The following is a 144179-nucleotide window of genomic DNA, read 5'->3' as shown; positions in this document are numbered from 1 at the left end:
CTGCTTGCCTGCTGGTGTCTCGGGCTATTGAAGTTCGGCTCACCTTGCGTTCCAGCGCTGGTGTGTTGAGTCTGCCGCTGGTGTCCTGAACTGTGAATCACGCGTTTCGGAAGAGTTTCTTCTGCTGTTTCCTCCCCTACTCTTCCTTGAACCTGCAGTATCTCCACTTTTGTTAAACTATCTCTCCCCGGACTATCAGTGTGCTCCCTTCCTATTCCACCATCTTGCCACAACTCCAGAATTTAGTTTTTAATTAAATGGTCAATAATTTTAATTGAATTTTTAAAACAAATTTTTGTAACTGGCAACTAATAAAGCATTGACAATAAATAATAATATAGCACTGCATGAATAATTTGGAAAAATTTAAATATGATGATAATAACGAAACTTATTTACATTTCATGTCTTTCATTCCTACTAATGTACCTTAGTGAGACAGGTTTCCCTAATAAGAACATTAGCAAAGCAAACTCTAAGCACAAGAAGTAGTTTTATAATAAATTATTGCTTTTCACTTTGTGTTTCTATGTGGGTGCAAACTGTTGAAATTTTTACTTAATATATGCTACACTGATCTTCCGTATATAAAGAGAATTGAAAATTAATCTTGATGTGAATGGAAGGGAAGAGGGAGTGGGAAAGGGGAGGGTTGAGGTGTGAGGGAAGTTATGGGGGGGGAAGCCATTGTAATACATACGCTGTACTTTGGAAATTTATATTCATTAAATAAAAGTTAAAAAAAAAAGAAATTAAGGTAAACCTGAAAAAAAAAGAAAATGATGTATACATATTATCTTTTATTACCTCTGTATAATCTTTCTGTTTCTTAGAAATCAGTTACTCATGTGTTACTATGTGTGTCAGTATAAAAATATTTTTAAATGAAAAAAATATATATAAATTATTGCATGCAAATTGCATTGTCATCAATCCATCTTGGATTAGATAAATTAGCAAGCAAGATATGAGTTCATTTGACACATGCAAACTTCAAATTCCAATACATGTGACATTCCTGGGAAGGATGCCTTGTCTTCTGATATGGAATTTCTCTATTTCACTTTTAACTCGTTTAACTGTAAGTGCAGAACAAAAAAAAATCACAAATCTAAATTAAGTTCTCTGCATTAATTATGTATATGCATACTTTTGAGAAACAATATATGTAATTTCTCTAACTCCTTTTAAAATTTTTACTTATATAAAGAGAACAAATATCATTTATTTCATATATACAGTTTTAAGAACATAATGATACTCCCTCCCTCCCTTGCTCTCACTTGTTCCCTATGTATGTTCATTCTGGTCATACTTATGGAATGCATTTTATGTCTTTTGAATACAATAGTAAAAATGAAACTTGTATGTGCTGCATTTACTTTTTAAGTTTTATTTTTCTAGTAATTTATTTTATTATATTTTACAAAGTCTTAACCCACAATTTTTGGGTTAAACTTTCTTCACCTACATCCACATTTGTGTATGTTCACACTGGTGATTTAATGGTTTCCATTTGCAGATGGATAAGCTAGCATGGTTGCTCTGCAAAACCACCACTTATCTTTGAGTGTCTCCTCAGTGAAACTTGAAAATAAAGCAGTAGGGAAACAATCTGACCATAGAATCATATCACATTCCTGAATTCAACAGAAATAAACTCATTTTTATATGCATCTGTGTGACCCATATCCCTATCTCATAATTAGTCTGTAAGAGGGAGTAGGAAGAGAAACGTGTGACTAATCATCAGCTTTCAAATGCCAGCGAAAGTATCAAACACTGAGATAGTTTACAAATTTCTTCCTCCAATATTCCAGTCAGCTCCCTACATTCACAGACAAGCTTGGCTTGTGAGCTCCAAATACCTCACCAGCCAATTTCCCCAAGCAACGCCATTATCAGTGTGGATTGCCTCTCCATCAACCTGTGTGTACAAAACTTCGAAACACACGGTTTACCACATAAGCCTAGACAATCCCTTCTGGCTGGCAGATCCTGTTCCCCTTATTCTTGAGATTCACATCTTTTGTTTCTTCAAGATACATCACAGACGTGAGCTCCTCCAGGAAACCTTCCAGGGAGTGGTCGAGTGTGCTTCCTTTTCACTTCTCTAACACTCATCTCTAACCATTAAATGATGTAACATTAAAATTGTTGGTATCCGTTATCCATATATGTGGTTTACTCCTCTTGTTAAAGCTACAGACAACTTGATTGTGTACATGCTCCAAATCTTAATTTTAACTTAAATGCATTTATCTATAAACCAGATGTTTTATGAATGTTATCAGGAAGAAATCATGATAGGTAAAACACATATAAATTTATTTTAACAATCTGCATTTAAAATAGCAGGTACAAAGCAAACATTACAAATTTATTCCATTACTCATTTTCATATACCCTATATTGTTTCTCTTTAAAATTTTATTTTTTCTTTTTATTCATTTTTTACATTTTAATTAGTTTTTACAGATTCAATATAACTCATAGATACAGTTCTAAGAATATGATATTCCCTCCCTGCCTCTCCTATTAGTTTTCTGAACAAAGAAATAACATCAAACAGTAATTGATATATGGTATATAACATGCTATATGACATAAAGCAGCAATACAACATTTGGCATAGGCTAAAGCTGCAACTATTGGGGTTAGTGTATGGACAAATGGGGTGAAGAGGTAAGTGGGACCAAAATCTACATAGAAGCAGAAAAGGAATAATAAAGACCTAAAGAATGATTAGGTTCAAAAAATCTGGAAGAGAAGGTGTTAAGGACATATTTGCAGAACAGTGTACTAGATTCTGAGGGTGGGAAGATAAAACAAGTCACAATTCCCCTATTGACTATCTTTAGTATAAGAAATGAAGAATTTTCACAAAAATAAAATACATGGAATTAGACAACTTATGTGTAGAAAAGTTATTCCTTGTTTGTATTTTAAAATTTTTTTGTAATCCAAACCAGAACAAGCAATCTCACTCCAGATCTAATAGTGTCACCTGCTTCACTTGACAAAGACTCTGGCAGCTCAGGCTATAAATCTGAACATGAGAAAGAGAAAATAGGCATAATCTGTTTTCTCTTCCCATAAACAGTAAAGAGGGAGGATTTAAAATAAAAAACAAATGATGAGCTCCAGTTTAAAGCTGGTGAGCCTAAAGTGAGACTGCGAATAGTAATCCTGAAGATTATCAAATAACATAACAGCTAACATAGAATAACATTTTACAATCCAAAAAGCACAGTCACAACTCCTGACCCTATGAGATCTGAAAGCAAGCATTGAAATGATCAGAAAGATCACACATAAAAATTAAGATATAGAGTTACCAACAAAGAGGCCATATAGCTACAGACGTAAGTGAACTCTCCTGAGAAGACTGCAGGAAAAAGAAATAGGAGACAGTTGCACCAGAGACAGATTAGGAGGAGGAAAAGGAGATGGCACTGGCAAGGATCCCTTCCTTTGTTGTTTCTCTGTGCCATTTATTCTTTCTTTGGAGCCATTCATGGGTGTGGGTGAATGATCTTGGGTTTGAGTTGCTTCCAGGATGAAAGGAGTATATACAGTAAACAACTAAAACTTCTACAAGTCATTGTTCAATGTGTCTGCTAGATGAAACTTACCAGGAAAGAATAATAAAACACAAGAAAATATTCTGTTACCTGTGAGTGTTTTTAGCAAGCTGGCACTGAAAGCAGAATCTTCATATAGTTAAATGTGGTTTAATTTACAACTAAAGTTCACTTAGAGAGTGGAAGTATGGTTGCCAGAGGCTGAGGGAGAATGGATGTGAAAAAAGAGATGTTAGTGAATGGGTGTGGAATTTCATTTAGACAGTAAGAATCAGTTCTAGAAATCTACTAGACTGCATGGAAACTACAGTTAAAAATAATATACTGTATGCCACCAAACTGCTAAAGAAATAGGTTTTAAATGTTCTTACTGGGAAAAAACCTAAATATGTAAGTTGCAACATACGTTAATTAGCCTGATTTAGTAATTCTGCCATGTAGCATCCATAAATATATACAATTGGTATTGATCAATTTAAAATTTTGGTAAAATAATTCAAAAGTGTAGCTAAGAGTTCACAATAATAATAAACACAGGCTCTTTTAATTTTGCTATATTTATTTGCACAAGGATCTTATTGTGGGGAGCAACTGAAACTAGACTAAGTTACTGGAATTAAGACTTATTCTATGCATCTGCTCTCCCACAATATGGTGCTGAGAGAGAGAGCAAACAACCTCTACGCAGCTGCCTCATCAGTCTGATAAGCTGCAGGAGCTGATCCTGCTCCTGATTGGAGGAGAGCAGCGTGCTCCACGTGTGGCTAGCAGAGCATGGATTGGTGGAAGAGGACTATAAAGGAGGAGAGAGACAACATGCACCAGGAACATCTGAGGGAACACTTGAGGAACATCTGAGCAGCCCCCGAGAGAGCCGGCCGGCGGTGTGCCGCTCCTCCGCCGAAGCAGGGAAAGCAGCGGGGGGTGCCGCCCCTCCACGGAGGGGCAGCTAACCCGGGAAGGCGTCGTTCCTCCGCGAGTGAGGGACCGGCAGCTAACCTGGGAAGAGCCAGGCAAAAAGAACAGCGCAGGGTCCAGTGTCGTTCCTCCGCGAATGGGGGAGCGACATCTTATCCTGACTTTTCCATTGCCCCATAGACCATCACGCTGTACCCTTGGTAGAAAACAAAAGTATGACCTTATCTCTGATCTGCTTGGTCTTCACTCCATAGACAATGGGGTTGAGCGCAGGTGGGATAACAATGTAGAGGTTGGCAAACATGATGTGGAAAGTGCGGGAGACATTCTGTCCAAAGCGATGGGCAAGGATAGAGAAAAGGGCAGGAGTGTAGAACACGAGGATGACACAGACATGGGAGACACAGGTGCCAAGGGCCTTCTGGCAGGCATCTTGAGAGGGCAGATGAAAGACAGCACAGAGGATGAGAGTGTAGGAGACAGCAATGAGAATCACATCTGAGATCACTGTCATGATGGGAACACAAAAGCCATACCAGATGTTGATGGAGATATCAGTGCACGCGAGCCAGGCGACACCTATGTGCTCACACTATGTGTGGGGTATGATGCGTGTCCTGCAGAAAGGCAAGCGTGTCAGCAAGAGTATAGCTGGCAGTACGACGCAGAAACTTCGAAAGGGGATGCCCACAGCAATCTTGAGGATGGTCTTGGGAGTCAGAATGGTGGTGTATCTCAAGGGAGAACAGATGGCCACGTAGTGATCAAATGCCATGGCCATCAGAATGGCTGAATCCAGAACAAAGCTATAGTGGAGGAAGAACATTTGTGTAAGGCACCCTGTAAATGTGATTTCTTGAGCCCCAAGCCAAAAGATACTGAGCACTCTAGGCACACCAGCTGTGGACAAAATGAGGTCAGTCATGGCCAGCATGGAGAGAAAGAAGAACATGGGTTCATGAAGGCTGGGCTCCACTGCAATGAGGTAAAGAAGGATGAAGTTTCCCATAACAGCTACAATATAGACAATGCAGAAGGGAATCCCAATCCACACATGGAATTGTTCCAGGCCTGGGATACCCACAAGAGTGAACAGTCCTTGGTTGTTACTGCTCAAGTTGAAAATCAACATAGCAAACTAGGACAGCCCAAATCCCAGGTCCTGAGGATTGAGGAGGACATAAAAGATAGTTAGTCTCTTAGTCTCCCTTACTTTCAACCAGTGATCATTACTGACTCCCAGAGAATGACCACTCAATATTTTTTAATAATTCAAAGTGTAATATCAACTTTTGGAAGCATAAAAAGTTTGAGATTCATAATAAAGGCAGTAGCACGTGGAAACTAGCATTGCCCAAGCAAGACACATTGAGATGTATGGCTGTTCTACTCAGAAAATCTCTTCTTTCTCCTGGCTATCCCTGCTGGTCTATGCTTCTCCAGGAAACATTACAGACTGGTTATACCTATTTCATCATGCACTGTCCTATAGTACAAGTAAATAAATGATATTTTCCTTGGGCTAGTGGATTATCACTTACGTGACTTCATGGACATAATTGTTTAAGATCTGCTTGCTCTATCATTGTGGAATATTGATCTCTGACCAGAAGCAACCACTTGCTCCTTTCAAGGCTACCTGATTATTATGGCTCTTAGATTTGTGTAGTCAGCACCCCTTTATTGCCAGCCTGAAACCTAATTCAGTTTCACAAATAAGCTGAATCCTTACACTAGTTTGGATTACATGGGTAGCTCAAATTTGAATTAAAAAATTCTCCTATAGCTGAGGCTCATGGACCCTTTCTCCTCCAAAAAGAAAATAAAAACTAGTTTTCCAGCATCTACACACTTAAACACATGTATAATATTCTAATACTTTAGATAAAGACAATATTTCTGTCCAAAATAGGGAGTGTTTCTTTGTGAATGCACATTCTGTTGGACACATACTCTTAAATACACAGTAACACATAAAACTTGCACACTCAGGCATGTACTGATCTACACTTCCACTATTGCACACTTTGATGGTCAAGTATTTACCCAAAAATAGCCTTGCACAGTTAGAGACACCACATCACACTCTCTCTTATACATACACACTTGCCAAAGAGAACATGAACAAAGCATTTCAGGATCGTTTTCTGTATCTGCCACATATTGTCTGGGGATTGATCTTTCTAAGAGTAGGTCCTATCCAGGCAACTAACCGTGCAGCAAGGCCAGGACTCCCAAGACCAGCACTAAGATGAGACTTATGGTAGGCATACATCTAATATTCATTTCCTGACAAAGCCAAATTCATATTGAATATTATCACTAATTCTTCATTATCTACTTTTGTAAAAAAAGATTTATTTATTTATGTGAAAGGTAGTGTCAGAGAGAGAGAGAGAAAAAGAGACAGGGAGACCTTTAATCTGCTGGTTCACTCCCCAAATGGCAACAACTGCCAGAGCCAGGCCAATCCAAAGCCTGGAGGTTCCTCTGGGCCCCACATGTGGGTGCAAGAGCCCAAGCGCCTGGGCCATCTTCTGCTGCTTTCCCAGACACGTTAGCAGAGAGCTGGATCAGAAGTAGAGCAGCCCGGGTCTTGAACCAGCATCCATATGCAATGCCAGCACCTTAAGCAGCAGTTTTATTTGCTATGCCGTAGTGCTGACCCCTGTTGTCTCATTCTTAGATCCAGCTCACAATACCCAGGACGAGGCTGCATTTTCCAGACTTCTGCTTTGGGCAGAAGAAAAACAAGATGCTATTTTCCCCTCTTCCTGACTCTTCCTTGTCTAGAAGTAAAAACACCTTTCTTGTGCCAATCCAAACCCTCCTCTACAATGTCTCCACATTATATATGTGTAGGTTCTCAAAACATGGCCCAGACTTTAGCTAGGGGCCACAGTCTTGCTCTCCATCCCCACTCCCATTTTCTGAGTATCTGCATGTGTCTTCTCTTGTTAAGCCACTTTGATTTCTTTTGCTTGGTCACCACCTTCTTGGTTCTCTTATCCAGTGGGCCATAAAACTTACTGATTGCTAATTGGAAATGACATATGGCATCAGCATCTTGGAATCGTATTATCTAAATCACAGTTTTCCCAGATTGTCCAAGGTCATCGTTTACTTAGACAAATGTGGGTGGAAGATCTTCTGTATATTTTATATTTCCATGCATTCAAATACAACAGATGTTCATAATCCAAAAGCATTCACAGGTACACATGGGTGCACAAACAGAAAGTTCTCAGCCTTGTCATTCTACAGACAAATCCACAATGTAAGACCATCTACAATCTGTTTTGTGCTTTTTTTTTAACAAGTCAATGCCATTAAGTGTGTGGGGGGTGCAGAGTCACGTCAGATGAGGAAAATACATTTCTAGACTAAAATGTAAATGAACAACAAAATACAGTATGGTTCCTGGTTGGGTTCTGCTAAAACAAACCAGGAACAGAACTAAGTAAATCAGGGAAATTTATGATTTTAATTTTATATTAAAATGACATAATAAATTTTATATTGATGTGATATGATGTAATAGTTTATGTTTACAATGTAGAATGGTTGAATGGGGATAATTAATAGACATATCACCTCATATTTATCTAATGGTGAAAGCATTTAAAATCTACTCTTTAAAATTTTGAAATATACAATTAATTATTTATTATAGTAAACATTCTTTTCAATAGATCATTGAAATTTATTTCACCTACCTAAATGATAATCTAAACCCCTCTTTAAAAAAGAGTCAATTTATATTCATTTTATTTCAAAGGCAGAAAGGCAGTTGGATAGAGACGTTCCATCTGTTGGTCCACTCCCCAAATGCTTACAATAGCTGGGGCTTGGATAAATCAAAGCCAGGAGCTTTGGTTTCAAGGACCCAATACTGAGCCATCACCTGCTGGTTCCAAGGATGTGCATGAACAGGAAGCTGGAATCAGAAACAGAACTAGGATTTGAATCTAACCATTGTGATATGGGATGTGGGTACCCTAGCAGCACGTTAACCACTGCCCCAATTACTCACCTCAATTTAGTGCTCTTTAATCAATGTCTCCCCTTTCCCCAGCACCCTCTTCCCCAGCCTCTGTTAACAATTATTCTATTCATATACACACAATAGAATTTCTTGAAAAATGGGGATATGATATTATTTTCAAAACCTTGAATGCAAGCAGAAGATACTATCATAAATGAAATAAGCCAGGCACAGAAAGACAAGTACTGTGTGATTTGACTTACATGTAGAATCTAAAATATTTGAACTCTTTGAAGAAGAGAGTAATTAGTATATAAAATATAGAGTAGATACTTGATGATATAAAGAAATTAGCATTAACCTTATTAGATATTATTTTGGTATTGTAATAGATATATACATGTACACACAGGTGACCATAGTATTTTTGATAAAATATTGATACCACTATGTAATTGGTTTTTTTGTTTTGTTTTGTTTTGACAGGCAGAGTGGACAGGGAGAGAGAGAGAGAGAGAGAGAAAGGTCTTCCTTTGCCGTTGGTTCACCCTCCAATGGCCGCCGCAGCTGATGCGCTGCGGCCGGCGCACCGCGCTGATCCGATGGCAGGAGCCAGGTGCTTATCCTGGTCTCCCATGGGGTGCAGGGCCCAAGCACTTGAGCCATCCTCCACTGCACTCCCGGGCCACAGCAGAGAGCTGTCCTGGAAGAGGGGCAACCGGGACAGAATCCGGTGCTCCGACCGGGACTAGAACCGGGTGTGCTGGCGCCGAAAGGCGGAGGATTAGCCTAGTGAGCCTCAGCACCGGCCTATAAAAATTAACTGTAAAACTTGTTTTCAGTTTGTGTGTGTGCAAATTATTGAAATCTTTACTTAGTAGAGAGTTGGTCTTCTGTGTATAATGTTAATTTGAAAATAAATCTTAATGGAGAATAGGACTAGGAATGGAAAAGTGAGGAGGAGATGGGGTGAGAGTGGGGGTGGGAGGGTGGCTATGGTGGGAAGAATCACAACTATTGGTTGTACTTATGCAATTTGTACTCATTAAATAAAAGGTTTCTTTGGGGAAAAAAAAGATTAAAAAGACTCAAGGCTGGCTTGTAGCTCAGTGGGTTAAGTGACACACCGACATCCCATATTGGTGTCTGAGTACCAGCCACTCCACTTACCATCCAGTTCTATGCTAATGAGCCTGGGAAAGATGAGGAAGATGGCCCAAATACTTGGGCCCATGCCACCCACATGGGATACCTGCAAGAAGCTCCTGACTCTGGCTTCTTCCCAGTCTAGCCCCAGCCTGTGAGGCCGTTTGACGAGTGAACCAGTGGGTAGAAAAATCTCTCTCTCTCTCTCTTTCTGTCTCTCCCTCTGTCTCTCTGTAACTCTGTGTTTCAGACAAATAAATGTTTTAAAAAAGATTACATGACTCATTCAAAGTATAAGGTATAATAATATTATTTTACAGAATGGGATGGGGGTGGTCCCTGAATCTGTCTTGATAAGTTCTGCAGTAAATTTGTACACTTCTTATTTTTCACTGGCGGTCTGATATAATTAGGAGCGTCAACAGAAAAACTGGAAAGCAGGAAAGTTTGTTGGAACTGTATCTTTAGGGCAGATATGGAACAAGTCTTGGATGCGATTTCCTTGGAAGAACTAAGGATGTTCTGGTGGGCACCAAATGACCACTTTCTTTGAAGTTTCTTAGCGAAATACCCCACTATGGATCCAAAACCATCCTGTCTCAAACTGTATCCACTCTGCTTCTAAACATGCACCTGTTTCAGTGCTCCTAAGCTCAGTAAACATCACCTCACTACTCAAATTGATTTTTTTCTTTTCCTAAAGTTGTATTCCTGTTCTCAAATATCTCCTATGTACATTCTGTTTCCTGTCACTATTCTATTTTCTCTTGCCTAAGTTACTCTAATAACTTCTTAAAAGGTATTTTTTATTTCTATTTCTGTCTTCCTCACACATGTACCTCGGATGGTGTCATATTTTTAGCCTGAATCGCATTTTGTTTCTATATCAGGGACTTGGCACTTCCTATTTCCTCTGCTTTTTGTATCTTCATCCAGATCTTTCTGTGACTGCCACGTTTTCATTACAGGGGACTCAAATCAAAACTTCATTATTAATGTTTTTCATTAGTGAAAACAATGTAAATAAAGTATAATCCTAAGGGAAGACTGGTAGGCCATCAGGAATCTCTGAAAGTCCAGATCTGAGTTTTTACCTACAAGATTCTTACCAAACAATTGTTAAGAGTTAAGTCAATTTCCCTGAGTTTGTTAATTCTAGTCTTTCTTCTATATTATAGCTACAAAGATATTCAACAATAATCCTGAATGGTAGGCTCCTAAAATATTAATTTCTTTGTCTCATCTATAAACTTTTTTTAATTTCTGGTTTCACACAGAAATCCATTTTCAATGATTTTTTAAGCAGAGAAACAGAGCAGGATCAAGAGTATAAGAGAGAGAGAAAAAGATCTCACCTGCTGGTTCATTCCCCAAACTCCCACATGACAGGAACTAATTCAGGTCTTCCACCTGAGTGCTGGGATCCAAGTACTTGAGTTATCCCTTGCTGCCTCCCCAGGTGCACATTAGCAGGAGCTGGGAAGCAGAAGCAGACCTCGGACTTGAACCAAGACACTCTGATGTGAGATGCTGACATCCCAACAAAGATCTTATTTTTTTACAATGAATATTGATTTTTGCCTTTTTTGTTTTTTATTTTTATTAACATCTGCCCCTCAAAAGTTGTCACTTTAACTTCAATATTGTAAGACATGATTTATTCAAAATACCAGTTAACTGCATACTGTTTTGTTTGCTACACTACAAGTAGTTTTCTTGGGCCATTATTTTTTTTTAAGATTTATTTATTTATTTGAAAGGCAGAGTTACAAAGAGGCAGACACACACACACACACACACACACAGAGACAGAGAGAGAGAGAGAGAGATCTTCCATCGCTAGTTCACTCCCCAAATGGCTGCAATGGTGGAGCTGGGTCGATTCAAAATCAGGAACCAGAAGCCTTCTATGGGTCTCCCATGCAAGTGCAGAGGCCCAATGACTTGGGCCATCTTCTACTGCTTTCCCAGGCCATAGCAGAGAGCCGAATCGGAAGTGGAGCAGCCAGGTCTCGAACCAGCGTCCATAAGGGATGCCAGCACTGCAGATGCACTATGCCACAGCGACGGCCCCTGGGCCATTATTTTTATAAGAAGAACAAGTAGGCTTATGACATAGAAATTTCCAGTTCTCGTCTTTGGTGTACTCTTCACTGTCTTATGAGAAAATCTGTCTCTCTTTTTGTTAAATATTTATTTATTTATTTATTTATTTATTTATCTGAAAGTCAATGTTACACAGAGAGAGGAGAGGCAGAGAGAGAGAGAGAGAGAGAGAGAGAGAGAGAGACGTCTTCTATCCGATGATTCACTCCCCAATTGACCGCAATGTCCAGAGCTGTGCTGATCGGAAGCCAGGAGCCAGGAGCTTCTTCTGGGTCTCCCATGCAGGTGCAGGGGCCCAAGGACTTGGGCCATCTTCTACTGTATTTCCAGGTCACAGCAGAGAGCTGGATCAGAAGTGGAGCAGTCAGGACTTGAACCAGCACCCATATGGGATGCTGACACTGCAGACTGTGGCTTTACCCACTATGCCACAATGCTGGCCCCCTAACTACTGATTGTATAGAAAGGAGATGGTTATGGATAATCTGAATGAGTTTTCTATGAACACCTGGTACATAATACATAAGTTTACATAGAACTTAAATCTTAATGCTGTCGTAAGAAGCTGGCCTAATAAAGGTTTTCTGATAAATTGACTAATGATTTCAACTGGACTTACATAGGAATATGCACTAGTTTTCACTCCTTTTTATTTATAATTCTCATCTTAAATTCTGAACTATTCCTCCCATCTTTTACTCCTACTTAAACAACAGCAGCAAACAACTATTAACTTGCTCACAAATGTCATGGTTTTATTAGCATAATATAGGAGATGTACCTTAGGAGACAGTTGATCCTGCTATCTCATGTTATAAAGTAGTACACATCAAATCTGTTAAAATGGGAGTTCCCACAACATAATGATCATTATATTTATAATTATTTAATTTGAAACATTGTTACTTTTTAGGTGATTGATTGGAAAGGGTAAGGCTGCTCACCCTCTTCATTATGAAAGCGTATGTGAGTGGGCACTACAGTGCGGCTGCCTAATCCAAGAAACCCCCACTCCATTTCCAAAAATAACAGAAACAGTAGATTTATGAGTAATGTTTGAAAGTATGATTTGGACTTTGTTGACACTTTGCTTAAAATCTCCATGACTTCCCAGTATTCTCAGAATATAAACAACTCTTTAGATGATCTGGATTTTTTTCCATCTTCTGCAATCACACCTTTTGCTATTCCCTCTGCCTGAATCCACCCAGCTTCTCACTGCTTCCAGCTATTGATAGACCTTGCCCTTTCATTCCCTCTGCCTGGGGCATGTCCCTCCCATCTCCCACTTTAATAACTTCCCAAAGTTCCCTTCTTTCTCGGTGAAAACGTGATTTCTTTTAGAAAGACCTTCTACATACACGCCTAATTTAAAGCTGATTTATCTGAAATTCTCTCTGAGATCATTGTTTTTCATCTCTGCTTGCTTATTTCTGCCTGTAATAAAATCTAACACAATCTGAAGTTCTATTTTCATTTGAACATCTATATGATTGAGGCCTGCCTAGCCCTCTGCACTAAAAACTCTGCAAGGATCAGCAGCATCTCTGTTGCATCCCCGTGTAGTACCTGGAGTACCTGACACAGTGTTGGTGGTCAAATATTTACTAAATGTAGCTGAATGGCTGAGTGAATAAAGATTGCTTGGTGCCCAGTCAATACTCTTCATGTTCTAGAATATCTGTTAGATGAGAAATGAAGAGATTAGCATCCTATTAGCAGCCCAAAGGAATGTTAGCTTCTATTGAATAGAAATTGATGTTCTCCAGTGAATGATGAGAGACTGAAGAGTCCCATGGAACTGTGTATCATTGAAGAGTGTGCTTAATTATACCACTTTAACTTTTTCTCTAAGAGCACTCTGAATATATCACTTGTTATTCTTCATATCAATAGTTATGCTTTGAACAATTAACTGCCTTCTATAAGAGTACTTTAAAAAGTTTGTGGGAAAATGGAATTGAAAGGGAAGTTAATCTTGTTGCAAACAAATTTTGAAACACAGTCATAGTTTTTTCATAGTGCACATTTCAGAAACCTTTTGAAGACCCCATATACGCACATATTTTAAGTATCTTGCACTAAAATAAACTTACCTTTGAACTCTATCTCTCCATGATCTTTTTGAAGTGCCCTTGTAAGCCATAGGCACCAGGAATTATATAACAAAAGATGCTTGACTCTCACAGACAGACTGGTAGAAAAATTACAACTGAATTTCTGGATTTCTGACCCATATTTAATAAGAAGAAATATGTCCATCCTATTTCTTGTCTTAATTTTTCAAGTTTTTATCTCTTCCATTTGCCTTTACTTTTCTATTCATATTCATTATATTTTTACTTATGACATTCAAAATACATGAAATAATTTTGGAAACAAAATATAGAGCTGTTGCTACACAGTAAAAGAATATAAACTCAAATATAATTTTCTGAGTCCAAAGGACATATCTTTCTAATTAAAACTATAAGTTCAGGGTCGGGGTTGTAGCACAGTGGGATTGAGCTGGCATACCTTATGGGCACCGGTTCTAGTCCCAGTTGTTCCTCTTCTGATCCAGATATCTGGTGTGGCCTGAGAAAGCAGTACAAGATAGCCCAAGTCTTTGGGCCCCTGCACCCACATGGGAGACCTGGAAGAAGCTCCTGGCTCCTGGCCAGTGCAGCTCTGGCCGTTGTGGCCAGCTGGGGAGTGAACCAGCAGATGGAAAATCACTCTGTCTCTACCTCTCTCTGTAAATCCATCTTTAAAATAAATAAAATAAATCTTTATAAAAATTTTAAAAATAAAATATATCTTGAAAAAATAAAACTATATATTCAGAGTTATTATAGAAATATAATTCACTTGATATGTGAATAAAAAAGTAGTATGGGGCTGACAATGCAGTTTAAAGACAGAGAGACTACATAGAACTGTGCTATCTTAAGTCAAGTAAAAAAGTAATGAGTGTTTGGACCATTGGATAAAGGGATAGGGGTGCTGACACTTGACTAGTAAATCCAAGAGGTGGTTTAGAGAGAAACAATAGGCTTAAAGACGTATTAGATATGAGGCAGAAATCAGAGTCAACTACCACTGGTACCTCAAAAACACCTAAAAATAGTTATTCACTGAGTGAATGAATGACCAACTTAGACATATTAGAATTGAAGAGATATGGAATCCTATAAACACAGACACAATTTTGGCTTGGGACGATATCTCTGATCAAATACAAACATGAAGATCAGATTTGGGACCACCAGTGCTTCAAGTTGGTCAAGTTTCAAGCCCACTTAGACTGTACATGCTATTCCATTTTATTGGTCAAAGAAATTAAGCTTCCTCTTTTCATTCCTTGGGAACTCTACCCACTCACAACTCATTTGACCTCAGGAATGAGTGAAAAGTGAGTTTTGTATCTTAGCAATGCCTTTATCCTTTTCCTGAGAAAAACACTTGCAATCATAATTGAATAATTTCATGATTATTTTCTAATCAGTTATTTGCTAAACATTGCCTCTGCACTTACTATATACCTAGACCTGCACTTGATATTGCCTAGAAATGGATAGGGGCTGCCAAAAGAAAACCCTAAAACCTTACTGAGCCATCATAGCAGTAATCCCCTGCCCCACAACAAGGTATAAATAAGCTTCTCTGATGTATAAATCTGAAAAAAGTAATTTAGACTACTTAGAGCAGCTTTATAAGGAAAGTGAGATATCGATTTATTTTATTCTATTCATTAGCAGTTTTGTGATCACTTTAGAGCAATGACAAGTAATTCTAAATATTTTTGGTTTTAGGAGTAAAATAAGTATTTATTATTTCCTAGACTCAGAATTTATTTGCCTGTACCTGGAATGGCAGAGTAGACTTCTGCCTCAAATAAGAAGGCAAAATCTTAATTATTATTAATATGGAAATTTTTTCTAATTTGCCTTTCCTCTGAGGCTACTGACTATAGATTCAGTCTTTGAGGTAGGAAATTTCCTCCCCATCATTGACCTCAGAAATATATCACTGGGACCCTTTGGGAAAGAGTAGAATAATGACTTTGTCCCGGATCTGCTTGGTCTTTACTCCATAGACAATAGGGTTGAGTGCTGGTGGGATGATTACATAGAGGTTGGCAAACATAATGTGAAAGGTACGAGGGACATTATGCCCAAAGCGATGGGCAAGTATGGAGAAGAATGCTGGAATATAGAACATGATGATGACACAGATGTGGGAACCACAAGTGCCCAGGGCCTTCTGACGGGCATCTCGGGAGGGCAGGCGAAACACGGCACAGAGGATGAGAGTGTAGGAGATGGCAATTAAGACCACATCTGTAATCACTGTCATGATGGGAACACAGAAACCATACCAGATGTTAATGGAGATATCAGCACAAGCAAGCCGGGCAACACCTATGTGTTCACAGTATGTATGAGAGATGATATGTGTCTTGCAGAAGGGTAGACGATTCACAAGGAAAACACATGGGACGAAAACAAAGAAACTTCGTAAAGAGATTCCCACAGCAATTTTGGCAATGGTTTTGGGGGTTAGAATAGTGGTGTACCTCAATGGTGAACAGATGGCCACGTAGCGGTCAAATGCCATGGCAAGCAGTATAGCTGAGTCCAGGACAAAACTGTAGTGCAGAAAGAATAACTGGGTGAGACAGCCAGGAAAACTGATTTTCTGGGGACCTAACCAGAAGATGGTAAGGGTTTTGGGGATACATGTGGTAGACAATATGAGGTCAGTGATGGCCAACATAGAAAGAAAAAAGAACATGGGTGTATGAAGACTGTGTTCCACTGCAATGAGATAGAGAAGGATGCTATTGCCCGCAATGGCAACCATATAGATGAAACAGAAGGGGATGCTTATCCAGACATGGTACTGCTCAAGTCCAGGGATGCCTGAAAGAGTGAAGGGGCCTGTGTTGTAGCCAGTGAGGTTGTATGTAGCCATTGAGATCTGATGAACAGCTTCCGTGTCCTAGAAACAAATCATGTATGATGAACATGAGCCAATTGCATGGTGAATTTTCTTCCATCCTTCCTCCCTTTTCTCATTTTTGAAAAGAGAAACCTCTCATCACTACTGTGATCAATGCTCATCACTTCAAGAAGGACTCCCCAGACCCAGTATTCCCAGTCCTATTCATTTTATTACTCTGGAATCTTCCTCAAACCACATAAAACGTTATTCCCATTTCAGTGACTGGGTTCTCCTGCATCAACGTGATTTGCTGTTGAATGTATGTGAGTACAGATAAAATAGTCTAGCTATAGACAAGAAAAACAAACTGAGAAACGTGGGTCACAACTGAGAAAAATGAGATAATTAACTATTACAGACTACTATAACACACCCAGGTATTATGACGTCTTACTTAGACTAATCTTCTGAAATAAGTATTTTTATCTCCCTCTTTTTTCTTTTAAAGCAACAGAGACTCTGAGAAGTAATCTTACCTAAGAGTTCACGTTTAGTAACTGGCAGAGGGAAGGTCATTAAATTCCATAGCCAACAGTCTTTTTTGCTGCTGTCCCACACCAGGGGTCGTCTCAATACTCAGGTAGATTTCAGAAGCAACATGGGCCCTGCACCCCCAGGGCACCTGGCCTTCAGGCCACCTGCCCCATGCTTTCCTGGCCTGCATGCTACTCCATGTGGCTGGCTCCTGGTACTCGGTATGAAACCAGATTTATCTTTCTTTTAGAAAGACTCCCCATTCTCCTATGCATTTCTCTCACTGAATAAAAATCTTAAAACTTAAAAAAAAGAAGCAGCAGCAGCATGGAGGTATAAAGAAAGATGTAAAGGAGCAGTCACTGGAACTGTAGTTTGCCTAGAACAACCCTGCCCCAATTCCAATGACTGACCTGAGATCCTTGCGCTGTATGTAGAACCTCAGGATGTATAGACCAGAAATTTCTGTGACTGATTTTTCAAACCTCACACAGTCAGATGATATGAGAAAGAACATGAGGCTCAGGCTTCAGTTCATCCTTAGGAATAAATGAGGAAATCTCACTTAAGAATTAGAAAAATACTGTTTCAGGTGTGTTATTTATAAGTACAGAAGAGACCTCTAGTGGAAAAAATGCAATTTATATATTTTAAATCCTGGATCAAGATAAAAGCAAATAAGTTAATTTTATAACTAGAGTTCATATTTTTTGACAAATTCATTATTGTACAAAAAATAAGATCTTTACATAGGGTCACATTTGTAACTTTCTTCATAATCCTAGGAGATACATAAAATTATTACTCACATTTTGAAGATGCAAAACTGAAGCAGACATAAATTAAATAAGCTGTCAAAAAACGATGCAATGAGGAAATAGTAGAGCTAAGAATCAAACCCAAAAGTCTTTCCTTAGACTTCTGTGTACATAATCAAAATTATTTATGCAGTTAATAGACTATATGGCGGCCGGCGCTGCAGCTCACTAGGCTAATCCTCCGCCTGTGGTGCCAGCACCCCGGGTTCTAGTCCCAGTTGGGGCGCCGGATTCTGTCCCAGTTGCTCCTCTTCAGTCCAGCTCTCTGCTGTGGCCTGGGAGTGCAGTGGAGGATGGCCCAGGTCCTTGGGCCCTGCACCCTCATGGGAGACCAGGAGGAAGCACCTGGCTCCTGGCTTCGGATCCATGCCACGCGGCCATGGCGGCCATTTTGGGGGTGAACCAACAGAAGGAAGACCTTTCTCTCTCTCTCTCTCTCACTGTCTAACTCTGCTTGTCAAAAAAAATAGACTATATGGCAAATAGCACACATATGAAATCTGTGTAACAAAAGACACAAAATTAAACCAAGTAAAGAAAAATTTAAAGAACTTAACTAGTTGAAAGCATGATACCAAACATGTCACTTAAGATAATAAATGTTGCCGGCACTGTGGCTCAGCGGGTTGACGCAGTGCCAGCATCCCATATGGGCGCCGGTTCTAGTCCCGGCTGCTCCACTTCCCATCCAGCTCTGGGATAACAGTAGAAGATGGCCCAGGTCCTGGGGCCCCTGCACCCACGTGGGAGACCCGGAAGAAGCTCCTGGCTCCTGGCTTCGGATCGGCACAGCTCCGGGTGTTACAGCCATCTGGAGAGTGAACCAGCGGATGGAAGACCTCTCTCTCTCTCCCTCTCCTCTTTCTGTGTAACTCTGACTTTCAAATAAATAAATAAATAAATATTTTTTAAAAATTAAAAAATAAAAAAGATAATAAACGTAGATTATTTCAACTCTGGTATTAACAAGCTAAGATATCAATAAAATTTTAAAGATAAAATCTAATTTTATATTGCTCATTTTAAAAAGGCCTAGCTAAAATCACCCAGAAAGCATAAAATAAAGGAATAAATAAGAATACTTCAGACAAATTTAAATGCAATGGAAGCAGGCCGAGTAAAATGGAAATCAGAAAAAATAAAATTTGGGGCAGGTGCTGTGGCACAATGGGTTAATACCCTGGACTGAAGTGCAAGCATCCCGTATAGGCACCCGTTCTAGTCCCGGCTGCTCCTCTTCCGATCCAGTTCTCTGCTATGGCCTGGGATAGCAATGGAAGATGGCCCAAGTCCTTGGGCCCCTGCACCCACATGGAAGACCCGGAAGAAGCTCCTGGCTCCTGGCTTCGGATCGGCACAGCTCCAGGTGTTGCAGCCATCTGGGGAGTGACCCAGCGTATGGAAGACCAACTTTTCTCTTTCACTCTCTCTCTCTCTCTCTCTCTCTCTGTAACTCTACCTCTCAAATAAATAAAAATAAAAAATCTTTAAACAAAAGAAAAAATAAAATTTATTTTAGTAGTCTTTAACCAGAGCAAAATTTACCTTGCACTGTTAAAAGGTACACTCCTCAATGAAGGTTTAAGTCATGACACTTGCCAACATTTCTTCTTAGCAATCTAGTGTTTAAAATAAGTAGGTAAACCATGTTCTTTAGTAACAATCTATTCATTCACCACTCTGTGTCTGTTTCCTTGCTATATTCCACAGTTCTTCTTGTAATTTTTCATCATTCTTTTAAGATAGATGTCTCACTATTAACTACAAGAAGTTTCACATTCTTGTGACTCACCAATCCAAAACTTTATCCTCAAAGGATAACTTTATATTGTTACTGAAGCACAAGCACCCAATTCTAGGGCCCTATCATTTAAAAAAATTATTTCCTATTTATTTACTTCAAAGGGAGAGCAAAAGGGTATATGGTAGGAGGTAGACACACACACACACACAGAGCAAGAGTGAGAGTGAGAGCGAGTGAGCAAGTGAGCAAGTGAGTGAGAGAGACTCTTCCCTCCTTTGATTCATTCCCTAAATGGTCACAACAGTCATGGCTGGGTCACCCTGAAGCCAGGACCTATAAACTTCATCCAGGTCTCCCTAATGGGTGGCAGGATCCCAAGTACTTGGGGCATCTTCTACTACTTTCCTAGGCACATTAGCAGGGAGCTGGACAGGAAGCAGACTAGTCAGTCAAATCAGCACTCTAACACGGAATGCCAATGTGACAAGTGGAGGCTAAACCCACTGCACCACAATACTGGTCCCCAGGGCTCTATCTTTGAAGCACTGTAATCCAAAATTAGTTGATCCCATAAATCACAAATTTAGGCATTCCACTTGTATCTGTTTGGTTATATGACTCAGTTATTATCAATTTACTCTTCAGAACACTTGAAACTTCTACCAGAGTAATTGTCTCTTACCATTCATGCAGTGTCCAGATATCTTTTCATTCTCCTCTATGGAGTCTGAATTCTGAAATTCATCATTCCAACCATTCTCTTATCAGTATTTTGTTTACCATCACTTCATTGACCCCCAAATTGAATTCCTAGATTAATCAGTCTAATTAGTACTCAGTCATGGGAAAAAGAAAAATTTTTGACTTTTTACTTCATGATCTTATAAAAAACTTTCCATATTCTCCTCCCCTCATTTTCCCTATTAACATTTCAGGTGAGTGTCTTTATATTTTCATATTTTCATGATCATCAGCCTTAAACTTAACCATAGACACTATCAAATGATCCAACTGTGTGATCTTGTTCAGCCAAACTTGCTGCCTCCTCAGGATTTTTGGCAGACTCCAGGAATGTTTGATAGTAGACATTCTGCTTTTTCTGAAAATGAGTATGTTATAAAACAATTTTCATAATAAGCCCCCTCATCAACATAAGGCTCTCAATTAGAGCTATTGTGAGATGTCCTTATTACTATAAACACATGCAACTATATGAACAGTCTTCAAAAAATTCATGGAAAACACATATGGGGGGGAAGCTATGCATGGATTTCAAAATTGTCTGGCACCAAAATAAACATAACTTTTAATTCCACTTTTCTTCAGGCTTTGAGAAGTACCCTTCTACATGGATGGCCAGAACACCAAGATGCCAGAAAGTCACAAGTTATAGCGAAACCAGAGTCAGACTATTATTCTTGATCCTGTAGTTGGGGCTGTCAAATTGCAGCCTCCATAAACCCCAGTCCCACTTGTCCCCCGTGCTCCACTTATCCATAGCCCTTCCAACCTCTAAGACAATATTCCAAAGGGGAACTAGACTGAGCTCAACCCAGTCTTAACTGCCGCTCCTTGCTCTTCCCGGTCTTTATGTGCCCATCAGTTAAACTTCTCTAGAATCTGAACTCTGCTGTTGACTTCCCAATCCTGCCTGTCTCACCCACCTGCCAGCACTCACCAAATCCCAGGCCCAGGATAGGGACTGAGGATGAAGAGAAACAGCATTGTCAAGAGGCTGGTCCTCTTATTCCTTACTCTGGCCCTTCAGAGAGGGCACTCAGAGGGATCACACACACACAGCCCCAATCAGTGAGCTATGAATGGCACAGTGAGGCACTTCCCCAGGGTCTAGCTTCTGAAGTTCTGGGGTCCCAAAGGCTAGGGTGAATCTCACAGGCTCAGATATTCCAAGACAGGCGGTATCCTGAGAGAGACGAATCCTCCGAGGATTTCAAAATAGAATGTGCTCTCTGCTACTAGAATAACCACAGGGAAATCTCTGTGTTTGTTGTGTGAGCATGAGTTTGAGGAAATTTGTACTCTCTGAGTGCTACATTCTTATTGATATAAACGTTTATTTATGTAAATATATATAATGGTTACTTGAGTTACAGAATGAGTAGATGAGAGGAACGATACAGGTTCTTTCTGATTCAAGCCTAAAACAGGTTGGAGAACGCCATGGTTATCACAAAGCAAGTAATATTGATCAAACAGTTCAATTTTCACATAAAACCCTTCCATGGACACTTGCCGGTCCTGTCACTTCAGATTTCAGATATTCACCTTCAGCTTCCCCTCTAGTCACCACTGCTGAGTCCCTTGTTGCTTCTGTTATTGGGCCCTGATTGATTTAATGACTCAATCCTAGGGGTGGGCCACTAAGCAGCCCATTAATAAACTTAAAACCTATTTACTGAGGTCGGCACTGTGGCATAGCCAGTAAGGCCGCCACCTACTGTGGCAGATTCCCAAGTAGGAGCCAGTCACAGCTGCTCCACTTCCAATCCAGCTCTTTGCTATGGCCTGGGAAAGCAGTAGAAGATAGTCCAAGTGCATGGGCCCCTGCACCCGCTCGGAAGACCTGGAGGAAGCTCCTGGCTCCTGGTTCCTGGCTCCTGGCTTTGGATTGGCCCAGATCCAGCTGTTGTGGTCATCTGGGGAGTGAACCAGAGGATGGAAGACCTCTCTCTCTTTCTCTCCCTCTCCTTCTCTCTGTGTGACTCTTTCAAATAAATAATATTTGAAAAAGAACTATTTACAGGGTCCCTGTGGTGAAAATCTAGTGATAAGGCCAGTGTTAAAGCCTTTAGAGGGGCTGGCGCTGTGGCATAGTGGATAAAGTCGACCAATGCAGTGCCAGAATCCCATGTGGGATCTGGTTCGAGTCCCGGCTGCTCTACTTCCAACCCAGCTCTCTGCTGTGGCCTGAAAGGGCAGTGGAGGATGGCCCGTGCATGGGAGACCTGGAGGAAACTCCTGGCTCCTGACTTTAGATCAATGCAGCTCTGGCCTTTGCAACCAATTGGGGACCGAACCAGTGGATGGAAGACCTCTCTCTCTCTCTCTCTCTCTCTCTCTGCCTCTCCTTCTCTCTCTGTATAACTCTGACTTTCAAATAAATAAATTTTTAAAGAAAAAATCCTTTAGATATTATAAAATTCTATACAACAATGTGCCATTGTCATTATATTTCCTGATATGAAGTTTCTTCCCCCTTTTGGTCAAAGGTTAAAAGCAAAGAAAAGCAGAAATCTCATCCTTCGTCTATAACAAAGTCCCTCTATCTCCCTGCTTCTTTCTTTTTCCACAAGGGATTGCTTAGCTACAAGAAGCATCTTCCCACAGAGTTTCCCCATTAGAATGAGCCTCCCGCTTTGGATGGAAGATGACCCGCAGCACTGTGTGTGCCATCTGCACTTGCTGTCCATATCCCAGGCAATGGGAGCTCCCCATGCTCACTCACCCTGTTTCAGATGCCCCTGTGATGATTTTCAAGGAAATTTTTACCATGTTCCATAACCATGGGCCTTTCTTCTCAGTTGTCTGCCTAAATTCTTGATATATTATGAAATACAGAATATAGATATATAGAAATACATAGAAAATACATAGAAAATGTATTTCATAATAAATGTATTATGGTTTCCTGAGATAGGACTTTCTGAATCGATTTTTTCAATAACTTAGGGTGTGGGGCTAAGAGCAAGACTTGGGAAATTAATTTATGACACAATACTGAGATTTACAGAGAGATTTACTTCTGGAGATATCATTTGGTGGTAAAGTAGGTAACAATGGTCTTACCTTTCCCCCGAAAAATTCATATTCCATTAGTCTCTAAAAAAGATTTATCAAAAGGAAGGAAACTGTGTTGGTTGGGAGAGGCACTATTTTGGCTTCTATAAGTAGAGACAATATTTTTTTTTGTTCTTTGCCTATGATACATATTTCTACAAAGAGCACTTGACCTGACTTTCCTTACATAATCCCAGCAGTAAGAATCAGGTGTAAGGAACCACATGGTTATTGTTTGATTTTTAAGTAAATTATTATAATAGTTCTCTGGTCCAGAATACTGTGTGTGTGCATTCAGGATAAAATATTGAAAACCCAGCAAAGCTCAGTGCAAATTTCCAATGTAAACAGTCTTCTACTTTTATGAAATTCAAGCCTGTAAGTCTTGGGCAACTATTTCCCTATGTCTATCCCTGTCTCTATTTTTTATTCTCTGTAGCTACACAAATCCCTGGGATTTAAAAGATTTACCTAAATCATAATCAAATAATGTGCAATGACATCCTCCTCAATAATATTACCAAGCTTAGAAATATGAGGGGACAGGGCCAGCACTGTGGTGTACTAGGATAAACTTCCATCTATAGCATGGGCATCTGATATGCGCATTGTTTGGTGCCCTGGCTGCTCCTCTTCTGATCTAGCTCTGTGCTGTGGTCTGGGAAAGCAGTAGAAGATGACCCAAGTGCTTGGGCCCCTGCACCCATGTGGGAGACCTGGAAGAAGCTCCTGGATCTTGACTTCATCCTGGCCCTGTACCAGTCATTACGACCATTTGGGGAGTGAACCAGAAGATGGAAGACCTCTCTCTTTCTCCACCTCTCTCTATAACTCTACCTTTCAAATAAATAAAATAAATATTTAAAAATTAATAATAGCAGACTTTCTATAAGTTTTTAAATTAACCTACACATCCAAGAAGCTCAACAAACTAATCAGGATAAACTCAAAAATTCACAGCATAATAATGAAAATATTGAAAGACAAAGACAAAAGGAGAACTTTGGAAACATCAAGAGAGAGGGACTATAAGTTCCAGGGATACTGAAAGAGATTAGTAGCCATGCAGGTGAAAACGTTGTGGGATTATATTTCTAAAATGCTGAAAGACAATTCAGTGAACTAAGAAAAATATCTAGCATACACCCTTTGAAAATGAAAGAGACATTCAACAAACTGGTATAGAATGGAACTCCCTTAATCTGATAAAGGGCATCAGTGAAAATTAAACTGCCCAATAATAGCAAATAACACTACCCAGATGGGGCCGGCGCTATGGCATAGTGGGTAAAGCATGCAGTGCAAGCATCCCATATAGGCACTGGTTCAAGACCCAGCTGCTCCACTTCCTATCCATCTCTCTGCTATGGCCTAGGAAAGCAGTAGAAGATGGCCCAAGTCCTTGGGCACCTGCACCTGCATGGGAGACCTGGAAGAAGCTCCTGGCTCCTGGCTTCAGATTGGCACAGCTCTGGCCATTATGGTCATCTGGGAGTGAACCAGCAAATGGAAGACCTCTCTCTCTCTCTCTCTCTCTCTCTCTCTCTCTCTCTGTATAACTCTTTCAAATAAATAAATAAATATTAAAAAAAAAACACTACCCAGAATAAAAGGAGTAAGTAACAGTACTTCTATTCACAGATGACATGAACATATATATATATATATATATATATTTAAAACCCTGATAAATAAACCCAGAAAGATTGCAAATCAACATATAATACTGACAATCAATACAAAAATCAGAGAACAAAATTATAGAGCTCCCAGAAGAAAACTTAAGGAAAGATATTCATGATGTTGAATTGGGCAAAGTCTCCTTAGATATAACACCAAAAGCATGAACAACAAAAGAAAACATAGGTAAACTGAGCTACATCAAACTTAAAAATAAAAATTTCATATTTATTTAAAGGACATCATCGGGCTGGCGCCGCGGCTCAATAGGCTAATCCTCCGCCTAGCGGTGCTGGCACCCTAGGTTCTAGTCCCAGTCGGGGCACCAGATTCTGTCCCAGTTGCCCCTCTTTCAGGCCAGCTCTCTGCTGTGGCCCGGGAGTGCAGTGGAGGATGGCCCAAGTGCTTGGGCCCTGCACCCCATGGGAGACCAGGAGAAGCACCTGGCTCCTGGCTTCGGATCAGCACAATGCGCAAGCCACAGCGCGCTGGCCGTGGCGGCCATTGGAGGGTGAACCAACGGCAAAAGGAAGACCTTTCTCTCTGTCTCTCTCTCTCTCTCTCACTGTCCACTCTGCCTGTCAAAAAATTAAAAAATAAATAAATAAATAAAGGACATCAAGAAAATAAAAAAAAACCTCTTAAAATGAAAAGAGATACTTTCAAATTATATAAAGATCTAGTATGTAGAATAAAGAATCCTTACAATTCAATAAAAAGTTAAATATTCAAATAACAATATGGGCAAAAAAAACTTAATAGACAGCTCTCCAAAGCAGATAAGATAAAATGACCAGTAAGCACATGAACAAGCCATTGACATCATTAATCTTCAGGGAGATGTAAATCAAAACCACAATGAACTATCCTTCCACATTTGCTAAAATGTACACGTTCAAAATTTCACATTAACAGTAAGTGTTGGTGAGGATATGGGGAACAGTAAGTGTTGGTGAGGATGTAAAATAGCACAGCCACTCTGAAAAACTGACTGGCAAATCCTTAAACAATTAAACAGATAGTGAATATGTAATCCAGTCATTCCATTCTTAAATATATACCCAAGTGATATAAAAATATTTTAACACAGAAACTTGTACATAAATACTTTTATCAGCACTATTCATAATAGCAAGCAAAGGAAGATAACCCAAATGTCCATCAATAGATGAATTTATAAATAAAATACATTATATACGTGCAATAAAATATTATTTGGTCATACTAAGAAATGAAGTACTGAGTTAATGAAAGAGATGCAAGGTGAAAAAGAAGCGTTGTTTTGAATACAGACACTAGGAAGGTGAAGAATGAAAAAAGTCCCACGAAGAAAATGTTTTGGCAAAACAATGAGAAGACAAGGGGCAGACAGAGTAAGATTGAGAGCATAGAAAAGAGCTAGTTTTGGAACAGTAAATGAAAATTTCCAGGCCAAAAACCTTTAAATTGGGGTTGAATATCCCCCAGTTGTCACCCTGGATGTTCAGGATATCTTTCAGTAGATCATGTCCATCTGGCTGCATACCAAAGCACACACTTCTGTGCCTTAGATCCTTGTGTTGAATAGGGAGGGGGACCAGAGCTGAGAAAGGAAAAGGTGCACAAGGGATGAGAACTCCCATTCCCAAAGGAAAAGGGGGAATAAACAGTGGATGAGGCAAGAGTTGAGATTCAATTCTGTATATTAAGGAAGACTGAGCTATGCATGAAACCTGGGAATGAGAAACAATCTGAGAAGCTGACATTAGGGAGGTAAGTCTGGGTCTGATATTTTCAGGATGGTGAGAAGACACTAATGTGGAAGAGAGGGCAGGAAATGAGTCACAGATAAGTACACAGCACTGTAGTAAAGTTCAAGGAGGGGCAAGCAAGTTCAAGTGAAGTGAATTTTGCTTTCCTGGGGAGTAAGATGGGAGAGGGCAGTTTAGAGAATTCCTTTCCAGGTGATGATGGAGAGACTTGTGAAGAACTGACCCTTGGCTTCCAAGGAGGAAGCAGGAATCGTAAATGACACATAGATTTTATTCTCAGACATTGAGGTAGAATGGCACTGCAAATTAAACACTGCATATGAGGAACGATGTATAAAAAGTGCATAGGTTATGTTCCTCAACAGAATAGTCAGGAAGAGGATTAAATAACAGGTATTAGGAATTCACCAGAATGATAGAAGGGATATTGTCTCCTGCAGAAAGAAAAGAATTAAAGGATAGAGTAGGATATCTAGAATAGAGAGAAAAGAAGATAAAGAAAATTATTCTTATTGCCATCATTTATCTACTATTGCATAGATAAGTCCATTGTTGTAACTGGGCTGGGAGGAGAGGAGAGGTTTGGAGACAGCATTTATTCATTAGGAAAGCAATAAGGAGTGAATTGAAGGATGACAGAGATGTTCCGGTGGAAATTGCCTAGATTTGTAAATGACCAGATATATGAATTTGTCAAACAAAAACTACTGCCTAAGAATAGAAACCAGGAATGATCCAGAATGAGTAACTGCTGATGATTAAAAGAAAGAGATGTGGTGAGATGTGATCAGCATCACTCAGGTTTATGACCGAGGAACTCAAGCTGGCAGAGGTGAAGCCTGAAGACAGGAGAAAGTGAATAAAATCTGTTTCTGTTCTTGTACTTAACTTTGTATGCAACGTTGAATATCCTACCTCTGCCCTGCCTGTACTCTGAAAATGTAAATTTCCTTGGCAGACAAGAGTTGTTTCAGATATACACTGCAGGGGAGAAATGTTTTCAAAGAGAGGAAAAGAGGAAATTCATGGAATGGTGTTGGGTATATAATATAAGGAACGCGTGAATCAGAAAAAGAAGCTGCCAGGCAGACATCTTGCAGAGGATTTACTGGATTTGCTGACTGGTTTGGGCATGTGGAATTGTCAAAATGTTCCTGCACTGAACTGAAAGTGGGAAACACCAAGATGGATGTGAGGAAGACACTGTGAGGGCAGGATGCCTTGGAGCTCGCTATTTAGAGAGAGAGCTGACACCATGCTGGAGAAGGAAGGTTAGTGCATGTGCTGATGTCACCGCCTAAGGTGGGAACGTTCAGTGGAGGATGACCATGAGTGATGCTGTGGGAAGAATGAGCACAACAAACGGTGCAAACAAGACACAAGAAAAGATCTATGATGATACACCTGCAATTTTTCTGGTGTGGATATGTTCGGTGTCAATGTAAGCTTACACGGCTGGCTATGTGGTTTACTTATTCTCTAATCTTTTGAACAATTCACTAAGTAAACAAACCCTACCCAGACACAATTCTGGCTCCTGGGAAATTGATAATATATTGGGGATGAAGGTATTCAGTCTAAGAGGAACAGAAGGAGAACAGAGAAACAGAGGGTGAACAGGAGTACATAGGTGGCATCCACCTCAGCCCCCTTAAAGGATGAGAAAAATCTTACTAGATCTCTAAACAGTTTACATTAAATGGGACAAAGGAGGTAGAGGAAGCAGAACATATAAAAGACAAAAGAGAAAGAAGAGCAGGTTCAGTGATCTACATGTTTGAGTAGAGAAACCAAGGAGGGTAGGGGGGAAAATGATTATTACCCATAATTGAGAAAGAATCATGTTCAAAATTACCTTTTAGAAATGGAAAATTTCTTCCTGGAGGATGACTTAGAGAATAGGAGGAGTACAGTTAGGAGAATAGTTAAGAGGTCTTTGAATAAGTGAATCTGGAGCCTGGAAAGCAATATAGATGGCAGATACAGTTATGGGAAGTATTAGAACATGTGGGCTAAATGAAGCCAACACAGCAGACAAGACTGGCCACAGAAAGTGAAGAGTGAAGAGAACATCGACAGACCCATTGGCAATGACAGGAGTAATCCATCCTGTAGGGACGCAGCTGATGTTAGTGAGGACTGGGAGCACGGCCAGGGGAAGAGAAGAACTAGTGGAAGGTGGAAAAATCATAGCAAAACAGAGTGCATCATGGGAAGGAGTGATTTTTAAAGGGAAGAGAGACAATGTGATAACTAGTGAGAGATGTTACAAGAATATTGTTTTATTATTATCTGTTATATATGTTAGCATATCTGGTTTTTTTTATTATTGCTATTTTTTGTCTTCTAAGTTAAAAAGAAACAAATGCTTTCAAATAATAAAGATCCAAAAATTTGGAAGAAACTGAAGCTGTCGAAAAAAGAAGTTAGTGGATGAGACAAAGTCTCTAAAGTAAGAGGAAAGAAGGGAATTCAGAGAGCAGATGGGGAAATCATCCTTGAAGACATACATACAGACACACATATAAACACATATATACACAGGTGAATTCATGCATGCAAGTATATATCTGTATTTGTATGTGTACATGTATGTTTATTTTTTAATTTTTTTATTTTTTGACAGGCAGAGTTGGAAAGCAAGAGAGAGAGAGAGAGAGAGAGAGAGAGAGAGAAAGGCCCTCCCCACTCCATTGGTTCACCCCTCAATGGCCGCTGAGGCCGGCACACTGCGCTGATCCAAAGCCAGGAGCCAGGTGCTTCTCCTGGTCTCCCGTGCAGGTGCAGGGCCCAAGCACTTGGGCCATCCTCCACTGCACTCCCGGGCCAGAGCAGAGAGCTGGACTGAAAGAGAAGCAACCGGGACAGAATCCGGCACCCAAACCGGGACTAGAACCCGGGGTGCCGGTGCTGCAGGCAGAGGATTAGCCTATTGAGCCGTGGCGCCGGCCCATGTATGTTTATTTTTAAAACAAGGAATCTTTCTTTAAGATAAGTAAAGTAAAATATATTACAACTATGATGAAGGAAACATTACAAAGCAGAATGGACATTGGTGCCCTTTTCTCTCAGAATAGAAGAAGTGAGGGGAGAAACAGTACCAAGATAACATAAATTTATGGGAGGGAAGTAATCATGTTAGGATGGAGTTCATGGTCATCTTAAATTATCAGCCATGTAGGAGCCAAGTTCAGCTGAGAGGGAGAAAGAGGATTTGAATGGTGATAAAAGTTGTATCTTTACTGTGAAAATAATTTATTAGTGCTGAAGAGAGGTCAAGTGTCTTAATATGCAGTAAAGGCTGCCTGTAGGAGTGCATTGTTTTTTTTTTCATATCCTGACTAGTAAGCTAAAGATAACACTACTTAGATTTAGTTTCAGAGTGAATGTGACAGAAACCAGTGGAAAGTTACTGGTCCTGGCAAAAGGAATGATGGACATCTAGGTTAGATACAGAAAAAGATCAAACAAGTGCTTAAATCAGTGGTTCACAACCTTTAGCATGAATTAGAATCACCTCTTGCTAAAATACACATTGCTATTCCCAAGCCCAATATGCTTGCAGTAGGGCCCAATAATTTACAACGCCACACTTCAGAAACATAGCTCCCTAGCTATGGATGATAACACCACATTTCTCATGATAGACATGATTCTGGAAGTATTGCCCAATGTAATAAGACTTCAAAGAAAAAACTTAATTTAATATACCAATAGGAAAACAAGTATGTTCATTTTAAAAATTGGAAAATTTTTGCTCAGAGAAAGCAGTGACTTGTCTACAAGCCTCAATGTGCACTCTGCTAGGCTGAAGTTCTTTTTCTCCTATGGCACAGGTGAGAACATTGCAGAAAGCCATGGCCCTATCTACTAACAACATAGCTTCTCTAAATGACTCGGATACTCGCCTGGCAGGCTGCTTGCTCACAGGCATCCCTGGGCTGGAGTACCTACACATGTGGCTCTCCATCCCCTTTTTCACCATGTACATAGCTGCACTGGCAGGCAACGGCATCCTGATCTGCATCATTGTCTCCCAACCAAGCCTTCATGAGCCCATGTACATCTTCCTGTCCATGCTGGCCAGTGCTGACATCCTGCTCTCCACCTCCACCATGCCCAAGACACTGGCCAATTTCTGGTTTGGTTCCAGCCATATTTCCTTTGATGGCTGCCTCACACAGATGTTCTTCATCCACTTCCTCTTCGTGGCTGATTCTGCAGTCCTGCTGGCCATGGCCTTTGACCGCTATGTGGCCATCTGCTCCCCTCTGCGGTACTCCACAATCCTCACAAGCAAGGCCATTGGGAAGATCGCAACCGCCACCCTGACCCGCAGCTTCATCATCATGTTTCCATCCATCTTTCTCCTCAAGCGCCTGCACTATTGCAGGAACAACATCATTGCACACACATTTTGTGAACACATGGGCATTGCCCGTCTGTCCTGTTCTGATATCTCCATAAATGTCTGGTATGGGTTGGCAGCTGCTCTCCTCTCCACAGGCCTGGACATCATCCTTATTGCTGTTTCCTATGTCCACATCCTCCAAGCTGTCTTCCGCCTCTCTTCCAGAGAAGCCCGGTCCAAAGCCTTCAGCACCTGTGGATCCCACGTCTGTGTCATTCTACTATTCTATGTCCCTGCCCTCTTTTCCGTCTTTGCCTACAGGTTTGGTGGGAGATTCATACCAGGCTATGTCCATATCCTCCTGGCCAATCTCTATGTGGTCATCCCACCTATGCTTAACCCCATTATTTATGGAGTAAAAACCAAACAAATTTGGGAAGGGGCTAAGCAGATGTGTTTAAATCTTGCCAAGGAATCTACATAAATCTCCCAACTTGGCCTCTACTAAATCCATTTCTATACCTATTAACTGTCCTACATTTAACCCATTATGATAGTTCCATTTATGTCTCAATTTATCTAAGATTGTCAGGGCAAGCATTGTTGTATAGCAGGTTGGGTCACCACCTTCGACAGCAGCATTCCATATGAGGTCGAGTCCCAGATGCTCCACTTCCAATCTAGCTCCCTACAAATGGGCCTGGGAAAGCAGCAGAAGATTCCCCAAGTTCTTGGGCCCCTAGACCTATGCAGGAAACACAGATGAAGCTCTAGGCTCCTGGCTTCAGCTTGGCCCAGCCCTGGCCATTGCAGTCATTTAGGGAGTGAACCAGCAGATGGAAGATCACTTGTTCTCTGTCTCTCTCTTTCTCTCTATAACTCTGCCTTTCAAATAAATAAATAAAACTTAAAAAAAAGTCAACTACATAAATCCACCTCATTTCTTTTCTTAGAAAGAAACTATAGTAATATCTGTAGTAATATCTCTTCATTTTCTACCTATTAGTCAAATACAATCTCATCCCTCATTAGTTCAAGAAGAACTAATTTGATGAAATAACATAAATTATCCTAAATTTGCCATTGAAACCAGACTTTTTTTCACCCTCCACTTGCATTTGCTCCCTAATGTGTTCTTAATTACCTGCATTTAAATTTCACACTAATATCTTTCTCATGATGGGAACCCCTGAGATCTTTCATGTCTAAAAATTTATAATCCCATAGGATGATACTTAATTTTCCTACCAGCTACACAAATTCATAATCATACATGTGTCTATACTCAAGGTCATAGATACTAACACAGAACAGCAATTGTAGGTTGATACAGCAATCTTTCAGTTTAAATATGAGCATTTAATTTCAAAAACTTTTTATCAGTAACCTGAACTACCATTACCTGTTTTGGACAGAATTTTTCTCAAAATACAAATAATTGCATAAGGATAGAAAACTCTTCTTCCAAATATGCTTTGTATTTAAAGTTTATATCCATCATTAAAATTAGAAGTCAAAATACTATTCATATCTAATAGCTATGGATCTATGTGAACTTTAAAGAAACAAATATAAATACCTATATGTTATTTCATAATGCATTCACTTACCATTAATTATTAACATCAAGAATTAGCCTAGGTTAATGTTCCTTGAGATTAAGAAGAACAACACAACCTGAATTCAATTTTTTTTCCCCTTTGGAGGAACACAAAGAGAAAGAGAGGCAAGCAGACAAAGAGAAGTGCTTCCACTCCCCAAACGCCCAAAACAGCTGGAGCTGGACCTGACACAAAGTCAAGATCTGGGAACTTAATATAGTCACTTATGGGTGACAGGAGTGTAACCACTTGAGCCATCACTGTTACCTCTCAGGGTCTGTATTAGCAGGAAGCTGCAGTTAGGAGTGGGAACCAGACATCGAGTCCAATGAGGGATGCAGGCATCTTACTGGGTTCTTACCCACAAAGCCAATGTCTGCCTCTCAGCCTGAGTTTTAGCCCAAGATCTACACATTCCTGAAAATATCCACATCTCAACCCTGCCCACTCCCATACTTAGCTTACAGCAGCGGGTCCATCTTCTCAGAGTCTCTACCACTTTTCGCTGTTTTGTTGGATCATGAACATATTCCTTCTTGTTTTATTAGAAATCATCTTATGTTTATGCTTGAACTCCCTGTCTAGATTCTGCATTCCTTGAAGAAAATGACTAATTTGCAAGTCTTTATTTCTGTCATTCCAGCGTATGAGAATCTGCTAGCTGTATACAATGCTCACTAAAATTTAACATCACTTTTCTACGCTTCATTTATTCTTTGAGGGAGTTCTTCTCAGGCCTGAGATTCAATCTCATGTAGGAAAAAGAACTATACAGATGCCAAGAGATGTGGATTTAAAGCCCATAGGAACTTCTCACTTGTTCAGTAAGCTTAGGAGCTTGCATAACATCAACATACTTAATTGTGTCCCTGTCTACAAGGAAGAGAATGATGTACAATACATCTATGCATAGGAGCATTCAGAGAATGTTCATTTCATTTCATTTCATTTCTCCTTTCCTTATGAATTCTAAATTGTCCAGTAAAGGATTTCAAAAGTTGGAGAAAGGTTACATTTGGAATCAAAAATAGGGGTATCTAGAACAGCATAGAGTATCTGAATAATGATCTTGAATTTTAGGTTTGTAGTCTCTGACATAACAGGGATACTGTGTAATCACAGTTCTTGATGGTCTCAAAGAGTGAGTGAGTAGTGGTGAACACTGTCAGAAGGGAAGTGTGAAAAGTCAGTCCAAAAGAATTCACCGCTGTCTGCTCCAGCTCATGGACAAAAAAGGAGAAGAGACAGAACTGGTGTTCTCTCTCTCTCTCTCTCTCTCCCTTTTTTTTTTTTTTTGATAGGCAGAGTGGACAGTGAGAGAGAGAGACAGAGAGAAAGGTTTTCCTTTTGCCGTTGGTTCACCCTCCAATGGCCACCGCAGCTGGCGTGCTGTGGCCTGCGCATCACGCTGATCCGAAGCCAGAAGCCAGGTGCTTATCCTGGTCTCCCAAGCGGGTGCAGGGCCTAAGCACTTGGGCCATCCTCCACCGTACTCCCTGGCCACAGCAGAGAGCTGGCCTGGAAGAGGGGCATCCGGGACAGAATCCGGTGCCCCAACCGGGACTAGAACCCGGTGTGCCGGCGTTGCAAGGCGGAGGATTAGCCTAGTGAGCCGCGGCGCCGGCAGAACTGGTGTTCTCTGGAGCAGGGGAACACTCTCTTGATCCCTAGGGCATCACCCCACCATTCTTTCCCCCATGTATATGACATGGGACCCACCTCGTGCCTGCACTGTGTCATAACAACTAAAGCCATGCCAGCATCCCATATTAGGAGTGCCTGTTTGAGTCTCAGCTGCTGTACTTTTGATCCAGCTTCTTGCTAACACACCTGGGAAGACAGCAGAAGATACCTGGACCCCTGCCACCCACGTGGGAGACACAGATGGAGTTCCTGGCTCCATGCTTCAGCTTGGCTTAGTCATGGCTGTTGTAGCCATTTGAGGGAGTGAACAAGCAGATAAAAGATAGCTCTCCATCTGTTTCTCTCTCTCTCTCTCTCTCTCTCTCTCTCTCTCTCTCTCTCTTCTTTCCTCTCTCCTCTCTCCTTCTCTCTGCATTTCAAATAAACAAATATAAATCCTTTTTTTTAAATGAGCCTCACCTGTTCTCCACAGCCCAAGCCAGCTATTTCTTGGCTCTCTCTACCTTAAGTACATATTAGTAGTACTCTAGGATTTTTTAAGTGATCTCAAAATTATTTAGATCCTTAAACAGTGATTTATTAACTCCATATTGTGGAGTAAGGAAAACGTATAAAGCCAAAATTAATCAATGATTAATTTACTGTCTAGTTAGCACACTGTTGTTCTCTAACTCAACTCTTTAGTTTTTTTAAACATGAAACACATGAAACACATGAATACACACACACACATATATATATACACGTGTGTATGTGTGTGTGTGTATATATATATATATATATATACTTAGTGCTCAAAATCTTGGCATAGTTCTCTCTTGCTCCGTAAAATACATTTGTTTTACTTCCCATCGCTCTGGGACTGACGTCTTATCTTTTCTGAACAAAGCACAGACTGGGAATGATTGCATACTTTGACTCTGATACTCTCAGCAGGCTTTTCTGGACCCTCCTGTCCCTTCCAGACACTTTGTCCTTTCCTCTCCTCCGCTCTGAGGCACTTTCCTTGTGCTGTCCACATCTGCACATGTAAGCAGACAGTATGAAGTCAGGGGGCCTACAGCTTCCCTATTGAGGGTATCACCTCCTCTACCAGACTTATTTTGGCATTGGGTAAAGAAACATAGAGCATTTTGCTCCTTTAAAGTGTCACCCCAGCTTGGAGAAACAGCACAGAAAAGTAGATCTTCCACCAGCTTGTTTTCTCCTCAAATGCCTGCCACAGCCAGGGCTGTTGTTATTACCAATCCTTGCCCTGTGTCCTAAGCAATAATCCTGATATGTTAAGTGTTCAATGCATTCAGCGTTGTTGTAATGCCATGCTGAATCCATTCTAGACTACATGGAGCCTAGAAGTGCAAGTGCTTAGAGTATCCTTGGACCTACAGATGTCAAAAAATCTGTGCCCCCATAATCTTCACACCTCTTGACCTACATGGTTCAGATCACCCCACCACGCCTCAGAACCCCATGCACTTCTTTCCCTTTTAATGCCAATAATATTTAATGCTATTGAATATTTTACTTTTAAAAATTCTATTCAACACTTGATGAGCATTTGGATTAACTCTAGTTTTATAAATGCTAATGAGTAAAAACTGCTATGCACATTTGTGTACACATCTTTCTGTAAACTTGTTTTCATTTCTCTTGAGTAGAATCCTAAGAGTGGATTTGCTGGGTCATATGATAAGCTTATAACTAATTTTAAGATCCCTTGAATTATTACCAAGTATATTCAAATATTTTCTTTTTTAAGATTTATTTATTTATTTGAAAGTCAGAATTATAGAGAGAGACACAGAGACCTTCCATCTGCTTGTTCATTCCCCAGATGACCTCAATAGCCAGGGCTGGGCCAGACAAAGCCAGAAGCCAGGAGCTTCTTCCAGGTCTCCCACAGGGGTGGCAGAGGCCTGAGAACTTGGGCCATCTTCCACTGCTTTTTCCAGGATATTAGCAGGGAGTTGGATCAGAAGTGGAGCAGCTGGGACACTAACTGGCAGCTATATGAGATGCTGTCATTGCAGCATTTACCTGCTATTGCATTTACCTTTTAAGTCACAATGCCAGCACTTCATTCATAACTTTTCCATTCCAGAATTCCCAGTTTCCCAGCTCAAGATGAGAAATTGGCAACTGAGAAAATAGGAATGGCCTTAGTTATCAAACAAAATGGAAAAAGGTCTGCCCACTGAGAAAGATTTTCTTTTTTAAATGAGCCTCTGGCCCCAGAAATGAAGTTGTCTGCTGACAAGGGGGGAGCTTAAAAGGTGTCAGCCAGGGGATTTATAAGGATGCTAGGCCACTGGTAGACATAACCATTCCTGGGACCCAGGAGAAGCTCTGGGCACAAGCAGGCTTCAACAGGCAGCATCATTCACAGGCCAGGATAAGGTGGCTCTCCCTAAAATCTCATGATGAGAGGTGATCTGAAGTACACTGTATGCAGCCTCTTAGTCCTGGGGACATGAGGGACTCACTGGAGCAGGGACACTGTCTGCCTGTCTTGTTTGGCCTGAGGAATGTACAGGACAGTCTCTTGATGCTTAATGCCATTCCTTCCATGTTACAACAGGACTCTCGCCCTACCCTTGACCTGGATTCCCTCCTTCCTTCTCTTTCTTGGCTACCCTCCCGCTCCACCTTTCTAAACCCCAAGCCACTCACCTAATTAGTATCCTTGGGCAGGAGGTTTGGCATTCTTTTTCTTCTGCTTAGAGTTGCTGTGTCATTGAAACTCTTCTGTTACATTTCCCAGGCTCTACAGGCTTTGAATGTATTGATTAATAACCTGAAAACAAACCTTAATGTTCTCTCAGATATGTAGGTTGAAATTACAGATACACACAGATATATATTTACACATACATAATTTAAAAATATATAGTACAAGTCTTACTAGATCAACTACATATATAAATTTATATAAACATATATAAATATAGATATATATGTAATTCTATTATTTATTTTTAAATTTTATTTCAGGTATACAAAGTTCACATATTTCATATATACAAATTTAGGAACACAGTGATATATATATATATATAATTCAAATATGTAAATTTTAATGTGCTGTTTGCAAAATATGCCAGTATGCTGAGCGGTCATCTTTTACTCACTTTACAACTTCAGCTATTTGTGTCTGTCTGTAAATTATAATTCATCAATATGAGTACAGGTGTATTATCAATGTTACTAAACTCTGATACCCTGTTGGAAAGCTAAAGCCAACTGAAGGCAGCTTACAAATGTCATCTCTAGCCTTCAGGTGATCCCAAAGGCCTCAGAACTCCTGTTCCCCGGCTTTGCAAGTCTGCCTTCAGAAACTATCTTAGTCTACCTTACTGCCTCGGGGGTCAAATGCTGACCACACCCTTGCGTTCCAAGGTCTCAGCGCACTGGCCCAGTCGGCCCAGTCGGCCCTAGAGGCGGTGCCTCCTCTTCCCCGGCCCCACCCCTTTCCTCTGAGTCTGGGCTCAGGTTGTGGAGGTGCCGGCTGCGAATCCCGGGCCCTGATCCGGGCTGCAGATTCCAGGTTAGTGAGCAAATCTATTTTCTGGCCAACTTATGCTGTCCCTACTGGTACAATGCCTGCCCCGCCCCACTGGTTGGGTAGGGGGTTCAAGGGTGGAGGAAAACTGAGGGCCCGTTTTTGCAGGTTTGAGTTGACTCAAGTTTGGCAGGGGATCGCTGAAGAGGCACCTTTGCACCTGTGAGTGGGCACTGCCAGGGGCAGTGAGAGTGAAGGCCTAACTCTGGAAGCTGAAGGATGTAGGGGAGGCAGGTGAGGAGGTCTTGCGTTAGGAAATGAGGACGAACTACAGGGTGCGGCCCAGCGTGGTCTGAGGTCAGAATCCCCTCCCCCCACCTCCAGCCCCGCCGCTGCAGGAAGTGAGCACCGCTTATCCTACCCCCAAGCAGGCCTGACTGCTCCCTGAGGGAGCGGGGAGCCGGCCTTCTTCCCACACCGCCCCACCTGGGGGTCTGTTCAAAGGCCAGAGGCTGGCCCAGGGCTGGGCCTTGAGTTTCTCAGAAGGGGGCCGAGCTTTGCATGGTTTCCTTTGGATAAGACACCTGAATGAGAATTCTGGGAATTCGTGAGAATGAGTTTTCGAGTCCCAGGTCTGCTGCGAAGAACTCAGACCACCGGATGCTGCTCCTATCTGGAGCTTCTGTGGCTTTTCATTCCCGGGATCTGCAGCCGGGGGCGCCGAGGGGGTTGGCTGCAGTTCTGTGACTGAGGAGACACGCCATGAAGTAGATGAATTCCGGTTTGGAATTCATGATACAATTCCATCTCTATTTACTTATTGCAAAATGAGCTCGCTGTCGTTGGGAAATTCTTCTCATCAGCCAGCGGTGAGAGAGGCGGGTGCTTGTGATCACAGGTGCTGCACCCCAACTGCTTTTGTGACCCTGGTTCTCTCTCTGGCCTGGTTGACTCTGGCCGTGGGTGCTGGCCTGTTACTTGGCCACCCTGAACTTCAGTTTCTTCTGTCTGTGAAATGGACAGGGTGGTGTGTATAGACCAGTGTATAGGTGAGGATTAAATGAGGCAGAAGTTTAAAGACATAAGACTGTTTGATAAACAGTAAATACTTAAATTTTTGATAGACTCTGTGCTTGATATTTTTTAAATCAGATTTTTTTCCCTCATTTTCTTAAAGATATATTTATTTACTTGAGAGGCAGAGAGAAAGGTCTTCCATCCACTGGTTCACTCCCCAAATGCCTACAATGGCAGGAGCTGGGCTGATCGGAAGACAGCAGCCACTTCCAGATCTCCTACTCCAGTGCAGGGCCATCTGCAGGGAGCCGGATAGGAAGTGGAGCAGCCTGGACTCAAACTGGCTTTACCGGCTGTGCCACAGCACCAGCCCTGTTCTTGACTTTTAAAAATGCACAAGCACCCCGGGTTATAGTCCTGGTCGGGGCGCCGGATTCTTTCCCAATTGCTTCTCTTCCAGTCCAGCTCTCTGCTGTGGCCCAGGAGTGCAGTGGAGGATGGCCCAAGTGCTTCTGCCCTGCACCCGCATGGGAGATTAGGAGAAGCACCTGGCTCCTGGCTTCGGATCAGTGCGGTGTGCTGGCCGCAGCGCGCCGGCCACAGCAGCCATTTGCCGGTGAACCAACGGAAAAAAGAAGACCTTTCTCTCTCTCTCTCACTGTCCACTCTGCCTGTCAAAAAGGAAAAAAAAAAGAATAAAAAATGCACAATAAAAATGATTTTGAAGTAGGCAACAAAATATGTCAAAATGCATTATGATAAAGGGGAATATCATTTCTACTTGTTAACAAGTCAACATATAACAGTAATTTCTTAAAGTTAGGGATTACAAATGAAATGCAGAAAAATACAAAAATTTTGTACTCTAGACTTTAAAAGAGATAGCCTTGCTGGACTTTTTTTTTTTTTTTTTAAGAGTTGCAAATTTGTTAAGTTATCAGGTTCTGAAATGCAGGGAGGAAGAGAGATTTTTTTGAGATGATGCTTAAAAATATTTTTTTTAACTTTTATTTAATGAATATAAATTTCCAAAGTACGATTTATGCATTACAATGGCTAAAAATATTTTTAAGCTGATTATGTTGCAACTCATAGTTTTATTGAACACTGTTAGATGATCAATTCAAGATAATAGGTGAAAGTAGAATATACCAGTACACAAATCTCAGCAATGTTATTCCCAAAGAACAAGAATTCTAGCTTATAAACGTTGTTGAGATTTGTAGCTCTACTTTGTTTAGTAGCAGCCCTGCCCTTCCCATTCCTATCTCATTCTGACCCCCAGCCTTCCCTGCTCAGCCACTCATTTTTACTCTAAAGCCATGTTGACACTTAGATTGTGGACATCTATTCTAGTAGATGATTCAGATCTAAATATCAGTTTATGCCCTGTCCCTCGTCCCCATTGAGCTATGTTACACTAATGGTTACACTATAACCATTTGGTAAAGAGGATTCCTTTAGCTAAGGCAGTGCTTCTGAGCCTTAATATACTTAAAAATCATGGAGATCTTATTAAAAGTGCAGATTCTGGGGCCAGTGTTGTGGTGTAGCAGATAAAACCACTGCCTGCAACACCTACATCCCTATGGGAGCCGGTTCATGTCCTGGCTGCTCTGGTTCCCATCCTGCTCCCTGCTAATGTGGGAGACGGTGGAAGATGGCCCAGCTGCTTAGGACTCCACCACCCACATGGGAGATCCAGAAGAAGCTTTTGGCTCTTGTCTTCAGCCTGGCCCAGTCCCAGCTATTGCAGCCATCAGAGGAGTGAACCAGTGTCTTTTTCCCTCTCTAATTAACTTTGACTTTCAAGTAAATACAAATAGATCTTTTTAAAAAGTGCAGATTCTGAATTATTACTTTGACAGGCAGAGTGACAGAGAGAGGGAGAGACAGAGAGAGAGAAGGATCTTCCATCCACTGGTTTCTCCCCCAGAAGGCCACAATGGCCAGGGCTGGGCCAGGATGAAGTCAGAAGCCTGAAATTTTATCCAGGTATTCCAAGTAGGTGGCAGGGACCCAAGTACTTGGGCTATCATCAACTGCCTTCCCAGGCACTTTAGCGGAGAAACAGGGAGCTGAACTGGATGTGAAGAAGCCCAGATTCCAACCAGCGCCCCATGGGATAGAGCAACTCACCCATTGCTACAACCCTGGCCTCCACAGGGCCTTTTCCAGGAGAAAGCTTTTGATTGAACTGGTCCCGCCTAGTCACAAATACAGCCTCTTTGATCTGCTAATTTAATCCACTGGGCTGTAGGACTTCAGCCTCTCCTGCCAGGTCCACACACCTCAAGGCCAGACCGCCTTTTCTGAATCTCCCCATGCTGCTCTTTTAAAATTTTTTTAAATTTGCTTTATTTTGTTTATTTGAAAGGTAGAGAGATACAACAGGGAGAGCAAGCTCTCTTATCCACTAGTTTACTCCCCAAACGCCCTGTGGCCAAAGCCTGAACCAGGCACTCAATCAGGACCTCCCCTGTGGATGATAGCAGGTCAAGTACTTGAACCATTATCTGTTGCCTCCCAGGGTGCACATTAGCAAGAAGTTGGAAGGAAAGCCAATCAGGCACTCCAGCATAGGATGCAGGCTTCCCAAGAGAAAAGTTAGCTATACTGCTCTTGAGGGAGGTCAAGACAGTCAGCTTCTCTGGTCTTCAGTCTGTGCTTAGCTGTAGCAGTTAATCAAAGGTATGCTGATATGTGGTCAAGGGTCATACAAGCCTATGCTAACAGTAAAGTCACCTCTTTCATAATTTTTTCTTGCCAGCTACAACGTTGTACCCATTAACAAGAGACTTCAGCTCTTAGACCATATCTTCAACAGTTTTTCTTTGTCTTGAATGTCTAAAGTAGCACAATAAATGGGAAATAATGAAATACAATGGAGCCACATATTTAATTTTAAATTCACTAAAATGCAAGAAGAAATAGGTGAAATTGATTTTAATATATTTTAACTAAATATAAAATAATTCCAGGATACGTGATCAATATAAAAATTATTGAGGTACTTTAGATTATTTTTTCTTAACAGATCTTCAAAATTCAACATAGATTTATAATTAAAGCATCTCATTTCAGAGTAGCCATACTTCAAGTGCTTTATCCAGGCCTCTCATGTGGTGACAGGGATCCAAGCACTTACACTTGAATTTGCTGCCTTCCATGGTGTGTGCATTAGCAGGAAGATGGATGGCAAACAGAGAAGCTGGGACATGAACCAGGCACTTTGATATGGAATATGGGTGTCCCAAATGGCAACTTAATGACTGTGCCACACACCTGCCCCATGGCATCTTTCACTTTGCATAATGCTTTTGAGATTTATCGTATGCATATCAGCAATTTCATGAAGTTTTTGATAACTTGCCATGGTATGTGTGTATCACATTTTGTCGACTTGTCAGTTTGTGTTCTTTTGGATTCTCTGTAGTTTGAGGTTATTGTGATGTTGCATTTATAGAGCAAAAATTCTCCCTTGTCTGTATCAAGGATAATCTTTGCAGACATGAAAATGTTTATGTACATCTTGAGGAGATGTAATGGACCTTCCATTAAAATAGTAAATATAATGCCACCACAATTATTTCTGGACATTACCAAGTTGATAACATAGCACATGTGTTTCCATATTCCAATTTCAACTGTAACTTCGGCAGTAAGTCATAATTTTAAATCTATTTTAATGTTAATTGCTCATTTCTCATGTCAGACACTGTGCTAGGCTCTAGCATACATGGAAGATCAAGAGAATTTGGGTCTCTGCCTACATAATCCTAATTTGAAAAAATAATTGCATATTTATTTATTTGAGAGGAAGAGAGACAGAGATAGAGAGAGAAAAAGCTCCCATCTGCTAGTTCACTCCTCCAAATGCCCATAACAGCCAGGGCTGGGCTAGCCTGAAGTTATGGGCTGGGACTCAAAACAAGTCTCCCAGGTGGGTGCCAGAGACCCATCCACTTGAGCTATCATCACTGCCTTTCAGGGTGCACATTAGCAGGAAGCTGGAGTCAGGAGCAGAGCTGGGACTTGAACCAAAAAGGCACTCTGATATGAGAGGCAGCACCCCAAGTGGTGCTTAACCATTATGCCAAACATTCAACCCCATGATACTAATTTAATAAAGGAAATTAGGCCCTCATAGTGTTGTGTGCTAAGTGAGGTGATATGTCTATGATAAGAGATGCTAAACTGACTAAACACTGTCTCAGATAATTAGTAAATACTTCTGTAATACAAATTTGATGTCCAGAATTTTTAAATTTGTTAACAGTTATATTCTGCACCCTCTATGGAGAGGAAAAAGATAAAGGAGCTTCAGCGGCCTTTATTCAAATGGCAGCTCCACGTTTGAGCTAGCTACTTAACTTCAGTTTATACAACTTGAAATGGGGTCCAAAAGGACATACATAATATTGTTATAATGAGTTACTGAGTTATTACATACAAAAGGACGCTTGCCTAGTACAGAATGGAATTTCAATATTTACTGTTGACTTTCCTATTACTAAGCTTGACAAAGCTGATGACCCTGTGCTGTACTTGCAATAGCATCACTGAACACTAGGTGGTAGCAGGGAGGCCCTGATCTCATCACAGTGGTTCAGTCACCCTACTCAGCTATGCTTCTTTCTATAGTCTTTTCTTTCTTGTCTAGATGCTTTCGCAGGCCTCTTCTTTTAATGGGAGTGTTGTTACTTGCAGGCGATTTGATTAGTTTTTAATCTCTCAGGCCCTCAAGATGGGAAATTTGAACAGATTACAGGGCCTTGTGGTCTTGTTGCACACATTGAACCTACAATTTACTTTTTGCTGGAGGATTATCCAAAGACAAATTATGACCTTCCACCTATTCCAGCTGCCATACAATCTGTCTAGCACAATGAAGTCATGCCTAGAATTGGAGCCAGTACCCCTTCAAACAGGGGATGTGGGCTGGCTCTTTGGTAACCCAAAGCCATTGCCAACCAGGCAAACAGAGTAGACAGCTTCCAATGAGAATGATTCAATGCTAAGCAGTAGGAAAACAAAACCATAATTGAACAACTGAAAGCTTAGAAGAAAAAAAATAAACTGAGAATAAAGATAGCATTTGTCAAGATGAATGTAAGGCCTCAACTTACCTACCTCCTCACATACATGCCCCCTTGGGATCCTGTCAGGCCCCAGCAAAATCCCATCACCAAATGGGTTTTCTCTTATTTGCACTTTGAAAGCACTGGATCTCTCTAGTTAAAGTTATGAGGTTGAAGACAGATCTTTGCACTTGGACTCTGGATGGGTTAAGTTGTGCCAGCTCTTTTATTAAGTCATGATTTTATTAAGTCACTTAATGGATCTATCTTCTTATCAAATAGCTACAAATATTCTCTCTTTTTAAAAAATTTATTTGAAAAGCAGGGCTACAGAGAGAGAAAAAAAGAATTTTTCCATCCACTGGTTCACTCCCCAAATGGCCACAACATTCAGGGCTGGGCCAGGCCAGAGCCAGGAGCTGCTTCCAGGTCTCCCATGTGGGCACAGGGTCCCCAAGGACTTGGGCTATCTTCTGCTGCTATCTCAGGTGCATGAGCAGGGAGCCGGATTGGAACTGGAGGAGCCGAGACTTGAACTGGTACCTATGGGATGCTGGCATTGTAGGTGGTAGCTTAACCCACTAGGCCACAGCACCACCCCCAACAAGTATTCTTATGAGTATACATAGCTGCTCTATCAGGGCAAGACAGCAAAGGAATGTGATTTCTAAGTTATAACTGGTTACAGATGTTTTTGTTGTAAAACTACTACCTCCCCTATTGAGGTTGTTGCTGTTACTTAGAGCTTTTCTGGGAAAATGAACATAGGAGGTAAAAGGCATTTGTAGGGAGAAATCACCAGTACTACCTTCTTTATTTAATCAAAGGTTTTGTTTGTCAAGCACTATGCTAGATGTCAAGGTTATAGCTGTGAACAACAAGAACAAAATAGTCTCTCAGGGAGAGTGTTGTGGCACAGCAGGTTAAGGCATTGCTTGCTTTATCCACATCCAGATCAGAGTGCCTGGGATGGACTTACGCCTCCCCTTCCATTCTACCTTTCTGTTCACGTGCCCCCTTGGAGGCAAGGGGTGATGGTTTAAGTACTTGGGTCCCTGCCACCCGTGAGGAAAACCTGGATAGAATTCCTGGCTCCTGGCTTCAGCCTGCTCCAGCCTTAGCCCTGACTGCTAGGGGCATTTGGGGAGTAAACCAACAGATGGAAGATTTCTCCTGTCCCTCTGCCTTTTTTTTTTTTTTGACAGTTATACAGTGAGTGAGAGAGACAGAGAGACAAAGGTCTTCCTTCTGTTGGTTCACTCCCCAAATGGCTGCCACCGCCTGCGCTGTGCCAATTCAATGCCAGGAGCCAGGTGCTTCTTACTGGTCTCCCATGAGGGTGCAGGGGCCCAAGCACTTGGGCCATCCTTCACTGCCCTCCCAGGCCACAGCAGAGAGCTGGACTGGAAGAGGAGCAACCGGGACTAGAACCCAGTGCCCATATGGGTTGCCAGCGCCGCAGACGGAGGATTAACCAAGTGAGCCACCGCGCCAGCCACCGTCCCTCTGCCTTTTAAATAAGTACCTTTTTTTTTTTTCAAAGTCTCTGACCTCATGGAACATACATTCCAGTGGAAGGATTCAGACAATTAAAGATATATATCAGGGATGATAAGAAGAAAACCAAAGCAGATAAGTAGCCCAGATTGATTGTATGGTTGTCACGCCTTAGATAGGCCAGACAGAGCAGACTCTTCTGATAACATGTAAGGAGTGAGTAGGTCATGCAGAAGTCCAAGTGAATGGTTGTCCTTGCAAAACAAAATGCTAAAATCCTCAGGCAGCAGTGGGTTTTGGTACTGTTGATAGGTTGTGATTTGGTGGGTTGAGAAAAGGTCAGACCGATGGTGGCTCGCACAAGGCCTCTCGTGTCCTGGTCCTCCATTTGTCCCTCTATCCACTAGGACTAAAAGGAAATCATAATCATTGCTCTAATAAGGGTAGAAACCCTTGTCAACTGGGCTGGGGCAAAGCAAACCTTAGGAATTAGAATGAGAAGCCCTTGCTACTCCAGTATCTCGCTCTTTATTTAGAATAGGACAGTTGACATCCCTTTATTCTCACTCCCTTCTTACTCTGTCCTTTTTTATTTGCTCATCTACCTTGATTCCTGCAAGCAGGACACGTTTGAGAAGCCAGAACTTGGGTGGGCAGGAGCCAGAAGAGTTGTAGCTGCAATGACTTCAGCAGTACTGGTGGACATCCAAGAGGAGGTGACCTGCCCCATCTGCCTGGAGCTCCTGACAGAACCCCTGAGCATAGACTGTGGCCACAGCTTCTGCCAAGCCTGCATCGCAGAGGACAGAGAGGAATCTGTGATCAACCAAGAATGGGAGAGCTGCTGTCCTGTGTGCCAGACCAGCTACCAGCCTGGAAGCTTGCGGCCCAATCGGCACTTAGCCAGTATAGTGGGGAGGGTCAGGGACGTGGTGTTGGGCCCAGGGAAGGAGCTGAAGGTGACTCTTTGTGCACACCATGGAGAGAAACTCCAGCTCTTCTGTAAGGATGATGGGAAGCTCATTTGCTGGCTTTGTGAGCGTTCCCAGGAGCACCGTGGTCACCACACATTCCTCATGGAGGAGGTCGCCCAGGAGTACCAGGTGGGAGCCCCAGGTGGAGAGAAGACCAAGGAACGGAGTTCTTGGCTGCAGATTTTAACTTTTCACCATGCTCTCATCTAATTTCTTTGTAGTCCTCCCATCTAGATGGAGGATAAATCTAGAAAATGCTCCAAAATCAAGAGTAGAGACTTTCTTTCTTTTTTGTTGTTGTTTTTTTTGACAGGCAGAGTTAGACAGATAGACAGAGAGAAAGGTCTTCCTTCTGTTGGTTCACCCCCCCAAATGGCCACTACGGCCGGTGCTGTGTTGATCCGAAGGCAGGAGCCAGGTGCTTCTCCTGGTCTCCCATGGGGTGCAGGGTCCAAGCACTTGGGCCATCCTCCACTGCACTCCCTGGCCACAGCAGAGAGCTGGACTGGAAGAGGAGCAACCGGGACAGAATCCGACGCCCCAACCGGGACTAGAACCCGGAGTACTGGTGCCGCAGGCAGAGGATTAGCCTAGTGAGCCGCGGCACTGGCCGAGACTTTATTTCTTACTTGATGCCCAGGATTGAGTACAGGGAGCTACTGGGTGCAAAGAAAGGGCTTGGTGGGTTGTGTGTGAGAGAGGGGATAGCATGGTGAGCACAGGAACAAAGTGCTTTGTGGGCAGTTCCCGCCGCCCCACCCCGAGGAAAGAGAATCATCCTGTTCCTGCAGGTTTCCATCCATCCCCTGTGCGTAAAAGATACTTCAGCATTCTCAGATTTTCATCTCAGAACAGGACAGACTTCTTCTGAGGTCAGCTTCTTCTCTGCTTCGTTCATTCAGGTCCTGCTTGACCTGTTGTGTTTCTTCCAGGAGATGTTCCAGGAGTCTCTGAAGAAGTTAAGGAAAGAACAGCAGGAAGCTGAGAAGCTGAAAGCTGTTCTCAAAGAGAAGAGGGCATCCTGGAAGGCAAGAGGAATTCCTCCTGAGGGTGCCCTGGGGCAGGATTCAGAGCAGGTCATGGACCCAAGGAGCCCTTATGCTCTCTGACCCTTCATATTATGACCAACAGAGCAGCCTTTTGTCTGTCCTTTCACGGTATCCCTTCCAAACACAAGAATTGCTAGTGTGTGGGACCTGAGTGGCAGATGGGAGGAAGGGGAAATTGCATTACAAATATATATCAAAAATAAATCTTGATCTTTGTTGACAATTACATAGGAGAGGAACCATGTCAGGGGTACCCCTTAACCCATAATTCTGATTATTTCCTGTAGTTTTTGTCTTTGGTTTCCAAGGACAGGTTATATAGAGGCCAATACTTCCTATCTCAATACTCAAAAATGGAAGGGGAGGTGATACAGATGCCTGAGGCAAGGGAGACTGCCTGAAATCAGAACCTCACCCCAGCATCTAGATACAGCCTAGATAGGAGGCCTGGATACGGCAGCCTGGGCTAAGGGAAGAACGGGTTCCACAAGCCTGCACCTGCAGACATTTTTCCCCTCCTCTGCCAGTGCTGCCCTGCTCCCTGTGGAGACCCTCAGCCTGACAAAGTAGCAACTTCTTTCTCTTCCCTGTTGCTGAAGAATCAAATGGAGCCTGAGAGACAGCGGATCCAGACAGAGTTTAATCAGCTACGAAGAATCCTGGACAAAGAGGAGCAGCGGGAGCTTAAAAAGCTGGAAGAGGAAGAGAGGAAGGGACTGAGTGTGATAGCAGAGGCTGAAGGTCAGCTGGTCCAGCAGAGCCAGTCTCTGAGAGAGCTTATCTTGGATCTGGAGCGGCGATGTCAGGGGTCAACCGTGGACCTGTTGCAGGTAAGACTTCTGGAACAGCCCCAATCTGGTCAAGGAAAAGAGAAACTAACTTTTCTTCCTTTATTCCTGGTGGAATAAGGAAAAAACAATTTCTTTGGCCATATACTGCCTCATTCTTTAAGTTATACAGAGTTTATGGGGTAAAGCATGAGATAATTCAGAGTATAAAATAAGGTACTTTAGAAAATTCATAGAAAATGGAATTAAAGGTACATTTATTTTAAGGCAAAGAAATGAAATCCATGTATGTACAAGGAGTCTTCAAAAAGTTTTGTAGACAATATAATGAAAATGCATGGATTTAAAAAAAATTGTACTAAAATAAATGTTACCTTTTAATTCCATTTTCCACAAACTTTTTGATGTGTATCATAAGGAAGTCCCACTTTTATTTATTGTTTATAAAGGGTGACCCAAAACTGTTGGTACTGTGGAGGTCTGTTGTATCCAATGATTGATAGAAAAAGGTTTCTCATTCTCAGCACTGTTATTTCTTTGCTCTGAGGGGCTCTGTTTTACATTGTAGAATAGTAAACAGAATCCCTGGCCTCTGCCCTGAGATTTAGATGCCAAGCACCGCCACCCCAAACGTGATGACCAAAAACACCTCCAGACATTGCCATGTATTCCCACAATATCTCCTTCCACTCCCGAATTGAGAGCCACTGTTCACTGGGCACCTTTTTTTTCTCTGGGGCTGTGCTGGGGGTTCCTCAGGTGCTTTTTACTCAGCTTAGTCACAGGCAGATGCATGACAAACCCAACTCAGATTCTTTATCTCATTGCCACCCCTTCTTTACCTTCATTCTCCTTAAGGCAGAATGACTTGACATGTTGTGGTTACAGATGTTTGAACAGGCTGGGTTTAGGGGCTGGGCTGTGCTCACTGTGTGAAGGTTGGAGGGCCGTAGGTATCAAGTCTAGAGAGACTTGTTGGAGGAACTTAACTTGAGGTAGCAATTGGAGCTGCTGTCTCTTACACAGAACAGTGTAACAGTGAAGTTGAGGCACAGTATACGCTGTACTATTCTGGAATCTTTAGGCTGTTTCCTGTTGCTATTCCTTTGCTGGTAGAATAATTATATCTTTATTCTTGGATCTTAATATCGGGATTATGGAGTAGTTTCTTTTCACTTATTAGAGCTCTTCCCAATCATTGCTTCCTACTTCACATAATTTTATTCCCACCATTTTGTCCTCATCTTTCACATTAGGTTGCAACACTTTTTCCTTCACCCCTTTTTTTTTCTTGCTTCTCCACAGACCCCCTCAAACTGTAAAAATTCATCCTTATATGCAAAGAAGTCATGAATTTATTTTGCTATTCCTGGCACTTTCACATCAATTAGTATGACCGTTCAATGAACATTTGAACTCCAGTATTATCCAACAGTCAAGGTTCTGGAATCCTTTCTGCTCCATATCTGTTTGACATTGTTGACCAATACAATTCGATAGCCAATGTATAAGCTTCAAAATGTGAACATAGACAACCAAACCAACATAAGAACAATAGCCATGAAGTGGCACACTGACTTGATCACTGAGTTTCTCAGTGCAGCCGTGATTGAAGATAATAAAATCTGGGGCCAGTATTGTGGTATAGCAGGTTAGGCTGCCATCCCTTATAGGCACTGGTTTGAGTACTGGCTGCTTTACTTCTGATCTAGCTACCTGCTGACGTGCCTGGGAAAGCAGTGAAAGATGGCCCAAGTATGTGGGCCCCTGCTCCCATGTGGGAGACACAGATGAAGCTCCTGGTTCCTGGCTTTGGCCTTGTCCAGCCCCAGCCATTGTGACCATTTGGGGAGTGAATCAGTAGACAGAAGATCTCATTCTCTCTGTCTCCCCATACTCCCCTTCCATAACACTTCCTTTCAAATAAATATATAAATATATATTTTCTAAAAAATGATAAAATTCTGGGTATTTGGTCTAAATTGACACACCAGTATCTCTTAGGCTTTCTGTGTTCAAGTCAGTTCCAGTTGTATTTCTGTGAAATAAAACCAAAAATAGCCCCATTGAACAAAAATTGTTATTCCTGTGTGTATATGTGTAAACTGTTGACCTTTTTATTTTTATTGGTCACTGAGGTATAAAGAGCAGCAGTTAGAATAAATAGTAGGCATTTGGGAAGTTCTATTAAAATAAGATAGGCAGGGGCTAGCGCTGTGGTGTAGCAGGTAAAGCCACCGCCTGCAGTGCCGGCATCCCATATGGGTGCCGATTCGGGTCCCGGCTGCTCCACTTCCAATTTAGCTCTCAGCTATGGTCTGGGAAAGCAGTGGAGGATGGCCCAAATCCTTGGGCTCCTGTACCCGTGTGGGAGACCTGAAAGAAGCTCCTGGCTCCTGGCTTCGAATCGGTGCAGCTCCAGCTGTTGCAGCCAGTTGGAGAGTGAACCAGCGGATGGAAAAACTCTCTCCCTCTCTTTTTCTCCCCTTCTCTCTCTGTGTAACTCTGACTTTCCAATAAATAACAATAAATCTCAAAAAAAAAAAAAAAAAGATAGGCAGTGGTTGGTAAAGGTGAATAGAAAGAGGCTAAAAGAAGGGTATGGAAAAAAATTGAAAATAAAAGAAGGGTATGAAATGGACTGCCTTGGTTAAAGATGGGATGTGAAGATAAATCTATATATACGATGAAACTATATATATTTATATACATGAAAGTATATATATATATGATGAATTTGATATATATATATATATAGTTTTCACATTCATATTTTGTGGGTTTTTAATTAATTCCCCCCCAAAGAAGCGTTTTCTTTGAGGAATACAGACTTAATGCATTTCATAAGTACAGCTTTAAGAATCTAGTGCTTCTTCACACCATATCAGCCTTCCCACCCACTCTCCCAACCCTCCTCCTCCTCCTTCTCCCATTCCCAGTCCCATTCTCCACTAAGATCATTTTCAATTAACTTTATACACAGAAGACCAACTCTATACTAAGTAAAGAGTTCAACAATTTGCATGGTAAAAAAAAAAAATACAAAACAACAAAAAAGCTGTTCCTCAGCAGTTGAGACATGGGCTGTTCAAAGTCATTGCATCTTGAAGTGCATTTCACTTCTTTTTTTCTTAATTAACTTTATTAAAACTTAATTAACTTTAATGAAGCACCAAGGATAATACATCTTTTGGGAGAACTTAGATATAGTTATAATACAACTCTTTGAGGACAGAGGTCATGCATGGGAAGTTAGTGCACAGTGACTCTTGTTGTTCATTTAACAATTAACACTCTTATGCATAAAATCAGTGATCACCAGAGGCTCTTAACATGAGCTGCCTAGGTTATGGAAGCCTTTTAAATCCACAAACTCTGTCAGTATTTAGACAAGGCCATAAGCAAATGGAAGTTCTCTCCTCTCTTCAGAGAAAAGTACCTCCTCTGATGACCACGTCTTTGCAATGGGGTCTCACCCACCGAGATCCTTCATCTAGTATGTTTTTTTGCCACAATATTTTGGCTTTCCGTGCTGGAAATGCTCTCATGGACTTTTCAGCCAGACTAGAATGCCTTAAAAGCAGATTTTGAGGTCAGAGTGCTACTTAAAGCAGTTGGCACTCTATGAGTCAGCTATGTGGACTGCTTCCTATGTTGCAGCATTCTCTCCTTTTTAATTCTATCTATTATCATTACCAGACCCTTAATCTTATCCGTACGATCACTTTAACACATAAGATGGTAATTTTTACTACCCAGGTTAAGGGGATTTGGGGCCCCATGGCAAGTTTTTAAATTGTGCCCTTAGAAGTAAGTCTATAGGAATGTATGCAGAACTATACAGCTTTACAATTACAAACTTCATACATTTCATAATTAAAACTTTAGGAACATGGTGATTCTTCCCACTGCGCCCACCCTCCCACCCATACTCCCAGCCCCTCTTCTTCCTCCCTCTCTTATTCTCACTTTTATTTTTTACTGAGATTTATTTTCAGTTGACTTCATACACATATGTTTAACTCTATGTTAATTAAAGAGTTCAACAAAGTATAAAAAAAAATTGTTCCTCAACAGTCGTTATCTCTCAAAGTGTCAATTTCACTTCTAAGATTGCCTTTTAGGTGCTCTGTTAGTTATCACAGGTCAGGCAAAACATAGTTGTCCCTTTGGGACTGGCTTATTTCACTAAGTATGATGTTTTCCAGATTCATCCATCTTTTTTTAAATGACCAGATTTCATTTTTTTTACTGCTATGTAGTATTTCATAGAGTAAATATCCCATAATTTCTTTATCCAGTCTTCAGGTGATGGGCATTTGCATTGATTTCAACTTAGCTATTGTGAATTGAGCTGAAATAAATGTGGTGCAGATAACACTTTCACATGCTGACTTCATTTCCCTTTGGTAAATTTCCAGGAGTGGGATGACTGGGTCATATGGTAGGTCTATATTCAGATTTCTGAGGTATCTCCATACTGTCTTCCATAGTGGCTTTACCAGTTTACATTCCCACCAACAGTAGATTAGGGTACCTTTTTCCCCACATCCTTGCCAGCATTTGTTGTTTGTTGATTTGTGTATGAAAGACCAGGGTGAGGTGAAACCTCATTGTAGTTTCGATTTGCATGTCCCTGATAGCTAGCATCCTGAGCATTTTTTCATGTGTCTTTTGGCCATTTGGACTTCTGCTTTTGAAAAATGTCTATTTAAGTCTTTCGCCTTCTTCACTGGGTTGTTTGTTTTGTTGTTTTTGAGTTTCTTGATCTCTTTATATATTCTGAGTATTAATCCTAGTTGCATAGTTTGCAAATCATTTCTCCCATTTTGTCGGTTGCCTCTTCACTTTCCTGAGTGTTTCTTTTGCAGTACAGAAGCTTATCAACTTGATATACTCTGAAGCTGGACTGATCCAAAGCCAGGAGCCAGGAGCTTCTTCCAAGTCTCCCACGCAGGTGCAGGGGCCCAAGGACTTGGGCCATCTTCCACTGCTTTCTCACGCTACAACAGAGAGCTGAATCAGAAGAGGAGCAGCTGGGACATGAACTGGCGCCCCTTTAGGATACCGGTGCCACAGGCAGAAGCTTAGCCTACTATGCCACAGCACCAGCCCCTATTCTTGTTTATTGAATTGGTGCATTTATTATTCAGAATTTGTGGAGATACTCATTGGTTTTTTCTTTTTTTTTTTTTTCTTTTTTTTTTTTTTTTGCTGTGGTAGCTTTTATCTTTGGACTGTGTATGGCTTAGTGGATTGTCTGCTTTCAGGGAATACCTATAGGCCTGTGGTGTGTGTGGCCAGGGAGCTCTGTCCAGTGCTCCAGGTGAAGGGAGTGTTAAGGTGACACTCAGGTTGGGCATGATACATCCCCTCTTCTTTTTTTTAATTAGAGGGGAGGTTTTTCTTCTATTGGCATAGACTCAAATCATTTCCTCTCCTCAAAGAAGACCATTGCCTGTGCTAGCCCCAGTGGGTATAATATTCATCTTCCACAAGGACCACACAAAGGATCTGTGCAGTCCTCGGTATAAGCAGATTCCCCAGCAGTGTCCCTCACCAGGAAACCAGGTTACCCTGGGAATATGCAGCCTCCCACAGTGACTGCCCAAAGTCCCAGCCACACCCTGAGCCTTTCCACACAGCCTCAGTGTTTTCAAAGCCCTGCAATCTCAGTGTTTTCACAGTCCTGGCACATAAGCCTCCCACAGTCACAAGCACCCAGCCCCCCATCAGTTCTCCCCACAAGACTCAGGAGTCTGCTCAGCTGGTTGCTGGGCGTGGACAGAGGTTGGCGCAGCTGTTATATATGTACGAAATGGCGCCCACTCTGTATTGGCCTGCTACAGCATGCCATTGCAGGATGATCAGGGAGAGTGAAATGTGCCCCCTCCCTTTTTTTTTCCCCTTTTTTTTTCGGTAGGTCCACTATCCGCCACAGGGTTCCAAATCTGATTCTTTCCCACCTCTTCCTGCAGCTTTATCACCAGTGGTTTGGGTTGCTACAGTCTGGTCTCACCTCTCTCCAAAGCTGGTGTGGAGGCTCTCAGCTGCTGGGGTCCTGAGTTGTGCACATCCACACCCTCCATGTAGGTCTGCTGTGTCCCTCTAATTTGCGTGCTGTTTCCTCTGGTGTTTTCTCCCTAACTCCTCCCTGAGACTACACTCTCTTCACTTTTTTAAAACTATCTTCCCTAGACAAGAGCTGTAAGCTCCCTCCCTACTTCACCATCCTAATCCCTATTCCACTATAATATTTTGTGTACATGGATGTACACATGACTACATGGATGTTAGTATCATTCAGGAACATGAAAGTCAAGAAACAAAATGGTCATAGGAATGAGAAGTTTTCCTTTCAGCACCCTGAGTTTGCGTCTCAGAGAGCTCAATCTTGGATCTGGAGGCACTGAATCTCATTTGTGGGGGTATACATTAATCTGAATTGTAAAGGACAGAAGACTAATAGATATAGATTTGAGAAAATGTGTGTGTTGAAATCAAGGGACTGGATGAAGTCAGCAAGGTCAGGGTAAGGTGTTAGAGGAGATGATGCCTGAAAGCAACCATAATTAAGGCCTTTGAGCTGTATCTTCAGCAGTCAGAATGGAATGATGAAAATTAAGGCTTTATCATCTGAGAGCCTCTAAGACCCGGTACAATGTCTGATAAATAGTGGATGCTGCACCATGCATAACATACACACATACACACACAAACACACTCATACATACTGTTGTGAAAATAAAGGAACTCATACATTGATTGAAATATTTCCTGATGTCTTCATGGTGTTTGTAGGGACAGTCTTCCCTCAGTCTTTAAGCTCTGTGTTTTGGTCTTCACATTGGCACTAACTTTATTCCTGTTGTATCATGGGGTGACAGAGATGGGATATGAAGCATGTATAAGATCATGACCTGTTACTCCTTGACTTAACTTGTCTTTTTCATCCCTAGGATGTGAGTGATGTCACGAAAAGGTATGTATGGCAGAATATGAAATAATCTCTTTGATTGACAAAAGATTCCTGTACCCATAGAGTTTTCACAGAGCAAGGAAGGTTCGAGATTGTGTGTTTTAAATTGCTCAGGCTACGAACATTTTAGGTTCCCAAAATAAAGTGAATGGACTGACTTTCATGGTAGGAGAATTTGGGTGGGGAAAGTCATAGACTTGGGAATGTACTAGCATTAAGAATAAAGAGCTGTCGTGAGGGTGACTCAGCCAGTACCGTCATGCTACTCCTTTGCCACAAACCACTGCATGTGCTTTCATCCCTGAGTATCATTTATAACTACAGGGTTTTCTTTGCCCATGCATTTTATCAGAGGGAGTTTCCTGAAAGCCACGTTTCCCGAGATCCAAGCATTTGCTCTTGCAACATCTGCCTTAAATTTCCCGTCTTCCCATAGCTTTGGAATGGTCTAGGCCATGTTACCTCCTCAGATTTCCATTTGTCCCAATTCCAGTAAAAATGTAGACTTGAGATCTCGAGAAGAGTATTTTGGCCCTGGACAGACATTCTTCACCACATGGCCTAGAATCTCATCTAGTACCATGGTGTTTAAAGGTCCTCACAGATACGTTTAACAGGGAGCCCTTTGTTCCTTCTGAGGTCTTCACTCTGAGTTTGCAAATAAGGACGTCTCCTCTTTCTAGCTGGCATAATGTTCCTGCAACAGAATCCTAAATGCTGCTCTAAATGTCTTTTCCCTGGGCTTCTGGCTGAACCTAGGGCCTGAGACTATGATCCCAGGAAGAAAAGAAGCTGTTTTTTCACTTGATCTTCAAAGCCTCCACTGCGGATTCCTAGTTTTTTGTCGACATAGCCAACTGCAGTGCCTCCTGGTAGACCCTCTAATAAGGCACATTTTATGTCTTTTTTTAAGGGTAGCAAAGTATTTCCCAGCAATTATTTTACTTTATTTGATATTATAGCTAGGACATAGAGAAAGAATGGAGAGTTACTAGATCTTAGGAAAACAACAACAGCAAAATGAAACACAAAATGAGTCTTTCAAGGGTTCGATCTTACTGAAGTTTATACAAGGCATGAGAAACTATAATTTCTCGTCTAGGTCTTTTAGCTTTAGTGCCATGACTCTTTGCAGAATGATGTCAACTTTCCTCAGGACTGAGAGCTGAGGTTCACCCATAGGCCTGACAGTGAGAGAGACAGGTATTGGAGGAACCCTTGCGTGGTCAGCTGTGTGGGGACTCACCAGACCTGTCCTCTCCAGGAGTGAGTTCTGCACCCTGAGGAAGCCCCAAGCTCTCCCCACCAAGCTGAGAAGTATGTTTCGAGCCCCAAATCTGAAAAAGATGCTGCGAGTGTTTAGAGGTGAGGATTCCAGGAAAAGGGTTTCGATGGGGAATTTCTGCCGTGGTAAGAAAAAGACAGGAGAGGGGGTGTTGGTATTTGATAGTAGTGGCGATGGAGAAGGTCCCAGAGGGAGAGACAGAGTGTGCTAGAGATGTGATTACTATTTAAAGGGGAATGAAACTCCCCACCACCACTCCTGTTTGCCTGATTGGGGCAGAGACATCAGGCCTGAGGCTGCTGGTTCTGTTCAACATTCCTGACTTTTTATCATTGCAGAGCTGACAGATGTCCAGAGCTACTGGGGTAAGTAGAAGCCACGGCCTCTGAGCTGACGCGTCTGATCCCCTGTCACACACTCCCTCCAGCCGTGCCCACACAGACTCTCAGGTCTGAGTTGGTGATGCCCTGACCCCCATCACATAGCCCTAGATCCTCCCAACCCTGCCCAGCGTCCACCCTTCTCAGTGTCACAACACTTACATACCCATTCTCATCTACTGCCCTTGTACCTTTTCTGCAGTGGACGTGACCCTGGATCCTCACACAGCTAATTTAAATCTCATCCTGTCTAAAAACAGGAGACAGATGAGGTTTGTGGGCAGCACACTGTCTGGGCCTTCGTGTCTGGAAGAACAGTATGACTGTAGTGTCCTGGGCTCCCAGCACTTCTCCTCAGGAAAATATTACTGGGAGGTGGATGTGACCAAGAAGACTGCCTGGATCCTGGGGGTGTGCAGTCACTCAGTGGAACCTGCAAGCTCTTTCCACCCAGCCATGAGCCAGCACCACACCTACTCCAGATACCAACCTCAGAATGGATACTGGGTGATTGGGTTACAGCATAAGCGTGAATACAGAGCCTACGAAGATTCATCTCCCTCCCTGCTCCTCTCCATCACAGTGCCCCCTCGCCGTATCGGGGTTTTCTTAGACTATGAGGCTGGCACTGTCTCATTTTATAATGTCACGAACCATGGTTTCCCCATCTATACCTTCTCTAAATACTACTTTCCCACCAACGTTTGTCCATATTTTAATCCTTGCAACTGTGTAGTCCCAATGACCTTGCGGCGCCCAAACTCTTAATCCTGTTTGTTCTTCCCACCTGTCTCTAAGTAGTGCTCTTCACCCTGGGATTCCTCCACACGTGATTTACTCTGCTTCAGTATTGTCTTTATTCAATGCAAGCATGCGACACACAGTGGTGATCATGAACATCTTTGATTAATTACAGATCTTGAGAGGGGTAAAGGGAGGGTTCAGCATTTTATCACAAAATAAAGAATTTGGTGCAGATTTTTGGTTGATGTAATGAGATCAAATTTAGGAAATGCTCTTCTGTTAATTTGCTATGAGGTCTTGTACTTAATGAAAAACTAAATTCTACAGATTCTTTTTCTGTTATTCAGAAAATTAATGCCATGTTTATTCTGTTGTGGCCAAGTACATTGGTTTATTTCAATTGTTTTATCTACCACAAATTCCTGAAGCAGACTCTTACTATTCGTTTATGCAACACTTGATTTGTTTTTGCTAACACATTGCTTAGGTTTTGTTTTCATCCGTGCCTTTGAAAACACATTTGTCTATAACTTTACATTCCTGTAATACCTTTGTCAGGTTTTATAAAATGCCATCATGAGCAAAGAGATTGATGTGTTTTTGTATAAATGTATAATTCTGAGTATTAAAAACAATCCCCTTCACTGTTAATTTTGGTGGCTTTAAATTCAGATTAAAGGAAGATATTATGTAAGTCTTGAACAGCCTTCAACTTTTATCTTAAAAATTTAGAGCTAGCAATGAAAAATAAAACATTATTTTCCAAATGAAGTGAAGTTTTAAAAAAGTAGGGGAGAAGAGGAAAATATTCTATCCAATACAGATCTTTCTCTGAGTGTGAGGAAGATGCAAACAGAAAATATGAAGAATCAAAAATACTTTGGAAGAGGATGATGTCTTTCATCTTCTCCACACCCCTGTTCTTAATGTTCAAATACACAAGCAGCTAATGAATAAGCTCCTATAGTGATCCTTGTTCAGCCTGGTAGCTGGGAGCCAGAAGCTCTTGAGCACTTTTAATGTGACTTGTTGGAATTGAGCTGTGGTTGATTACAAAATAGACACTGGAATTTGAAGACTTTGTTAGAAAAGTAAAGTATCTCTTTGTTTTAGAGCCTATTGTGGAATTTGTGTCCCTTGGGGAACCCTTCTGTAACAGCCTTTGGCCCCAGGATGCAGAGGGGGCTTCAGGGTCCATAGATTTTCTCCACAAGAACCCTTCCCCCCAGTTGCCTGAGGCATTGTTATGGAAGAAGGGGATGGCAGAGAAAGGATCTCAACCTATCTGGAAGCATGGAATTTTGAAGATCACAGGAAGGAATCATGGCCCCAGAACGTGATTCTGCCTGGTCTCGTCTCTGCCTTTAGTCTTGTTGGGTGCTTGTGGTTTAAGAAAATATTGAGTCATGCTCAGGGCTCAGCTCTAGCATCTGGTGAGAGGAAAAAGTGCAGATTACAGTAGATGCCCAATACTGATTTGTTCTAGGGTAATTTCATTTGGGAGGTCAGATCTGTGGGAGTCCAGAGGCCAGATGCACATTCTTCATCCTGATCTGAACTTTGGAAAAACTATGAGAAGGCAACCTGGGGCCCTGAGGATGGTGGAGGTAAGATATCAGGTTGGCCCGAGTAACAGTCTCCTCACTTACTTTCCCATGCAGTGTTCTAGGCCAAAGGGGTTAGTCCAGGTCCCTTTCACCCGGCTAAATCTTAACAAGAATCGGAAGAAGTATCCAGGTGACAAAGGCCAAAGTACTCTCTGGACCTTTGTGAGACTTGGAGATGGTTACCCAAACCGTTTCCCTTTGGGACAATTATTAGGTTAAATTTGCAGCTCTGATCTTTTCCTCAGAGTCCTGGACAGAGGCCATTTTGACCTTGACATTTTTAGTGTGACAAAATGAACTATTGAAAATGAAAATTGAAGAACATGCATACAATCAATCAAATACTAAAACACTTATTACTCATGTAAAAAAAAAATCCAGTGTGAGTGTAACTTGTGGATGAGTGGCACCATTTCATTTGGGATTCATGGAACATACTTTCTTTCGTCTTAGTACTGCCATAACCTAAAACATTGTTTTCAGCATCAAGCCACAGAAAGGTAAAAACTGGGGGAAGGCAACTAGCTTTTTAAAATCCTTAGTTCACAGATGGAATTCAATATTTTTGCACATAATTCCTGTTGCTGAGAAAAGGACAATTCAGATTTGGGTGGAGACAGAGTAGTCTGTGAATAGGGGACACTTAATAAGTACCTGGAACCCCAAGAAATTTTCTCATTACAGAGGATTCAAGTTCCCAGTTTTTTCTGGGGCTGTGTTTATTCCACCCCATAGTACAAGCCTTATAAGTGAGAAGTGCATGACACCGCGAGTTGTAAGCTTAGGGTATGTTTTCCTAATATTTTCCAACAAATGAGTGCTTGCTAAAGCTGACTTTTTTTATTACAGGCTTTCTTAATATCTTTATTGTCAGATCATTGACATATAATATATTTCACATAAAGTGTATAGTTTGGTAGGATAGTTTGTGAATTCTTCATTAAGAGAGAGATGCTGTCCTCAAGTTTCCCCTTTTCCTTGTAATCCCTCCCCTTTTTTTCACAATACATATGAAACTATATGTACTATATTTTCTTTATCCATGCATTCATTTAAAGATATTTAGGTGATTTCCATACCCTGGCTATTGTTAATAATACTACAGGGAGCATGTATTTCAGTATTCCTGACAGCATTTGTTGACAAAACTATCCTTTCTCTATTTTGTCTATTTTGTTTAACCTTTGCAATTTCATTTTATTTTTTAATTTAAAAACAATTCATAGAAACATAAAAATGTACATATTTATGGGATACATGTGGCGTTAAAAAGCTACCTTAGATGTGATCTCACAATTTACCAGGGCTGAACCATGGGTAACAAAGCGTTCTGGACAGAGATAGAATAGTCAGAAATTTATTTACAATTAAAGAGAAAGGGAAAGAAAGAAACCATGAAGACTAGAACATCATCAGTCGAGGGAAAAACTCCAATGCCTGAAGTGTCATAATGGGAATCCCAAACAGCTTCTTCGGGGTCTTGATGGGGAGGTCCTGGGTGGAGTGTTCTCTCTGCAAGCCAGATTCCAGTCCCTCCTTCCCAAGGGCCTTTAAAGTTGTTCTGAACGAAGGTGGCATAATTCCAAAAGTCCTTGTGGGAGTAGATAGATTATCCATTCTCCCAGGAACTGGCTAGGGACACTGGGAACACACGTCTCCTTGCTTCATATCTCAAATTAAAACAAAATGTGTTTTTCTCAGTAGGCAAGCCAAGCCCACAAGAAAAACAGCACAGCAGCACAAACAAGGATATGGAAGATCTTTATTTTAAAATTAATCCGTCAGTACCACAGAACTTCTTAATCCTACCTAGCTATAACATGCTATCAGTCATTCAACCCTTCCCTCTCCCTCCCTACCTTTTTCCCTCACCAGCCTCTAGTAAAGACTAGAGGTCTTTTTTAAAGACTCGACATAGGAGTGTGATCATGTGATATTTGCTTGACTGCTTGGCGTATTTTAGTCACCAGGAATTCCAGTTCCTTTCAAATTGTTGCAAATGACAGGATTTCATTCCTTTTTATGGCTGAGTAGTATTCCATTGTATAAGTACCACATTTTCTTTATCCATGCATCAGTTGATGGACATGTAGAATTCTTCCATTTTTTAGCTATTTTTTAAAAAGATGTATTTATTTATCTTGAAAGATAATTATCTTTCATACATCATATAAATAAAATCTTGAAAGACAGACAGAGGGGAAGAGAGAGAGAGAACTTCCATGTACTCATTCACTCCCTATATGGCCTCAACAGCCAGTGCTGGGCTAGCCTGAAGCCAGGAACTTCAATCAGGTCTTCTACATGGGAGGCAGGGGGCCCAAAAACTAGAGCCTTCTTCCACTGCCTTTGCCAGGCCGTGAGCAGGGATCTGGATCCAAAGTAGAGCAGCTGGGACTTGAACTGGTGCCCATAGGAGATGCCAGGGTCACAGGCTGCAGCTTAACCATTACGCCACAATGCCAGCCTTCATTTCTTGGCAATTATGAATACTGCTGCAATAAACATGGGAGTGCAGATTTTTTTTGACAGATGTATATAATTTCCCTTAGATATATACCCAGCAGTGTGATTTTTGGGTCATATGGTAGTTCCATTTTTAGATTTTTGTGGTATTTTATGGTGTTTTTTAACAATAACTGTACTAATTTACATTGCCAGTAACAGTGTGCAAGGGTTGCATATTCTCCACATCTTTACAAAAATGTGTTTGTTTTGTCTTTTTGATAATATTCAATTCAACTGCAGTGAGATGGTTTCTGGTTTCCCTGATGATTAGTGATATTGAGCATTCTTTCATGTGCCTGTTGACCAGTTAGTGTATATTTTCTTTAGAGAAACATCTGTTTAATTATTAGTACCAGAAGAACAACTGAATTGCCTCTGTGATACAGCAACTGTGTTCACATTACAGAACAGAACAGAAACATGGTATCAGCAAGATGTTCAGTTCAATTAAAACTAAACTTGTAGCTATGTATCTATATATCTAATTATTGGTGCAGGCACACTGAGCTCTAACTGTTCAGATTTATTGTCTCATGCTGGATGAAGAATGAACACATGGACACAGAGGGGTAAGCAAAGGATAAAGCCAAGTTTTATTGAAGTGAACAGAGACAGCACTCACAGCCAAGTGGCACAGCAAGAGAGACTTTGTAAATCAGAAAGACCTTATTGAAAGGAACACACAGGGGCCCACACTGTGGCATAGCAGGTAAAGCTGCTGCCTGCAGCACCAGCATCCATATGGGTGCCAGTTCCAGTCCTGGCTGCTCCACTTCCGTTCCAGCTCTCTGCTATGGCCTGGGAAAGCAGTAGAAGATGGCCCAAGTCCTTGGGCCCCTGCAGCCATATGGGAAGACCAGGAGGAAGCCCAGGAGGAAGCTCCTGGCTCCTGGCTTCAGGTAGGTGCAGCACTGCCCATTTGTGGCCAATTGGGGAATGAACCAGCAGATGGAAGACCTCTCTTTCTCTCTCTCTCTTTCTCTCTGCTTCTCCTCTTTCTGTGTAACTCTGACTTCCAAATAAATAAGTAAATCTTAAAAAAAAAAAAAAAAAAGGAAGGAATACACAGAAGACCCCTGGGAAAGGCAGCTGGAAGGGACCTCTTCAACAGAAAAAAACAGTTGAAAGGAAGAAATCAGGGGGTTTTATACCCTCTGGAAATTTGTGCAGGGCCCTTTAAGAAAAGTGTTCATCCCTCTGTGACCTCATCCTGCTTTTTTAACTCCTATTGGGTCCCATTTGGTAAGTTTCTGGTCCTAGATGTTGCCATCCCCAATTATCTTTGGCTTGCTAACTCAAGGTTCTGGGCCTTCATCCTTCACATTGTTACAATCCCAGAACTTTATCCTCATCCTCCCTCTATCAATCTCTCTGTTTTGTCTTTGCAAGACCTGTCTCTCGGTCCAGATAGGCACTTTGTTGCTGGCTAGTACCCTCCCTCAAAAAAAAAAAAAAAAAAATTCAATTAACTGTTTCCTGTCTTCATCTTTAACACCCCTTATAAAGATCAATTTCTTCTTTTTTTTTTTTGGATAGGCAAAGTTAGACAGTGAGAGAGAGAGACAGAGAGAAAAGTCTTCCTTTCTCCGTTGGTTCACCCCCCCAAGTGGCTGCTACGGCCGGCTGGCCGGTGGAAAGCCAGGAGCCAGGTGCTTCCTCCTGGTCTCCCATGCGGGTGCAGGGCTCAAGGACCTGGGCCATCTTCCACTGCACTCCCGGGCCACAGCAGAGAGCTGGACCGGAAGAGGAGCAACTGGGACAGAATCCAGCACCCCAACCGGGACTAGAACCTGGAGTGTCGGCACCACAGGCAGAAGATTAGCCTAGCGAGCCGCAGCGCAGGCCCAAGATCAATTTCTAATATATTCTGAGACAATAAGGAACAAAAGGGAAAAGATCTTCACCTGACCTCATGAAACTTCAGTTTTGAGGGGCTGGTGCTATGGCGTAGTGGATGAAGCCACAGCCTGCAGTGCCAGCATCCCATGTGGGTGCCAGTTCGAGACCCTGCTGCTCCAATTCCAATCTAGCTCTCTGCTATTCTTATGGGAAACTGCATTGTTACAGGAGAAATTATTGCTACCTTGGTTCTTTGTCTCCCACAGAAGAATTTCTAAGCGGACAGCCAAGAGGTTTAAAAGTATTTATTAGAGTCAAAGGCTTCCAGCCAGAGGGGGTTTCCGAGACAGGAATAAACCCAAAAGGACCGGTGGTAGTGTGTTTTTTAAGTACAACCTCAAAGGAAAAAAAAAAAACAAAAACAACTTGACAATCAGTGCAAGGTAGGGTCAAAAACCATCAAAAGATATCATTTACAGTTCTCCATCCTGTCTGTCCTAAGGGTGGGATAGGTAACTTGTTTTTACAATAAGCTGTGAGCTCCCTTGCTAGTCTCATGGTAAATTTGGAGATTCAGAAGGAAGGAGTGTGGCCTGTCCTTGCTAAAGATAAGGTTTTGAGGACAGAGCAAATATTTTACACCCCAAATTCCATAGTAATCCCCTGACTACCTATTAACCATCTGACTTCTCACACTATGACCTGGGAAAGCAGTACAAGATGATCCAAGTTCTTGGGCCCCTGCACCTGCGTGGAGACCTGGAAGAAGCTCCTGGATCCTGGCTTCGGATCAGTCCAGCTCCAGCTGTTGCGGCCATCTGGGGAGTGAACCAGTGGATGGAAGACCTCTCTGTAACTCTGCCTTTCAAACAAATAAATGAATCTTAAAACAAGCAAACAAACAAACAAAACCCTTCAGTTTTGGGGGTACCATGTGGAGTAGGAGATGAAACTACTTAGGAGATGAAACTACTTATTATAGTATAAGTGGCAGCAGCAGCCTACTGGTTCTCCCAATGGGTTTCTCATGCATTCTGTTTCAAACTCAGGGACTACTATCGTCTCCATATGAATGATCCTAATTCCAAGGGAGACTTTCTGAATATATCGTGCAATGTTCAAATCAGGGAACAATATCTCCTTAAACATATTCATCATTCTGTGTGAAAACATCAAAATCCACTCTAGCTTTTTAAAAATATATACAGCCTGATATTGTTATCCACAGTTATCACCCTATTTGCAACAGAATAGTAGAACTTCGTTCTTCTAATTATAACCTTGGTTAATACGGGGAGATGCCAGGAGAAGCAGCATAGTAATGCCACTGAGTCCCATGACAAAAAAGGGTTAAGTGGGGGCGCCTTTGTTTTTCTACCTCTCTTCCTGTGAAAGGCACAGCTGCAGCCGGCTGCCTGGCTCTCTCAAGGACCCACGGAGACAACCCATTGGTCTGTAGTTTCGCTTCCCTTCCTGCCCCTCCCCCAAGGGTTTTAGTTTCGTTTCTTGGGGTTCCTGGGTTCTTCGGTGGGAGCTCCTCTGGGGAGACTAGGCCTCTGGTGAGTAAATCCTGACCACACTGCCCCGGCCTGCCTTCCACCCTTCTCCACAGAATCCCAGCTTCTCCACTGGTGTCTGAGGGTGTGTTGAGGGCAGAGGTTGGGAAACTGGGTTTGCCTGGGTGAGTTTGATTTCCCGAGAGCTACTCTGAAGGGAGGAAGGGACATTCACTTGGCGGCTTCCGGTTGTGAGCCCTGACTGATCCTCAGAAGAGCAGAGAGGCAGCCTTAAAAGAGGTTCGAATCTCAGGCTGAGCCTCTCCCACACATCCTTCCCGTTCGGTAACTTTGAATTGCACCTTGCCAGAGAGTCAGAATCCTCTTCCAGAGGCAGGCAGCCCCTCCCCCAAACAGGGGCAAGGGAGAGGTCTTCGAAAACTTAACAGTTTAATGCCTGTCAGGATAATCGGGTAGTATTTCTGTACGACTCAACAGATCAATTTCAGACCCTTGGCCCCTGTTCAGGCTTGGTGTCGCCTGGCTACCTCGCGGGCTACCCTGTGAGAGCCAGAGAGAATGGGGGGCGGAGGGGCGCCGCCCTATGCCTGAGGTGATAGGGCGAGGTGCAGGGGACCCTGGAGGCGCGCTCTGGCCTCTCACGCTCTTGTTTGGGGTGCTCCAGTATTAGCTACATATAATTTACAGTTGTTTTATCTTCTTAAGGAATTACGTAATGATTTTCTTTGTTTCTCATATGGGGGAACTAGGCAGGAAGATTCAGTAGGAATAGGTGAGCTAGAATCAGAATTTCTGCCAGCCCTGTGTTGTAAATCTGCCCCATTACCTATCCAGTATGCCCAGTTTCCAATAATACACCTTTGTTTCATCTGGGATCAGGGATGAGGAGACACGGTGATAGCCATGTGGAAATAAACTAATTATTTGCCTGACATAACCCTTAACAAATTACTGTAGTTATTACTTTTGTTGCAGCACAACTTCGAAAATTTAGTTAGCAGTGTTGCTAAATGCATCCCCAAACCTGAGTCTGCTCACTGTATGTGCAGGAAGTCAATCACCCACATCTGGTTGGTGAAAGAAAGTAGATATTTATTTGCAAAGCTCAGAGCAAGGAGCCAGGTAGCTTAATTCATGTTTTTTTGTTTCAGTTTGAAAACTAGTCAACATTTCTTGGAAGAAAAGTCTGGTGGTGATGAACTGCCTCAGCATTTGTCTGGGAAAGAGTTTGTTTCTCCCTTGTTGGAGGAACAGATTGCTCATTGTTTCCCTGATCTTGCTGAATTGTCTCTTGGTATTCTTTGCAGCTTGTTAAGCTTCCTTCAAATCATTATTTTGAATTTCTTCTCAGGAAATTAGTTGACCGCCATTTCTTTGGGTCAGACGCTGGAGAATTACTGTATCCCTTTCGGGCTTTTTCATATTTCTTATGTCTCTATTTGATGTTTGGCGCGATCTACACCGTGACACCATCCTAGGCTCTAGCCCCCGCCGCCATTGCTGGAAGCCAGGTGGCCACATGGCCCAACCACCTTTGTCAAGCTCTACCCCCATCCTGATGAGATTCCCTGCTGCTGCTTCCCTGCCCGCCCTTTGGCAAAGTTTTAAAAGGACCTGCTCCTGAACAGGGGGCTCTCTCTTACACTCTCTCTCGGCTCGCGCTTGCTCGGTCTCTTCTCTCTCTTCTCTCCTCGCTAGCTCCTCTCCTCTCTCTCTCTCCTCTCTTAGGCTCTCCTTCTCTCTTTTTTTCCTTCCTCACCCTTTCCCTCCGGCCTGCTGGGTTTTCCCCAATAAGCCCTTTCCCTTATTCGGGTGTTTGGTGTGTTTTCTGGCGACCTTACATTGGTGCCGAAACCCGGACCTTACAATGTCTGCACGTTTGACAGAAAACTCACTTCTTCCATTCCTTTTTTCTTTTTTTTAAGATTTACTTATTTATGTGGAAGAGATGAAAGAAATGAGAAAGAGATGGCACTGTATTGCAGAACTTGCAATGATTTCAGCTCACTTAGACCTAACTAACTGCCTGCTTATTCACTACGTATCATTTAGGCTCACCTTTATGGTTTTGGATATTAGTGTAGTTGCTGGTGTATGAATCCATCATATATGTGTCAAATGAGCACATCTAATATTTTAAGACTTGCTAAAGACTGCTATCCATTTCTTCTGGGATTATATTTTTCAAATTTCTGACTAATGTGATCACATGAGTATATCTGTGTCATCTCCTTCCCCAGCTACCACATCTATACATACTTTTAGGGTGCTGTCAATGTCTGGCAAATTTCCAGGCCAAGGTGAAACCCCCATATATACAAACACAAGAATCTCCCAAATCTCCTAAAACACTTCCCGGAATCTAGAAAAATACTTCCATACTCCTGTTTTTCGGAGTACTGATTGTGTATATGTATGAGCACATGCAGTTTTCCCTAATTGTCTGATTAACTCTGTGGGATAGAGGAGCAGCTTCTGAAGGAGGACCATGAATGTATTAAATTTATCTCAGCTCGGTATATTAAAGATAAATGATTTTTGGAAGTTGCTTAGTATCTAAATTTACCCAACTGGTAAAAGGATTTGCTCTCACCATGTATACAAAAATGTATATATAGTGCTATTTATAGTGTGATAATAAAATAAATTATTGTAAATGTATGTAACCAAAACATATACTGTAGACAAGGTGCCCAGAGTAGCTCTTTCTAATAAGAGAACATGAATGATTTTGCCAGTGTATAAGAATGAGTCAGACTGATACCAAAGAGAGTATTCCATGATGAGAGAAGAGCAAGTTTAAAAGCTCTGAAGTATAAGTGGTTTAATGCTTTTAATACTGAGAAGGTGTTTTTGGCTTGGGGAAGAAAAGGCAAGGATAGATGACAGATCACTCAAAGTCTGGGTAGGAAAAGCCTCAGTGTCTCTCCCTTTCAGTAAAAATAAGGGACAATTACAATCACTACATGGATGGACTTTGTCATGTGACATGAGCTAAGAGTAAGTGCTTTTAATTGTTTGAAAATCCCTATTTACCAAGTCACCACATTGCTTTCCTTATTTCTTTTCTTTCAGTAATTTGGTCTTGGCCCATCCTTGATTTTTACATAATCAGTGTCCCTTCCAGCTTCCTTTCTTATTCTTCTCTTTTAATCTTCCTTGTCTTGCAGAAATCTGTGAGCAAAAGGAACCTCTGAAACCAGAACAGGTAGGAGCAGAGAGCTGATTTCTATGGCTTCAGCAATCTTAGCGAATATGAAGGAGGAGGTGACCTGCCCCATCTGCCTGGAGCTCCTAGTAGAACCCCTGAGCATAGACTGTGGCCACAGCTTCTGCCAAGCCTGCATTACTGCAAACTATGAATCCATGATAGCCAAGGAAATGGAGAGCAGGTGTCCTGTGTGCCGAATCGGTTACCAACTTGAGAACCTGCGTCCTAATCGACATGTGGCCAACATAGTAGAGAAGATCAATGAGATCAAGTTGAGCTCAGAAGAGGGGCAAAAGCAAGAGCATTGTGCACGCCATGGAGAGAAACTCCTACTGTTTTGCAAGGAGGATGGAAAGGTCATCTGCTGGCTTTGTGAGCGTTCTCAGGAGCATCGTGGTCACCACACATTCCTCATGGAGGAGGTCGCCCAGGAGTACCAGGTAAGAGATTAGCAAGGAGGGAACACAGGGCAGGAGATGATACTTCATGGGAAATGTCTACTCTGCATTTTGCTTATTCTGTCAACGCAGAACTGAGGCCCACACAAATTTCTCTTTATCATGTGCTTACCTTCCAAGGCCTAATGGCCATTTTGTGCACTCCATGCAGTTATAGGAGATAAGCCTAGAACTCAGACTCTCGGACAGGAGTAAATATTTTTATACCTTATGCTTTTTGTTCTTTTTAGCAGGAGAGTAATGGGTGAGCTGAGATATAAGGTCATTCTTTGTTACAAGATCAATTTTTTCTTCTATGAAAAAAAAAATAGTCAGAGAAGTCTTGGGAAGGGGATGGTGACTTCTGTTGCCTGAGCCTTAAAGAACACATTTACCACCTCGAGTTTTCTTCCAGCTCAGAGATTCTGACTGCCGCTCTCACAGTCACGGTAAACTCCAGGCTTTTCTGACATGAGCTTGATTTCTTCCATGTTTATCCTCCAGCCAGGCGCTGAGAAAGCTCCTAGCCTGACTGCTCTGATTCCTTTCTCACAGGAGAAGCTGCAGAGCGCTCTGAACAACCTGATGACAAAGCAGGAAGAAGCTGAGAAGTTGAAAGCTGGCATCCAACAGGAGATAACTTCCTGGAAGGCAAGAGGAGATACTTTTCAGGGAGTTAGCCAGAAATTACGGACCTCTCTAACTTTATTTTCTTGATAGTTGATAAGTCAAGAAGTTATTTTATTAGTCCCTGTGAGTGTCCTGGAAAACTGTCTTAAAGCTAAGCCACATGCAGACATCCCATTTTGGGTTAGGGTTGGCCTTGGTAATACTACCAAAAGGACATTACAAAAGGGAAGTAATAGGAAAAATAGGCTTTTATAAGAATTGTTCCTCTGCTTCTGTATCCCTTCTGAATGCCCCTCTCTATTCCCATTCCTGAAGAATCAACTGCAGAAAGAGAGACAGAATATTCAAGCAGAGTTTAAACATCTGAAAGACATTCTGGATTCTGAGGAGCAGGATGAACTGCAGAAGCTGGAGGAAGAGAAGGGGCATATTCTGAAGAGTATGGAAGAGTCCAAGCATGAGCTGATCCAGCAGAGCCAAGTTATACAAAATCACATCTCAGACTTGGAGAATTGCTTGCAGAGACCAACAATTGAGATGCTGCAGGTAAGACTTGTAAAGTCTCAATATCCAGCATTCAGGGAAAATGAAGATATTTGCTTTTTTTCTGTGTTTCTGTGTTCCTTCTGTTAGTAGCATTAAAGTTTTAGGGTTCTAAAGTACTGCACAGAATGAACTTCAGAGGCTATAGGAATAATTGCATTATGAATAGCAAGGGAAATTACATTTTTATGAATGTATCAAATACAGTGAAAAATTTGACATTGGAGAGAAAAATCCACTGTATCCAGTGATTTTTCAAAAAATTTTAAAGTTTTGGGACCGGTGCCATAGCATAGTGGAGAAAGCCGCTGCGTGCAGTGCTGGCAGCTGGTACCCGGCTGCTCCACTTCCAATCCAGCTCTCTGCTATGGCTTGTGAAAGCAGTGGAGGATGGCCCAAGTCCTTGGGCCTCTGCACCCATGTGGGAGACCTGTAAGAAGCTCCTGGCTCCTCGCATCGGATCAGCCAGCTCTGGCTGTTGCGGTCATTTGGGGAGTGAACCAGCAGGTGGACGATCTCTCTGTCTCTTTCTCTGTCTCTGCCTCTCTGTAACTCTGCCTTTAAAATAATAAATAAATAAATCTTTTAAAAAATTTTAACGTTTTACTTAGTTGAGAGGCAAAGAATAAGAAAGAGAAATTGAGAAAGCCCCTATCCATTGGTTCACTCCCCCAACATCCACAAAGCTCAGAACTTGGTCAGGACAAAGACAAGACTGGGAATTCAATTTAGTTCTCTTACAAGGGTGGCAGGAACCCAATTACTTGAGCCATTTCTGCTGCATCTCAGGGTCTACATTGATAGGAAGCTGGAGTTAGTGTTTGGAACTAGGAATCAAAATGTCTTAACTACCATACTAAACACCTGTTCCTGTTCAGTGATATTTTAAAGGCACCTATGCTCTGTGATCTACCATTAGGCACCTTTTCAGCATTCAGCTTAGTCACTGGTAAGATAAATTACACTCTGAATTTTAAGAAGGATTTTTATTTTTTGACCTTGTAGAATGAGTACAGACTTTTCCCCACTTTCTTGGTTTCCTAAAAAAAAATTGCAAACTGGCTTTATTTCTTCTGTAAATATTTAGTGGAATTCACTAGTAAAACCTTCTCTGTTTGCCTTTTTTCTTCTTTTTGGAATGGTATAAAATTTAAATTGTTTTCTACTAGCATTAGATTTATTTGAATTTTCTATACTTCTTAAGTCAATTTTTGGCAAAATATACTTCTGGAATTTGTTCATTTCATCTAAGTTTTCAAATTTATAGGTCTAAAGTGATAAAAATTCTTTATGATCTCTTTCATTTAAAAAAAGTTATTTATTGATATGAAAGGCAGAGTGACAGAGAGAGAGGTAAAGACAGAGAGAGAGAGAGTCTTCCATCATCTGCTGGTTGACCCTAAAAATGTCCAAACAGCCAAATCTGGGCCTGGTTGAAGCCAGAAACCAGGAACTCCATTGGGGTTTCCCATAGGGATGCAGGGTCCCAAGTACTTGGATCATCTTCTGCTGCCTTCCAGGCACATAAGCAGGCAGCTAGATGGGAATTGGAGTATCTAAGATTAGAACAGGCACTGCAGTATGGGATGCTGATGTAGCAAGCGTCAGTTGAACCCACCATGCCAGCCTGTAATTTTTATTTTTTATTTTGTTAACTATTCATTTTAATAAATAAATACACATACTGATAAAATATCGATCACGTAGAAAATGCTAGTTTCTAAAATTTATTTGAGAGACAGAGAGAAAGAGACAAAAAGAGACAGTACCCGTCCACTGATTCAGTACCCAAATGCCCACAACTTGGTTAGGGCAAAAGCAGGAGCCAACATCTCAATCGAAATCTCCAGTGGTGTCAGGAACCCAATTACTAGAGTCATATTGCTGCTCCCTAAGGTCCAATTAGAAAGACATTTCACTCAGGATAGAGTACTGGGTGTGGAACTCAGGCACTCCAGTGTGGGATGTGAGCATCATCACCAATGCCTTAACCTTTAGGCCAGACAGCCACTCCCAAAATATTTACAATTATTTACATTGTGAAACGGCTAAAGAGAGCTAATTAACATATGTATTGCATCACAATCTTATAATTTTTTTGTGTGGTGAGAACACTTAAAATCTACTCTGCAATTTTCTAAAATACAAAATGTTTTAACTGTAGACATCATTTTGTGTAATAGTTCTCTTGAAGACTGTCCCTCTATCTAATTGAAATTGTGTACCTTTTGACAATATCTGCCTGGTTCACCCTGTTCTACAGCCCCAGGAAACCCTTCTTTCTCTCTCTACTTCTAGGATATCATCTTTTTTTACATTTTAAATAGTTAAGTGATTGACTGTTTTATGTTCTACATATGAGAAAGGTCATGTAATATTTGCCTTTATATGCCTGGCTTTTTCACTTAACATGAAGTCTCCCAAGTTCATTCACACTGTTACAAGTGATAATATTTCCTTCCTTTTTATCTTTTTAAGTAACATTTTTAACTAATTAATTTTAATTTTATTTGAAAGGCCAAGAGACAGAGAAATAGAGATCTTCCATACAATGGTCCACTTCCCAAATGTCTGCCACAGCTGGGGCTGGGCCAAGCCAAAGTTAATGAGCTTGAAACTCCATTCAGATCTCTCATGTGGATGGCAGGGAACCTGGGAGTTGAACCATCATCTGTTTTGTTATCTCCCAAGACACATTAGCAGGAAGCAGAATCAGAAAAAGAAGAGCCAGAACCTCAACCAGCGACTCCAATACGGGATGTAGGTGTTCTAAGAGGCAACTGAATCACTGTGCCAAATACCCACCACCATCCTTCCTTTTAAAAGGCAGAATAGTTTTCCATTTTTGCACATATACCATATTTTCTTTATCCTTTCATCCATCAATATATACTCATCTTAATTCCTTATCTGGACTACTGTGAATAATGCTGCATAAATAATAGCACTTGGACATGGCTTATTTCATAGCCTTTCAATATATCCATAAGAGTAGATCAAATGGTAATTTCCATATTGTTTTCTAGAATGGCTGTACTAATCTATTTTGCCACCAACAGTGAGCAAGTGTTCCTTTTTCTCTATATCTTCAACTACCATATCCTGTCCGTGTACTTCAGATTAATACCAACTTCATTCCTGTAAAATACTGAAACTTGCCTTTGATATTATTTTTCTTCTTTCCTTACCCTTTGTGTTTTTCTTGTCATATATTTATATGGATCATAAACAAATGTCATAAACCTATCAATACTGTATTTAAATCTTGTGTTAGTTTGTCTTTTAAATTTACTAGGAAAATAAATTAGAAAATAAAGAGGCTTTTATATTAAAATACTTTATAGTTTTTAATTCTATGAATTGGAATCACTCTTTGGAGAAATTTTCTTCCTGATGGAATAACCTTTAGAAAATATCATTTTAAGATACACATGCTAGGCCGGCACTGTGGCGCAGCAGGTTAAAGCCCTGGCTTGAAGCGCCGGTATCCCATATGGGCGCCGGTTTGAGTCCCAGCTGCTTCACTTCCCATCCAGCTCTCTGCTATGGCCTGGGAAAGCAGTAGAAGATGGCCTAAGTCCTTGGGGCCCCTGCATCTGTGTGGGAGACCTGGAAGAAGCTCCTGGCTCCTGGCTTCGGATTGGCACAGCTCCGGCCCTTGTGGCCAGTTGGGGAGACCTCTCTTCTCACTGCTTCTCCTCTCTGTGAAACTCTGACTTTCAAATAAATGAATAAATCTTAAAAAAAAAAAAGATTCACATGCTAGCAGCAAATTCAGTGTTTATCTTACAATAAATATGTACTTTTTCTGCATTTCTGAACAGGCTTATTGCTTTATATGGAATTCTGGATTGATGATTTTTTTCTTTCCATCCTTTCAATGTGTCAATCTAGTCCTTTCTGATCTCTAGTGTTTCAAATGAGAAGTCAGCCATTCATAATTTCAATAGCATTCTTTAAGAGATGATTGGTTTTACTCTTACTGCTTTAAGAAAATTCTTTTATTTTAGCTGTTAAAAGTTTATATATTAGCTGGCGCCGTGGCTCACTAGGCTAATCCTCTGCCTGAGGCACTGGGACTCTGGGTTCTAGTCCTGGTTGGGGCACCAGTTCTGTCCCAGTTGCTCCTCTTCCAGTCCAGCTCTCTGCTGTGGCCCAGGAAGGCAGTGGAAGATGGCCCAAGTGCTTGGGCCCTGCACCTGCGTGGGAGACCAGGAGGAAGTACCTGGCTCCTGGCTTCGGATGGGTGCGGCGCCCTGGCTGTGGCGGCCATTTGGGGGTGAACCAACGGAAGGAAGACCTTTCTCTCTGTCTCTCTCACTGTCTAACTCTGCCTGTCAAAAAAAAAAGTTTATATATATTGTATTTGCATGTGGATTTCCTATTTGACTTGGGACTCATGGAGCTTAAGTGAGTGTATTATTGTTTTTACAGAAGTTTTAAAGTCTGTTCCTAGTTTTTTTTTTTTTTCCATCTCTTCTGGACCACCTACTACAGGTGTGTTGGTACATTTGATGTCATCTCACATGTCTCAAATTCTTGTCAATTTTTTAAATCTTTCTTTCCTCTGTTCTTCAAAATGTGTTTATTGATGCAGCTTAAAGTTCAATGATTTTTTTTGTCTGCTATTGAGCTATTCTAGGCAGTGTTTCATATTTGTTATTTTACTTAAAATTTCAGGATTTTTGATTTTTAATCATTTTTACCTCCCTACTGTGATTCTCTATTTTTTAAAAGATTTATTTACTTATTTACCAAAAGGCAGAGTGACAGTGTGTGTGGAGGTGGGAGAGAAACACAGAGAGAGAGAGAGAGATTTCCATCCACTGATTCACTCTGCAAATGGTCACAGCAACAGATGCTGAGCCAGACTGAAGCCAGGAGCTAGAAATTCCATCTGGGTCTCTCCTGTGTGTGACAGAGGCCCAAGTACTTGGACCATCTTTCACTTCCACTGCAGGCAGCTAGCAGGCAGCTGGATTGAAAGCCAAGCAGCCAGGACTCGAGCTGGGACTTCAGTGTGGGATGCCAGTGCCTGAAACAGCAGCTTAACCTGCTGCACCACAACGCTGGCACTCAGGATTGTCTCTGTCTCTGAATCATTGTTTTCATGCTTTATGCCTCAATCTGAATTCTCTTATTTTAACGTAATTACAATAGTTCCTTTGAAATCTTGATGTCCTAACTTTGACATCTGTGGTCACTCGGAGATATTTTGTAGTTTTTTTTTTTTTTTAAAGATTTATTTATTTGAAAGTCAGAGTGAAACAGAGAGAGAGAGAAGTCTTCCATCTGCTGGTTCATTCCCCAACTGGCTGCAGTGGCTGGAGCTGCACCGATCCGAAACTAGGAGCCAGGAGCTTCTTCCGGGTCTCCCACACAGGTGCAAGGCCCAAGGCCTTGAACCATCTTCTACTGCTGTCTGAGGCCATAGCAGAGAGCTAGACAGGAAGTGGAGCAGCCAGGACTCTAACCCATGTGGGATGCCAGCACTGCAGGCAGCAGCTTTACCCACTACACCACAGCACGGCCCCAATATTTTGTACTTTTGTTTGGTATTTTTCCCATAAGTATAGGCCTTATTTTCTTGTTTCTTTGTATGTTTCATAAATTTTAGTTGTTAAACACATTTTTATGGTATTGTGTTCTTTCTCTGTATTTTTTTAAAGATTTATTTTATTTATTTGAAAGACAAAGTTACAGAGAGAGATAGAGACAGAGAGATAGGTTTTCCATCTTCTGGTTCACTCCCCAGATGGCCGCAACGGCTGGAACTGTGCCGATCTGAAGCCAGGAGCCAGGAGTTTCTTCTGGGTCTCCCACACGGGTGCAGGGGCCCAAGGACCTGGGCCATCTTCTACTGCTTTCCCAGGCCATAGCAGAGAGCTGGATGGGAAGTGAAGTAGCCAGGACTCGAACTGGCGCCCACATGGGATACCGGCGCTTCAGGCCAGGGCTTTAACCTGCTGCGCCACAGCGACGGCCCCTTTCTCTATATTCTTATTTGTTCCTTCCAAGAAGTTTGTTTTTATTTTTACATTTAGTTACCTTTTTTTTTTTTAAAGATTTATTTATTTATTTGAAAGGCAGAATTACAGAAAGGCAGAGGCTGAGAAAAAGAGAGAGAGAGGTCTTCCATCTGCTGGTTCACTCCCCAGATTGCCACAATGGCCGGAGCTGTGCTGATCCGAAGCCAGGGGCCAGGAGCTTTCTTGGGGTCTTCTACACGGGCACAGGGACCCAAGGACTTGGACCATCTTCTACTGCTGTCCCAGGCCACAGCCACAGCATAGAGTTGGATCAGAAATGGAACAGCTGTGATTTGAACCGGCATCCATATGAGATGCCGGCACTACAGGTGGCAGCCTTATGCCCTATGCCACAGTACCGGCCTCCACATTTAGTTAATTTTTTTCCAGGGCTGCAGGTGTCACTGCTGAGTTTAAATAAACATGAAGTGTAATTTTAAAGAATAGTATCTTATATTTCCCAGGTGTGCCAGTGTATCTCTGATTAAATTCTAGGCTGAAGAGAAATGATACAAATACTCAGGCCCTTCAACATAGGAAGACTTCTGCCCTCTACCATTGCATCAGTGTTTGGACACAGGAGTGAATTCAAAGTTCAAGTCATTTTCAGATCTGTTGTGTTCTTTCAGCTTTCCTATTCATGTGTGTCCATCTGTAGCCTGGCCAGGACTATATGTCATTTAGCCCAACTTAAATTGGTATATGTTATTCTTTTTTTTACAGCAATAACACAGTGATGCTTTTAGGATGGACATCTGAGTTAATACAGAAAAATAGGAAAGCTCAGAACTTTTTGTCAAAACTTAGAAGTTCTGTGATGGGTTTATATAAGAAGAATTCATTCTTGCATGTCCTTCAGGTATTGTGAATAAAGTAAATAAATAGAATTTGCAGTAGAATGTAGACCAGATCTGGATGACAAGTTTTGAGCTGAAAAATTGAAGTATAGCTAAAGTTACAATTACCCTCTCCAAAGTTCTTTTTGCCATTTAATTTAGTCTTTTTTGGTTTATGTGAAGGCAACATAATAGAAAAACCATATGTTTTTAGGTGTGTGTGTGTGTGTTTATGTGTATGTGTAGGCCTGGGTTTTGCCTTAGTTTTTAGAGAAAACTTTTAATTGGAGGAAAAGATCAATTATATTGACACATGTCTTTCCAAACAGGTAAAACAGGATGTGCAATGGTAAAGAAGAGTAAGTGGCTGAAAAACATTAAGAATATAGACTCATCTGACCTGTCCTTTTTAGGACACTGACAAAGTGATATTGGCAAAATTCTAGACAGTGGGGTAGAAGAGAAGACAGTATGACTGGTGTTACATATCCTGAGTTGTTGGACCTTATGGCTTCTTTATTAGTAAATATATCAATTGTATTTAAGTGGCAAATCTGAGTAAAAACAGAGAATTGGAAATTGAGTGCACATATGTATATTTGAATTTAAGGAGGTGGGTAAGATCAATTATGGTTAGTTTATAATATAGGAAGAGAGAAGCTCAAGACAAACCTGTACCTGTTTGATTTGAGAACTATTATTTACTCATTGATGACTCTCTAAAGCCTAGCATGGTGCATCAGTTTTCATGTATGTTGAATAAATGAAAGAACTATAGATTATTTAAATAATTACATGGGTAGTCACACATTTGTGAGGGAAAATGTGGATTTCTTCTTTGCTTTTTCCAATCCTCAGATAACAGAAGCCACTTGCTGAACACAAGGGTCAAAGCGGTTTCTATTTTTTTTAAATGTTTATTACTTATTTGAAAGGCAGAGTGACAGAGAGAAGGAGGGAGAGACAAACAGAAAAATAGATTTTCCATGTTCTGGAACACTCTCCAAATGGTTGCAATGGCTGGAGTTGAGCCAGACCAAAGTCAGAAGTTGGAACTTCATCTGGGTCTTCCACATGGATCACAGGAGTCCAAGGTTTGGGTCATCACCCTCTGCACTCCAAGGCACTTTTACAGGGAGCTGAATTGGAAGCAGAACAACTGGGACTTAGGAACTGAGTCTCCAGTATCAGTTGTCATTGTCTCAAGGGGCAGCTTAACCTGCTGTACCACAACTTCAGTTTATAATTTGATTCTACCACGTATTAAAACAACAACAACAACAAAAAAAACATTTATTTGAAAGAGTTAGGAGAGACAGAGAGTTAGATCTTCCATATGCTGGGTCACTCCTCAGATGGCTGCAATGGCCAGGGCTGGACCAGGCTGAAGCCAGGAGGTCCGTCCTGGTCTCCCACAGGGTTGGCAGAGGCCAAGACACTTGGGCCATTTTCCATTTCTTTTCTCAGGCCACTATTAGGGATCTGAATGGGAAACTGAGCAGCCCAGACATGAACTGGCACCCATACTGGATGCCAGCTTCACAGGTGGTGGCTTTGCCCACTACAGCACAATGTTGCCCCCTGCTACAGATATTTAAAGAGTTAGATCAAGTGTGTGACTGTCCTGAGAAGAGAGGCTAAGGGAAGAACCTGCGATTTCTAAGTATGGGTAGCAGACACAGACGGGCAGATATTATGTGTTGATATGTAGTCTTTCCATATTTTGGGAAACTGACAACCTTACATGAACCTGCTGAGGTGATTATCTTGAGTCTTATAATTACTTCTCTTTCACACTGGGACCATGTCCATTTTCAGCACATCAAGGGCTATTGGGATGTGATGAAGCATTGCAAGCAAGGGATGCCTATTATTACTCATGTTTTTTTCTGTTCTCCTCAGGATGTGAATGACATCATTTACAGGTACGTGTTGTGTGAATCCAGGGATGGTCCTGTGATGCTGTGAGAAGAGATTTGTAGCCATTAGAATTATTTAATATTCATATAGAAAAAAAAAGACCCAGGGTGGGGAAATTTATATGTCATGATATCCCAAATTTCTGATGATAATTCTCAGATTGACTGTTCTGCAACTACATGGAACAGACAAGATTCTATGGTCGAGAATTTGAGTTGTGGAAGTCACAGGTTTGCTGTCAGTATTGATATTAGGGATAAGATATATTAGTGTCAGACCCCTGTGATATCACTATGGAATTTACCCTCTGTTCCTTCAACTAGATCTGTTTATGTACATAAAAATAATATTCTGGAGGGCGTGTATCGTTTTTGTCTGCTAAGTACCCATAATGTCCAGTGAGACAGTTCTTGCATATTTTTTCCCCTCTGGCAATAGAAGTGATCAGGTCCTTCTTCGTGGTTCTATTTAGATATTCAAAAACAGATTTGAATCTCTTGGAACAATGCTTTCGTTCCCTCATACAAACACTTGATCCATCTTAGTTGTCAGATACTTTCAAAGAGTGTGGAAAGGTGTCATTTTGATGTCTAAACCTTTGTAAAATCAAACTCCTTCCAAACACATGGAACTCAGACTAGTATTACTTTGCTGTTTGTAATATGTCCTTTGTGAGGTGTTTGTAATTTTCACCCAGATAGTCTGGGATCTCAGGTGTTGTCTGAGGGCCAGGCTGTTTTTTGAACAGTCTTTGAAGATCTTGGGAATCCCCAGATAGGAAGCCACATTTGATATGTCTCAAACTTCCAGGAATCAGTTTCTACAACCTCACTTTCTATCTCCCTTGGAACCTCTACCCAAGGCATTGATTCTACCACATATTAAATACTTTATAAGGTAACAAAGTTTGACTTCATTTTCATTTTCAGGTCTATAATTGCATCTTCCTCTATGAGTCTAGGATATGCAGAGGGTGAATTTAATTATTTCATTTTAGAAAGAAGAAATTGCTTCTGAGAGGTCCAGATCTGTTCAGGTTCACACAGGCAAAATAGATGGAAAAGTGAACATCAGAAAATTCCTTCTGGCAGGATTCTACCCTCTCCCTTCTCAAGAACCCCCTTAGAGAGGATTCCAGTGCATTAGTGGAGTAAAATGATAAGAAGCTGATGTTAGGGGAACACAGGGTCAGAGGTGTGGAGGTCAATTTTGTCTTTTTGCATTTTAGGACTGAGACCTTCACCTTGAAGAAGCCAAAAACTTTTCCTGAGAAAGAAAGGAAATCATTTCAAATTCATGAGCTGAAAAGGACAATGCAGATGTTTCAAGGTTAGGAGAGCTAGATCCAGTGTCTGGCTGTGGATGAGGAGATACTAAGTGGGAAAGCGGGTACAGTTCGTAGATATGTATTGAAGAGACAAGGGAGGATGCACGTTGTGTGGTAATGTGGTCCTATTTAATGGGGAACCACAAGGTCCTGGTTCACTGTCCTACTGTTGTCCTCTCTCCTTCCCCTAATCTGGTGAAGAAATAGATTTCAGTGCTGTCTTATTTGCTTATATTCAGTACTATGATTTTTATCATTTCAGACCTGAGACATGCCCAGCGCTATTGGGGTAAGTGTACATCACAATATTACAAGCCATCCTGTTGCCATCTTTCAGAATTTTGTTCTCTAGTAAGTCTCATGTTGATCACTCATGTTTCTCTTTTCAACACACATGGAGTTTCTGCAGTGTTCTGCCTCTGCCGATGACCAAAGTTCCACCAAGTTCCAAACTCTCAAGTTCTTCTCAAGATTATTCTCATAACATACAAATAACTACATCATGTCCCTAACCTAACCCTCTATTTTTCTACAGTTCACGTGACATTGACTCCAAGCAACAATCAAAATATTGTCGTTTCTGAGAATAAGAGACAAGTGATGTATGTGCATTACCATCAACGTCTCAATTTATTTTCTCTTAGTGATGATCATGGCTTTCGATATGGGACTAGGCAGAATTATTTTGATGGCATCCTGGGTTGCCCAAGTATCACATCAGGGAAACATTACTGGGAGGTGGATGTGTCTGGGAAAAGTGCCTGGATCCTAGGTGTATATGGCCCACCCTTATTGCAAACCACAACATCGTTTGCTTATGAACAAGTTTCAAAGTATCGGCCTATAAATGGCTACTGGGTAATAGGGTTGCAAATTCAATATATTTCTTTTGAGGAAAATGCCATTTCCTTAACACCCATTGTTCCTCCTTCTCGTATTGGAGTTTTCATAGACTATGAGGCTGGCATTGTCTCATTTTTCAGTGTTACACAGCACAAGTTTCTCATATATAAGTTCTCTGCGTGTTCTTTTTCTAAGGAAGTTTTTCCATATTTCAATCCTATGCATTGTCCAAAGCCCATGACAATCTGCGAGTTGAGCTGTTGAGCCTCCTTATACCCTCCACTTCAGTGTGGTATCTCTTACCCTGGGGTACATCTCTTGTGTCTAAGCCCATCTGTACCATTTTAACTATTTTTTCCTTTTGAGTGTTTCCATCCTTTCCATTTGAATGTTTTTCATTCACTGTAAATAAATGGTTTCTAATAATATGTATCAGTTTACTTTCAAAATTGTTTCCTCCACCATGTTTTAAGAAATAGAATAACTTGATTAAAGAATCACAAATTATTTATTTTTAGCAAATTGTAAATAATTGTCTCTGTATAATTAAAAAATTGTTCCTATCAAGTGCATAGCTGTGTCATCTTTTATTTTTTATTTCTGCAATAATTCTGCTTCATTGGAAATCTTTTACTGTGTTTATTTAAAGTGTTGTTTAAAGACTTGTTTGCGGGGGCCGGTGCCGTGACTCACTTGGTTAATACTCCACCTGCAGTGCCGGCATCCCATATGGGTGCTGGGTTCTAGTCCCGGTTGCTCCTCTTCCAGTCCAGCTCTCTGCTGTGGCCTGGGAAGGCAGTGGAGGATGGCCCATGTCCTTGGGCCCCTGCACCCACGTGAGAGACCAGGAAGAAGCACCTGGCTTCTAGCTTCAGATAGGCATAGCTCCTGCCTTAGTGGCCATTTGGGGGGTGAAGCAACGGAAGGAAGACCTGTCTCTCTGTCTCTCTCTCTCTCACTGTCTATGAAATAAAATTTAAAAAAAGACTGATTTGCCAGGCCAAAGCTAGGAGCCTGGAATTCTATCCAGGTCTCCCATGTTTGTGCAAGTGCCCAGGGACTTGAACCATCATCCTCTGTTTTTCTAGATGCATTAGCCTGGAGCTGGATTAGAAGTGGAGCAGCTGGGACTCAAACTGCTGCACATTTTGGATGCCAGTGTTGAAGGTAGCAGTTTAACTCACTGTATCACAATGGCAGTCCCTCTGTTTATTTTTTAAATGAATTTTAAAATATATTTTGCACAGTGGTACAAGGAGAGGCAGAAGTTGAATTCTGAAAATTCTTGATTATAATGTAGGTAAGTTTTGCTGATTACCTTCAGTCTTTTTTTTTAAACTTTTATTTAATGAATATAAATTTCCAAAGTACAGCTTATGGATTACAATGGCTTCCTCCCCATAATGTCCCTCCCACCCACAACCCTCCCCTTTCCCACTCACTCTCCCCTTCCATTCACATCAAGATTCATTTTCGATTCTCTTTATATACAGAAGATCAGTTTAGCATACATTATGTAAAGATTTCAACAGTTTGCTCACACACAGAAACATAAAGTGAAAAACACTGTTTGAGTACTAGTTATAGCATTAAATCTCAATGTACAGCACACTAAGGACAGAGATTCTACATGAGGACACACAGTGCACAGTGACTCCTGTTGTTGAATTAACAATTTGACACTCTTGTTTATGGCCTCAGTAATCACTCTAGGCTCTTGTCATGAGCTGCCAAGGCTATGGAAGCCCCCTGAGTTCACTGACTCTGATCATATTTAGACAAGGCCATAGTCAAAGTGGAAGTTCTCTCCTCCCTTCAGAGAAAGGTACCCCCTTCTTTGAAGACCTATTCTTTCCACTGGGATCTCACTTGCGGAGATCTTTCATTTAGTTTTTTTTTTTTTTTTCCCCCGGAGTGTCTTGGTTTTCCATGCCTGAAATAATCTCATGGGCTTTTCAGCCGGATCCGCATGCCTTAAGGGCTGATTCTGAGGCCAGAGTGCTGTTTAGGACATCTGCCATTCTATGGGTCTGCTTGTGTATCTCACTTCCCATGTTGGATCGTTCTCTCCCTTTTTTATTCTATCAGCTAGTATTAGCAGACACTATTCTTGTTTATGTGATCCCTTTGGTTCTTAGTCCTATCATTATGATCAATTGTGAACAGAAATTGATCACTGGGACTAGTGAGATGGCATTGGTACATAACACCTCGATGGGATTGAATTAGAATCCCCTGGTATGTTTCTAACTCTACCGATTGAGGTAAGTCAACTTGAGCATGTCCTGAATTGCACATCTCTTTTTTTTTCTTTTAAGATTTATTTTATTTTCTTTTAGATGTACCATTACAGAGAGAGGGAGAGACAAAAAAGAGGTCTTCTATCCACTAGTTCCCCTCCCAAATGGCCACAACAGCAAGAGCTAGGCTGATTGGAATCCATGAGCTTTTTCTGGGTCTCCCACATGGATGCAGGGGCTCAAAGACTTGGGCCATGTTCTATTGCATTCCCAGGTCATAGCAGAGAGCTGGATCAGAAGTGGAGCAGCCAGGATTTGAACCAGTGTCCATATGGCATGTCAACACTGCAGATAGCAGCCTTACCCACTATGCCACAGCACCAGCCCTGAGATAGGGCCTTTAAGGAGGCAGTTAGGTGCAGGGGCCCAAGCACTTAGACCCTCTTCATTGATTTCCTGGGCCATTAGCAGAGAGCTGGATCAGCCCACATGGGATGCTGGCACCACAGGCAGAGGCTTAATCTACTATGCCACAGCACTGGCCCTGACCTCAGTCTTCATTGAGGTGAAAGGAATGAAGGAAAAATCCTGTTCCACTTCAGTGAGATAGGAGGGGAAATGTTTCTGCAGTGGGTGTTCATGTAGAGATCAGTGGGTTCCCCATGTTTTTTGATATTTTTATTCCCATCTCTTACTTGAGTTCTGGGCTAGAAAAATTGTAGACTTTTTGATCAAGCCAGTATCTGTTCTCAACCACACCTGGCCATAGGAATTCCAAATTTCTTCATCTTTGGGTGAACTTTGTTGAGAGAAGGATTCGAAGATGAATATATCCAGTATCTCTGTGTGTACACCCCTTTACCTGAGCACTCATACATGGAAACGGGGGCAAATAAAGCCTGTAAATTTCCCCTTACTGATCTCCCGTTGCTATGATGATGGAATACCTCAATTATTAGGAACACTATTTATTTAACTACTTGTACTATCTTTTTTTTTTTTTTTAACAGAGTGAACAGTGAGAGAGAGAGACAGAGAAAAGTCTTCCTTTTTCCGTTGGTTCACCCCCCAATGGCTGCTGCCACCAGCGCATCGTGCTGATCCGAAGCCCAGAGCCAGGTACTTCTGGTCTCCCATGCGGGTGCAGGGCCCAAGCACTTGGACCATCCTCCACTGCACTCCCGGGCCACAGCAGAGAGCTGGACTGGAAGAGGGGCAACCGGGACAGAATCTGGCACTAGAACCTGGGGTGCCAGTGCCACAGGCGGAGGATTAGCCTATTGAGCTGCAGCACCAGCTTACTTGTACTATCTTAAGTTGCTGACGGGTCACTCTCCATGGACATTTATTCTGTCTTTTCATTTACTGTACTGCTCAGTCCCTCACTTCAGAAAGAAGTAATTACAAGGAAATAAAGACCTGAATTTGTAAATACAACAGAAAAAATTACACAGTGAGGGTATTCACTTTTTAACAGAGGATCCTAGACCCAGAAATTAATACCTTTGCTAAAAAGAATATGAAACCTATAGATGTCCCAGCTATTTTGTGTCTTGGCAATAAAAGGCTGCAGAAGATATCTTGGAATCTAAAGTCCACTGGACAAAAACTATAAATTGCTGTTTCCCTGTGTATTAGTTCCATGACTTTCTCCTCTTTATCACTGAACCTCAAAGTAGCAATAATGCTAGCTTGTATTCTGGTACCTTAGTTCTGTGCTGGGCTAATAATTACATAGATGTGTGAACACCGTGGAGTATTTGAGTGTGCTTAGGAGACTCAAGGCATAAGGGACCTTCAGTCTACAGGGTAATTCATGGGCAAGATGCAAACAGTGGTCCTAAAAGCCATCATCAGATAGTGATCATTCTGGGAACCTGAAATCTTTACTAGAATGGACACAAGATCTACACCCATTGATATAGTACGCCAATGAACACCTTCCATTTTTCCCAAGGATATTGCTGTGTAGTGTCTTCATCCTAATGCCTAATCTTACCATGTTGTCCAATGCCAGGTCATGTTTAATGTCAGTATCAACAATCACTGCTCCCCTTTTCCATGCCTCTTCTGAACTGTGTGCCCTTCCAGTTCAGATGACTCTTATGTATGTCTTCATGGGATAGGAAGTGAGGCATTGTTTTTATACTTAGTGTTGCTTTGCCACCACTGAGACCCTCCAGGTGCATTCCTAGGTAAACAGACAGGATTTTAAGGAGTTAGTTATTTCACATATCTCATATAAATGTGGAATCTGAGGAACCAGAGACTTGAGTAGAGTCAGAAAAGTTGACCTTTCAGATCTAATCCAAAGGCAACCTGGGAGCTGAATTTTTTCCTTATGGAGAAGATACCTGTCTTTTCTCTTAAGGCTTTCAACTGATTGAACGAGGCCCTCCCCTTTTGGGAAGCAGATTTGTTTTACTCAAAGTTGACTGTTTTAAATGTTAATGTTATCTAAAATAACTACATAGTAACATCTGGCCTAGTGTTTATCCAAAAATTATGGCATCCCATCGCTCAGCTAAGTTGACATGATAATAGGCATTGCAGGTTCATTAATTTTCAACTTTGTACCCATAAACATCATAAATCACACTTAATCTTTAAATGAAGATAATAACAAGGCCATGCTTAACCACCCAATGTGATCCACTGTCCTTTGTACTACCAACTCACATTAGCTCTTTCTTCAGGTGAGGATGAAGGTCTTTGAGTAGTGTTAACTCTTTTCCTTGATATATTATAATGTAACTACTAGACTGTTAAGTTATAGTAATGCTTAAATTCTGTGATAAAAGTGAATATATTTTTTGTTACTTATGAGATGGAGGTGAAAGCATTTTATATACATGCCCAGAAAAAAAAAAAAAAACAGAGTAAGAAAGACTCTTAATAATTGTAGTCTTCATTTCTGTAACTGGCCGTGTATTCACAGCTGGTCTTTGTAACTACTCATTCTAATATTAATCATTTTGTATTCCCTTTGCTGTCAGCAAGCAGCTCACCTTTTTCTTGTTCTTTCACTGGTGAGATAACCCAAACTTCTGAAGGGTCTTTGCAATGAGTAGTACTGCCTGAATTGGGTTTGCATTAGACTGTTTAGGTGACCATAATAAAAAAACCATTGACTAAGTGGCTTAAATAATATAAAAACAATTTTTTAACAGTTATGGGGATTAGAATTACATGATCAAGTTGCCAGCAAGATTTATGCTGAGTTTAGTTTCTCCCATTAAATTGTCTTTTTTATGTGCTCACATGACCTCCTCCTTAAGTACATGTGGAAAGTCAGGGAGAACATTTAGTATTTTTGTGAAAGTACTAGTCATTTTGGCCACCTTTATGATTTCATGTAACTACTTCCTTAGAGGGTCCATCTTCAAATACAGCCACTGTACATTTCAGCATATAAATTTGTGGTATTGGGGATACATTCAGTACTTAAAAGGGGTATTGAAGTTTTCCGATGACATTTAACACAGGGCATGGTAATATTAAGAAACATTCTATATGACTGCTTGTATTCCAGACATATTATTCCTTACCTCCATTGGAATAAAAGTTCCATTTCCCCTGCAGAGATGAGATCAGTCACCACCCCCACCCCACACCACCCTCAATCAGTATAGTATCTCTCTCTGCCTATTAATTTGGAGGCATGAGGGACCTAAGCTGGTCAGTGTCAGTGTTAACTTCCAGTTCAGTGCAATCACTATATATCTACTGGTGGAAGCATTTCTTCCTTTGGAGCTAAGACCTCTATACCATCAGAAGGAAGAAATCTAGGGCCGGCGCCGCGGCTCACTAGGCTAATCCTCCGCCTAGCGGCGCCAGCACACCAGGTTCTAGTCCCGGTCGGGGCGCCGGATTCTGTCCCGGTTGCCCCTCTTCCAGGCCAGCTCTCTGCTGTGGCCCGGGAGTGCAGTGGAGGATGGCCCAGGTGCTTGGGCCCTGCACCCCATGGGAGACTAGGAAAAGCACCTGGCTCCTGGCTCCTGCCATCGGATCAGCGCGGTGTGCCGGCCGCAGTGCGCCGGCCGCGGCGGCCATTGGAGGGTGAACCAACGGCAAAGGAAGACCTTTCTCTCTGTCTCTCTCTCTCACTGTCCACTCTGCCTGTCAAAAAAAAAAAAAAAAAAAAAAAAGGCAGAAATCTGTTGCACATGATAAGAGAGATCCAATATGATTAATAGACAACCAGGGTATTAGCTTACTAGAGTTGTATAAGAAAATGCCATAGATGGGGGTTAAACAACAAAACTAGAAACTAGAAGGCAAAGATCAGATTGTTAGCAGATCTGTTTTTAAGAGGCCTCTCCTTGACTTGCAGATGGTTGTTTCCTTGTCTTCTCATCTCATAGTCATTACATTGTGCTCCTGTATTTCCTGGTATCTCTTACAAAGACGTCAGTGATATTAGATTAAGGAACAACAGTTATGGACTCACTTAACCTTAATTACCTCCTTAAGGGCCCCATCTCAGGGCCAGCACTGTGGCATAGTAGGTAAGGCTGCTGCTTGCAGTGCCGGCATCCCATATGGACGCTGGTTCAAATCCTGGCTGCTCCACTTCCGATCCAGCTCTCTGCTATGACCTGGAAATACAGTAGAAGATGGCCCAAGTCCTTGGGCCCCTGCACCTGCATGGGAGACCCAGAAGAAGCTCCTGGCTCCTGGCTTCAGATCGGGCTGGCTGCAGCAGTTGCGACTATTTGGAGTGAACCAGTGGATGGAAGTCCTCCCTCTCTGTTCCTCTCTGCCTCTGCCTCTCTGTAACTCTTCTTTTCAAATAAATAAATAAATCTTTAAGATGTGCACATTAGGGGTTAGGGATTAACTTGTGAATTTGAGGAGACATAAATCAACCCATAATAATCCATCATCTAGGCTACAAAAACTTGCTTTCTTATATGCAAAATATATTCACCCCCATTCCAAAAGCCCCAAAGCCTTAGTACATTTCAGCATCAACCCAAAGTCCATAATTATATATACATATATATGATTTATATATGCATATACATATATTTGTATACATATACGATTTATATATATATATATATAAATAGGGTAGGAGTGAGACTTGGGCATGATTCTTTCTGAGGCAAAATTCTTCACCAGCTATGAATCTGTAAGACAAGATATACTATGTGCTTCCAATAGACAATGGTAAGACAGTTATAGAATGAACATTCTCATTCCAAAGTGAATAATGTGGGGGAAAAGACAGTGACAGTTGCCAAGAAAGTTCAAAACTTCTCAAGGCAAACTCTACTTAAAGTCGTGAGAATCATCTCTGAGTTGATCACTTCCCTTTAAGTCATCTCTGGTGATGGCTGGAAATACTGATATGATAATCCTGGTTGCAAATCTGCTGGGGAATTAGGCTCATCCCTTCCAGCCCTGGACAGCAGCCTTGTTTCTGAGGCACTGAACATGGCAGCCTAGCTCTCTGAAATTGAAGAGATAGCCTCATCTTTCAGATCCATGCCCTCTCAGCAGCTCATGATAGTCACGGCATCCCTACCGATTCTGAGTCACTTAGAGGATAATCCTGTTCCTGAAGGAAATTGCATATTTGCAGCTATATAGATCTTGTATACTATTCTGTAGAACCTAAGAAGTCTAATATCCTTTCATTTGCTTTTGATTTCTTTTTGTCCACTTTCATCCTAGCTGGCAATGGTCCTGCTGGTATAGCCTCTTCTCAATTCCTAACTTCAGGTTAGATGGTTCATAAAATGTGTAACCCATACCAGTGATATTTGTATCCAATGATTTTTCCACTCACTTCCTTGCTATTTTTACAGGAACACACTTTCTCATTTTTCTTACAATATAAATAGGCTGAGAAGTTTCTAAATTTTTAAGTTCTGATTTCTTTTTTCTTGATAATGACTCCAATTTATATATACTGCCTTCATTTTACTGTAAACAGCAAGGAGAAGCCAGGTACCTTCCACACTTCCTTTAAGGGGCTAGTGTTTGACTAGTGGCACAGCAGGGGGCCTGGATTTGACTCCCAACTCTGGCACCTGATTCCAGTTTCCTGCTAAAGTAACTAAGACCCTGTGACAGTGATGATGGATCAAGTGACTAGGTTCCTGCCACCAGAGAACTGGATTGAGTTCATGACTCCTGGCTTTGGGGCAACCAACAGTCTCAGCTATATGTGGGTATCTGAGGAGTGCACAAGCAGAGAAGAGCTCTCCAACTTTCTGTGAGTCTGTTTCTGTTTCCTTCTCTCTCTCAAATTACATAGTGATGAAAGGGTCAATTTAATATAATAGAGTTACTACAGTTAAATATATATACAAACAACCTCAAACCTATCTGAATATATATACATGTATTTACAGATTTGAAGAGATAAATTGACACATTCAGCATCTCAAAATGTACCAGGAAATTCAGGCAGAAAATCAATAAATAACTGGAACAACATTATAAACCAAATGAACCTCATAGACATATTTAGAACTTTCCACCCAAAAGAATATATGTTCTTAAATGCAAATAGAACACATTACATGTTATAGTACATGTATAGTACATGCATAGTACACATAACATGTTAAATTACATGTTATAGTCACAAAACAAATATTAACAAATTTAAGATAATTAAAATTGTCCAAGTAGGTTTTCTGAACACAATCACATCAAATCAGAAATCAATAATGTAGGAAAATGGGAAAATTAACAAAAGTGTGGAAACTAAACACATTCTTAAGTAATCATTGAGTTAAAGAGAACAACAAGGGAATTTTAAAATATTTTGGGACAAAGCTAAATGAAATCACACAACAAACATTATGGGTTATAGCAAAAGTAGTAGTAAGAGTAAAGTTTATGAAAATAAATGCCAGGAAAGGGGCCGGCGCTATGGCACAGGGGGTTAAAGCGCTGGCCTGAAGCACTGCCATCCCACATAGGCACCGGTTCTAGTCCACAGCTCTCTGCTTTGGCCTGGGATAGCAGGAGAAGATGGCCCAAGTCTTTGGGCCCCTGAACCCATGTGGGAGACCCGGAAGAATCCTGGCTCCTGGCTTAGGATTGGCTCAGCTCCAGCCATTGCAGCCATCTGGGGAGTGAACCAGTAGATGGAAGACCTCTCCATCTGTGTCTACCTTTCTCTGTAACTCTTTCAAATAAATAAAATAAAGCTTTAAAAGAAAGAAAATAAATGCTAGGGCTAGCATTTGGTGTAGCATTTAAGTAACCGCTTGGGGTGCCCATATCCCATGTAAGAATGTCTGGGCTCAGGTCCTGGCTCCACATCCAACTCTGACGGTTGCAGCTATCTGGGGTGTGAACCAGTAGATGGAAGACCTCTCTCTCTCTCTCTCTGCCTCTGCTTCTCACTCTCTGAAACTCTGCCTTTCAAATAAATAAACAAATTTAAAAAACCCAAGGTCATATAAAAAGATGCAGAAAAGACAATTGAAAAAGGTCTAGACCCATGTGTGATTAAAAAAAAAAGGAACCTCAACAAATTAGATATAAAAGGAACTTAACAGAATAAAGATCATGTAGGAAAAAATCCATAGCCAACATCATAGTCAATGGAGGCAAACTGAAAGTTTTTCTTCTAAGCTCTGATGCAAGACTAGCATGCATTATCATTTTTATTCACCCTAGTAATAGAGTTCCTAGTCATAGAAATTAAGCAAAAAGAGAAAGGAGAAATAAAAGCATCCAAGTTGGAAACGAAGAACTAATCTGCTTGCAGATAACATGAGCATATATATATTGAAAACTCAAAAGATTCAACAAAAAATATACTCAATAAACCAATGGAATGCAGTTACAAGCTACATTATTAAGAGAAGTACGCATGTCTGAGGGGTCTCCCAGCAAACCACCGCAATGTAAGAAAACAGGCAGTATGTGTCCATGTAGCAGCATAATCTCAATATATAGAAATCTAATGAAGGACACAGATTGTTTTTCTTTAGAGTTTCCAAAAAGCAAGTTGGCCTTAGTTCCTTGATTTTAGCCTTGCGAAACTTCAGTTAGACCACTCAAATACAGAAATGTAAGATACTATACATGTGTATTCTTTAAGCCATGAAGCTTGTGGGAATTTTAAGAGTATTTTTAGGTACATATGGATCATATGAACACTTGAATCCATTACTGAGGAAATTAGAAGAGGCTGTGTTTTTGAGGGGTTATAATATATCACATTTATTTTTATAGTATGAATGTAAAATATGAAAAACATATTGAGTATTTCCATATTAATATGTAGTGACAATGCAATCAAACACCTCAAGTGTGAGCATATGTATATATGAGGGTACTTTAAAAAGTTAATGATAAATGGAATTAAAATATAACTTTATTCTGGTGTAAAATATTTTAAAACATCTTATTAAAGTAATGTATCCACAGCAAGAAATGCATTTAAGTGTGTTATTTGACCACCCTTATAATGACTACACAAATTAATCTCACAGCATTAACAGTACCACATTATTATTCCTCCTCTCTGTTGCATTTTTTAAACATGTAAAACATGTTGATTCATGTTGACTCAATTGTATGATTCAGCAAAGCAATATTTACAACTATATGCCAAATGATCTAATATCCATAAATTTTTGTCCTTGCTCTATATATTAACTGCAACAAAGAAAGAGAAAATGTGATTATTTTTATTATTGGTTCTGACTTATTTCACTTAGCATCTTGATCTCGTTATATTCATTTTGGTGTAAAAAATATGAAATCTGAGTATACTTGTTCATAATGTTCATTTTCCATGACCTTTTAAGGCCTTCAAAAATATGTGCAAGTATGAGTGTGTATGTGTGCTTGTAAATTGAGAAACTTCCTTTAAAATTTCCACATCAATACAAATTGCCTCTTGGCTAAGAGAATTCTGAAGAAAAAAAATGGAGGACTACTCCAACATCAACGAAATAGAAAATTTTTATTTTGTTTGCATCATATCAGTGCGAGTTTATACAAATAGACTAATTATAGATGGTACAAGAAAATTCTTAGGCTTCTGAGAATTCTGTCTCAACTGACTGAGTCCAATGTGTTTTAGGGACCTAATATCCTCAGGCTCCTAAAACCCCCAGCTGCATTCCATCTCAAGGGAAGGATGTTAATAGCATAGTTTCTACCCCTTATGTGCAAATGGGAAATAGAGGGGCCCATAGTCCCTGAGATATCTACTGAGAATACAGATAAATGCATAAATATATTAATTTTTCCTCTTGTTGAAATCTTTCCTGATTGAAACTTTTCTTGCCTTCTTTTAAATAAATACTTCCTACTGACTCTGTAAACCAAAAGACAGAATCAAATTCTGGTGAGTTGAAAACTGCAGTCTGTCTGTGAGAAAGAAAACCCTATCCTGGCTCTACTATTTTATCAACAAGGGTATTCTCTAGTTTGCTCAATATCCTAGTAGGACTCGCATGTGGAGGATATGTCATTGTGAGAAATGGGCTCTTATGACACTCCTGCGTGATGAACCCCATCTATAAACTGCTGATCCCCAGTACAGAGCAACTAATGTGACCAGTGATACAGCCAATAATTGAGAAAGAAAGAGATCTTAGGGTAGAAGAAATGAAATCAAAATGGGTTTTGATTGAAGCAACAGAACTTGGTTTGGATGTTTTCCTTTTATTTCCCTTAGTAGTTTTCATGATTGGTGGTTAATTTCTTTCCCATTAAATATATTTCTTGTGACCCTGAGGAAATGTCCTTCCTGTTAGGAGGTAGTGAATCTATGTTCTAAAAGGCTGACCTGCAACCTGGCCTAAGTTATAGAAATACCATGGGGCTTTCTCAGTGTACTCATTTTTGAGGCCACAGAAGATCCTGTGACAATCATTTTAGGGAGGGCTTCTTGAGGACTCTGTTGTTGTCCGTTATCCACGGAAGCTCACTGTTTGTAGGAGTTCAGTTTGTAGCAGACTAAAGGATGTAACATGAAGTGTTATAGTCATATGAGAGGCTGCCTTTGGACAGTAGGAACTAGATGTCTTTCTCTTAGGTAGATGTGATGTCTTCATTTTGCCTTATCAGGAACTGTGTCAGTGACAATAGTAAGAGCGAAGCTCATTCCTTGAAGTTTTGACTGGGGACCTGGCTGAGATGTCATAAATCCTACAGTAGTCCACCCACTCTGCTTATGGACAAAACTGCAGATCTTTGCCAAACATAATAATACAGAGAGGCTGTGAGTTGATCGAAAAATATACTTCTGTTCTTTTATTTATTTAATTTATTTTTTATGTATTTCCTTGAAAGTCAGAGTTACACAGAGAGAGAAGGAGAGGCAGAGAGAGAGAGAGAGAGAGAGAGAGAGAGATTTTCCATCCACTAGTTCACTCCCCAAATGGCCGCAATGGTCAGAGCTGCGCCAATCCGAAAACAGGAGCCAGGAGGTTCTTCTAGGTCTACCAAGTGAGCACAGGGGCCCAAGGACTTGGGTCATCTTCTACTGCTTTCCCAGGCCATAGCAGAGAGCTGGATCAGAAGAGGAGCAGCTGGGATTTGAAACGGTGCCCATATGGGATGCTGGCACTGCAGGCGGTGGCTGTACCTGCTATGCCACAGTGCTGGCTCCTTCTGTTCTTTTTTTTTTTTTTTTAATTATTTATTTTGAGAGAGGGAGAGAGGGAGACAAAAGTGGAGGGTGAGAGGGAGTGAAGGAAAGAGAGAATTAAAGAGGGAGAGCAGAATAGAGGAGAGAGAATGAATCACTCCCTCCTCCTGATTCCTTCTCCAAATGCCTGCAGCTGGGAGCTCAGTGCAAGTCTCTCACTACTGCTTCCCAGCGTCTGCAGTAGGAAGCTAGAATCAGTAACTGGAGCCAGAAATTGAAACTAAGCCTGCCAACATGGGGCAAGGGCCTTCTAGTCACTAGTTCTTTAAAGCTCTTTGAATGACTACACATTTGTTCTGCTTTTGCAGGGCTTCTCCACTGCTGTGCTCCCTGGTACCAGGACTTCCTGATCTCTTTCTTTTTCCTTGCAAACACACTGTATAATGTGTAACACAGAAATGGAGTTACAATTCAACAGCACTTTCTTTTCTTTTCTTTTTTTTTTTTTTTTTTTTTTGACTGGCAGAGTTAGAGAGTGAGAGAGAGACAGAGAGAAAGGCCTTCCTTCCGTTGGTTCACCCCTCTGGAGCCAGGATCCAGGTGCTTTCTCCTGGTCTCCCATGCGGGTACAGGTGCACAAGTAAGTGGGCCATCCTCCACTGCCTTCCTAGGCCACAGCAGAGAGCTGGACTGGAAGAGGAGCAACCGGAACTAGAACCCAGCACCCATATGGGATGCCGGCACTGCAGGTGGAGGATTAACCAAGTGAGCCACGGCGCTGGCCCCTCAACAGCACTTTCAATGAAGTAAAAGCCATCTCCAAAGATAGGTTCCTTTGGGTGTAAAGCTGAAGGTTTCCACAGACAGGATCCAAGCACTGTCAACCAGAAATTAAAATTTAGGGGGCAAATCTTTTTGTCATTCTTTATTTCACCTGTAGGAGGTGAGAATCTACTCTGCTAATCTACTTTGCTTAGGATAAGTACCCCGGAGTGTTTTCTGTAATGGAGTTCTTGTCCTCTTAAAAACATGTGAGAGCAGGGATTTTCCAGGGTCTACAACATGTACCTGAAGTCGTAAATCATCTTCTGGGCTCACAGTCTTCTGCTTGAGTCAGGTGAATTCTGCCGACCTGTCCCGGTGTGTTTCCTGGTGGATGCAGTCTTTTATATTCACATCCCAGCAAGCGCTCATTCTATTCTGAGGCATTGTTCAAGTCCTGTGAAGCAAGTTTCTGCATCATCCAAAGCACTAGAATCTGCCCTTTCCTTATCTTTCTCCTGCTTTATGCAAACTCTTTAGTTTTTTAATCAAACTCATTGTCTGAAAAAGTAATATTTTCCGTATAATGTGATTGCTCCCCTTTCCCCATGACCCATCTCATCCAGTATAATAATTTAATCATTTTGTTATCACCACTACCACCACCCTTCTCTTTGTCCCTGATTATTTTGTTCACTGCGAACATGGGCCACTTCCAAATAATCTACATCGAGATGGGAAATAGAAGTAATTGTTTAATTGCATAAAATTGACCTACAAAACCAACATTTTATATGATTTTATTAGAAAATATCCAGAAAGAAAAAATTGGGTCCAGTAGAAATGAGTAGGGGATATAAAAAGTGAATTCCAGGTGCCAGCTCATCCAAGGGATGCTCCGATACTTCTGATTTAAGAATCTTGAAGTCACTGTTGCAACTCTGAAAATGTTCGGCTTCAGACTGAATTTGCTAGATTTTGTAGCCCATTCTGACAATGGTTTTTCCTCAGGGCTCAGCAGCTGCTGGATTCCAGGCTGAAGAGACCATGTATAACTTGAGCTGTTACAACCCCAGTTCCTTCATCCTCCTTGGAATACCTGGCCTGGAAAAGCTTCACATCTGGATTGGGATTCCCTTTTGTGCCATCTATGTAGTGGCTCTTGTGGGCAACTGCATCCTCATCTACCTCATTGTGGTTGAGCACAGCCTCCATGAGCCCATGTTTCTCTTCCTGTCTTTGCTGGCCACCACGGATCTCATCTTGTCCACCGCCACTGTGCCTAAACTGCTCAATATCCTCTGGCTTGGCTTGCGAGAAATAACCTTCTCTGGCTGTCTCACTCAGATGTTCTTCCTGCACTTCAGCTTTGTGGTAGACTCAGCCATCCTGTTGGCCATGGCATTTGATCGCTATGTGGCCATTTGTTTCCCCTTGAGATACACCACCATCCTCACTCCACAGCTGATTGTCAAGCTGATGGTGACCACTGTGGTGAGGAGCTTCCTGGTTATCCTGCCAGATGTTTTTCTGCTGAAGCGGCTACCCTTTTGCAGGACTCGCATCATTCCACACACGTACTGTGAGCACATAGGTGTAGCTCGGCTTTCCTCTGCAGACATCTCCATCAACATCTGGTACGGATTTGCTGTGCCTCTCATGACGGTCATCACAGATGTGATATTTATTGCTGTTTCCTACATCTTCATCCTCTGTGCTGTTTTTCAACTCTCATCCCAGGGTGCCCGCCAGAAGGCCCTGAGCACCTGTGGCTCCCACGTCTGTGTTATCCTCATGTTCTACACTCCCGCCTTTTTCTCCATCCTTGCTCATCGTTTTGGGCATGGTGTCCCTCGGAATGTGCTCATCCTGTTTGCCAACTTCTATGTGGTCATCCCTCCTGCTCTGAATCCTGTTGTTTATGGAGTAAAGACCAAACAGATCCAGGAAAAATTTCTTCTACTCGTCTCATTTCAGAAGACACAATGATTGGAAACTGAAGAAGACATTTAGGTAAAATTGATTGAGTGTAATTTTATGTAACTTGGGAATAAGTAAAAATAAAGTTGTGACATGTATTGATTGAAATCTCAGCATTGTGCTGGTTTGCAAAGTTTAGGCAAGAGGGAGAAAGGGAAAGGAAATCTTCTAAATTCCTTGAAAATCAAGGTTTTCATAAAATTTGTGTTATAAAACTGATGATGGATACGGAAGAGTACCAAAGCTGAGATTTTACTCATTTCTATGGCTAATGTTGAGATAGTTGAAGGATGCATTTTTCCTCACAGGTACTTCCCCCTGGTGTGTTGCTCATCTTTCATAGTATAGTAAAATTCCCTGCCTTCCTTTGTTGAGTAGCTATCAGTCTGTACTAAAATTATCAAACAACATCATTATTTCATCACTTTCTTCCATTATGTCTTTTTTTTTTTTTTTTTTTTTTTTTTTTACAGGCAGAGTAGATAGTGAGAGAGAGAAACAGAGAGAAAGGTCTTCCTTTTGCCATTGGTTCACCCTCCAATGGCCGCCACGGCTGGCATGCTGCAGCTGGCGCACCGCGCTGATCCAATGGCAGGAGCCAGGTGCTTCTCCTGGTCTCCCAGGGGTGCAGGGCCCAAGTACTTGGGCCATCCTCCACTGCCTTCCCGGGCTACAGCAGAGAGCTGGCCTGGAAGAGGGACAACCAGGTAAGAATCCGGCGCCCCGACCGGGACTAGAATCCGGTGTGCCAGTGCCGCTAGGTGGAGGATTAGCCTAGTGAGCTGCGGCGCCGGCCTCTGTAATGTCTTTTACTTGCTTTATTTCTTCCCCTACTCATCTCAGATTACATAGAACTTCTTATATTTAGAACTGGTTTTCTTCAATTTTCAGCTCCAAGAACTATCCAAACTTGGTTTTTCATAATGCTTAGCCTATGTTTTATAAGTGTTAACATATGTAATGCAAAAATAATTATGAAAATTTGATGTTAGTTAATTAGATTTACAAATAAGGAAGCAGATATAAATATTGAAGAAAGGTAATTAATAGATCTTGAATTTAATCTTAGATCTTTATGATTTTGTACTCTGAACTCTTTAACTTGGTATATCTTCTTTCTCAAATGGCTCACAAACTCCTCAGACTTAATTTCTCCACAGCTGATTTTGAAACTCACTACCTTACCGTGTAAAAACACTTTCTTTTTTGTCTTCTTTTGTGTTAAGTAGAAACAGCAAAAAATATTAATTCCAAAGCCAGAAACCTGTGCCTGTCCTTTCTTTCTCCAATGCTGACAACTTCCAACAAAATTAACTCAACACCTGTGCTGCATATTTGAGTTTTAGGTACTTATAAGTCATTCAAGTGGAAATACTCCTCATATTCTCACCTTTATTATCATGGTTGAACTTGGCTTGCCCATAATTTTATTTGCCTCTTTTTGATAAACATGATACAGATAAAATATCTTTCTGAGAGTTTTTCAAAGTCTTGTTTTATATAAAAAATTTAAGTCTTCTCTTTGAAAGTCTTCCAGCCTTACTCCTTTCTGTTTACTCTCTCTGAAAAAGCCATGATAATCACTCTATAAAATATAATCCATGTATGAATGTGTCATTTTGCGCCTTTCAGCTCTGCCATGACCCCAGTGTCCTCAGGTTAAACATAAATATTGTCCTTCCTTAGGATCATTGCAGGAAACAGAAGACTTAAACAAAAAGAGAAACTACCCATGAAACTCTTTATTTCTATTTATTTACACTAGTATAGGTATGTTTTCATGTCATTTACATTTCCTGGTTCTTTGAGCAAGTAATCCCAGAGTTTTGATTTTCTTTTGTGTTGTCACACTCGGTATTCTGTTGTTATACAAAAATAAAACTTGGCTAGAGTTGGTTAGGAGATATCCTTTCTCATGTTTAGAAATTGCCCCAAAGTAATACCACCTCTTTCCTAAAATTGTCACTGAAAAGAAGCTGTATATTACATCAAGATGAACATATGAAATTAGAGCACTATCACAAATTCATTTATTTACTCGTATATCTGTCCACACCTATGCCATGAACTACTATGAAGAAAGAAATTCAACCTTAGGCGTCTCTCCAAGAAAATTATTGACATATTATATGTTCTCAGTAAATGTTTAATGTACCTTCAAACTACATAAGAAATTTCTTCCTCCAAGCTATTTTCTCCAACTTTTCCTTAACCCTTTCTCTAACAGGCCTAAATTACACAGAAAATTATTTCAGCCATTGTCTTATCCCTAGGTTTGCCTGTTTCTCCTACATTTCCAGTTGAAACTGTATGTACAGGCCGGCACCGCTGCTCAATAGGCTAATCCTCCGCCTTGCGGTGCCAGCACACAGGGTTCTAGTCCCTGTTGGGGCGCCGGATTCTGTCCCGGTTGCCCCTCTTCCAGGGCAGCTCTCTGCTGTGGCCTGGGAAGGCAGTGGAGGATGGTCCAAGTCCTTAGGCCCTGCACCCGCATGGGAGACTAGGAGAAGCACCTGGCTCCTGGCTTCAGATCAGTGAGGTGCGCCAGTCACAGCACGCCGGCTGCAGTGGCCATTGCGGGGTGAACTACCCGAAAAAGGAGGACCTTTCTCTCTGTGTCTCTCTCTTACTGTCCACTCTGTCAATCCAAGAAAAAAAATCTGTATGTACAAACATTATAGAAGACAGTATGGAGATCTTCAGAAATATGAAAATAAATCTACCATTTGATCCAAAATCCCATTCCTGTGAATTTACCCAAAGGAAATGAAACCTGCATATGTAAGATTTATTTCTATCCCAATGCTTATAGTAGCTCAATTCACAATTTCTAAAATATGGAATCAAACCACATGTCAGAAAAAAAGATGGAATATAGGAGTGGGTATTGAGGGAGTGAGGAAGGAAGGGGAGGGGAGTATGGTTATCTTGTTAGAATTGTGTCTATGGGGGCCAGCGCCGTGGCTCACTTGGTTAATCCTCCACCTGCGGTGCCGGCACTCCGGGCCCTAGTCCCAGTTGTGGCGCCGGTTCTGTCCCAATTGCTCCTCTTCCAGTCCAAATCTTTGCTGGGAGGGCAGTAGAGGATGGTCCAAGTGCTTGGGCCCCTGCACCTGCATGGGAGACCAGGAAGAAGCACCTGGCTTCCGGCTTCGGATAGGTGCAGTGCCAGCTGTAACAGCCATTTGGGGAGTGAACCAAGGGAAGGAAGACCTTTCTCTCTGTCTCTCTCACTGTCTACAACTCTACCTGTCAAAAAAATTAATTAATTAAAAAAAAGTTTGTTACCTATAGGGAATTTTGTAGATCTTTAATCGAGTTGAAAAAATTTCCCTCAGGTCTATATTGCTGAAATTTTTGTCATTAATGGTTGTTACATCTGTCAAATGGGTTTTATGTACTAATACTATAGTCATAATTTTTCTCCTTTGGATGAGATAGACTACATGAATTTATTTTTAACATTGAACCAGCTTTGCATACCCTGAATAAATATAATTTATTTGTGGGATATAGTTATTTTTACATTTTGTTTGACTTGATCTGTTAATATGATGTGGAAAAATTTGCATCTATGCTCATGATAGTTATTGGTTCTTGCTCCTCTTTTTTTTTTTTTTTTATTTGACAGGCAGAGTTAGACAGTGAGAGAGACAGAGAGAAAGGTCTTCCTTCCGTTGGTTCACCCCCAAATGGCCGCCACGGCTGGCGCACTGTGCTGATCCAAAGCTAGGAGCCAGGTGCTTCTCCTGGTCTCCCATGCAGGTTCAGGACTCAAGCACTTGGGCCATCCTCCACTGCCTTCCCAGGCCACAGCAGAGTTGTTCCTCTTTCTTTCAATGTATTTACCTAATTTTTGTATTATGGTAATTCTGGCCTCATAGAATATATTACAAATCACTTTTTTTCTGCAATAAATTGGGAAAGAATTGGCATAATTTATTCTTTGAGTGTTTTGTACAATTCACGAATTTATCAGTGAAATTAAATGTCATTTAAAAATTTGAGAGACTAGGGAGACAGAGAGAGAGAGAGAGGGAGAGAGAGAGATACCAATTGCCCATTCACTCCTCAAATGTCCACAATGTCTGAGGCTTAAGCTAGGAGTAAGGAACTCAGCCAGGTTTTCTGTGTGCATGGCAGGAATCCATTACTTAAACCACCACTGCTACCTCTCAGTGACAGCACTAGCAGGAAGCTGGATTCTGGAGTCATCAAACCCAGGCACTCTGGAATATGAGTGTCCTAACTGGTAGATTAAATGTTAGGCCAAATTTTGCCCCAATAGGTCTTTAAAAAAAAGAAATATGTTACTTAGAAGTATGTTACTTAATCTAGATATTTTGAAATATTAAGATCCACCTGTTATTGATTTCTAGTAAAGTAATATGGTGATCTGAGGACGTAATTGCATGGTTTCAATTACTTTAATTTGTTAATGTTCATTTTATGGTATAGAATGTGGTCTATTGGTTAATTTCTCATGTAGTCTTGAGAAGAATATATATTTGCCTATTAGATGGAGTATTATTTTTTTAAATTTTTTAATTTAGTAAATATAAATTTCCAAAGTACAGTTTATGGATTACAATGGCTTCCCCCCCCCATAATTTCCCACCCATTCACACCCCTCCCATCTCCCGCTCCCTCTCCCATTTCATTCACATCAAGATTCATTTTCAATTATCTTTATATACAGAAGATCGATTTAGTATATATTAAGTAAAGATTGCATCAGTTTGCACCCACACAGAAACACAAAGTGTAAAATATTGTTTCAGTACTAGTTATAGCATTACTTCACATTGGACAACACATTAAGGACAGATCCCACCTAAGAAGTAAGTACACAGTGACTCCTGTTTTTGACTTAACAATTTGACACTCTTGTTTATGGCGTCAGTAATCTCCCTAGGCTCTAGTCATGAGTTGCCAAGGCTATGGAAGCCTTTTGAGTTTGCCGACTTCCATCTTATTCTGACAGGGTCATAGTCAAAGTGGAAGTTCTCGCCTCCCTTCAGAGAAAGGTACCTCCTTCTTTGAAGGCCCCGTTCTTTCCACCGGGATCTCACTTGCAGAGACCTTTCATTTAGGTCTTCTTTTTTTTTTTCCAGGGTGTCTTGGCTTTCCATGCCTAAAATACTCTCATGGGCTCTTAAGCCAGATGTGAATGCCTTAGGGGCTGATTCTGAGGCCAGAGTGCTATTTAGGACATCTGCCATTCTATGAGTCTGCTGTGAATCCCGCTTCCCATAATGGATCGTTCTCTCTCCATTTTTGATTCTATCAGTTAGTATTAGCAGAAACTAGTCTTGTTTGTGTGATCCCTTTGACTCTTAGACTTATCAGTGTGATCAATTGTGAACTGAAATTGATCACTTGGACTAGTGAGATGGCATTGGTACATGCCACCTTGATGGGATTGTATGGAATCCCCTGGCACGTTTCTAACTCCACCATTTGGGGCAAGTCCGATTGAGCATGTCCCAAATTGTACATCTCCTCCCTCTCTTATTCCCACTGTTATATTTAACAGGGATCACTTTTCAGTTAAAATTTAAACACCTAAGAATAATTGTGTGTTAATTACAGAGTTCAACCAATAGTACTAGAACAAAACAAAACAAAATACTAAAATGGATAAAGTATTACATTGTACATCAACAGTCAGGACAAGAGCTGATCAAGTCACTGTTTCTCATTGCTGATATTATTTCTTTCTTTTTTTTTTTTTTTAATTTATTTGACAGGTAGAGTTACAGACAGTGAGAGAGAGGGGACAGAAAGAAAGGTCTTCCTTCTGCTGGTTCACTCCCTAAATGGCTGCTACGGCCGGTGCTGCACCGATCCGAAGCCAGGAGGCAGGTACTTCTTCCTGGTCTCCCAGGCCACAGCAGAGAGCTGGACTGGAAGAGGAGCAACTGGTACTAGAACCCAGCACCCATATGGGATGCCGGTGCCGCAGGCGGAGGATTAACCAAGTGAGCCACTGAGCCAGCCCCCGATATTATTTCTTTAAACAGCTATCTTGTAGATATTTGAGAATAACAAAACAATATATTCTATTTCACCTTCATTTATTCATTTTCCAGTGTTCCACCTTTATTTATAGAGATCTGAATTTCTCATATCAGGGTACTGCAAAATGTTCATAAGAAATGGAATTGAGTAGTTTATTTTGGTGCAACAGGTATTTAAAATCCATGCTTCTGTGGGAGTCTTTGTGAACTTCCTGGAAAATACATACTATGAAGAAACTATGCTTGGATTTCAAAAAATTGTTGCACCAAAATAGATTCATCTTTTAATTCCATGACCCAAAAACTTCAATGTGTAATTTTTCCTGTAGTGGACATAAAGCTGAATCCACTCAAGATTCTTTCAAGTGTTATTATTTCAGGAAATAAAATAACTTGAACAAAGTTTGATCCAGGAGCCAGTGTTGGGGTATAGCAGGTAAAGCAGCTTCCTGCGATGCCAACGTCCCATATACATGTGGGTTCGAGACCCATCTGCTCTACTTCCAATGCGGTTCTGTGCTAATGTGTTAGGAAAGCAGCAGATGGGCCAAATGCTTGGGTCTCTGCATGCATGTGGGAGACCCGGAAGAAGCTCCTGACTCCTGGCTTCAGCCTGGGCCAGCAATGGACATTGTAGCCATTTGAGGAGTGAACCACTGAATGGAAGATCTCTTTCTCACTTTGTCTCTTCCTCTCTCTGTGTAACTTGACTTTCAAATAAATAAATAAATAAATAAATATTTTTAAAATGCTTTATCCAATTATAAAGTAAATATTATATCATTGTAAATTATCTTTGTTTTCATAATATCCATAGCCAGGTAGTCTTAATATTGTTGTGTTTTAAATCTTTTTTTAAAGATTTATTTTATTTATTTGAAAGAGAATTACAGATAGATGTAAAGACAGAGAGAAGTCTTCCACCTGCTGGTTCACTCCCCAGATGGCTGCAACAGCCGGAGCTGTGCAGATCAAAGCCAGGAGCCAGGAGCTTCTTCCAAGTCTCCCACGCGGGTGCAAGGGCCCAAGGACTTGGGCCATCTTGTACTGCTTTCCCAGGCCATAGCAGAGAGCTGGATCAGATGAGGAACATCTGGGACTAGAACTGGCTCCCATGTGGGATGCCGGCGCTTCAAACCAGGGCTTTAACCTGCTGCACCACAATGCCAGCTCCTGTCTTTTAAATCTAATTCAAAATAATAGGTAACGTTACATTAGTTTTCTTTTTTTTTCTTTCTTTTTTATTTGACAGATAAAGTTAGACAGTGAGAAAGAGAGACAGAGAGAAAGGTCTTCCTGCCGTTGGTTCACCCCACAAATGGCCTCTGTGGTTGGCACGCTGCACCGATCCGAAGCCAGGAGCCAAGTGCTTCTTCCTGGTCTCCCATGCAGGTGCAGGTGCCCAAGCACTTGGGTCATCCTCCACTGCCCTCCTGGGCCACAGCAGTTAGCTGGACTGGAAGAGGAGAAACCGGGACTAGAACCCGGCGCCCATATGGGATGCCGGCGCCGTAGGTGGAGGATAAACCAAGTGAGCCATGGCGCTGACCCGTTACATTCATTTTCTATCACTGCATGACATTCTATCACAAGCCTAATGACTTAAAGTAGCATTTGTATCTCAGCGTTTCTGCTGGTCAGGAAGCTGAGACTTCCTTTAGATGGATTCTCTCTTTTAGACTCTTACTAGGATGTACTCAAGGTGTCAGCTGGAATAAATTTTCATACAATACACAAAGGTCTGGTCCAAAGCTAACTTAGATTGTTGTCAGAGTTCAGTTCCTTGCATTTGCGAGGCTGAGAACCTCAGCTCCTAATGACTGATGCAAAGTTTTTTGCTGCATAGGCTTCTCAGTATTTCACACTATGGCTGTTGCTTCTTAGTGTCAACAAGGGAAGCAGAGATACTCTAATGAGACTGTTTTCTATAATGCAACATTTCATCACCTTTGCAGAACAGTATTGACTGTAAGGAATGAGAAGTTCCACCCACTGTCAACGAGATGGAATTGCACAAAGGCTTGAACACCAGAAGATCAGATCAGTGGAAGTTCATTCTGGACAAAGCCAGGACAGAGCGCTTAGCGTCCTCTGCCAATGAGAATGGCCAAGAGGCTTCTGAAAGCTGAGTAATTCTACACAGGTCCCTGGCCCTGATAAACAACCTGTACTTAACAAGCTCTGGAAACTGCAGAAGAGATTTTTTTAAAAAGTCAGCTCTTCAGGATCACTTTGCCCAGCAGCCCTAAAAAGACCTTGGAGACTTAGGTTTCCCTTTGCACAGAGACAATCTTGATACAATGAGTAAATACGAGTATCACAGTGTGGGGTGCCTTACTTCAAATTTCCTTCTTCAGAGTGCTCTGACAGCAGCCATTGCTGTAATGGAATGCAAGCAGAAGCAATAGTAGCAACAGTAGTAGCAGCAGTCACATACTTCAGGGCATGGCCAGTCAGGCCAGGGGAAACCTAGGCTCAACTCAAATTGTCCTGCCCTGCACAAAACTGACAGGTCCTGGCTATGATGTAGACCACAGCTCCTCCTAACTCTCAAATTCCTCCCTCCATCCCAGAAGATATGTGTCCAAATGTTACAGGATGGTGAGAGTGATCTTGGGTCTTGCCTCAAGCCAATGAAGAATTTCAACATGGACAGGGATAATGAGCAAAGCAAAGTTTATTGCATGCAAAAACCTGTTCACATAGCAGTTAAGAGGTAAAATCCAAGGGAAGAGTTGTCCAAGGAGTCTGCAAGTGCTGGCTGTTTTATGCACAAAATGGCTCCCTCTGGCCACTTTTTGAGAAGTGAGTACATATTTAACCAATCAGGAGGCCAGAATAACAGCCAGTCAGGAGGCAGGGATTAGTAACTATGTCCAGCCTGTTTTCATTCACTCCTCCAGTCTCCAAATACATTGTGGAGGTTCTGGTGCTGGTGCCACAGGAGTAGTGGCAGGAAGAGTAGGCGGCTCTAGTCACTTGGGTCTGTGTCTCACCCCAAGAGATGTGGAAGATGCTTGTTTTTGCTGGATTTTTCAGGGACACACAGCTGTCTTGTAACAGCTCTTCTTGTTGCAGCTCTCTCTGGTGCAGCTCTCTCCCCTGCTAGGTCTATCACGTGCTGCCATCTTCTGGGTTATAGCTTCTCTTCTCAGCTGGCACCATTGAGACTGGACTTCAGCAGCCCGAAGGGCTGCTTACTCTGGGCTGTCCATCAAGAATACCAGGCTCAGACTTTTATGCATTTCTGGAGCAGGAACTTGCTTTAGATTGCTCAATGTGTATGCTAAGGAGGGATGCTGCATGAACCAATCAGGAAATTGACACTGGAGTAACTTGTTTTACACAGAAGTATGCAGAATTCTCAATGAGGTCTGTTCAGCAGACTCAACAACATTTGAAGAATATATTGTATATGCTCCTTTTGTCTCTAGTCTCCCTCTCCTTCAAGGGTCCTGAAGAGTGTTTTTGCTTTGTTATGTATTTTCTGTCACTTGCAGGACAGTCTCCTTTGTGCTGTAAGTTCCATCAAGATGTTCGCCCCACCTCTCCATTTGTATACCTTTCTTATAAGATTCTTGGCATCTTAGACTCATGGAGGATTTGGCTGAGACCCTCAATGTCCCTGCATCCCTTTCTAAGGACAGAATTTAATGATCTTTTTTTCTCAGAACTGCTTGTCAAAGCTTTGTAAAATATCCTGAACAAAAACCTGGTGCTGCCTTTCTAAGTTGCTGTGAGTGCTTTGGTTTCAGGTTCATGCCAAGCCTGTAAGTAATGACAGCTGAGATAACAGAGGATGCCCTTGGCTCCAGTTCTTCCCATACTGAAATCTACAGATGTCATCCACATGTGTGAGGCTGATAAACTATCAAGGACAAACAAAGTTATTTGAAATATCACATCTAACAGTTCCTCTGAAACCAAAAGCTAAACTGAAATACTTAAATTGAACTGGGAATCAGGTAGGAGGTCCTATGAAGAGAGATCACACTAGGAGATCTGTAAACCTGCTACCTGACTAGTACAGTCCAGCTTCGGATGCCCTAACCTTGTAACCCCTTTTTTCTCAGGGGGCTGGTTGAGTCCCTTGCATTATACATCTTGTGTGTGTACCCTGACATCATGAAACTGCCTCAGCCCAGGAAAGCATTCCATTTAGCTTCAAATTACTGGCTAGAGCTCTTCTGCCCAAGTGATGCTTTTGGTGAATGCTTCTTGGCTCTGGAGGAGATCCCACAGGCTATGTAAACCTTTTTGTGGACTGGTAACCATTGAGTATCATAGTTCTATTCAGCCCTTCAGATTCAGCCTGATCTTGACCATGACCTTGATCCAGCGTTGCCTCAAGCTAATTTTTCAGTTCTTGTCAAGGCCCCACAAAGTATAACTCATTGGAATGCATAATGATGGAACCTATGTTAACAGCACAGGTTTTGAAAAATCAGGAGGTAGAGGTGAGTCTGACTCTAGACAAAAATCTTATGTGTGATATTTTAAAAATATTTATAAAAATCTCATTTATTAGAATGGAGGAAAAAGAGAAAGGGAGAAAGAGAGAGAGGAAGGGAGAGAGGAAGAGAGAGGGAGGGAGAGAGAGGAAGGGAGAGGGAGAAAGGGATGGGAGAGGGGAAAGAGAGAGGGACAGAGAGGGGAGGGAAGAAAGGAGAGAATGGGGGAGAGGGTTAGGAGAGGAGAGAGGGCAAGAACGGAAGAGAGAGAGGGGAGGAGAAAGGGAGAGAAAGGAAGAGAAGAGGAGAGAAAGAGGGGAGAGGAAGGGGGAGGAGGGACAGAGAGTAAGCGTGTCGGGGGAGAGATATTCCATCCGCTGTTTTACTCTACCAATACCTATAACAGCAAGCCCAGAAACCCAGACTTCCATGTGAGTAGCCCATGTGGGTGACAAGGACTCACCTTCTTAAGCCACTACTGCTTCTTCCCAGGATGTACCTTAGCAGGAAGCTGGAATCAGAAACACAGCTGGGATTCAAACCCAGGCACTCCAATATGGGATGTGGATGTCCCAAGTGGTGTGGTGTCTTAACTGCTGCACCAAATGCTTATCTTCTGTTGTTTTAGACACTAAGACTGACAATTTCAAAGATCAGAGGGATAACGGGGCAAAAGTGCCTTCCTCACACCAGACTAGCTGCACAGCCAGTGCACTGCATTCCTTATGGGAGTTGCAGTTAAGAACTCAGCCCTCACCTCAAGCTGTGTGTTAGGTATGTTTACATTGTCAGCCCAGGTTCTTTCACTGGATAAATACCTGGTTTTTATGGCTTTTTTTTTTTTTCAGCTAAGAGGAAACAAAATAAGCACAAAATAAGACAATTAATAGTTGCGTAGTTATTCAAACTTACTAGTTAGAAAGAAAGAGTACATGTCTACCATATGTGCTAGAAAGTAAAGGAAAATGCCCTTAAGAAAAGAGTTTCAGAATTGCGACAAATATAGTTTTGTCAAGCTTAGTTTTATTGTTTAAAGACCATGCCTTTATTCCTGTTAATCTAAGTCTTTTCACTTGTTGAACTCTGTATTTAGTGGAGCATTAATCCTTGACTGTAGTGTAAATTAAAGATATGTTATCTCAAAAAAAGAGTCCTAGAGGGTGAACCCCAAATCCTATTCCTGACAACTCAGGTCTTACCCACCTCTCTGCCCTCCCCTCTGAAGTACACATGTCTGAGGAATCTCCCACTCAAAACCATCCAGCAAACCACCATGGTGCAAGAAAACGGGCAGTATGTATCCATGTAGCAGCATAACCTCAAAATGTAGAAAGCTAATAAAAGAAGGACACAGATTGCTTTCTTTTAGAGTTCCTAAAAGGCAACTCAGCCTTCTCATTTCCTTGATTTTAGTCTTGTGAGACTTCTATCAGACTTCTCAAATGCAGAAGTATAAGATAATATACATTTGTATTCTTTTAAGCCATGAAGCTTGTGGGAATTTAAAAAATATTTTTAGGTGCATATGGAGCATATGAACACTTGAATCCATTACTGAGGAAATTGGAAGAAGCTACATTTGTGAGGGGCTGTAAATATCACATTTATATTTATAGTATGAGTATAGATATAAAACATATCAAGTAGTTCCATATTAATATATAGTTGCAATATAATCAAATAAAGACTTCATGTGTTTAAGTGTGTATAAGATTACTTTAAAATGTTAATAGAAAAATAGATTTAATATAAGCTTGTTTTTGTGTAAATTATTTTAAAATATTTTATTAAAATAAAATGTCTATAGAGAGAAATGCTCTTAAGTGTTTTGATCAATGAGGTTTTTATTTTTTGTGTGATTTGATCACCCTTATAATAAGCACCCAAATTAAAAACAAAACATTGCTAATACTCCAGGAGTCCTCACTATTCCTCCTCTGTGTTAAAAGATTTATTTATTTGTTTTTTTTTTTTTTTTTTTTTTTTTTTGACAGGCAGAGTGGACAGTGAGAGAGAGAGACAGAGAGAGAAAGGTCTTCCTTTTTGCCGTTGGTTCACCCTCCAATGGCCGCCGCTGCAGCCGGCGCACCGCGCTGATCCTGGCAGGAGCCAGGAGCCAGGTGCTTTTCCTGGTCTCCCATGGGGTGCAGGGCCCAAGCACCTGGGCCATCCTCCACTGCACTCCCTGGCCATAGCAGAGAGCTGGCCTGGAAGAGGGGCAACCGGGACAGAATCCGGCGCCCCAACCGGGACTCGAACCCGGTGTGCCGGCGCCGCAAGGTGGAGGATTAGCCTAATTGAGCCACGGCGCCGGCTCAGATTTATTTATTTGAAAGTCTGAGTTACAGCAAGAGGAAGAGAGATCTTCCATCCTCTGGTTCACTCCCCAAATGCTGTCAACGGCCAAGGGCTGGGCCAGAATAAAGCCAGGAGTCAGGAGCTTCCTCCATTTATCCCACCTAGGTGCAAGAGCACAGGCATTTGGACCATCCTCCACTGCCTGCCCAAGCACATTAGCAGTCAACCGGGTCTTAAACCAGCACCCATATGGGACTCCGAAATCACAAGGTGGCATCATCCATTATATCACAATGCTGGTCTATCCATTGCTTTTATTTCCATATGTGAAACATGTTGATTTAGTGAAACAATGGTAAAATCCAGCGAAGCAACCTGATAACCACATACAAAACATTCTAACATGCATAACATTTTTTATCCTCTCTATGTATTAACTACAACAAAATTGAGAAAATGTGATTTTTTTCTTTTCTGATTCTGGCTTATTTCATTTAGCATTATGATCTCAAGTTGCAGCCATGTTGGTGCAAAAAAATCGAAGTCTGTGTATAATTTTTCATAGTGCTCGTTTCCCATCTTTTGGAGACTGTGTACATGTGTATAAGCATATGTGTGTGTGTGTGTGTGTATCTGTGTGCTTGTAAATTAAGAAACTTCTTATAAAACTTCCATGTCAATGCACAGTGCCAAGAGCGTTAAGAAAATTTTGAAGAAAAATATTGGAGGACTTACATGCTAATACCAATAACAAAGAAAACTTTTATTTTGTTTGCACCATATCAGTACAGTTTATACAAATAGACTAATTATAGATGGTACAGGGACATTCTTAGCCTTCTGAGAGTTCTGCCTCAACAGACTGAGTCTGATTTGCTTTAGGATAAATCTCCTAGGGAGCTAATTTCCACAGGCTGCTAAAACTCCACGCTGCATTCCATCTCAAGGGAAGGACGTTAATAGCATAGTTTCTATATCTTATGTGGGAATGCAAATGGAGGGGCCCACAGTACCCGAGTTATCTACTGAGAATACTGGGAAAAGCATAAATATAATAATTTTTCCTCTTGCTAGAACCATTCCTGACAAAACTTTTCTTGCCTTCTTTTAAGTAAATACTTCCCACTGATTCTGTAAACTAAAAGTTGGAAGACAAATTCTGGTGAGTTGAAAGCTTCAGTCTATCAGTGAGAAAGAAAACCCTACCCTGGCTCTACTATTTTATCAATAAGGATATTCTCTAGTTTGCTCAATATCTGAGTAGGGCTTCTGCTATGACATTGGGAGAAATGACTTTCATAAGGAGATGAACCCTGGCTGGCGACTGCTGATCCCAATTAATGTGACCAGTGACACAGCCAATAACTGAGAAGGAAAGAGTTCTTTGGGTAAAAGAAATGAGATCAAAATAGGTTTTGAATGAAAAAACAGACCTTGGTTTGTATGTTTTCCTTTGACTTCCCTTAGTAGTTTTAATGACTGGTGGTCAGTTTCTTTCCCCCATTAAATATATTTCTTGTGACCCTGAGGAAGTGTCCTTCTTATTAGAGAGTGAATCTGTGTTCTGAGGCTGAACTACAACATGGCCTAAATTATAAAAATACCATGGGGCTTTCTCAGTCCACCTGCTTTTGAGGCCACAGATCGTTTGATCTTCATTTTAGAGAGGACTTTTTGAGGACTTTGTTGCTCTACACTACTCACAGAAGCTCAGTGCCTGTAGGAGTTGAGTCTGCGTCAAATTCAGGAATGTAACTTTGGAGTGTTATATTCATATGGGGGACTGTTTTTGGACAGTGCAGACTAGTTATTTTTTTCTTAGGTAGATGTGATGTCTTCATTTTGCCTTATCAGGCACTGTTCAGTGACTCCCTGAAATTTTGACTGAGGACCTGGCAGAGATGTCACAAATCCTACATGAATCCATCTCACTCTTCTTATGCACAAAACACAGTATTACAGAGTGGTTGGGAGTTGATCACAAAATATATTTCTATTCTTTTTAAAAGAAAGCTTTTTATTAGAGGGGGAGAGAGGGAGAGAGAGACTGAGGGAAAAGGGAGAGATGGAGAGCAGAGGAAGAGAGGGAGAGAGAGGGGAGAATGAATCACTCCTTTCTGCTGATTCCTTCCCCTGAGGCCTGCTGCTGGGAACTCAATCCAAATTTCTCACTGCTGCCCCCCAGTGTCTGCATCAGCAGGAAGCCATAATCACAGCTGAAGCCAGGAATTGAACCTAAAGACTACAGTATGAGGCTGGAGAATCTTAATCATCAGCCTAAACATTCACTCTTGGATTTATTTTCTTTCTTTTTTTTAATTATTTATTTATTTGAAAGGCAGAGTTACAGAGAGGGGGTGGGGGTGGGGGGAGAAAGAGAGAAAGAGAGACAGAGAGACAGAGAAAGAGAGAAAGAGAGAAAGAGAGAGAGAGAGAGAGAAAGTCTTCCATCTGCTGGTTCACTCGCCAGATGGCCGCAAAGGCTAGAGCTGAGCAGATCCAAATCCAGGAGCCAGGAGCTTCTTCCGGGTTTCCCATGTAGGTGCAGGGGCCCAATGACTTGGGCCATCTTCTGCTTTCCCAGGTCATAGCAGAGAGCTGATCAGAGGTGGAACAGTTAGGACTCAAAGCGGTGCCATAAGGGATGCTGACATTGCAGGTGGTGGCTTTATCTGCTAAGCCCCATTTTTTTTCTTTAAAATCTATTTGAAAGACTGTACAATTGTTGGGGGTCCCAAATTGATCTGAAAATCGCTCATATTTTGCAGAGCCTCTTGGTTGCTGTGCTCCCTGGTACCAAGTTTCTTGATTCTCTCTCTATCCCCTCTCAAATGCACTCAATGATATATAACACAGAAATGGAGTTACAATTGAAGAGCATTTTCAATGCAAAAGCCACCCTCAAAGGTGGGCTCCATTTGGTGTAAACTGCAAATTTCCACAGATGAGATCCAAGCACTGTTAACAAAAATGTAAATTTGGGGGCAAAACTTTTTATTATTATTGTTTATTTCACCTCTAAGAGGTGAGAATTTTCTTTTCTAAACTTTGCGTAGGGTACGTGCCCTGAGTGTTTTCTGTTATGGAGCCTTTGTCACGCTCCATAACATGAAGGAGCAGGGGTTTTCCAGAGTCTACAACATTGTGCCTGAAGTCCTAACTCATCTTCTGGGCTCACAGTCCTCTGTGTGAGTCAGGTAAATGCTGTGGACTTGTCCTGGTGTGCTTCCTGGTGGATGCAGTCTTTTATATTCACATCCCAGTGAGAACACATTCTAATCTGAGCTGTTCAATCACTGTGAAACAAGTTTCTGTATCACGCATAGCACCAAAACCTGTGCTTTCCTTGTCTTTCACCCAAACTCTTCAGTTTATTTTTATTTCCAAACTCGTTGTCTGAAGACGTAATATTTACTCTTTAAAGTACTTTCTCTCATTTCATCTTGATTGGTCTCATTCAGTATAATATTTTAACAATTTTGTTATCACTCCCTACCACCTTTCTCTTCATCCCTGATTCTTTTGTTCATTTTGAGCCTGAGCCTAAAATAATCTACAGAGATGGGAAACTTGACTATTTATGTTTAGTTACATAAGATTTACCTACAAAAACAGTATTTTGCATGATTTATTTGTAAATATGGAAAGAAATAGAATGAGACTAGTGGCAAAGAGGGGTTAATAATTCTTGAGTTCTAGGTGACAGCACATTCACGGGACTGGGGTTAATTAGGTTGTAAAAATCCTGAATGTCACAGTTGCAACCCTGACAATGTTCAGCTTCAGACTGAATTTGCTAGATTTTGCAGCCCATTCTGACAATGGTTTTTCCTCAGGGCTCAGCAGCTGCTGGATTCCAGGCTGAAGAGACCATGTATAACTTGAGCTGTTACAACCCCAGTTCCTTCATCCTCCTTGGAATACCTGGCCTGGAAAAGCTTCACATCTGGATTGGGATTCCCTTTTGTGCCATCTATGTAGTGGCTCTTGTGGGCAACTGCATCCTCATCTACCTCATTGTGGTTGAGCACAGCCTCCATGAGCCCATGTTTCTCTTCCTGTCTTTGCTGGCCACCACGGATCTCATCTTGTCCACCGCCACTGTGCCTAAACTGCTCAATATCCTCTGGCTTGGCTTGCGAGAAATAACCTTCTCTGGCTGTCTCACTCAGATGTTCTTCCTGCACTTCAGCTTTGTGGTAGACTCAGCCATCCTGTTGGCCATGGCATTTGATCGCTATGTGGCCATTTGTTTCCCCTTGAGATACACCACCATCCTCACTCCACAGCTGATTGTCAAGCTGATGGTGACCACTGTGGTGAGGAGCTTCCTGGTTATCCTGCCAGATGTTTTTCTGCTGAAGCGGCTACCCTTTTGCAGGACTCGCATCATTCCACACACGTACTGTGAGCACATAGGTGTAGCTCGGCTTTCCTCTGCAGACATCTCCATCAACATCTGGTACGGATTTGCTGTGCCTCTCATGACGGTCATCACAGATGTGATATTTATTGCTGTTTCCTACATCTTCATCCTCCGTGCTGTTTTTCAACTCTCATCCCAGGGTGCCCGCCAGAAGGCCCTGAGCACCTGTGGCTCCCACGTCTGTGTTATCCTCATGTTCTACACTCCCGCCTTTTTCTCCATCCTTGCTCATCGTTTTGGGCATGGTGTCCCTCGGAATGTGCTCATCCTGTTTGCCAACTTCTATGTGGTCATCCCTCCTGCTCTGAATCCTGTTGTTTATGGAGTAAAGACCAAACAGATCCAGGAAAAATTTCTTCTACTCGTCTCATTTCAGAAGACACAATGAGTGGAAACTGAAGAAGACATTTAGGTAAAATTGATCAAGTATATTTTATGTAACTTGGGAATAAGTAAAAATAAAGTTGTGACACCTACTTTTTTTTAATGGATGACAGATACAGAATACTAAAATGAGGCTTCAGTCATTTCTATGGCTAATGTTGAGATATTTGAAGGATAGATGTTTCCTCACAGGTAACTCTCCATGGTATGTTGCTATTCTTTTGTAGTACAGTCAGTCTCCCACCTTTATTTGCTGAGTAGTTATCCTCTCTCTCTACTATAATTATCAAACAGTATCAATGCTCCTCTTATGTCTTTTACGTTTTATTTCTTCTTGTACTCATCTCCGATTACGTAAAACTGCTTATGTTTTAGACTGGTTTTCTTCAATTGCAAACTCCAGTAAAATCTGAACTTTGTTACAATGCTTATCTTATATTTTGGAAGTGTTGATATATGTCATATAATTAATATAATAATAATATAATATAATAATAATAATTGAGTGTGATATTAGTAAATTTGATTTACAATAAAGAATCATGTTTATTAATAGATCTGGACCTAAACCTAAATCCCTATGATTCTGAACTCCGTACACTTTTGTTGGGTATCTACTTGCTCAAATTGCTTACAAACTCCTCAAACTTAATTTCTTCAAACTGACTTGGAAACTCACTACCTAACCCTATAAAATACACTCTTTTCTGTTTTCCTTTATGATAAATGGCAACACTAAAAGTATAAATTCCAAAGCCAGAAACCTATGTCTTGTCTTTTGTTCTCCTATGTTGTTAACTTCCAAAAAAATTAACTCAAAACCTGAGCTGCATATTTGAGTTTGAGGTGCTTATAAGTCATTCAGGTGAAAATATCCATCATATTCTCACCTTTATTATGATGGTTTAACTTGACTGGTCCTTATTTATTATATCTCTCTCTTTGAGAATGATGATACAGATAATAAAATCTGTCTGAAAGTTTTCCAAGTCTCCTTTAAAAAATTTTTTTGTCTTCTCTGAAATTTTCCAATCTTACTTTTCCTGTATAATCTCTTTACAAAAGCCACAGCGATCATTTTATAAAAGTACAATTCATGTTTGGCTGTGTCACTTTGCACATTTCAGCTATGATCCCAGTGATCCCAGCTATGATCTCAGTCAGGAGCAACATAAATACTGTACTTCCCTAGGATCATTGCAGAAAATAAAAGACTTAGACAAAAAGAGAAACCTCTTGAAACTGTTTACACATAGTGTATGTATGTGTCTTATTATTTTACATAAAATAAAACTTTGTATGAATGGAATGTATACTAGGTAGAGTTGAGTGAGTGCCATCCATTCTTCTTTTTAGAAACTGTCCCAGGGTATTACCACCTGTCTCCTAAAATCTCCACTGAAACGAAAGTGTAAATTTCATCAAGATGAACATATAAATTACTTGGGAATTAGTAACAAGTAAAGTTAGCATTCTGTGGTGAGACCTTCCGTGTGTGTGTGTGTGTATCTCTGTGTGCTTTTGTGTGTGCTGACATATGCCCATTGGTTCAGAAGAGCAACAGGTAGGGGCTGCTTTATTTTGGTCACAATTAAAAATTCATATTTATTTCTTTGTATATTTATTCATGCTTATGTCATGAGCTATTTAAAGACAGAAACTCAGTCTTAGGTATCTTTCCAAAAAATACCTGATATACCATATATTCTTAATAAATATTTCATGCACATTCAAACTACAGAAGAAATTTCTTCTTCCAAATAATTTCCTCAATTTCCCTTTCAACTCTCTCTAACAGGCTTAAACTACACAGAAAATTATTTCAGTCATTGTCCTATGTCCTAAAGCTGCCTGTCTCTCACACACACTCAGTTGAAAGATTATTTACAATTATTATGGAAGATAATGTGGGGATTCCTCAGAAATCTGACAATAGATCTACCATATAACCCAGCCATCCCAGTCCTGGAAAGGAAATGAAATCAGCATATTAAAGAATTATTTATACCCCTGTGTTTGTAGCAGCTTAATCCACAATATCTAAAATAAGGAATCAACCTTTATCAACTTATGGATGGATGGATAAAGAAAATTTTGTATGTCTACATTATGGAATACTATTCAGTCACACAAATGAATGAAATCCTGTTTTTTTTTTTTGAAAAAAAAAAAAGGATACAACTGGAGACCATTATGCTTGGTGAACTAAGCCAGTCCCAAAAAGACAAATATTTTATGTTTCTGTGATATGTGGTAGTTAATATAGAATACTAAAATAAGCATTTTAAGTTATTATTAACTTTTTATAGATGTGGAAACTGATATGCAGAACACTTATTTATTTTGGTAGAGCAGAAAGCAAAGGGTGGTGGGAACAAGGACTACATTCCAGATTTTTTGCATTAGACCTTAGAACTAAATATTCCCTGTTGGAAGGACTAGAATAAGTACCAGGATGAATGTCCATAATTTTCAGATTTCGTCTAATTTGTGTTAGAGATATAGCCCTCACAAAAAAGGTCAGTAGCCTGTATTTTTCAATAACGCACTGAACATAAAGTTAATGATAATTCATCACTAAGGGAAGTGGAAGACAATTGCCAACCAAGACCGGCCACTGAGGAAAGGGTCAGACAAGGGAGGTCTCACGTCTGGGCAGGAGACACCCACAGTGAGAAACAACTCCAGGGTTTTTGTCTTTAAAGTTAGAAGATGAATCATTTCAGTTAAACAGGCATTTATTGATCATCCACAATGAAGTAGTCTCTGCCAGGATTCAGAAGATGAAATAGCCCATGCAGAAGTAGTTTTTGGAGTTCTAGGCTTGGGTTGGGCAGATTTAACTCTTGCATGATAGATGTAACTCTTGTAGAGTTTCTTTATCAAGTTGCTACTCAAGCCAAATCAAGACTGTTGAGACTCAGGTATGCTACTTGTGAGGTTCACAACCTGATATCCCAAATAATGGATTGTTTTTACATGCTTAGATCTTTGAAGGGGAATAAAGAGGAAGGGTCTTGAGGGCTAGCATCATAGCACAGCAAGTTAAACCACTATTTGTTACTCTAGCATCCCATATCTGAGTGCTGAGTGCTGGTTCAATTCCTAGCTATTTCACTTCTTTTTTTTTTTTTTTTTCAGGCAGAGTGGACAGTGAGAGAGAGAGACAGAGAGAAAGGTCTTCCTTTGCCGTTGGTTCACCCTCCAATGGCCGCTGCGGCTGGCGCGCCGCCACAGCTGGCGCACCGCGCTGATCCGATGGCAGGAGCCAGGTACTTATCCTGGTCTCCCATGGGGTGCAGGGCCCAAGCACTTGGACCATCCTCCACTGCACTCCCTGGCCACAGCAGAGAGCTGGCCTGGAAGAGGGGCAACCGGGACAGAATCCGGCGCCCTGACCGGGACTAGAACCCGGTGTGCCGACACCGCAAGGCGGAGGATTAGCCTAGTGAGCCGCGGCGCCGGCCTGCTATTTCACTTCTGATCCAGCTCTCTGTTAAAATACCTGGGAAGATAGAGGAAGATGTCTCAATTACTTGGGACACTGGTACTTACTAGGAGACCCAAATGGACATCTTGGCTCCTGGCTTCAGCTTGCCCTGCCCCTGCTGTTGCAACCATTTGGGATATGAACCAATGGATAGGAAATCTCTTTCCCTCCCTGTCTCTCCCTCTCAGTTGCTCTCCCTTTCAAATAAATTAAACAAATATTTTTTAAAAAAGAAATGGTCTCAGAATCAAGATATTCTCACTGAACTTCTCCATCCCTCCCTTCTCCATTCATTTTCCCTGCAAAGCAGTCAGATAAACTACAACTGTATCCCAAAGCAAGACAAAATGTAGAGGTTGGTCCCTGATCCACTTTCTTTGGAATTAGGTCATCAGATGTATTCCAGAAGGATCTTGCCTCATATCTGAGGAAGGGGTTGGGGATGGGGAGAATGTTTCACAGAGAGGCAAGAAGAATCTGAAGAAAAAGGCCTTCCTGGCTGGCGCTGTGGCATAATAGGTAAAGCCGCCACCTGCAGTGCCGGCATCCCTTATGGGCATCAGTTGGAGTCCTGGCTGCTCCACTTCCTATCCAGCTCTCTGCTAGGGCCTCGGAAAGCAGTAGAAGATGGCCCAAGTCCTTTGGCCCCTGCACCTGTGTGGGAGACTTGGAGGAAGCTCCTGGATCCTGGATTCTTCTGGGTTTCCCACATGGGTACAGGGGCCCAAGTGCTTGGGCCATCTTTTACTACTTTCCCGGGCCATAGCAGAAAGCTGGATTGGAAGAGAAGCATCCAGGACTAGAACCGGTGCCCATATGGGATAGTGGTGCCACAGTGCCTGCTCCGAGGTACAAGTCATTAAGATGGGAAAGTGTTAATATGTTTGAGTCCATGTTTCTATCCCGGACTGACTTGGGGCCTTGGGCTCTGAGACTGATGGGTCCCACCTGGCTCAATGGCACTGCATTCTAATCTCTAATCTCCATTCTCCTCTAATCCCAGGAGAAGACAAGGGAGGTATATTAACCCTCTTCCTCTGGCTTCTGTTTGCTTTTCCCTACTGTAATCATGATTCTATGTCTGTCCCTCGGTACCTGTGTTTGTCCTTCCTGACCTTGGGACTGCTTCTTCTCTTCTTTGGTTTGTCTTTCGCCTTCTGTACTTCTGCACTGTCTGTTGATAGCTCTGCTTTTGCAAAAACAGTTACAGGACCAGGACCTCCAAGGTATGACCTGGTATAGAACTACTAGGGAATAAGTTGATGGGGAGTAGAATTAATGAGAAATAGAGCTGGTAAATGAGAAAAGGATGGATTCCAGTAAGTGGGAATGCCAAGCTTAGAACTTCATGGCACAAAAGAGGAGAGTCTAATAGGAGCTTAGTTCTGAGTCATTCTCACTACTCTTCCCAAAATGTTTCTAGGTTTTTCTTGAGATAAAAAATTTTAATGCTCATAATTTGGGAAAATCAAAGAAAATAAGCTGTTGTAATAGTTTTGGGACTGGTGTACCAGATTAGAGCCAGTCATTTAGAGATTAAAGCTTGATAGACCATCTCTGAAACTTTTAGGTTATCTTATATTTGCAAGTATAATTCTGTATATGTATGAGCATTTGTGGGAGAGTGTACCATTCCACACAGTGGGGTATGGGGGCATGCAGAATGGAGTAGAGCAGTTGCTTTCTTTTCTTTTCTTTTCTTTTCTTTTCTTTTCTTTTCTTTTCTTTTCTTTTCTTTTCTTTTCTTTTTTTTCTTTTCTTTTCAGATTTACTAATTTATTTGAGAGGCTGAGTTACAGACAGAAAGAGGGAGAGATGGAGAGAGAGGTCTTCCATCTGCTGGTTTGTTCACCTAATAGCCACAAAGGTCAGAGCTGGGCGGATCAGAAGCCAAGTTTTTTCCGGGTATCCCTCGTGGGTGCGGGAGCCCAGGAACTTGGGCCATCTTCCACTGCTATCCCAGGTCATAAGCAGAGAGCTGGATCGGAAGAATAGCCAGGACACAAACTGGTGCCCACATGGGATGCTGGAATCGCAGACAGAGGCTTAGCTTACTATACCACAGCCCCAGCCCCAGCAGTTGCTTTCTGAAATGAGTCTTAAAGTAGTCTTCTGTGATCTATGGACCCAGGGGAAGAGATAAGATTCGCAAATGGTTACATTGAGGATAAACAAAGAAACTGGGGCAAACCCTAAATTACTACACTTCGCGATCAAGATATTGTTGAAATACCTGTTTTGTGTTTAGCTTATTACTGAGGAAGGTGGGGAGATGTGTCATGTCTATTCCTAGCCTTAGGAGAAAGGAGAAAATTTCTTAGCAATCATTTAGAAATTAGTAAATAAGGTGGGAGTAGAACATTCGCTAGAGACAAAATCCTCCCCATTTTGTGTTTAAAAGGATTGTGATCAAAGACAGAGGTAATAATGATAGAATAAAGAAAATATTTAGTTTGTGACAACTGAGAAGAGTCCATAAAAATGAAAATGTAAGGCACAGACTTTTCTCTAGTACTTAGAATTTTGACGGTGAGAGGTATCTTCTATCCTTTGGTTCACTCCCCAAAAGCTTGCAACTGCCAGGGATGGGCCAGACTGAAGCCAAGAGCCTGGAACTATACTTGGGTCTCTCACATGGGTGGCAGGGGCCCAAGCACTTGCATCATCATCTGATCCATCTCAATATGTGCATTAAGAGAAACTGGATTGAAAGCAGAGGAGGCCAGGAGTTGAACTGACCCTCTGATTTGGATTTCAGGCATCTCAAGAGGCAGTTTAATATGCTGTACCACATTGCTTACCATGAACTCAGGAATACTTAAGAATGGAAGCAAATTTTCAGGTTATTCTGGATCTTCCATTTCTCAGAGTTGAAGTAGAAGCCTGTCTCATTCTATTATGGTAGAGTGCGAGGGTACAGGATTAAAGAAGATGGAGAAGAATGGCAAGATATGGACCATAGGTAGACTGTATTTACAATATCACTAAGCATCATTGAATGGTAAAATTGATTAGTATGACTTTCTAATTAATTAGTTTTGGTCCAGTATTCATTTATTCAAGTAGTGTTTATGGAACACTCTGTACCAGATGCTGTTCTGGGCAAGAACAATGAAAAAAAAAAAACAGATGTGATTTCTGTCCTCCTAATGTTTACAGTTTATTAAATGGGAAATAAAAGTAAAGTAAATTGAAATACTTTAGTGAATGCTCTGACTGGATATTGCAGACTGCCTCATCAGAACAATATGTGGGAACATTATCTAATTTGGATACTGGTCAGGAGAGCTTGTTGGGGACAGTACATGTGTGGGAGTTAACCAGAATAAGAGAGGAAATGGACTAAGCTGACGAAATAGTTGAAGCCAAACATGAGTAGAATTTCAGACAGAATTGGAAGTTAACTTAGGAGTGACACATGTTGTGGACAATGTTGTTTTGTTTTGATGTGGATAAAAGCTACATATACTTTTTCACTTTGATGTTCTCATTTGAGGTCTGGTGTTAGTTAATATAATATTTAAGGCTGGGTAAGAGAAATCACTGAAACTCTTTAAAGTATCACCGAGGAACTACTTGTACACAACGGTGTCAATATCCCACAGGCACTAGCGACTCAGGATTTGTATGCACATTCTTTAGCTGGAAATATGTATTACTGACAGGATGCCAGCCAAAGACCAAACCACGAGGATGCTATTCAAACATCCACCTAATGTGTCTTCAAGTTAATGTCCATTTGCTTATTTTGGCAATTATAACTAATTGGTCATATTTTGAATAATCCTTAAAATTGTTTTCTAAAATCGTTTTCTAAAATCAGGAGACAAAGTAGAAGCCAGGAAAAAATAAATGGCAAACACATACTTTATTTAAAGTTCATGGAGATGGATGTATTTACTGATATTCCAAACCTTTGACTACTTTTTACAAGATTCCTCTATCAACTGACATGTTATCATTCCTGTATTCTGATGTCTTAGAAATCAATTTATTGACATCTTCTATTACATTAATTCAGGCTGCCTTTATCTACTTTGCTATAACAATTAATATACCCTGTTGCTTATCTTTAGAACAACCTGTTCTCATTTCATCTAGGCACATATCAGGATGCTAAAAATGATTAAGTGAATGAATAAATCTATTTAGGCTTTCATGAAACCATTATAATAGCCTTTTAAATTAATCTAGGGGCCAGCTTTGTTGGGTAGCAGCTTAAACCACCATTTGTGATGCTGGCATTCTCTATTGGTGCTGATTGGTGTCTTAACTGCTCCACTTTGATCCAGCTCCCTGGTAATGTGCCTGGGAAAGCAGCAGAAGATGGACGAAGTACTCGGGCTCTTGCCACCCACATGGGTGACTTCAGCCTGGCCCAGCTCTGGAGTTGCAGTTATTTGGGGAGTGAAACAACAGATGGAAGATCTCTCTGTTTCTCCCTCTCTCTCTGTAATTGCCTTTCAAAGAAATACCTAAATTGTTTAAAAAATAAATCTAGAAGAATTTCAGACTTATTTGTAAAATCAGATAAATTATAAACACATGAAGCTAAAACTCAATAGAAGTATTAAAGTTAAAAGGAAATTTTCAAATTTCCTTTCCCAGCTCACCCTATAAAAATTCTCCCATAAATATGTCTCTTAGAATAGTTGACACATATTCTTCTAAGCTTTTAAATGTTAATGCCAACATGAAAACCAAATCAACATTAATAACATATACTAACACTGTACTATGATTTTCTGTATTTACTTAACAATCTATATTGGCGTCTTTTGATTTTCATTTACACAGCTTAACTTTATTCTTCCATTAAATGGATACATCAAAATTTTTAAATTTTTTAAAAAACCACTCCCCTGTTAAAATTTAAATGGATGCCAGCTTTTCAATGTTCCTTTTCCATATTACATTAAATTTTATATTGTAAATGTTGCAACAGTGACTATCTTTATGTATTTTTGCTTGCATAACTATATCTCTATGCTTAAGACTTTCCAGGCCGGCGCCACGGCTCACTAGGCTAATCCTCTGCCTGTGGCTCTGGCATCCCGGGTTCTAGTCTTGGTTGGGGTGCCGGATTCTGTCCTGGTTGCTCCTCTTCCAGTCCAGCTCTCTGCTGTGGCCCGGGAGTGCAGTGGAGGATGGCCCAAGTCCTTGAGCCCTGCACCCGCATGGGAGACCAGGAGGAAGCACCTGGCTCCTGGCTTCGGATCGGCACAGCGTGCCGGCTGTAGCACACCGGCCATAGTGGCCATTTACAGGGTGAACCAATGGAAAAGGAAGACCTTTCTCTCTCTCTCTCTCTCTCTCACTGTCTAACTCTGCCTGTCAAAAAAAAAAAAGACTTTCCTAATCTGATAAATAATGCACTTCATCCATCTTTTACATTGAATTCAATTATTAAAGAGATTGATATTGCTTTATGCACTTATTAAACATTAATATTTCTTTTTATATAATTTAATTCTTCATATCATTTAATTTTTTTTGGATCAAAGGGCTTTGCCTTAGTATATTTTTAATTTGGATTAGTCTCTAGTTATGCTGCATTTTGTCATGAGATTTATTATCTCTTATTTAACTAACTCTGTTGAATAATCTGTTTTTTTCTATTGTTGTTTTGTTCTTCTTTCTCCTCTTAGATACCATCTGGGTACATATTTGGTAAGGGCTGTAGGATGTGAAGAAGGTAGCTTACACACAACTTTGTGGTACTTGATAAATCCAAAGTAAACTTTGGATCCAAAACCTAGAATTCTAGTTGAGGCTTCTCTGAATTTCCCTCTTTTTTAACTGAGTCTATTGATAATGCAATGAACTTAACGTAGATTTGAGCATAGATGAAATCCGCTGCTGCTGACTATCAGATATTTTTAGAAAGCCTGACTTGGACCAGGGAAAGGGCAGTCAGGATGAGAGACACAGAGAAGTGCATGAGGCACTTAGCAAGTACAACAGACACTGCCCGGCTACTGGGAGGAGGGAAAGAGAGAGAGAGAGAGAGAGAGAGAGAGAGAGAGAGAGAGAGAGAGAGAGAAAGGAGAGAGACACCCTGAAGAATGGAATAAATGAGTTGTGTATCATGCCACAAAAGAGTTTTGGAAGAAAGGCTGAACTTCTTCAATTAAATTCCACAAGAGCAGATTATTAAATGGATTAGACAGAGGCACCAATGCCATTGATTATGTGGGGCTCCCCCTCTCAGGATTTACCTTCTATGAGTGTTGGCAACAGGGGTCAATCTATTAAGTTATTGGGGACTATCTTTTCTTGGAAAGGTCACCAACCTACAAACATCTGAAGAGGCAGATTAAATCAACTAAACCTTAAATATTAATTCCTTAAAATTAATTTTTTAAAGATTTATTTATTTACTTAAAAGTCAGAGTTACACAGAGCAAGAAGGAGAGACAGAGAGGTCTTCCATCCGCTGGTTCACTCCCCATTTGGATCCCAAACCAGGAGTCAGGAGCTTCTTCTGGGTCTCCCACGTGGGTGCAGGGGCCCAAGGACTTGAGCCATCTTCTACTGCTTGTGATGCTTGTGCTGTAGGCAACAGCTTGACCCACTATACATATGCCAGCCCCCTAAGCCTTACAGTTTAAGCAATTTAAGGAGGAAATTTCTTTAGCTCCTATTTACATGGGTGGACTTCCGTTTTACAGTTATGAGAATCAGGGTAGATATTGGGGGAAAGCAAGGATTTGCTTAGTTTTTTTTTTTTTTTTTTTTTTTTTTGACAGGCAGAGTTGGACAGCAAGAGAGAGAGAGAGACAGAGAGAAAGGTGCTCCCCACTCCGTTGGTTCACCCCCCAAATGGCTGCCACGGCCGGCACCAGTGCTGTGCCGATCCGAAGCCAGGAGCCAGGTGCTTCCTCCTGGTCTCCCATGCGGGTGCAGGGCTCAAGGACTTGGACCATCTTCCACTGCCTTCCCGGGCCACAGCAGAGAGCTGGACTGGAAGAGGAGCAACCAGGACAGAATCTGGCGCCCCAATCGAGACTAGAACCCTGTGTGCCGGTGCTGCAGGCAGAGGATTAGCCAAGTGAGCCGTGGTGCTGGCCTTGCTTAGGTTTTATACTTTGAGCCTCCCCTTGTGATCTTATACAGCAGTCAGACAAGCTCCCCAGGGCTGGGATTCCACATTGAATTTTATTAAAAAGTCTTTGACTTAGCAATTATTTTGTTCCCACATTTTCTTAGGAAACTCATCAGTTGCTGATAGGTAGGCAGAACTGGATTTAGCTATATGACTGGTATCTCTGAGAAAATATTGTTTTAATGCCACTTCTATTATAACTTAAAATTGAGACTGACAGTTTGGCAGATATTTATTGACAAAGGAAACAGAAGAGAGTTAGTTTATTATTTCCTAGAAGTGACAGTGAGGGAGAGGCTTTAATGCAGATGACTGTAGATAATTATAATGATAGTTGTAAAATTTTTATTTCCAGTTCATGAACCACGTTCAATCCATGAACTTAATGGCCACATCCAACTTAAGTAGCTTTGATCCAGGCCCATTCATCCTCCTGGGAATCCCAGGACTGCAGAAGTTGCATGTGTGGATTGGGATTCCCTTCTTTATTATCTACCTCGTGGGCTTTGCAGGCAACAGTATCCTTCTCTACCTTATTTCCATGGAGCACAGGCTCCATGAGCCCATGTTCTTTTTCCTTGCCATGCTGGCTGCTACAGATCTCATCCTGTCTAATACGTGTGTACCCAAAACATTGAGCATCTTCTGGCTGGGTCCCCAAGAAATCGCCTTTGCTGGATGTCTTACTCAGATGTTTTTCCTCCACTTCAGTTTTGCCATGGATTCTGCCATCCTGTTGGCTATGACATTTGATCGCTATGTGGCTATTTGCTTCCCCCTACAATATAACATGATTCTCACTCGTCAGATTGTTACTAAAATAACAATGGGCATTATCAGCAGGAGCTTTTGTATCATCTTCCCCTGTGTGTTCCTATTAAAGCGATTACCTTTTTGTAGAACCCTCATTATCCCCCACACATATTGTGAGCACATAGGCATTGCCCGGCTTGCCTGTGCAGACATCTCCATCAACATCTGGTATGGCTTTGCTGTGCCTATCATGACTGTCACGTCAGACCTGATCCTCATTGGTGTCTCCTACACTCTCATCCTTCGTGCAGTCTTCAACCTTCCATCCTGGGATGCTCGCCAGAAGGCCCTAAGCACATGTGGTTCCCATGTGTGTGTCATTCTTATATTCTACACACCAGCCATATTCTCTGTCCTTGCCCACCGTTTTGGTCACAATATTCCTCACTCTTTCCATATACTGTTTGCCAACCTCTATGTAGCCATCCCTTGTGCACTCAATCCAATCATCTATGGAGTAAAGACCAAGAAGATTCGTGACAGAATCTTTGTTCTCTTCTTCCTTAAGGGGAATCAGTGACACGAGGCTAAGAGCTTGGAAAAAAACAGGTAATTGTATTGATTTTGCAGTGCTTCCAATTTTTTAAAAGCTGGAATCTCTAATTTATATAAAACCCAAAATCTACTATGGGTTGTAGCAAGAGATGAACCAAGATGAGCAGGTAGATGTCAAGAGATAAAAAATAAAAGTGGAAGAATACATATTTACCTGAAAAGATATTTAGAAGATTTTTTTAAAAAGATTTATTTGAAAAGTAGAGTTACAAAGAGGGAGAGGCAGAGGCAGAAGCAAGGAGAGAAATCTTCCATCCCATGGTTCACTCCTCAAATGATCACGACAGCCAGGGTTGGGCCAGGCTGAAGTCAGGAGTGAGGAGCTCCATCTGGGTCTTCCACATGGATGCAGGAGCTCAAGCACTTGTGCCATCTTCTGCTGCCTTCCCAGGTGCATTAACAGGGAGCTGGACCGGAAGCAGAGCAGCCAGGACACAAATTGGTGTCCACATGGAATGCTGGCAATGCAGATAGTGGCCCAACCCACTACTCCACAATGCTGGCTACTGGAATGAGATGTTTATATAATTTTGAGATATGATTTCCAAGATATATGAAATAGCTTTAATCATAAATAATGTAGACAGATTGTTCTTATAACAGGCTTTAAAAAGGTAAGGTAAGACTTCACAATTTGGGAAAATTTGTAAGGAAATTTCCAGGGAGAGAACTGATAAAGATAATAGCAAAAGATTACCCTTTCTTTTTTTTAAAATTTTTTTTTATTTTTTGACAGGCAGAGTGGACAGTGAGAGAGAGAGAGACAGAGAGAAAGGTCTTCCTTTTGCCGTTGGTTCACCCTCCAATGGCCGCCACGGCTGGCGCTCTGTGGCCGGCGCACCACGCTGATCCGATGGCAGGAGCCAGGTACTTCCCCTGGTCTCCCATGGGGTGCAGGGCCCAAAGACCTAGGCCATCCTCCACTGCACTCCCGGGCCCCAGCAGAGAGCTGGCCTGGAAGAGGGGCAACCGGGACAGAATCTGGCGCCCCGAACGGGACTAGAACCCGGTGTGCCGGCGCCGCAAGGCGGAGGATTAGCCTAGTGAGCCACGGCGCCGGCCAAGATTACCCTTTCTTAAAGAATACTCCAAAAAAATTAATTATCTGAGGCAGTAGTCCTCAAACTTTAATAAGTGTAAGAGTCACCTGGGGAACTTAAGAATAATGCCAATTCCCAGACTGTGTTCTGCTTCAGACGTTCTCTTCATTCTTTAATAATTCTGTAGATGATTCTGATATTAAGGAATCTTGGTTTCTTCTCGATCAGACAAGTGTGGTCCTTTGTCCTAGACATGGTTTTTAATTGACTTTCTGGGTCCAGAAATAACAACTTTCTTTTGTCCTCTACACAACTGCTTCTTGACTGATAGTATTCATCCATACTTGTCCCAACTTTAAATCTGCTATCATAAAAAACAAGATCAATTATCTCCTTGTTGCAATTATCTTCTTAGCCTGGGTTACTCTAGCTTCTTTAAAAAATTTTTGGCTTCTGACACAATGTAATTTTCTGAAAAAACAAAATTTTGTCATGTTTCTTAGTGATTTTAGTTGTATAAATGATTATTTAGTAACTTGATGTAGCAGATTTTATTTTAAAACATGGCCAACACAATATCTTCTATTTCCTCTGTTTTTATGTAGTTTGAACTTTTTGTCATTCCCATGTTAGTTTGAATCCAGTTTCCCCCATTTCTTGAATAGGAACTTGGCATAAGGATTTCTTGGTAAATAGCATCCAGTGGGAGTAGCATTCCTAATCTTGGAACCCCAGAGATTAGGTCATAAAAATCTTTGTAACTTTTACATGTCTTTTATTTTTATTTTATTTTATTTTTTTTTTGACAGGCAGAGTGGACAGTGAAAGAGAGACAGAGAGAAAGGTCTTCCTTTTGCCATTGGTTCACCCTCCAATGGCCACCACGGCCGGCGCACCGCGCTGATCCAATGGCAGGAGCTAGGTGCTTCTCCTGGTCTCCCATGGGGTGCAGGGCCCAAGCACTTGGGCCATCCTCCACTGCCTTCTCGGGCCACAGCAGAGAGCTGGCCTGGAAGAGGGGCAACCGGGACAGAATCCGGCGTCCTGACCGGGACTAGCACCCGGTGTGCCGGCGCCACTAGGTGGAGGATTAGCCTACTGAGCTGCGGCGCCGGCCTTACATGTCTTTTAAAATATTTGATTTTAGTAGGCTCCTTTTGGAGCCCAACTGCTATGATGTAAGCATCCCTGGTAACATGGAAGATTCGTCTCTAAATATTCTAGTAGATGTTCCCAACTGAGATCTCAGCCAAGAGCCAATAATAAATGCCAAGCTATCAGACATATCAGTAAGCCATCTTAGACATTCATTCCCATGAAGCAGGAATGGGTCTTTATTAAGACACTGATGATGTACTTCTGGCTGTATTTTAGAATTATAATGAAAGTGTGACTCTTATATGACTCTCTCACTATTTTATAGTTTAGTATCTATTGTATTTATCCTGCTTCTGCATCACCATTATATGTTCTCTATCTAAGTGTAGATAATTCATTTATTTACTTCACAGGTCTTCAAGTTGAGAGGAATAATATTCAAAGAGCTATGTACAAGAAACTGAACTAAAAGGGAATATTCTTACTTTGTCCTGATTTAGAGAATGAGATAAATGGGTTTTGAATTAATTCCATAGTGCAAAGGAGATTTTGACATCTTAGAGAAAAGGTGAGTGTATTTTTGATGCAGGAGGTGGTATGTATTATTATGATTCAAGGGTAGACTAGTACAGGTTTTGTTTACCAAAGAGACTAGAAATGATATTTTGCATCCCATGTGGTTTGCTGCCATATGACCTTGCTGCTCTCCCAAGAGACACAGTCTAATTCCTCTCCTTTTTTTTTCTGGGATGGCCTTAGTGACTTCTTTGAAAAATAAATGTGACATTTCAAGATATTTGAGGCAAGTTATAAGAAACAACAGGAACCAGCAGTGTGGTGTAGCAAACTAAGCCCCAACTTGTCACCCTGGAATCCCATATCAGAGTACAAATTGAAGTCCATGCTACTCTGTTTATGTTCTAACTCCCTCCTACTGTGCCTGGCAAAGTAGTGGAAAATGGCCCATGTATTGGGTCCCTGCCTTCCACCAGGGAGACTTAGATGAAGTTCCAGCTTTCTGGGCTCCTGGCTGCCACTTAGCCCAGCCCCAGCTTATGTGACCATTTGTGAATCAGATGCAAGATTCTCTTGCTCGCTTGCTATTTAAATGTTTGTGTCACTCTGTCTGTCAAATAAAGAACTCATTTTAAAAAAGAAATCTTACAACTTCCTCATTGGTGTCATTGAACATTTATTTTCTGCACACTCTCTAGTATACAGTCAGCCAAGAATTCCAAACCAAACGGAGAGGTTGTGTGGTCTGCAGCCTTGACTGAGCTCCTACTTAACAGCTAGCATCAGCTACACCAGTTCTAGTCAAGTTTGTATTTTGTATACTTTTAAATATTTTATGCACATTTCCTCCTTTTATTGTATTCACTTGACTTCAACATTTTCCTCCTAACAGCTATCCTTATTCATCTCCTTCACTGGTTCCTCTTCTTCATATAACCTCTACATACTAGGGTTTAGACTTCCTTTCTATATACCCACTTTATTTGGATCTCATTAGACACGTAGCTTTAAATATTGCCATTAAGATGGAGCAAATGTCTGCCACAGTGGATAAAATGCCACTTAGGATACATGTATTCCACATTGGAGTGATTCCAGTTTCCTGTTGATGTGCATCTTGGAAAGCAGCAGGTGGTGGTTCAAGTAGTCAGGTTCCTGCCACCCACACAAGAAGCCTGGTTTGAGTACTGGGCATTTGGGGAATAAACTAGAGGTTTGGATTCTCTCTCTCTCTCTCAATCTCTCTCTCTCTGCCCATATCTCTCTCCCTCTTGCTTTCCCTCTCATAAATTAATAAAATAGATAAAAATTGCATATTTTCATTATGATGATGAATAACAAGTATATATCTTCAGTGATGACCACCCTTTCTCTACACTACTGCCTTGTATATCAGAAACTTTCAATATGTCATTTTTCTCTGTGAATTATGAGGAAAATGTGCCTCTTTACCATGAACCATAATTAGCAGCCCTTTTGACTGAGCAGCTTATCATCTGGTATAATTAGTTGAAGCAGAAAAGACAAAGAATGGCCTTAATAAAGATACAGAATGTTAAAGGAAAAGAGAATATTAAACTTAAGGCCAACCTAGAGAAACTCAGATTAGATTCTGTTCTTTCAAACAGATGATGATCTGATGCTAGATTAGGCAACCAAAGGAGCTGTGCAAATTCCAACTCAGGATATAGCTCTTCCCATTCCATCTTCATGTACTGTCTTCCCCCTTCTCTCAGTATGACAAGATCTGACCACACTTTTTGTCTAAAGATGAGATCTCTTTGTGCAGGACCACAGTGACCTCTTCTGCTTGAACATTTAAAAAATGTTCAGCCTTTAGAAGAAGACCCTGACATGACTAGTGCATCTCTCCAGAGATCTTATTTGTAAATTCACCTTTGCATTTGACATCTGGGACCACTGGTGCTCTGAGTTACAGCACAGTCTCCCTGGTCTACAAACACCTTCACAGGATGGAGATAAATGAGACCAGATTTCAGATTCAGGAACTATACTACTTGTGCTGGATCAAGTCTTCTGTAGGGCTGCAGAGCACTGAAGCTGGGTGAGTGTTACATGATTGAGATGGACAGAAAACAAAAAAACAAAGCTGAAGGCAGTCTACAAAGCCAGGGACAGTGGTAGGAAACGAAAGAAAGAGATCATATCGTACAAAGATATTGGTGTCCTTGGCTACTCTAGAGGCCATTTAGTACTGCCCCCTAATTTTATTACACAAACTATAATTCCTTGAATACTGCAGGTATTTGAGTAACCTTAATGTGTACCTAAAATTATCATCAGTAAGTTGTTTGCTTTGCACCTGAATCTTTTCTGCTGTAGAGGTTTCAGTCTCCTACTATTTTCCTGTGGGCATAAGGCAGTCAGATGGATCTCTAGGATCAGTCTTTCATGAAACGATGATGAGATAATAGTTTCTTTGCTCTTTTTAAAATAATCTTTTCTGTATATAAATAAGTTATGCAGTATGATGTTGATACAGAGTCAGTGGAATCGTCACTTTAGGGAAGCAGAATAGTTAATTCTTGCTCTCATATCAGTCAGACTGGCAAGACTGGAATGAAGCCATATTTGTTCAGTAATGAGCAATCTAGGACCCTCACAGTATTTCCAGAGAGCTTGGAAGATCAGCAACCCATTTGACATTCCATCTCACTGATGTCTGAGCACAGCTGGTAATCACCTCTCCCCCCACTCACACCTAATTTTCTTAGTATAAGCAGTCCTAGAAATTTATCTACATAAAACTAGAAATCCTTGCTACATAATCCTCAAGTTTTGTTTTATCCATGGCAACATCAAGTCACTGCCTCACTAAACACCTTAATAGAAGCTGTCCCTTTAATAGAAATAAGGTAAGTATTGTTTCACTTTTACTCTTACCTTAGTGGCAACATAGTACAAACTTGCCATTTAGAGTTGAAGGTCCCCAAATGCCACAATGGTTCTTTGATCACAGGGAAATTAATGAGACGAATTCAGTAACATTAGGATTGTTGGAGAACCATCCTATTTCACATCTTGTGAGAATTCACTCAACAGTAAATTGAGGACTAGTCTTGGATATCTGTGAAGAGAGTACTTGATTAAGAAAAGGGTGAGACCACAGTGTCCTCGTCCTCAGATTATGGACTGAAAAAAGATCAATATTTCTTTCCACCTGAAGAACTAAATGAAGTTGCCTCCTTTTAACAGATGAATACATAGAGAAATGGATTTAGAGATTTCAAAATCATGAGAAAAATGAGTATTATAACTAACATGCATTCTGCTACAGAGACTAGATTATATGCATTATGAGTTTTTTCTCAGTGAATTATTCAAATATTCTGTGAAATATTGTTATCTGCTATATTAGGAAACTGAGGAGAGAGGGTAATAAGAAAATTGGTCAAGGTAAAATGGCTAGATTACAACTGGAAGAGAGCCATTTTTTTAACCCAGGTAGTCTACATCTAGATTCTCATCTGTTATTTTTCAGATTGGGCCATAGCAGGAGAGCTTCAGGAAGTGACAACATTGGGAGTCAAGTCATACAAGAAATGTTTAAAGCTCCTGAAGGAAACTTAGATTTGGAGACTCATTTCACTCCCTCAAGGAAGCTTTCCCTGGGCAGGAACTGGCTCAAGTAACTTTTCTTCCTGGCATACATCATTATAGCATTTTATGCATAGTAGTTTATTAATTTTATCTTCTTATTTATAAGGTTACCATATCATTGAGAATCAATGGTCTTACACTTTTATGTATATGAAATCCCTCAAAGAATAATATAGTACATAATAGAACATTGAAAAATTTTCTGATAAAGGAATAAAATGAAAGACCAACCTTATAAAGAATACAAGTGTTTGTAAAACTGAAAGAAATAATCATTCAATGTGGGTTTTGATCATCAATGCTGGCTCAGTGAAAACAGCAAGCTTCTCAGAATTAGAGGGTGTGAAGTTGATAATGGTTGCTTCAAGCAAGCATAAATTCCCTCTCACTAGGAATGTACAAGTAACTGCCACATAGTAATTTTCAGGGCATCTCATTTGGAAGTCAAGCATCATAGAATTATTGAACTACAGGTGCTTCATAACTTATTTCCTAACTAAATGGTAAGATTATATCACATTGGCTTGTCCAAAAATAAATGGAAAGTATGTTATTATAAAAATTAAAAGAAAAAATAAGAAAGGAAGGAGGAGAGTTAGAGTGTGGGAGGGAGGGTAAAGTAGGAAGTATCACTATGCTCCTAAATCTGTATATATGAAATACATGAAATTTGTTTGGCTTATATGAATAAAAATTATAAAAAATTAAAATTTAAATTTAAAACATCTTATATTACTAAGATAGTAGCCAAAAATATTTACTTCTCCAAAATGTCTATAATGTGATGGTTATTTACAATTACTTACTTTAGAAATTATAATTGACAATGTGAGGATGAGAGAAAAAGATAATCATGTGCTATTTACAGGATATAAAAAGAATCTGGATGTTATATTATAGTTTTATGATGAGACGCAGAATTTCTTTTTTTTTTAAAGATTTATTTATTTGAAAGTCAGAGTTACACAGAGAGAGGAGAGGCAGAGAGAGAGAGAGAGAGAGAGAGAGAGGTCTTCCATCTGATGGTTCACTCCCCAATTGGCCGCAATGGCTGGAGCTACGTCAATCTGAAGCCAAGAGCCAGGAGCCTCTTTGGGTCTCCCACGTGGGTGCAGGGGCCCAAGGACTTGGGCCATCTTCTACTGCTTTCCCTGGCAATAGCAGAGAGCTGGATGGGAAGTAGAGCAGCCGGGTTTCGAACCGGCACCCAATGGGGTGCTGGTGCTTCAGGCCTGGGCGTTAACCCGCTGTGCAACAGCGCCGGCCCCCGAGACGCAGAATTTCTATTTAAAGATATATCTGGGCCGGTGCCGCGGCTCACTAGGCTAATCCGGGTTCTAGTCCTGGTCGGGGCGCCGGATTCTGTCCCGGTTGCCCCTCTTCCAGGCCAGCTCTCTGCTGTGGCCCAAGAAGGCAGTGGAGGATGGCCCAAGTGCTTGGGCCCTGCACCCCATGGGAGACCAGGAGAAGCACCTGGTTCCTGCCATCGGATCAGCGTGGTGCACTGGCCACAGAGCGCTGGCCGCAGCGCCATTGGAGGGTGAACCAACGGCAAAAGGAAGACCCTTCTCTCTGTCTCTCTCTCTCACTGTCCACTCTGCCTGTCAAAAAATTAAAAAAAAAAATAAAATGAATAAAAAAATAAAGATATATCTGGCAGTTTAACAGGATGAATAAAATGTTTCATTTTAAACTAAATATTAAAAACTTAATTCACTTTGCTGAAAAAAATTATAATGAATTTTGCATATGTAAGGAGATATGCAATTATAGTAAAACTGACAGGAAACTCTACTGTCATGACCTTAGAATACAGATATTAAAATTAAAACTCAAAAAACTTTATAACTTACACAATTTTCAATGTTAATATAAACTTGCAATGTATATGAGAAATGCATATTCTAATTACTAAATAAATAAAATTCAATGCATTATAGTTGGTCTTTTAATAATGCAGTTTTAGCTGAGCAGAGGATTGAAGGAAGAATATTCTGTAGAATCATTATACAACTGTTTAATTCTATCTTAGGTTCTACCACATTCTAAAATTCTTTTTAGGAGAGAATGAGTGGATGAAGTTAATGTTAGTACATTTTCCAAAAACGAGAATATTTGACCTCCAAAGACTGGACTTCAGCAAGGTAAGAATGATGAGATTGATTTCACTTTCAGGGTCTCCCAAGGCAGGGCTGGCCTCAGGCTTTTTCTCTCTTTTCTCTGTTCCTTTTGGCATGATCTCATTGTTTGAGATCATGGTCCTAAAGTGACCACACTCTAAAGCTGTTAAAGAAGACAAGAGAAGATACATTTTAAAGTTCATTTATACATTTTCTTTGTTTATTTGAAAGGCAGAGTGACAGAAAGAGAGAGCGAGTGAGCGAGCAAGATCGCCCATCTTCTGGTTAACTCCTTCAAATGCCCACAATAGCTGGGGCTGGACAGGCCAAAGCCAGGAACCAGGAACTCAGTGTGAGTTGGGATTAAGCACTTGGCCCACCACCTGCTGCCTCCCAGGGTGCACGTTAGTAGGAAGTTGGATCAGAAGGAGAGGCAGGACTTGATTCCAGGCAGTCAGAAACGAGATGGTGTTCCAAGTAGTGCTTAACCTGCTGCACCACACACACACTGCTAGATCTGTTTTTTTTTTTTTTTTAAATCAAACTGATGTATATGACTAATCAAGAAAACAGAAATTTACTCTATATATTGGATTATATTATAAATGTATTTAAAACGTGATGATGAGGAGGAACATTTCTTGAAATGTATACAGTGAAAAGAATGATAGGAATCACATCACAGATCCAACAAGAGACTGTCTTGCCTGATTCATAAGGAGCACTCCCAAGAGGAAATATCATTTTTCAAACATGGCCACTTACCTAAGTCTGTTAAATAATCAATTACTAAATTCAATCTTTCATTAATTATTCATTAAATATTATTTGTTGGCTTAATGTAAGGCAGAGGTGTATGTAAGGCAGAGGTGCTGGCTACAGTGAAAATAATACTCAGAAATTTCACAGTATAATGGGGAGATGGACATACACATAATGATGAAGCAGTTTTATATTTCTAAAGGGGGGCATATTGAAGATACTCTTTCCATGGAGAAAGACCTTAGAGAAGGTCTTCAAAGAAAAAGACATATTCAGAAGATTTTTAAATTATTTTTAGGAGCTTGACAGTTGACCAAATGGAATCAACTTTTCTGTGCAGTTAAGAAGACCATGTGAAAAAGCATGCTGGTGCAAGAAACCATGCTTATAGACATGCTTCAGCTCCAATATATGGCTGGAACATGAGGTGCACAGTGGAATGTGGTTCTAGATAGGTAGGCAAGAGCAAGCTCAAGAAGAGCATTGCATGTAATTATATTAGAATCCAAGTGAAACAATGAAATTAGATATCATGGGGGAGAATATAATACAGAGACCATTAACAGACATAGGAAGTCATAAATGCTCGGAAGTTCCCTGAGTAAGTGACAGCAGGCACCATTACAGTCCTTCAACTGAAGGGACAAGAAGAAATATGTTTACCTGACCAAAACAGAGGCAGAAACGTGATTTAGACAGGGTTGCTTCAAGCTTGCAGTAGCCCTGCTGAGAGAGAGCTGAAGCGATAATCACCTGACCTCACTTTTCTCACTACTTCCAATCTCCTGTTGATGTTTCCTCATGCCAGATACAGCTACAAGTGAGAGGATAAAGGAGTTCATTCATACATTCCATATCAATCAGGATTCCAGGAGCCAGAATGTAATGGAAAGTGGTGAAGCATAGACTAGATAAGGTTAATGCAGACATTCTGCACAGCACAGAAAAAGAAAAGTTATATATGCATTATAGTTTATTGCATTCTGCGTTTTAGAATATTTAGACATAAGGTAGAAACCTCATTGGAAGGAAGTGCTGCAAGTAGGCACTGTAGACACAAAATTATTTTTAGTATCCATTCAAGAAGTGAGGGAATTGATGGGGAAGAAATACAAGAATTTGAATAGATATTTAGAAGGGACAAATGGCATATAGGATTACATCATTTCATTTTCTCATTATTTTAGGAAAATCAAGCCTCTGTTTTCTGTATCATTATGCACTCAGCAACTGTCCACAATGACACTGCCTTTCACCCCTCCACATTTATTTTACTTGGAATCCCTGGGATGCAAGACAAGCACATTTGGATCGCCATCCCCTTCTGCTCCCTGTATATCCTTGCTCTGGTGGGCAATGGCACCATCCTCTACATTGTCATGATGGACAGAGCTCTGCACGAGCCGATGTACCTCTTCCTGTGCTTACTTTCCATCACTGACGTGATACTCTGTTCTACCACATTGCCCAAAATGCTAACAATCTTCTGGCTCAAATACCATGTAATTTCCTTCCATGGCTGTCTCACCCAGATGTTTTTTGTGCATGCAGTCTTTGCAACAGAGTCAGCTGTTCTACTGGCTATGGCTTTTGATCGCTATGTGGCTATCTGCCGTCCACTTCATTATACATCCATCCTCAACGCCGCCATGATTGGAAAGATTGGTCTGGCATGTGTGATTCGTGGCCTTCTTTTCGTTTTCCCTTTTGTCATCCTCATTGAACGCTTACCCTTCTGTGGACGTCATATCATCCCCCACACCTACTGTGAGCACATGGGTATAGCCAAGCTGGCCTGTGCCAGCATCAAGCCCAACACCATTTACGGTCTCACTGTGGCACTTTCAATCACTGGAATGGATGTGGTCCTCATAGCCTCCTCCTACGTCCTGATCCTGCAGGCTGTGCTACGACTGCCCTCCAAGGATGCCCAATTCCGAGCATTTAGCACTTGTGGAGCCCATATTTGTGTAATTCTTGTCTTCTATATTCCTGCCTTTTTTTCTTTTTTCACCCACCGCTTTGGTCACCAAGTACCTCCTCAGGTCCACATTGTACTTGCAAATCTTTATCTCCTGGTGCCTCCCGTTCTCAACCCCATGGTCTATGGCATTAATACCAAACAGATCCGCCTGAAAATGTTTGGCTTTTTTGTGGGGAGGATGTAACAATATTCTCTACGTACCTCAAGAACCAATGATAAAATTATAATGAAGCTTTTATCTTCTTCAACATATCTTATCCTTGGACTACAGGTTGCTTCTTCCAGTAATCGTTGCAAATCAGTATCATGCATTATCTGAGAGTTTTTAAAATATTTATAACTTATCTGTGTCAGCTAAATCTTCAGAATACCATTTCTTATAAAATTATTATGTGATCTGTTAATAGGCCTATAGGTCCTGAGTCATCCTAGACAAAAATAAGGAGATAAGGTAGTATACTGGAAAGTAAGAGTTGGGGGCCGGTGCTGTGGCATAGTGGGTAAAGCTGCCACTTGCAGTGCCAGCATCCCATATGGGTGCCAATTCTAGTCCCAGCTGCTCTACTTCCTATCCAACTCTCTGCTATGGCCTGGGAAAGCAGTAGAGGTGGCTCAAGTGCATGGACCCCTGAACCCACCTGGGAGACCAGGAAGAAGCTCCTGGCTCCTGGCTTCAGATCAGCACAGCTCTGGCTGTTGTGGCCATCTGGAGAATGAACCAGCAGATGGAAGATTTCTCTCTCTGCCTTTCTGTAAAATCTGCCTTTCAAATAAATAAATAAATATTTTTATTTAAAAAAAAGAAAGAGTTGATGAGAAGTATTCTTTCCATGTATAGAAATACCATGTGCCAGAGGTAGGAGAAAACACTCATAAGAGGAACTGAGAATATGCACAAACACTACAGAGTAATTGAATAGATTACTGCCAGCACTGTCTTAGACCAAGAGCATCTTCAGTGAGAGCATCAGTCCTTGGCTAGAGATGGCTGCAAGAGTATGAGAGCCTCTGGATCTTTAATTAGGTTTGAAACAGATGTGAATGACTGCTGCATGCTGTAATATGAGAAACTTGGATACACATAATTACGTGCGAAAACCACAGCACAAGTTTCTCAAAGAATTATTACAAAGGTAAGCATTTTGTAGCTACTCTGACAACTCACAACTGAGAACATTCGCGTGTTTCCTGATACTACAAGTGTGATGGGTTTTACACGCAAATTAGTTTCATGGTTACTGTGGGCCAGGTCTGACTTTTTGCTTATTTTAGTCATCAGCTTTGGATATACTAGAGTTTCCAGGACACAAAGTTACCTGCTAATGCTATGCAGGCTGATAGGTTGACAAGAACCCTACTCCAAACAGCTGACCTTCATACTTTAGCATAGGCTTACCTCCTGTGAGAGCTGATGTTTTTGGCTTTTTGGGTTTATTTCTTCTTTGGAAGAAATAAATGCAAGTAGCCAAGTTACACAATACAATCATATTCTGCAGAGTCAGTTATGCATCATGCCTTATTAATTACCAGAAACTCATGACATCAGAGATTCATTCAACTTTTCAATTTTGGTATCTATATGTATCTATATCTGTTTTTTTTCCTAAGGTTTGAGATTCAGTCTACCCAGAGCTGACTTTTGAATTAATTTTTTAAAGATTTATTTATTTATTTTAAAGTCAGAGTTACACCCAGAGAGAGGAGAGTCAGACAGAGAGAGAGAGAGGTCTTCCATCTGCTGGGTCACTTTCCAATTGGCCACAATGGCCGGGGCTGTGCTGATCTGAAGCCAGGAGCCAGAGGCTTCTTCCAGGTCTCCTACGTGGGTGTAGGGTCCCAAGGACTTGGGCCATCTTCTACTGCTTTTCCGGGCCATAGCAGAGAGCTGGATGGGAAGTGGAGCAGCCAGGACTTGAACTGGCACCCATTTGTGATGCTGGCACTGTAGGCCGCGTCTTTACCCGCTAAGCCGCAGCACCAGCCCCTCATTATTTTATGATTATTCTTCATCCTAGGTCCTCCTTTCATTAGGCTAAGACAAAAAGGTTCAAGTTGTTCATAATTTGAGAGTTTACATTTTTTAAAAAATGTATTTATTTGAGGAGAGAGAGAGAGAGGAGAGAACTCTCATCTTCTGCTTCACTACTCAAATTCCTACAATAGGCCCAGACTAGGCCAGAGGGCAGGGATGTGGTAGTGAAATCAGAAGCCAGAAATGCAATCCAAATCTTTCACATGGATGGCAGGAACCCAATTACTTGAGCCATCATCACTGTTTCCCAGAGTTTGCATTAGCAGGAAGCTAGATTTTGGAGCAGGAGCAGAGCATCAAATCCAGGCACTCAGATATGGGACACAGGTGTCTGAACCAATGTCTTAATCACTAGGCTAAATGCCTACCCCAAGAGCACATAGTTTTCATCTTCTCATGGTTTGCATGTTAAATAACTAATCCATTTCAATGGAAAAATTCTATCAAAAATTAAATGTAAGAAGATTCTTGTATATTTCTTAAACAAGTAGGAAGACTATCTTCTCTGCTGAAAGTTGTTAAAGCTCACCAATCTAAGAGCACGAGGACCATATCTGTACTGAGCTTTGGGGTTGTGAATCCTGCTGCAGAAGTGAAGAAAGTGTCCAGCAGAGCCGCTAGGCGATGCTGAGAGTTAGGATGGGGTTCTTACACAATGTGAACTCATGCTTGATGACTTTAAGGAGGGATATTGAAAGTTGGGGGTGGGGAGGTTCTAGATTGGATATGGTTAAAATGGTGGGTAATTTGGTATTGTATCCTAATACATTCTATTAAGAAAATATGAGGATACAAGCGGACTATAGTTAACATCAATAAAAAAAGTTACTCATGTTAGCCATAAGAATTAAGAATGATTGGTCTTCTTTTGTCTTTCTTGTTCTGGAATTTCATGTAGAATGACTTATTAATATATTATATATATTTTCATGAGGTGAAAGCTGTCGGCATATGTGCTTGTCTATTTAGGCATCTTTAAATTGAAGTATTAATTATCCCAGGCTATTTAATTTAACATACACTTTTCTTTGCTCTTTCTTTCCTCTCTCCTCTCACTGACAACTCACTCCCACTAAGGTCTTTTTAGGGGACCTGTTCTGTAGGTAGAACTTGCACCACATTAATATTTAAAATCTGGCTTGAAGATAACAATACTTAGAATTGTACCTATGAAATGTATGAAATATGCTCTTTTTATATTAATAAAAACTTTTGTTTGGTGCCTTTCTAATTTCTTGATGTGGGTACCAATTACTATAAACTTTCCTCTTAACACTGCTTTTGCTGTATCCCATAAGTTTTGATATGTTGTATTGTCATCTTCATTTGTTTCCAGATTTCTTTTATCTTTTGATGTTTTCAGTGACCTCATTGTTCATTCTGGAGTATGTTGTTCAGTCTCCATGTGTTTGCATATGTTCTAGAGATTCCTGAGTTGCTGATTTCCAGCTTCATTCCATTGTAGTCTGAGATGATGCATGTTATGATTTGGAATTTTTTGAATTTGCTGAGACTTGCTTTATGGCCTAGTATGTGGTCAATGCTAGAGAAAGTTCCATGCACTGGTGATAAGAATGTGTATTCTGCAACTGTAGGATGGAAAGTTCTGTAGATATCTGTTAGGTCCATTTGTTCTATAGTGTCGGTTAACTCTGTTGTTTCCTTGCTGATTTTCTGTCTGGTTGATCTGTCCATTGCTGAAAGTGTTGAACTCTTTACTTACCATAGAGTTAAATATATGTGTAAAGTAAATTGAAAATACATCTCAGTAAAAAATAAGAGTGGGAATAAGAGAGGGAGTAGAAAGAGGGGCTGGGAGTATGGGTAGAAGGGTGGGCACAGTGGGAAGAATCACCATGTTCCTAAAGTTGTAATTATGAAGTGCATGAACTTTGTAACTGTAAAGCTGTATAGTTCTTCTTACATTCCCACAGGCTTACTTCTAAGGGTACAGTTTAAAAATTTGCCAAAGGACCCCAACTCCCCTTAAGCTGGGTGGGAAAAAATATCATCTAAAGTGTTAAAGTGATGTAGATAGAATTAAAAAGAAGTGAATGCTCCAACTTGGGAAGTGGTCCACACATCAGACTCATGGAATGACAATTGCTTTAAGTAGCAGTCTGACCTCAGTTTCTGCTTTAAAGGCATTCTGGTTTGGCTGAAAAGCCCACGAGAGCAAGCCAAGACATTGTGCCAAAAAATGTCCTACATGAAAGACCTCGGTGGATGAGACCCCAGTGGAAAGAATGGTCAACAAAGAAGCTACTTTTCTTTGAAGGGAGGAGAGAACTTTCACTTTGCATATGACCTTGTCTAAATATTGATGGGGTTTGTGGATTCAAAAGTCTTCTGTAGCCTAGGCAGCTCATGTCAAGAGCCTCAGGTGATCAATGACATCATACATAAGAGTGTTAATTGTTAAATGAACAACAAGAGTCACTGTGCACTAACTTCCCATGCACGACCTCCATCCTCAATGAATTGTATTATAATTACGTCTAAGTGCTCACAAAAGATGTATCATTCTCAGGTGCTTTTTTAAAGTTAATTAAGTTTTAAATTTAAAAAATATTTTTTTGACAGGCAGAGTTAGAGAGAGAGAGAGACAGAGAGAAAGGTCTTCCTTTTCCGTTGGTTCACCCCACAAATGGCTTCTATAGCCGGAGCGCTGCGCAGATTCGAAGCCAGGAGCCAGGAGTCAGGTGCTTCCTCCTGTAGGTTCAGGGCCCAAAGACTTGGGCCATCCTCTACTGCCTTCCCGGGGCCACAGAGGAGAGCTGGACTGGAAGAGGGGCAACCAGGACAGAATCCAGCACCCCAACCGGGACTAGAACCTGGAGTGCTGGTGCCGCAAGCGGAGGATTAGTCTAGTGAGCCGCGGTGCCGGCCATAAAGTTAATTAAGTTTTTTTTTTTTTTAAAGTAAAATTAATTTCAAGATGCAAAGACTTTCAACAGCCCTTGTCTCAACTGTTGAGGAACAGGCTTTATTTGTTTGTTGTTTTTTTTCTATGCAAATTGTTGACCTCTTTACTTAGTATAGAGTTGGTCTCCTGTGCATAAATTTAATTGAAAATGGGTCTTAGTGAAGAATGAGACTGGGAATGAGAGAGGGAGGATGAGGAGGGGTGGGAGAGTGGGTGAGAGGGCAGGCAGAATCACTATATTCCAAAAGTTGTACTTATGAAATGCATGAAGTCTGTATTCCTTAAATAAAAGTTTTCTTTGGGGGAAATCAATCAATACATAAAAAAATAAAAAGCATTTTTAAAAATTGGCGCAAGTCTCAATTTTGTTGTTTTGTATGATTTTGTGACTGTTGTTTTTTTTGCATTTTGCAGTGGTGTTGGCAAAGTACTTTTTGACAAACTTTAATAAATTTCTTCTTCTGAGTTAATGAGAAAAAAAATGTGGTTATATCTGGAACCAAAAACTGGACAGAGGTTGGGCCCAAAGAGGCTCTGAGAATGGAGGGCAATGGATAACAGAAAGGGCTCTGGGAAATGTGTAGGCCAATGCCACTGACCTCAGACAAAGGTGAGAGTATGAAAATTAGAAAGACTCTAGGCAGGAAAAGAATTTGAGGCTAACACCATTTTAACCAAGATATCCATCAGTAGATTGTACCTCTGCTACCTTCATGGGCATGATGCCTCCAGACGTGGAGAAGTCCCCCTTTAGTTCTTAAACCTACGCATGTTTGGGAGAGAATCTTTGGGATGCTCAACTTTCTAGTCCTTAATCTGGTCCAGATTCTGCTTAACTTTCAGCTTCTCTTCTCAAGCTCTTCCAGGACTGGCAACAATTAGAAGGTCCCCAGAACTCCTATCTCCTGGGGGCTCAGGGCAACCTCCAGGGGCAATTATGCACATTAACAGCAGTGTTGAGCTGTGTGTGAAGAGGACGGGTAGAAAGTAGCTAATTCTGGGCATCCTAAAGGGTTTTGCCCAGGTTACTTAAAGCACACCCAACCCCACAATGGATTTGCAGTGCCTGAAAGTAGAGACTGGAGATGCAGGGTGGTGAGCGTGCTCTCCAAGAGTTAAGTGGAAGTTTTCTAAGAGATATATACACACATGTGCATGCACTCGCATACATATTTGCAAAAGGTGTGGATCAGCTGCACACTCCTTCATTGCCTCACTTTCAGGTAAGTGTTAAATGGAAGGTGGGCTCTGTTCACACTCTAGGAATCTACTCTGAGTTCCAGCTGTCCAGCACCCCACTACCTGCCTCATCCTTCATCATAAAGGCCCTCATTCCCTCAGATCCCATATCTGCTGAAAGTGTACATTGTTTAAATTGTATGCAGATTTCCTTTTTTTAAAAAAAATATTTATTTATTTATTTGAAAGAGTTACACAGAGAGAGGAGAGGCAGAGAGAGAGAGAGAGAGAGAGAGAGAGAGAGAGTCTTCCATCCAATGGTTCACTCCCCAATTGGCCGCAATGGCTGGAGCTGCGCCGATCCAAAACCAGGAGCCAGGAGCTTCCTCCGGGTCTCCCACACGGTTGCAGGGGCCTAAGGACTTGGGCCATTTTCCACTGCTTTCCCAGTACATAGTAGAGAGCTGGATTGGAAGTGGAGCAGCTGGGTCTCGAACCAGCGCCCATGTGGGATATTGGCGCTTCAGGCCAGGGCGTTAACCCGCTGAGCCACAGTACTGACCCCTCTATACAGATTTCTATTATAAACTTTTAAGTTAATTTAAATCAACTATTTTGATGATGTATTTCATCTTTTGATTTTTTGAGGGAGTATACAAGGATACTTCAAATGTT

At 41.2% G+C, this 144179-nt stretch overlaps 9 protein-coding genes and 1 long non-coding RNA gene across 20 annotated transcripts; 8 read left to right on the top strand and 2 right to left on the bottom strand.

Annotated features, from left to right (window-relative positions):
- Positions 1-4686: 4686 nt before the first annotated feature.
- Positions 4687-5634, bottom strand: LOC100353143 (olfactory receptor 52H1-like). The gene is given in 1 exon segment (XM_008268015.4): positions 4687-5634. A coding segment is annotated over 1 exon segment (948 nt).
- Positions 5635-15747: 10113 nt separating this feature from the next.
- On the bottom strand, positions 15748-16695 carry OLFR649 (olfactory receptor MOR31-7). The gene has a single exon (NM_001171470.1). It carries the CDS (start codon positions 16693-16695, stop codon positions 15748-15750), a length of 948 nt encoding a protein of 315 aa, NP_001164941.1.
- Positions 16696-30817: 14122 nt separating this feature from the next.
- Positions 30818-31825, top strand: OR52B6 (olfactory receptor family 52 subfamily B member 6). The gene is given in 1 exon segment (NM_001171471.1): positions 30818-31825. A coding segment is annotated over 1 exon segment (1008 nt).
- Positions 31826-38010: 6185 nt separating this feature from the next.
- On the top strand, positions 38011-58530 carry TRIM6 (tripartite motif containing 6). 2 transcript variants are annotated; one of them, XM_051849047.3, is made up of 8 exons: positions 38011-38130; positions 46304-46783; positions 47587-47682; positions 48303-48533; positions 55451-55473; positions 56735-56835; positions 57094-57120; positions 57338-58530. In XM_051849047.3, exons 2-8 carry the CDS (start codon positions 46361-46363, stop codon positions 57901-57903), a joined length of 1467 nt encoding a protein of 488 aa, XP_051705007.3. In that variant the 5' UTR covers positions 38011-38130; positions 46304-46360; the 3' UTR covers positions 57904-58530. The 2 variants fall into 2 exon arrangements, with proteins under 2 accessions (XP_051705007.3, NP_001164943.1); NM_001171472.1 differs by lacking the exon at positions 38011-38130 and having other exon boundaries at positions 46361-46783; positions 57338-57903.
- Positions 58531-65260: 6730 nt separating this feature from the next.
- TRIM5 (tripartite motif containing 5) lies at positions 65261-85117 on the top strand. Of its 10 annotated transcripts, XR_011388241.2 has the most exons (10): positions 65261-65392; positions 68521-69001; positions 69554-69649; positions 69944-70174; positions 78855-78961; positions 80185-80285; positions 80546-80572; positions 82215-82293; positions 82374-82426; positions 84377-84945. XR_011388241.2 is itself a non-coding variant. In XM_070072926.2 (9 exons), the coding sequence occupies exons 2-8, from the start codon at positions 68582-68584 to the stop codon at positions 82289-82291; spliced, it is 1059 nt and encodes a 352-aa protein (XP_069929027.1). In that variant the 5' UTR covers positions 65261-65392; positions 68521-68581; the 3' UTR covers positions 82292-82293; positions 84377-85117.
- A 10634-nt stretch (positions 85118-95751) lies between these two features.
- OLFR651_1 (olfactory receptor 651) lies at positions 95752-96693 on the top strand. Its single transcript, NM_001171473.1, has one exon. The coding sequence runs from the start codon at positions 95752-95754 to the stop codon at positions 96691-96693; it is 942 nt and encodes a 313-aa protein (NP_001164944.1).
- Positions 96694-102434: 5741 nt separating this feature from the next.
- Positions 102435-105025, top strand: LOC138849716 (uncharacterized). The gene is made up of 2 exons (XR_011388808.2): positions 102435-102665; positions 104660-105025. It is a non-coding gene; the product is annotated as an uncharacterized LOC138849716 (long non-coding RNA).
- Positions 105026-111847: 6822 nt separating this feature from the next.
- On the top strand, positions 111848-114829 carry LOC149128424 (olfactory receptor 52H1-like). The gene has a single exon (XM_089311488.1). The coding sequence runs from the start codon at positions 113275-113277 to the stop codon at positions 114265-114267; it is 993 nt and encodes a 330-aa protein (XP_089167614.1). The 5' UTR covers positions 111848-113274; the 3' UTR covers positions 114268-114829.
- Positions 114830-125234: 10405 nt separating this feature from the next.
- OLR153 (olfactory receptor Olr153) lies at positions 125235-126191 on the top strand. The gene has a single exon (NM_001171474.1). It carries the CDS (start codon positions 125235-125237, stop codon positions 126189-126191), a length of 957 nt encoding a protein of 318 aa, NP_001164945.1.
- Positions 126192-136600: 10409 nt separating this feature from the next.
- Positions 136601-137551, top strand: LOC100353648 (olfactory receptor 52D1-like). The gene has a single exon (XM_002708562.5). The coding sequence runs from the start codon at positions 136601-136603 to the stop codon at positions 137549-137551; it is 951 nt and encodes a 316-aa protein (XP_002708608.3).
- Positions 137552-144179: the final 6628 nt, after the last annotated feature.

Source organism: Oryctolagus cuniculus, chromosome 1 (genome assembly GCF_051225735.1).
Source record: "Oryctolagus cuniculus isolate XC-2025 breed Fujian yellow rabbit chromosome 1, ASM5122573v1, whole genome shotgun sequence".
In the NCBI taxonomy this organism is placed as follows: domain Eukaryota; kingdom Metazoa; phylum Chordata; class Mammalia; order Lagomorpha; family Leporidae; genus Oryctolagus; species Oryctolagus cuniculus.
The sequence above is the reverse complement of the archived record's forward strand: the minus strand, read 5'-3'. Positions and strand labels throughout refer to the sequence as shown.

What these genes read in the sequence shown, in the direction of transcription:
- TRIM5 (XM_070072777.2), top strand. Translation starts at nt 68,582, where the DNA reads ATGGCTTCAGCAATCTTAGCGAATATGAAGGAGGAGGTGACCTGCCCC. An exon ending in GACAATGCAGATGTTTCAAG is followed by an intron (nt 80,286 to 80,545) that starts GTTAGGAGAGCT and finishes TTATCATTTCAG; the next exon opens with ACCTGAGACATGCCCAGCGC. An exon ending in ACATGCCCAGCGCTATTGGG is followed by an intron (nt 80,573 to 80,818) that starts GTAAGTGTACAT and finishes ATTTTTCTACAG; the next exon opens with TTCACGTGACATTGACTCCA.
- OLFR649 (NM_001171470.1), bottom strand. Translation starts at nt 16,695, where the DNA reads ATGGCTACATACAACCTCACTGGCTACAACACAGGCCCCTTCACTCTT.
- OLR153 (NM_001171474.1), top strand. Translation starts at nt 125,235, where the DNA reads ATGAACTTAATGGCCACATCCAACTTAAGTAGCTTTGATCCAGGCCCA.
- LOC149128424 (XM_089311488.1), top strand. Translation starts at nt 113,275, where the DNA reads ATGGTTTTTCCTCAGGGCTCAGCAGCTGCTGGATTCCAGGCTGAAGAG.
- OLFR651_1 (NM_001171473.1), top strand. Translation starts at nt 95,752, where the DNA reads ATGTATAACTTGAGCTGTTACAACCCCAGTTCCTTCATCCTCCTTGGA.
- LOC100353648 (XM_002708562.5), top strand. Translation starts at nt 136,601, where the DNA reads ATGCACTCAGCAACTGTCCACAATGACACTGCCTTTCACCCCTCCACA.
- TRIM6 (XM_051849047.3), top strand. Translation starts at nt 46,361, where the DNA reads ATGACTTCAGCAGTACTGGTGGACATCCAAGAGGAGGTGACCTGCCCC. An exon ending in GTGAGTGATGTCACGAAAAG is followed by an intron (nt 55,474 to 56,734) that starts GTATGTATGGCA and finishes TGTCCTCTCCAG; the next exon opens with GAGTGAGTTCTGCACCCTGA. An exon ending in GATGCTGCGAGTGTTTAGAG is followed by an intron (nt 56,836 to 57,093) that starts GTGAGGATTCCA and finishes TTATCATTGCAG; the next exon opens with AGCTGACAGATGTCCAGAGC.